This window comes from Stomoxys calcitrans, chromosome 4, assembly GCF_963082655.1.
Source record: "Stomoxys calcitrans chromosome 4, idStoCalc2.1, whole genome shotgun sequence".
Taxonomy (NCBI): Eukaryota; Metazoa; Arthropoda; class Insecta; order Diptera; family Muscidae; genus Stomoxys; species Stomoxys calcitrans.
Window position 1 is genome coordinate 27,945,928 of NC_081555.1, and position 144,179 is coordinate 28,090,106.

Genomic DNA, 144,179 nt, shown 5'->3' on the forward strand with positions numbered 1-144,179 from the left:
AAAACAATTCGTACAATAAACAAAATTACGTAAAATTTCACATTTTATTTTTTTTGCATTTTTTTAGCAAAGGCTAACCCCTTGTGAAAATTTTCAATTTTTGATGCGAAAAAATTTTTCGAGTTGAGTATACAGTATTGTAGATTATTGCAAAAAAATCGGATTAGTGCAAGTCTCATGTTTTTTCTTCAAAAAACAAGCTCAAAATCGCATAATTAATATTGGAAAAATGGTAAAAAAAAATCGAGGTGAGTTTGAAATTGCTGTAACATCCTTAGTTTTGCGAATTTCAAAATTCTGAGGACATCATTGGATTCGTCCAGAAAAGCCCTTTCCATAATGGTGCTGGACGAATCAATACTCTTTCCTATTTCCTTGAAAAATTAAGTGTATTGCTTCAATATCGCAAAATTAATACCCAAAAAATTCAAAAAAACCAACGTCAGATTGCAATTGCTGCAACTTCCTTAGTTTTGCAACCTTTACAACTTTTCACACACCGTTGGATTCGTGAGAAAAATCTCTTTCCGTAGTGGTGCTGGATGAAGGAACAGTGTAAAGTTTTCTATGAAAAACATCGCAAAGACCAAATCTTTTTTGGCGTAAAAATTCAAGGTCGTTTTTAAGGTCAAAAACGCTGTAACTCCTTCATTTTTTCGAATTTCGATCATTTTCCAGCATTCCGCAGTTCGAAATTCGAAAACGATTCGTACAATAAACAAAATTACGTAAAATTTCACATTTTATTTTTTTGCATTTTTTTTTGCAAAGGCTAAAAATTTTCGATTTTTGGTGCGAAAAAATTTTTCGAGTTGAGTATACAGTATTGAAGATTATTGCAAAAAAATCGGATTAGAGCAACTTCCATGTTTTTTCTTCAAAAAACAAGCTCAAAATCCCATAACTAATATTAGAAAAATGGTAAAAAATCGAGGTTAGTTTCATGTTGCTGTAAGATCCTCAGTTTTGCGAATTTCAAAATTCTGAGGACATCATTGGTTTCGTCTAGAAAAGCCCTTTCCGTAATGGTGCTGGACGAAGCAATACTCTTTCCCATTTCCTTGAAAACTTTCGAGTATTGCTTCAAAATCGCATAATTAATATCCAAAAAATTCAAAAAAACCAACTTGAGTTTGCAATTGCTGTAACTTCCTTAGTTTTGCAAACTTTACAATTTTTCAGACACCGTTGGATTCGTGAGAAAAATCTCTTTCCGTAGTTGTGCTAGATGAAGCAATGATGTAAAGTTTTCTATGAAAAGCATCGCAAAAACCAAATCTATTTTGGCGTAAAAATTCAAGGTCATTTTCAAGGTCAAAAACGCTGTAACTCCTTCATTTTTTCGAATTTCGATCATTTTCCAGCATTCCGCAGTTCGAAATTCGAAAACGATTCATACAATAAACAAAATTACGTAAAATTTTACATTTTATTTTTTTGCATTTTATTAGCAAAGGCTAACCCCTTATGAAAATTTTCGATTTTTGGTGCGAAAAAATTTTTCGAGTTGAGTATACAGTATTGAAGATTATGGCAAAAAAATCGGATTAGTGCAACTCCTATGTTTTTTCTTCAAAAAACAAGCTCAAAATCGCATAATTAATATTGGAAAAATGGTAAAAAAATCGAGGTGAGTTTGAAATTGCTGTAACATCCTTAGTTTTGCGAATTTCAAAATTCTGAGGACACCATTGGATTCGTCAAGAAAATCCCTTTCCGTAATGGTGCTCGACGAAGCAATACTCATTCCTATTTCCTTGAAAACTTTAGAGTATTGCTTCACAATCGCATAATGAGGGCCTTGCCACCCTTGCCACCTGCCAGGTTTTCGGAGTATATGCAAGTTCTAGGCACTGCAGAGTATTTCGTCATACAAGCCAAGTGAGAATTCTGTTTGGTGTTGTAAAATTTGTCCATTCAAAACAACACATCGAATAACATAATTCAATGGAAGTCTTAAACGCACCGGACATGCAAATGAAAACAATAGAGAAAAGTTAACTCGGGCGAATTTAGAAGCAAATTTCTGGACGAAATCCTTGCGAAGAGTTGCAAAAACATTCGCACAAGCTATGGATTTCACAATACGTACGATTATAACGCAAAGAGTTGTATGAGAGTTTTTGGGAAGAGCTGCTTAAACATTCCCAAACGCTATGGATTGCCCGATGATAAACTAGAAGAGTATTTTACGAGCCATACGGTGATTATAACGCAATGAGTTGTGACATTATCGTTGCGAAGAGTTGCTAAAACTTTCGCTCATGCAATGGATTGCCCAATGATAACCTAGAAGAGTGTTTCACGAGTCACACGGGCGATTATATCGCAATGGATAGTAAGAGAATCGTTGCGAAGAGTTGCTAAAACAGCTGCATAGGCAATATATGGCCCAACGATAAACTAGAAGAGCGTTTCACGAGCCATACGAAAGAACTTACTTTACTTTAATTGGATATGACAGAATATTTGTTGCTCTAACCGAACGTAGAAAAGCATTCCAAGCGCCTCGATCTTCTGCGTTCATTCTAAAATATCTGGCACCAAGTCTCAAGGTGTCTCCCACCACTTGATCTTTCCATCGGGCTTTTGGTCTTTCCGGTTTGCGTGTAGCACCGAGTTTGCCTTCAAAAGACTTCTTTGCTGGAGCTTCTTCATCCATTCTGACAACATGATCTAGCCAAGGCAGCCGTTGTATTTTGATGCCTGTAATTATGCTGTCGTCGTCATACAGCTCATTCAGCTCGTGGTTCATAGGTCCTCTATATTCTCCATTAACGCAAACTGGTCCATATATTTTGCGAAGAAACTTTCTCTCAAGTACTCCAAGTACTACCTCATCTGCTTTCACAAGTACCCATGCCTCAGAACCATACAACAACAAGGGTGGTATCAGTGTCTTGTATAGTGTAATCTTCGTCTGCCGATAGGTGGCCTTGTTTCTAAACTACTTACTTAAACCAAAGTAGCATCTGTTTGCTAGTATTGTTCTTCGCTATATCTCAAAGCTGGTGTCATTCGTTTCGGTTACGGCGGTGCCGACGTAGATCAAGTTGCTGACTATCTTAAAGTTGTGGTTCCCAACTTTCTCCATTTTCTTTATCTGCTCGGTTGTGCAAGGCTTTTTGGGAGTTGAAACCATCCATTTCGTCTTATCTCCATTTACTGCCAGACCCACTTTCACTGACTCTCTTTCGATTCTTTCAAAGGCTGCCGTTACTACTTCCGGTGACCGACTTACGATATCGATGTCGTCGGCATAGGTGAGCAGCATGTGTTCTCTTGTGATTAGTGTGCCATATCTATTCACATTTGCATCTCGTACAATCTTCTCCAGCAGGATATTAAAGAGATCACACGATAGACTGTCTCCTTGTCTGAAACCTTGTTTGGTATTAAATGGTTGGGAGAGATTCTTTGCTATTCTTACTGAGGAACGCGTATCAGCAAGTGTCATCCTGCAGAGTCCATTAATTTTGCAGGGATACCAAACTCAGACATGGCTTGAAATACTTTTGAACGTACAGGAGTATCGAAGGCGGCTTTATAGTCAACAAAAAGATGGTAGATGTTGATTTGTTCTTCTCAGGTCTTTCCAGGATTTGGCGCAGTGTGTATATCTGGTCCAGGGTGGATTTACCAGGTCTAAAGCCGCATTGATAAGGCCCAATTATCTCATTGACTTTCGGTTTTAATCTTACACACAGTACGCTCGAGAGAATCTTGTATGCGATGGGGAGGAGACTACTCCTCTGTAGTTGGCAGATTTCGTCTTGTCTCCTTTCTTGTGTACGGCACATATTTAGTATGCTGAGGTTCCAATCATCGGGTATACGTTCTTCCAGTCAGATTGCGCAGATAAGCTGATGCATACGCCTTATCAGCGTATCGCCTCCGGTCTTAAATAGTTCAGCGGGTAACCCGTCGGCACCTGCTGCCTTGTTGTTCTCTAGTCGGGTCACTGCTATTTGGACCTCATTCTGACTAGGAGGTAAACATTCTATATCATCATCGGGGATTGGTTCTGCGGTATCCTCTTCGCCTCCAACGTCGGACTCTAGCAGTTGGGTGAAATGTTTTTTTTTATATTCTCAGCATGTTATCTGTGTCAGTTACCAGATTTCCTTCTTTGTCTCTGCAGGAGGATGTGTCTGCACCAAAGCCATCAGTTTGATGTTTAATTCTTTCAAATCGCTCACACTCACGTCTTTCCATTTCCTTTTTCTTTCTGCGGAATAGACGTTTCTCCTCTCTCCTTTTCTCCTGATACCTCTCCTTCATCTGGCGCGTTGCTACTGATTGCAGGGTTGCTCTATATGCTGCATTCGTGGCTTCAGTAGCATCTCGACACTCTTGGTCGTATCATGGGTTTCTTGGACGAGGCTTCCGGTACCCTAGTACGGATTTCGCGGCATCTTCCATGGACTTGGCAATAGTTTGCCACAGCGCCATTATATCATCGGAACAAGGAGTGCTTTCATCAAGCGGTTGTGTCAGTCGAGTGGAGTATGCCGCTGCCAGCTGTAGTGTTTGCAGCTTTTCAATGTCCAGCATCCGTGCGTCAGATCGTACTTTCCTCGCCATGTTCAAACGGGTGCGAACCTTTGCTGCAACAAGGTTATGATCCGAATCTATACTCCACGGATCGATCGTACATCTAACACGCTGGATGAATGCCTTCCATCTATCACAACGTGATTAATTTGGTTCCACGTGTACATTGATATGTCTCACATATCAATGTGCAGTGCAGTCCGATTCAAATTTAGGCTCAATGATCAGGATCCTCGTTTTTGTAGCCGAGTCCGAACGGTGTGCCGCAGTGCGACACCTCTTTGGAGAGAAGTTTTTACATTGCATAGTACCTCACAAATGTTGCCAGCATAAGGAGGGAAAAAACCACCGCTGAAAAATTTGTTTTCTGATGGTCTCGCCAGAGTTCGAACCCAGGTGTTCAGCGTCATAGGCGGACATGCTAACCTCTGAGCTACGGTGGCCTCCTCGTGGTTCGTGGTTCATACGTCGCCTATATTCTCCATTAACGCAAACTGGTCCATATATTTTGCGAAGAAATTTTCTCCCAAATACTCCAAGTACTGTCTCATCTGCTTTCACAAGTGCCCATGCCTCAGAACCATACAACAACAAGGGTGGTATCAGTGTCTTGTATAGTGCAATCTTCGTCTGTCGAGAGGTGGCATTTTTTCTAAACTGCTTATCTAGTCCAAAGTAGCATGTCCTCACAGCTTCTGCAAAAGTCGTTGCTGGCAACCTTCAGTCTGTCAGCATGTTTTCCGATTAGACTGTGACCTGGCATGACGGATACAATGACTGCGACATCTGTTCTAGCCAATGAAAGCAAAGCAGTGGACCTATTCAAATCTTGATTAGGCCGCATAGTTTTCGAATTCTCACAGCCCCCTCTTTGTGGCCATCTATCATTCGTTGTCTTTCGGGCCTTGTCCTGAAAACTTAGCTTACATGTCGCTAGAGGCATATCCACAGATTTTAGTATGCCTGGAATGTGTAGAGTAGTGCCTAGCCTCGCAAGCTCGTCCGCATTACAATTCCCTGGGATATCTCTGTGACCCGGCAACCAGAACAGGTGAATTTTGAACTGTTCAGCAATCTCGTTGAGAGGTCTGCAACAGTCGAGGGGGGTTTTTGGTTTCATAAATTCGTTCTCCACGGATATAATGGCTGCCTGGCTGTCTGAGTAGATATTTATGCCAATTGTCGTACTGACATTATATTGGGTTGCCCAAAAATTAATTGCGGATTTTTCATATAGTCGGCGTTGACAAATTTTTCACAGCATGTGACTCTGTAATTGCATTCTTTCTTCTGTCAGTTATCAGCTGTTACTTTTAGCTTGCTTTAGAAAAAAAGTGTAAAAAAGTATATTTGATTAAAGTTCATTCTAAGTCTTATTAAAAATGAATTTACTTTCTTTTAAAAAATCCGCTATTACTTTTTGGGCAACCCAATATCTTAGCCATTCTACCCCTTCATTAATTGCAAGGATCTCTGCTTGATACACACTGCAGTGGTCGAGTAACCTTTTCGATATGACCAGTTCTAGATCTCCAGAGTACATCTTAGTTGGTGTCGTCCTCAGTGCGGCTGTGATGCACAAAAAAGAACAACTTTATATTTTTTTGTATTCAGAGCCATCTTCAAGCGTTTTTTGTTACTAACGGTATTGCGTTAAAAAATTTTTTATCTTATGTGACTACTATGGTTGTTGTCTCTGCTAAATGAACAAAGTTACTGTTATTCATAAAAGTGGCAACATTATCAGATAACTTCAAATGTTTTAACACAAGTCTAGATAATGTTAACTAGCAATGTTACGTTAACGTGTCCTTGGCACGCAACTATCGCCGGTGTTAACACGTCCCAAACAAATGTGTTGTGGTTGTGGGCTAGCAACAAAACTCTATTTTGAATCATGAGCCATGTAGCATACCCCAGGGGTGGACAGTTTTCTGAATTTCTTTCGCAGTATGTTTGGATTGGAGATGACATCCAGCAAACTGCTCAAATACAAACAGCATGCCTATGTCAAGGGAAGATCGGTGGAGACTGCCCTGCACGAGGATTTGCATACAATAGAAGAATCCTTCGATGCCAAAACGTATACCCTGGCAGTATGCATTGACATCGTGGGGGCTTTTAACAATGTGCGGACCGACACACTGATCCAATCCTTAGACCAGTACCGGGTGGTCCTTAGAGACTGGATTAACCATATGCTAAGAAACAGGTGGATAAAATGTGAGTTCCATGGCATAAATATAAGGGAGAAAGTGGCACAAAGCATGCCACAGGGGGGCATTTTATCGCCACTCCTATGGGTGACCATCATAAATGTCCTATGGCACAGGGCACGCCACAGGTGGGCATTTTATCGCCACTCCTATGGGTGACCACCATATATGACCTAGTAGTAGTAGTAGTAATACTTCTTTATTGAGAAAATTTTTTGTTTTCATTCATTATACAATTTATACTAAGATTCAAAAAAATCAATTTTAGAAGTAGTTGGAATTTGCGATAATGTAATAATTACGTCTATCGCGTTATATATAAAACAAATTTAAGTTAATCGAATTCATTCATTAAAAAGTTTCTATATTTATAAGTGGTTTCCATATAGTTTGCCAACCTATCCCAGTCTTCTTCTTCTTCGCCATCAAGTACTCTAATCACCTCTTCCTCATTTAATATTGGTCTTTGAAATGATAACATTCTGAATTCTTGAAGTACAGGACATTTTCCCAGAAAGTGTTGTATTGTTTCGATCTCACGCAAATTGCATAGTTTACACTCTCTACTCGATGTATCGGAATCAAATTTATTATACCCCAAAGGAATCATTCCACTGCGTGTTTTGAATATCCATACGATCTTATTGTAAGAATTTTTATCGTTCAGGTAAAGCTGAGCTCGGTTTGGATTCAAATATTTATAAATTCGCAGACTCTGACAGTTCTGTTGTCTCCATAGTCTCTCCTCATGTAGTCGCATTTTTATGCTGCTGAGTAAATTTTTGCAAAATGCCCTCCAGTTAGCTAAACATGAAGTGGATTGGTCCCATTGTATGTTAAAGTTTTGCGACAGGGTAGCTATTTCTTTTGCCCAAAATGTATTTTTCTCCAATATAATATTAGATATTTGTTTCGGGAGCCTGCATGGTTCATGGTGATACAGTGTTTTCTCTATATACTTCAAATGTAATCCCAGAGTATAAATCTGGGTATCTTCTACATCTGTTTCCAGCATCAACACGTAGTTTGGAGTAAAACTTGGTACTCTCAAAATCCGTTTCAAAAGATATCTCTGCAGTGTATTAACTTCTTCAAAATAAGAGTATCCCCAAACTTGAGCAGCATACGTTTGAATGGATCTGCAAACAGCTAAAAATACCTTCCATTTGTTATTCATATTTATATCATTTCTTTCCATAAATTGTTTCCATATAGAATTTATTGCGTTTTTTGCTTCATTATTTCTGTTTTGCACATGTTTATGAAATTTCATTTTGGGTGTAAATACTACTCCTAAATATTTAAATTCGTTGCAGATTTTTATCTCCCTGCCTTTGTATGTCCATTTCTCGTACTTGCTTAGCTTTCCTCCATTTCTGAAAACCATTATTTCCGATTTGCTTATATTCACTTCTAAGCTCCATCTTTTGCAGTATAATTCTAATTTATCTATCATATTCTGTAGGATTTTAATATCATCAGCTAGCAGCACAATATCATCTGCATATAGAAGTAATCTTATATTGATAGATTCCACACATAATCCGCCTTCAATATAATCATGCAAATCATTTATGTAGAGTGTGAATAATAATGGTGATAAAAGGCAACCCTGTTTAACACCCTTCGTTGTTTCAAAATATTCGGATATTTCTTTTCCGTTCCACACAGCTGATTGGGTATTGTTGTACATTTGTTCTACCAATCTAACGAATTTATATGATATACCCATATATGACCTATGACGGATGCCGACTAAGGAGGGAATTGAACCCGTCTGCTACGCAGACGATGTTATAATACTTCTAAGAGGTAAGGATCCGAACGAGCTATGCTGAAGCGCCGAAAGGGTCTTGCATATGGCATATGACTGGACTAGACCCAGAGGTCTCAATGTTAACCCAGAGAAAAGTGAAATCCGGCTGTTCACGAGAAAGACGATAGTGGGCCAATTTAACGCACCTCGTTCTTCTTTCCTCAACGAAACTATTTCGATATATGTTAGGGTCAAATACTTGGGAGTTATCTTGGACAGGAAACTTAATTGGAAGTGTCACATTCAAAAGCGCACTGAGAAGGCTCACAGATGTTGGACACTATGTAGACGGGCCGTAGGCTCGAAATGGGGCCTGAATCCGAGGATAGTCCACTGGCTCTACAGGAAAGTGATTAGACCAATATTTACTTACGCCTCAGTAGTTTGAGGACTGCTATGGAGAAAACGAGCAACATAAGGACCATACAACAGGTTCAGAGCACATGTTGTCTTGGCATAGGCGGAGCGATGAGGACCACGACCACTAGGAGACTATTCTAGATATCCCACCCACAGATTGAGTGTGAGTCAGCCACTGCGGCTATGAGACTTAAGGAGATGGGAGAATGGATTGAGGATGGGGGCTGCTCATACCATTGCGGTATAATCGAGGCGACGATAGGAAACCTGGAAAGAAGGCAAGAGGTTTCTGATCGGATACCTGTCTTGAAGTCGAGTGCGAGGCACTGCTGCCATCGGCACAGTCTTAGATTGACGAAACCCTAGTATTGTCATCTGTAAGATCATGTTACACGGATGGATCAAAGCTTGGGGACAGCGTGGGCCTGGGGTATACATGGAGAACCCAGGGACTGAGATCTGTATTAGACTGCCTGACCATAATACGGTCTACGTTCGGCTAGTGGAACAAATGTTCTGCCATTGCCATTTAAAGTATGTAAGTAAGGATAACTTACATACGTACCCAGCATTAGTAAGGGGATAAACACCGCTGAGAATTTTGTTGATATTCACGCCATTGAAAATTTTGTTGATATTCACGCCGGGATTGGAAGCCAGGTGTTCGGCGTCATAGGCGGACGTGCTAACCTTTGCGCTAAGGTGGCCAGCCTACTACAAAGGAACACAAAATAACCAATTTGACCTTTTGCAAGCTCAACAAAACAGTTATCACTGCTGAATATCTCAAATGAAAGCTTATTTAATATTAAAGTCTTCCTTTCTTTTTTTTCAATAAAAATACCAAGATAATATTTTTCTTTCTTTTTTTTTTTTTTTTTTGATTTGATTGATATCATTTTGTCCCATTCAATATTTGTTTAATTTTTCAATTTCAGAAACTCTTCGATGAGTTGAGTATTTTTGTAATTTTTTTTCTTTTTGTTTTTTTTGCACTGAAATATTTACTTTTGATGTCTAATGTTGGTCAGTGTGTTGCTGGCAAGAAGAAGAAGAAAAGAAATAGCGTGGTCTCAAGTGTTTTTTAAACAATAAATCACTTGAAATGTTACAAAATACAAAAGCAAACGGCGCATAATCGAATGAAATCTGTGTAAAGCACTTGTATCACTGGAACAGATAGAGAGACCATCACACATGGACAAATATGGGGACAGACAAAAAAAAATTTTTTTTTTTTTATATAAAGAAAAAAACCTACTAACACACAAAACAAGCAGAAGAACTTCAAGTAGAGGGGGAAAAAATAATAATTTTATAGTTAATAACAAGTGCTTTTTCAATAAAAAAAAATTTACATGAAAATTTGATATACGAGTGCCAGATACCCCCTTTGCTGCAGCAGACTAAATGCCCACACCACAAAAGACTTGGGCTAAAAGAAAACTGCCATAGCCTTGAGTTAATGTCAGAAATCATTGCTGCAGTTTTAAATGTATGATGGATGACATGTCTTTGGTAGTCTGGAAAATTGTGATAAATCAGGGGGGAAAGAAAGCCTTTACCTGGCAACATCAAGCCACTGCAATTTAATTTGGAAAAGTGGCTAGAAGTTGTGTTTTTTGAATACCACTGCAAGCTCTCCAACATGCAATGACCTCTGTCTTGTCTACCCTTCAAGAGCAGCACACACAATCTATAGAAATGGTCTAAAAACTACACTTCACTTGAAGATGTACCTGTGCACCGTGATAAGATCACCTCCCTCCCCATCATTCTACTCTGCTGCCATGAAATCGTTTGGTTGAAGTCAAGTGAGTTGATTATGTTATTGATACATGTTCTCAAGTATGTTATATGGCCAAGGAATTCAATAAAAACCTGGATTTGGAAAACTAGGACAAGGTTATGGCAGCAGAGTGTTCTGTAAACTTGTCAAAGTTGACCTATAAAAGTTGGGTGAATAAAAAAAGGCGCCTACGGCGGATCGGTCAATATGGCAGCTTTCTTCAAATCTGGACGGATCTGGGCCAAATTGAAGAAGAATGTCGAAGGGCCCAACACAACTCACTGTCCCAAATTTCGGAGACGTGTAACAATAAATGAGCCTTTAAGGCCCCAAAACCTTAAATCGAGAGATCGGTCTATATGGCAGTTATATTCAAATCTGAACCGATCGGGGCCAAATTGAAGAACGATGTCGAAGGGCCCGACACAACTCACTGTCCCAATTTTCGGCGACATCGGACAATAAATGCGATTTTTATAGGCTCAAGACCTTAAATCGAGAGATCGGTCTATATGGCAGCTACATCCAAATCTGAAGCGATCTAGGCCAAATTGAAGAAAGATGTCGAGTAGTCTAACACAACTCACTGTCCCAAAATTTCAGCAAAATCGGATAATATATGTGGCTTTTATGGGCCTAAGACCCTAAATCGGCGGATCGGTCTATATGGCAGCTATATTCAAATCTCGACCGATCGGGGCCTAATTGCAGAAATATGTCGAGGGGCTTAACATAACTCACTATTCCAAATTTCGGCTAAATCGGGCAATAAATGCGCACTTTATGGGCGCAATACCTTAAATCGAGATATCGGTCTATATGACAACTATATCCAAATCTGGACCGATCGGTGGCAAATTGAAGAAGGATGTCGAGTAGGCTAATACAACTCACTGTCCCAAACTTCAGCTAAATCGGATAATAAATGTGGTTTTATGGGCCTAAGACCCTAAATCGGTGGATCAGTGGTTTATAAGGGGGCTATATGAAGATATAGTCCGATATAGCCTATCTTCGAACTTAACCTGCTTATGGACAAAAAAAGAATCGGTGCAAAGTTTCAGCTCAATATCTCTATTTTTAAAGACTATAGCGTGATTTCAACAGACAGACGGACGGACAGACGGAAATGCATATTCCGATGTGTTACAAACGGAATGACAAAATGAATAAGCCCCCATCCTTCGGTGGTGGGTATTAAAAGGAGTGAAGACCATTTTAAATTAGGGAAAAAAATAAATTTTGATGGATTTTCATTAAAAGCTGGTTTAAATTAGCAAAGGACCAAACATCACCATCTTCGAGCAGACCACTGTCCAGTCTAGACACAGCTGGTAAACTGATTGACTCCAGACTCTTCTGGTCCGTGCCGGGATCGCAAAGAACCCCAGACCCTGGTTCAGTTCGGTTTGACAGAACTGCCTCCATCATCAGGCGGTGTCGGTGAGGTGTAACCAGTGCTTGCAGTGGACACATTTCCGATCCAAGAGACAAAGCTGACCAACACTTGCAGTCTGCACAGTTGTCAATGATACAATTTGCTACGCAAGGATAGCATACAGATTGGAGGTGGAAGATTGGCCTTCGTTATACTTCATACTGTGCAATATAGACCCATCTCGTCAGGCCTTGGCGCTAGTGCCACCGATATGCCACCGCAAGGAGAGACAAAGCTGATCAACGCCTGCAGCTTGCACAGGTTTCACAGTTACAATGTGCTACAGAAGCAGGCTACTGTCTGGCCACAATAGTTTGGTTCTAGGAGACTTGAATGCGCATCACGTTTCATGGCAATCTTCCCTAGGTAACGAGCAGCGGGGCACGGTAAATGAGGATGCCCCCACTAGGATTATGAGGAGATCCTTCCTTTGTATCCCCTGATCTTCTGAGTGACGTATCCTGCCATGCCGTAATTTTTTTGAGACCACCCGACTTTATAATCTATGAGTACCGGAGGTTTACCAGGCCGATTGGATCGTCTTCAGAGAGTACATCAATTGTTGCTTCAGTGAACTGACGCCCCCCTTAAATGTGTTAGTTGACGAGGGGAAATTCCGAGACGTCATTAACGCAGCAGCTGCTTGTTTTATACCAGCCGGTCGAATAACCCAAGTGCGTCCCAATTTCCCGGTAATGGTACTCGCAGATGAGCGTGTTGGGATAAGTTGCACGCACTCTACTTATCCTAGAATCATCGAGCGGAATCTTGAAATAAACAGGGTAGTCAACGAACATAAATGGAATTTTGTGGCTGGAACACTTGGAACAATGTAACTTAGGTCCGTGGTCTTCTGTTTAGTCACTTTCGAACCCCGGTAGGCAGGCCATGTTATTCAACCGTCAATTAGTATTCGTAGACGATCAAGACATAAAGCCCCCCATCAATTCTTTACATCAGCGATTGGTTAAATGTCTACCTCAACATAGGTGGGCCTCTCCCGAGCAGATGCAGACTCTCGATGGAGACATTCAATAGCATCCTCCTCTATGGGAGTGAAATATAAGGCCAGACACTGCAGACAGCATGCCGAGCGAAATCCCTGCTCTCGGTAGAGAGGACGGCAGCTCTTAGGGCAATATCAGCCTACCGGACAGTGCCGGATCCCGCAGCCCCTACAATAGCCGGAATGGTTCCGATAAACCTACAGGCCATGGAGCGACCCAGGCTCTACACCACAAAGTGCAACACCCAGAGAGGACAGGGTGAGATTCCAGGCACCGTATAGCTGTGAGCATTACACAGGCTGGAACATTGAGGTCCAATCTGGGTGATGTTTATTGCAGTCACGATAAGCTTAGCTGCGAGCTACCGGGCACGTCCACAGTTTACGGATAGTGCAATGCTATATAGGGAGTAGCTGCAACGGCAATAGCGGACAATCAGCGGTATCGAGCGGAGAGTCTAACTGAAAGGCCAAGCGGCACCGGCTCCCGCACAAATACTGAGTGCCTATGATGCTCGATATGACAAAATGAGTTATTGGCGCCTTCAAATAACCAATTGCCACCATGTTCCCGGGGCAATCGGTCTTTGGACCGGAACCAACTTGCTCACCTATAGGAGCTTGACGAGGATCGCAACCTCCATATGAAAATGTGGCTACAACAATAACAACTCAAGGAGTCAAATCATGAGAACGGTTTATATGGGAGCTATATCAGGTTCTTAACCGATTTGGACTATACTCGACACAGTTGTAGGAAGTCATAGCGGAACACTGTGCAAAATTTTAGCCATATCGGATGAAAATTGCGGCTTCCAGGGGCTCAAGAAACAAAATCACAAAGTTCACAAAGAGGGGGCTGTGAGCATACCAAAACTATGTGGCCTAAACTAGACTTGAAGAGGTCTACCGCTTTGCTGTCACTGGCTAGAACAGACGTTCCAGTCATTAAGTCCGTCATGACAGGTCATTGTCTAATCGGAAAACGTGGTGACAGACAGAAGGTTCCCCGGAACGACTTTTGTAGAAGCTATGAGGATATCGATGAAGAAAAGACTATAGAACACCTTCTGCGTGTGTGTCCCGCACTAGCAGTCAGAAGGAGTTCCACTTTAGGTTCTCATTTCTTTGAGAACCTGTCTGATTTAACGAACATTCGCAAGTTGTTGGAATTTTTAAAGCAATGTGGATGGTTCAACGATAGGAACTAGAGGGCATCTTCCATTTTCCGTTCCTATGGTATCACAATGGACGAAAACGTCTAATGCTCCTCACATGCCACAGCAATTTGCGATAAGTTCAAATGTAGAAACAAGGTCCTCAAGTCACTTGCCGTCAGCACTTCGGGTGCTGAAAAAGAAACCTTGTTGACCACGTGCAAATCAATTTGCCGGTCGGTGGTAAGTTATGCAGTTCCAGTGTCAGTTTTCTGAGAGGCAGTGACACAATATTCAGATCTGTCAGGATGCCGCCCATCGAACTGCGACGGGCTGTCTTCTGAGTTCTCCGTCAGGAGACAAGACATCCTATTCATGCTGTCTAAGCAATACCTTTTGGTGTGTTATCGCAGAGACCATCCAAATCAGTCCACGTCCTGATATAGTTCCCATCTTAACCGGTCTCTCGATCACCGTATTTAGTTCGGTTCCTAGAAGCTTTAGTTTTTGCTGTTATGACAGAAGTTTGGTATGCAAAATAAAATAATGCCCTTCAAGTAAATTTATTTTGTATAAACTTTTAGCAGAATCCATATTGGTGGCCAGGCCGAATCTTGAGAACCCTTGTGGATAAGTATCCACCTCCCAGCAGTCTTAAGGTAGATCTACATGTTCTAGAGCGTGAGGTTCAGGGCTATAAGAGAGAAACTCTAGATCAAACGGCATACCAAGCGGTTCTAGACAACAGTCGTGCAGACACGGAAGCAGATGCGGTGAATAGCTATCGGGTGCTTGGAGTCCGCCGGCAAACCAGAGTAGTTCTGGCTCAATTACGATCCTGAAGTTGCAGCCGCCTCAACTCCTACAGAGCAAGGATTGATTCCGAATTTCAGGATGTATGTCCCGATTTTGACCAGGGACCACACAACACACATCACCTGTTAACCAGCCAGATCCACTCGACTCAGACCCAGATCCCTTTGGAGGCAACCCATCTTAGTCGCAGTGTTCCTGGATCTGGATACTCAACAGAATCAAGCAGACGAAAGTTAGAACACAAAAACTACAACAACAACAGCTGTTACTAAAGCTTAACTAAATTCATTTTAATTTATGTTCTATTTGCTCTAATTGGACATTTTCAATAAACATTTCAACAAGCTACAAATCCCATGGCACATTCTAAGGCGATATCTCAAATGAACTACCACCAAAATGTCTACTAAATACAGTAGTGCTCAAACATTTTGACAGGTAAACAAATAACAATGCAAACGAAACGGGACGCGTCAACCGAATCATCACAACAAACAAAATCAGCTACCCCATTACAAAAAAAAAACAAGAACTCATTCACACCTACTGAAATGAGGGGCTCCACGGAAAAAAAAAATCATAAAATTTACCTACAACAACAGACGTGTGACAAAGAACAACATTTTTGAAATGTCCACATCGAACTGTCAAAGACCTACCTCTAAGCAGGCGTTGAGTAGGAAATTATAAATATCGTACATGACGATAACAAAGAAAAAAATTGGCCCAATAAAATTGAAAATAAAACCATATTCAAATGTTCATAAATCATCAAACTTATCAAATTTTATGGAGGTGCAAAGCCAGTCAGTAAGTCAGTGAGTAGCAATCTTATAGCACACTTTTCAATCGTGCTGCTGATTAGTGATGGGTAAATCATGAGTTAGCAATAAGTAATCGGGTAGTCGGGTAATCGAGTAGTCATAGAGTGAAAATGGGTAAGAGAGAAGTAAAAATAAGAACAAATGGTGAGAAGAACTCCCAACACCACGTTTATTGCCCCAAGTGAAACCGGTTGCAGAACTAACTGGGAAAACAAACCAGGATCACTACAACTCATCACTCGATTACTTCGACAACTCATCACAATCAGCTGATTTTATAAAGGCAAAACATTTTCTCTCGTTAAAAATCCTCTCCTGCTCGTAAAATCCAATTCCCCATCACTACTTTGGGTCAATCATATCACATTCCCCCCCAAACCTTCTATCACACACACATCTGAAAACTTGTCAAAACTGTCAAAAAAAAAAATGTAAACACAACAAAGAGAACTTTATACTGAGTTTAGATAAGCTCTGATAAACATTCATTGTCTGGTGGCAAAAGGTCTCCCAAGTCAGAAAAATATATGTATACGGAAAATTTAGCACAGAAAACTAAGGTGAAAATCATATGAAAACAAGAAAATCTGATAAGATCCTTCAGTGTTGGTAGATATACAAACAATTGTCAAACATTAATAAACTAAACTGAACTGGGCTGAGTGACGGACGCACAGACAGACTGACTGACTAACTGCCTCAGCTAGATATTGAATATAAATAAACTCAGATTGGCTTTTTCATTATTATTTGACTTTGGGTGCTTTGACAAAAAGCAAAGGGTGTTGCTGGGCAGCAATGATAAGTTTTTGTTGTTATTAGAAGCAAGGCCAGCGCTGAGCCAGATAAGCTTACGTAATAAGGCGAAAACCAAAATGGACAAAATCCGGAAGACTACTTAGGTTAGGTTGAAAAGAGGGCGCAGATATTACTTCGCCCCATGCCATTGTGGACGTACACATAAGCCAGTAATCGGCTGGTTGTGCTCTCTAAAAACTTTAAAGTAACCTCCAAAAAGAAAATTCTGAGTAAGGAATTCCGTACTACTTACAAAATCCTTAATTGTTTTCAATACCACTCCCCTTAGTTGGTTCATGTCTGATATTGTGTCTCCACCTAAGTGCCGGTATCAGTTAGACGCGAAAGCCGGGCAACGACAAAGGAAGTGCTACAACGTCTCATCATTTTCCCCGCATGCCCTACACATGTTATCACTTGGCACACCGATTTTACATAAGTGAGCTGGTAGTCCTATGTATCCCGTTATGATACCAATAGCTATACTGACCTCCTTCTTGCTTCCTTTTGGTAATAGTCTCGTCTTTTCACGATCTGGACTCCCCCATAGGATTTTCGTCGTCCTACCGACCGTTTCGCTGTTCCACAATGTTGCATGCGTATTCGTCTCCCATTCCCTTAACTCTGACTACGTCCACCCAAAAGGCTTCGGGTTAACCAAGTTTATTGACGGCAGTCCTCTGGCCTTCGCCGCCAAATCGTCTGTCCTTTCATTTCCCCTTACTCCGTTATGGCTTGGCACCCAAACGATGAGGATTTTGCCATCCTCAGACAAGGCAAGTTAATCTCCTTCTTACACTGCAAGACTGTTCGTGACCTTAACGTCCTGGTTGTTATTGCCCTTATGGCAACCTTACTATCCGCAAATATGTTCACACTCGGCGTTCTCGCATTAAAACCACCCCACATTACGCATTTCTTGATCCGCCTGCAGGACCGTATTGTGGTCAGGCAGTCTAAAACAGATACCAGTCCCTGGATTCTCAATGTAGAGCCCCAGGCCCACTCTGTCCCCAAGCTTTGATCCATCCGTGTTACATGATCTGCCAGATGGCGATACCAGAGTTCCGTCAGTCCAAGACAGTGCCGCTGGCTGTTTTCCGTTCGGAAAACTCTTCTATATTTCTTCAAGGATTCCTATCGTTGCCTGGATTATACCGCAAGGGTATGAGCTGCTCCTATCCTCAATCCATTCTCCCATCGCCTATCCTATCGTCACCTCGATTATACCGCGATGGTATGAGCTGTTCCCATCCTCAATACATTCTCCCATCGCCTTAGGTCTCATAGCCGCAGTGGCTGCCTCAATGGGTCGGATATCTACAATAGTCTCCAGTGCCCTAGTGGACGTGGTCCTCATCGCTCCGCCTATGTCAAGACAACATGTTCTCTGAGCCTGTTGTATGGTCCTTATGTTGCTCCTTTTCTCCATCGCAGTCCACCAAACTACTGAGGTCTAATCACGCTTTTGTATAACCATTGGACTACCCTCGGATTCAGGGCACATTTTGAGCCTACGGCCCGTCTACATAGTGCCCAACATCTGTGAGCCTTCTCAGTGCGCTCCTGAATGTGACACTTCCAATTCAGTTTCCTGTCCAAGATCACTCCTAAGTATTAGACCTTGTCAGATATCGAAATCGTTTTATTGGGGAAACGTGGTGCGTCAAATTGGCTCAACTTCGTTTTCCTCGTGAACAGGCATATTTCTGTCTTCTCTGGGTTAACACTGAGACCCATGGGTCTAGCCCTGTCATATGCCATCTGTAAGACCCTTTCTGCCCTTTTGCATAGCTGATTGAAATCCTTACCCCTTAGAAGTATTATAACATTGTCTGCGTAGCCAACGGGTTCAAATCCATCCTCAGTCAGCATCCGTCATAGATCATTTATGGTGGTCACCCATAGGAGGTGGCGATAAAATGCCCCTCTGTGGCATGCCCTGTGCTACTTTCTCCCTTATATTTATGTCATGGGACGCACACCTGTTCCTTAGCATATGGTTTATCCAGTCGCTAAAGACTGGGTCCACTCGATACTGGTCTAAGAATGGGATCAGTGTGTCGGTCAACACATTGTTAAAAAATGGCAAACTTAGTGCCTGTAAGGTCATACTCATCGTTTTCCTCTTCACTTTGTACCATCTCAAGGATTTCCTAATCGCTCGAATGTCAGTCTGCAGGACCATATTATGGTTGACAGCCGCAAGGGTCTATGGGTCCTCAATGCAGACATTCAGGCCTGTTCTCCCCTCTAACTTTGAGCCTTCTGTGTATCATGTACTCCCAAAATGCAATGTCAGAATTCGACCAAACCAAGACTGCGCCGCTGGCACCTTATGTCTCTCCCTTGACCATAAAATTTGTCGAAACCTCTTCCAATACAGTGTTGCTAGGGTCACCTCAATCATCCCGCGATGGTGTGACCTGTTTCTATTTTATATTCAATTTCCCATCGCCTTTATTCTCATACCCGCTGTGGCTTGCTCATAATTAATCTGCATGCCTATGTGTCATTCAGAATAGTATCTTGTGTCCTAGCAGGTGCACAAGATCTCACCGTCCTGGCTGCTATTGCTCTAATGACAATCCTATTGTCTGTAAGGAATTTCACACTCGTCTGCCAAACCAAGACTGCGCCTCTCTGAATTAACGTTCAGACGCCTATGAATAGCTGATTTGGTTTGTACTCCTTGGAAGTAGGATGGCTGAACTCCCTATTCTGTCAGAATCTGTATTAGGCATTTTATAGTGGTAACCCATAGAAGTGGCGATAAAATGTACTAAGACTCAGGTCTGGGTCTGGGCAGAAGATAATCCAAATATTGAGCAGCGGAATAGGTTGGGGGGTCTACATTGATACTGAAATGATTCTCTGTCTATTTCTCCTCTTAGTTAGGTTAGGTTGTAATAGGATAATACTGGATATTAGATGTCAAGGTATCCGCTGAGGATATCTTTTGGCTCATTGCGAGTCCTTAACAGCCTTTCTTTCTCAGTTCAGGGTAAGGCAAAGAACACCGCCAATGCTTACGGCACACTACATCAATGTCCCCTCTAGTACAAAAGATTTTAATCTTAATTCCTCCAAGGCCTAAAAGAAAAAAGTTTCTGGTACTTTGTCAATTATACCCATCTGGACCAGGAGACTTATAAAATGTATGTTATGCCCAATGAACGCTGTTCTGTGTCCCCAAGTTCATCACCAAAGCATCCATTCCAATGCTCCATGCAGGCTCCAACACCCTTCTAGTATGTCTTGATCTTACTCACAGCAGGAAAAGTGTGTCTACAATAGATGCAACAACATGTCTTCAGATGATTCGGTCTAATCTCCGCCTGGCATCTACACTCGCATAAGGGGTGTCCTTTGTCATCAGTATCGAGGTGATCTTAACTTTGACATAACAAAATTCTCCTTTTTTGACCTCATTCATTCGTTCTTATACTCCCTACTTTTCTAGATATCCCATAACTCCCAGTCGCTAACTCTACTGGCAGCATATAACGCCTTTCTGGAGTCCGTTCAGAGCATCCTTAGATTCCAATACAAGCATCTTTTGTCTTTCATTTTCCTGGTCCTTCTGGCCGTACAAGCCGTTTGCAGACGCAGGCCATCCCGTTCCCCATAGATGGGATTCGGCTCGAAGTCCTCTACACTCAAAATCGTAATGAATCAACCTCCATATCGATGAATTAAACTTCTCCCAGTAAGTTTGACTTGGGTCTCTAAATGGCTCACTATCCTTCTGTCTAAGCTTTCCTCTGCGAAGTTTGGTCCCTCTAATGATGACCATTCAGAGAATGTCCAATGGAAGTTGCCTTTGATGAGTTGCCATCTTCCTGTTTGGAATCTCACTGTTATATATAAAAAATTCGTTCTGCAAGATGAATTTCAGAATACTTTCCGCTCTGAGGTTCATGCCCGTACTGCCTCTAAGATCATGATGGACGTTGACGCCCTAACGATCTGATGTCATACCTTTCCTTACATGAACGTACACGGCTCCTTACCCGCATTGGAGGTGGCACAGTCCAATCATTGAGTATACTTTCCCCTCTGAGGTTCATGCCCGTACGGCCTCTAAGATCATGATGGGCGTTGGCGCCCTAACGATCTGATGTCATACCTTTCCTTACATAAACGTACAAGGCTCCTTACCCGCATTCGAGGTGGCACAGTCCAATCATTGACTGGGAGATGATGAGTACCTTGTTGCCATTTGACAAGGACATAATTCTCCTCTAGCATCTACATGCCATCTAAAGATCCACTTTTCTACTTAAAGTCGGCTGCGTTGTGATCAGAGTCGACGTCCTTGCTTTAACGCCACACCACCTCACGAATTCCGTGATCGGCGGGGTATCCGCCTGTATTATGGTCAAATGCAAATTTTGCCCAAGAACATTCCACTAAGGAACAGGGGCAACTTCTCACCTAGCAATGAGTGTAGTCTGATTCTGCTAGTCCCGCCAGTATTCGAACCCAGGCGTTCAGCATCATAAGCGGACATGCTAACGTCTGCGCGACGGTGGTCTCTGTATTATGGTCAGATAGCCCAAAACAGATCTCAGTCCCTGGATTTTCAATGTAGACCCACCTCAAGCCCACTCTATCCTCTAGCTTTGATCCATCTGTATAGCATGAACTTCCAATTGGCAATACCAGGGTTCCGTCAATCCAAGACTGTGCAGCAGTGCCGGCGCAATCTTTGATTGATAGAATCGCCAAACCTAAATAACACCAATCTTTACAGCACATAATCCTTATCCTATGATTTTTTAGCAACCCATTAGGGAACACCCTATGGCATCTCCCTCCCCAGGCCAACATGCATACAAGCATTTCATAATCATATCAACTGCTTGCCATCACACAAACCTGAAGGGGGAACACATTTCGTACATCGCATATCTTTGGGTACGTCACATTTGATACGTTTTGGATTGAAAATTATCAGCGCACCGTTCGTAATACAGTAGGAGAATTTTGTTGTTGTTTTGTTTTCTTCTTTTAAGGTTCAATTACAGGTATTGCGTGTTGGGTTCTGATAACGGTGGCCACGGATAAGTAAACCCAACAGCAACAACAACCCACATTCTACATAGTACTACCAAATTTGGTACGTTCTTTCTCTTCACGGACGTTATTGATGAATGAACGATTAAATCGAATTGTTTGCTGGTCAATGCTTAATCTTTATGACAGCCTGTAATGTTTATGCTACTGTGCTGCACACTGCAAGGTAAAAGTTTTCTATATGTAATTGTATTGATTAGTGACATAAAGATAATGACAGTAAGGGTTAAGAAAGTAACAAAACACATGGCTCGAGCTATGATGATGGCAGACCAAAAAGCCTTTTCCCCCAAACAATTCTGTACAGTCATAATAGGAAGAGATTGTCTTGATTCTCTCCGTTCTTTGGCATGAGTTTATAATACCTAATTTGTAGAAAAAAAAGATTATTTAATTTTGAATTTAACCTTATTCGAAACAAGTTAATGGCTAAATGACACATCACATTGCGATATCTTGAAGTTGGAATATCAACAGTGAACAAGATTTCTAGGAAACTAAAAACAATACGTCGATTGCAATGAGTGACCATGTTTATAAATTATGCACATTTGGTATACAGAGGTGGTATATATTGGGTTGCCCAAAAAGTAATTGCGGATTTTTTAAAAGTAAATGCATTTTTAATAAATCTTAGAATGAACTTTAATCAAATATACTTTTTTACACTTTTTTTCTAAAGCAAGCTAAAAGTCACAGCTGATAACTGACAGAAGAAAGAATGCAATTACCGAGTCACAAGCTGTGAAAAAATTTGCCAACGCCGACTATATGAAAAATCCGCAATTACTTTTTGGGCAACCCCATAGTATTAAGCCAACTGAATTCTTATGAAAAATGTCAAATCTAACTAAGCTAAACGAATTTTTCATTAAATTTTTTATCTCTCAGAGTTGTTATAAAATATTTTTTTCCATTCAATTTAAATTGAAGCAACATTTGAGGTAAACTCAAATATGTGGTTAAAATGGGGATCTATCAAAAGTACATAGTTTTGATTTTTTTTCTTTAAAATTTGAAGTGATAACACATGACCTTATTACAATTAACTTAAAATGCTTGTATATCCTCAACCAGACCCCTTCTTGAGGAATCATTGTTGAAAAGTGCTGAAGTGTGGTTCCGTAGCCAATCTGTTCCAAGATTCCTTTGCTGAATTCAATCATGTTGATTCCATAAGAAAGAATTTTATACGTACAATATCTTTCATCAAAAACACCATCAACTGGGAAATGTATACTCTACATATCCAAACCACACTATCTGTATCAACTCCAGGATTTCCTTCTTTGTATTAGCAGGAGAATGGGTCTGTAACAAGTCAATCAGTTAGAAATTAAATTCTTTGGTAGAATTTCCGGACTTCTAACCACTACTGAATATCTCTATTCGCTTCCGTCTTTCCATTTATCTCTTCTATCTGCGAAATAGATTTTTCTCCTCTCTTCTGATAACTCTCCTTCGCCTGGCGTGTTGCTACTGATTGCTGATTTGCTCTGTATGCTGGGTAGAGTTTCCTGATCGTACCGAATGCCAATGCTTAACTAAGATGTCTGCTATTACGGCCCAAGGGTGAATACAATGTATCTACCAACGCCCCCATCTAACTCCCCCCCATACCAATGCCACCATCTGCCAACCTTTATATGAGTACCAATTTGACCTCACGTATTGGACGTATTCACCTTCTTGGGTGGGAGCGGAGTACTCTTCAAAACTTCTTCGTATCCTATGGCTTACGGCCATAAAAAACTCAACTCCACAACCAGTGCAGCACCAACTTCGATTTGAATCTAAATCACAGTCATTTGCTATCAAATGAGTCTTTACCATTGTCAGGCTGGAAGTCTCAGGATCTCTTGACACCCAAGGTACTAGATTAAAATCTCCCGGTTACATTTCGTACCCAAAAGGCTACTACAACTGGTCACCTACGAAAAGGGGGTGCAGGATACAACAGCTATCATGAGCTAGGCAACACAGATCAGCTCTCACAGGAACTCAACAATAAATACAGCCACTCTCACGGATGACTGACATCACACAGGCTGGAACTTTGAGGTATAATCTGAGTGGTGTTCATCGCTGGCATGAGCTATCGTTCGCGTTCACAGCTTGCGGATAGTGGAATACGCCATACCGAGTAGTTGCAACAACAGTCGCGGAAAATCAGTGGTATCGAGAGGAGGCCGGGTGGCACCGAATCTTGCAGAAAATCTGAGTGCCTATGATGTTCGACATGGCAAGGCTAGTTATTGGCGCCTTTAAATAATCAATGGCCAACCTGTTCCCAAGGCGATCGGTCTTTTGGACCGGAACGAGCTTGCTCACTTACAGAAGCTTGGCGAGGATCGCAACCTCCCTATGAAACAACAACACAACAACAACAGAGCAGCATCAATAAAAGTAACGCAGGTTCCAGGCCATATCAAGTGCAGACGAAATCATTCGATTGCGCTAGGCAAGCAACACCTCGTCAAGTAAAGCAGGCGTATATTAAAATCACCACTGAGATAGGTTAGGTTAGGTTTGATGAAGGTACCAGACATTAGACGTTTAGGTATACGCCGGACCCATAGTAAAGGGTGATTTTTTTGAGGTTAGGATTTTCATGCGTTAGTATTTGACAGGTCACGTGGGATTTCAGACATGGTGTCAAAGAGAAAGATGCTCAGTATGCTTTGACATTTCATCATGAATAGACTTACTAACGAGCAACGCTTGCAAATCATTGAATTTTATTACCAAAATCAGTGTTCGGTTCGAAATGTGTTCATTCACCGTAACGTTGCGTCCAACAGCATCTTTGAAGAAATACGGTCCAATGATTCCACCAGCGTACAAACCACACCAAACAGTGCATTTTTCGGGATGCATGGGCAGTTCTTGAACGGCTTCTGGTTGCTCTTCACTCCAAATGCGGCAATTTTGCTTATTTACGTAGCCATTCAACCAGAAATGAGCCTCATCGCTGAACGGTGAATGAACACATTTCGAACCGAACACTGATTTTGGTAATAAAATTCAATGATTTGCAAGCGTTGCTCGTTAGTAAGTCTATTCATGATGAAATGTCAAAGCATACTGAGCATCTTTCTCTTTGACACCATGTCTGAAATCCCACGTGATCTGTCAAATACTAATGCATGAAAATCCTAACCTCAAAAAAATCACCCTTTATGACCCCCTGTGATTTATCAATAGTATAGAGCGTGTCCCCAATGATTACGGCATATTTCATCAATATATCCTCTTGTACTACTTTGATAAAAGGACAAATAATTTCAACCAGCGTGGATTCAGTTCAGTTCACTACTCCAACGTCTGAAAGACAAAAGAGCTCAGTATCCTCAGTATCTCTTACTTTGATAAGAAAAGGACGAAATTTAGTGAAGGGGTGGTGAAAACAAGGTTTAAGTCCGCCCTTCTCATATTTCTATACTTCGCGTGAAAAGGTTGAATTGTCTTCTTGGGCCCTATTAAATCTCACACCGCCTTGATAGTCCTCATTAGGTATAGATCTTTAATTTCAACATAGTATGGGCACCCTCACAGTACATGCCTCCATTCCCCAGGTCTTCCAACAGACACAAAATTGTGACTTGTAAAGGCTCAGGAAGCCAAATCGGGCGATCGGTTTATATGTGAGCTGTACCAAGTTATAGACCTATTTAGACCGTACTTGACACAGTTGTTGGAAGTTATAAAAGAACACTAGGTGCAAGATTTTAGCCAGGTCGGACATAAATTGCGGCTCGTAAGGGCTCAAGAATTCAAATCGGGAAATCGGTTTATATGGGAGCTTTATCAGTTTATAGACCGATTTGGACCGTACTTGGCTTAGTTGTTAGAAGGAATAACAAAACACTATATACAAAATTTCAGCCAGATCGGACAAAAGTGCGGCTTGGAGGGGCTCAAGAAATCAAATAGTGAGATCGGTTTACATGGGACCTATATCTAAATCTGAACCGATATGGCCCATTTGTAATCCCCAACGATCTATATCAATACTTAGTATCTGTACAAAATTTCAAGCGGCTAGCTTTACGCGTTCGACCTTTATCGTGATTTCGACAGACGGACGGACGGACATGACAAGATCGATTCAGAACGACGAGACGATCAATAATATACATACTCTATGGGTTCTTAGACGAATATTTCGATTTGTTACAAACAGAATGACTAGATTAGTATACCCCTATCCTATGGTAGTGGGTATATAAAGTAACCTTAGAAAAGAAAATCTAAGTTAGAAATTCCGTGCAACTTACAAAATCCTTAATTGTTTTCCATGCTACACCCCTCAGTTGGCTCATATCTGGTATTGTGTTCCCACCTAGGTTAGCTTAGGTTTAAAAGAGGGTGCAGATATTAATCCGCCCCTTGCCACTATGGATATACACCAGTAATCGGCTTGTTGTGCGCTCTAAAAGCTATAAAGTAACCTTGAAAAAGAAAATCGAAGTTGGAAATTCCGTGCTACTTACAAAATTATGAATTGTTTTCAATACCACTCCCCTTAGTTAGTTTGTGTCTAAGTGCCGGTGTCTGTTAGACGCGAAAGCCGGGCAATAACAAAGGTAATGCTCCAACGTCTTATCATCTTACCCGCATGCCCTACACATGCTATCACTTGCCGCACCGATTGTGCATAAGTGAGCTGGTAGTCCTATGTGTCCCGTTATGATACCAATAGCTATACTTACCTCCTTCTTACTTCATTTCAGTAATATCCTCGTCTTCTCACGATCTTGAGCCCCCCATATGATATTCGACGTTCTACCGACCGTTTCGCTGTTCCAAAGGGTTGCATTTTATTATTAAGTATTTGTGCAAAATTTCAATCAACTAGCCTTACTCGTTTGACCGCTATCGTGATCTCGGCAGACGGACTGATGGACATGGCTAGATTGACTCACAATGTTGAGCTGATCAAGAATATATATACTTTATAGGATCTTAGATCAATATTTTGAGGTGTTTGAAACGTGAGGCCCCCGTGGCGCAGAGGTTAGCATGTACGCCTATGACGCCGAACGCCTGGGTTCAAATCCTGGCGTGAACATGAACAAAATTTTCAGCGGTGGGTATATACCCTTACTAATGCTGCGTTTGTAAGGTACCTTGCCAGGTTAAAACTTCTCTACCAAAGGGTTTCCACCAAAACTTCTTGTGGCTAATAAATCTGGAGACAAGAACTTTGTCTCATCTTCCATCATTGTTCTATTTTAAGGATATACAAGCATTTTAAGTTTAATTTAACAAATTGATATGTTACAACTCCAAATTTGAAAAGAAACAATTCTACCATAACCTAAGTTATGGAAATTTTTTTTATAGTTCTGCAGACAGGCCACAGTGCTGTGACCGGCGTCCATTCCTTTACGTTGGCCCCTTTTGGGTCCCATTCCCTTTCGTGGCCCATTTCCTTTCGGGGCCCATTCCTTTTCGGGGCTCTATCCCTTTCGGGGAACATTCCCTTTCTGGGCCCATTCACTTTTGGGGCCCTTTCCTTTTTGGGGCCCATTCCCTTTGGGGACCCATTCCCTTTCGGCTCCCATTCCCTTTTGGGGCCCATTCTCTTTCGGGGCCTATTCCCTTTCGGGACCCATTCCCTTTCGGGACCCATTCCCTTTCGGGACCCATTCCCTTTCGGGACCCATTCCCTTTCGGGACCCATTCCCTTTCGGGACCCATTCCCTTTCGGGACCCATTCCCTTTCGGGACCCATTCCCTTTCGGGACCCATTCCCTTTCGGGACCCATTCCCTTTCGGGACCCATTCCCTTTCGGGACCCATTCCCTTTCGGGACCCATTCCCTTTCGGGACCCATTCCCTTTCGGGACCCATTCCCTTTCGGGACCCATTCCCTTTCGGGACCCATTCCCTTTCGGGACCCATTCCCTTTCGGGACCCATTCCCTTTCGGGACCCATTCCCTTTCGGGACCCATTCCCTTTCGGGACCCATTCCCTTTCGGGACCCATTCCCTTTCGGGACCCATTCCCTTTCGGGACCCATTCCCTTTCGGGACCCATTCCCTTTCGGGGCCCATTCCCTTTCGATGCACATTCCCTTTCGGGGCCCATTCCTTTTCGAGACCCATTCCATTACGGGGCCAATTCCCTTTCGTGGCCCATTCCCATTCGTGGCCCATTTCCTTTCGGGGCCCATTCCCTTTCGGGGCTCAATCCCTTTCGGGACCCATTCCCTTTCGGGGCTCAATCCCTTTCGGGGCCCATTCCCTTTCGGCGCCCATTCCCTTTTGGGACCCATTGCCTTTCGGGGCTTATCCTTTTACATTGAAGCCTTTATTAAAGAACTCCACCTTGTCTTAAAGTTTTTTTTGCCAATTCTTCAACTAAATGTAGTTCTTTTTTATATCCTCCACCATAGGATGGGGGGTATACAAATTTCGTCATTCTGTTTGTAACTACTCCAAATATTCGTCTGAGAACTCATAAAGTATATATTCTTGATCGTCGCGACATTTTATGTCGATCTTGCCATGTCCGTCCGTCTGTCCGTCCGTCCGTCTTTCTGTCGAAAGCACGCTAACTTCCGAAGGAGTAAAGCTAGCCGCTTGAAATTTTGCACAAATACTTCTTATTAGTGTAGGTCGGTTGGTATTTTAAATAGGCCATATCGGTCCATGTTTTGATATAGCTGCCATATAAACCGATTAGAATGAAATTTTGCACGACGTGTTTTGTTATGATATCCAAAAATTGTGCCAAGTATGGTTCAAATCGGTCCATAACCTGATATAGCTGCCATATAAGCCGATCTTGGGACTTGACTTCTTGAGCCTCTAGAGTGCGCAGTTCCTATCCGATTGGAATGAAATTTTGCACGATGTGTTTTGTTATAATATCCAACAAATGTGCTGAGTACGGTTCAAATCGTTCTATAACCTGATATAGCTGCCATATAATCCGATCTTGGGTCTTGAATTCTTGAGCCTCTAGAGGGCTCATTTCTTATCCGATTTGAATGAAATTTTGCACGATGTGTTTTGTTATGATATCCAACATATGTGCTGAGTACGGTTCAAATCGTTCTATAACCTGATATAGCTGTCATATAAACCGATCTTGGGTCTTGACTTCTTGAGCCTCTAGAGTGCGCAATTCTTATCCGATTGAAATGAAATTTTGCACGACGTGTTTTGTTATGATATCCAACATATGTGCTGAGTACGGTTCAAATCGTTCTATAACCTGATATAGTTGTCATATAAATCGATCTTGGGTCTTGACTTCTTGAGCCTCTAGAGTACGCAATTCTTTTCCGATTGGAATGAGTTTTTGCATGAAGTATTTTGTGATAATATCCAACATCTGTGCCACGTATGGTTGAAATCGGTTCATAACCTGATATAGCTGTCATATAAACAGATCACGGGTCTTGACTTCTTTTGCCTCTAGAGGGTACAATTCTTATCCAATTTGAATGAATTTTTGCACGAAGTATTTTGTGATGATATCCAACAACTGTGCCAAGTATGGTTGAAATCGGTTCATAACCTGATATAGCTGTCATATAAACCGATCTTTGGTCTTGACTTCTTGAGCCTCTAAAGGGCGCAATTCTTATCCGATTTGGCTGAAATTTTGCATGACATATTTTATTTTTACTTTCAACAACTGTGCCAAATAAGGTTCAAATCGGTTCATAACCTAATATAGCTGCCATATAAACCGATTTGGGATCTTGACTCCTTGAACCTCTAGAAGGCGCAATTCTTATCCGATTAGGATGAAATTTTGCACGACGTGTTTTGTTATGATATCCAACAACTGTGCTAAGTATGGTTCAAATCGGTCCATAACCTGATATAGCTGCCATATAAACCGATCTTGGGTCTTGACTTCTTGAGCCTCTAGAGTGCGCAATTCTTATCCGATTGGAATGAAATTTTGCACGACGTGTTTTGTTATTATATCCAACAACTGTGCCAAGTATGGTTCAAATCGGTCTATAACCTGATATAGCTGCCATATAAACCGATCTTGGGTCTTGACTCCTTGAGCCTCTAGAGGGCTCATTTCTTATCCGATTTGAATGAAATTTTGCACGACGTGTTTTGTTATGACATCCAACATATGTGCTGAGTACGGTTCAAATCGTTCTATAACCTGATATAGCTGTCATATTGGAATAAAACTTTACGCGACGTGTTTTGTTATGATATCCAACAACTGTGCTAAGTATGGTTCAAATCGGTCGATAACCTGATATAGCTGTCATATTAACCGATCTTGGGTCCTGACTTCTTGAGCCTTAAGAGGGCGTAATTCTTATCCGATTGGAATGAAGTTTTCAACGACATGTTTCGTTATGATATCCAACAACTGTGCCAAGTATGGTTCATAGAGTGCGCAATTCTTGTCCGATTTGAATGAATTTTTGCACGACGTGTTTCGTTATGATATCCAACAACTGTGCCAAGTATGGTTCAAATCGGTTTATAACCTGATATAGCTGCCATATAAACCGATCTTGGGACTTGATTTCTTGAGCTTCTAGAGAGCGCAATTCCTATCCGATTCGAATGAATTTTTGCACGAAGTATTTTGTTATGATATCTAACAGCTGTGCTAAGTTTAGGTTTAAATCGAGTGATAACCTGATATAGCTGCCATATAAACCTATCCTTGGGTCTTGACTTCTTGAGTCTCTAGAGGGCGCAATTATTATCCGATTTGGCTGAAATCATGCATGACGTATTTTATTCTTACTTTCAACAACTGTGCCAAATAAGGTTCAAATCGGGTTATAACCTAATATAGCTGCCATATAAACCAATCTGGGATATTGAGTTCTTGAGCCTCTAGAGGTCGCAATTTTGATACGATTTGCCTGAAATTTTGTACGACGGATTCTCTCATGACCATCAACATTCGTGTGTATTATGGTCTGATTCGGTCTATAGCCCCATACAGATCCCATATAAATCGCTATTTTTATACCCACCACCGACGGATGGGGGTATATTCATTTTGTCATTCCGTTTGCAACACATCGAAAGACCCATTTCCGACCCTATAAAGTATATATATTCTTGATCAGCGTAAAAATCTAAGACGATCTAGCCATGTCCGTCCGTCTGTCCGTCTGTCTGTTGAAATCACGCTACAGTCTTTAAAAATAGAGATATTGAGCTGAAATTTTGCACAGATTCTTTTTTTGTCCATAAGCAGGTTAAGTTCGAAGATGGGCTATATCGGACTATATCTTGATATAGCCCCCATATAGACCGATCCGCTGATTTAGGGTCTTAGGCCCATAAAAGCCACATTTATTATCCGATTTTATTGAAATTTGAAACAGTGAATTGTGTTAGGCCCTTCGACATCCTATGTCAATTTGGCTCAGATCGGTCCAGATTTGAATATAGCTGCCATATAGACCGATCCTCCGATTTAGGGTCTAAGGCCCATAAAAGCCACATTTATGGTCCGATTTCGCTGAAATTTGGGACAGTGAGTTGTCTTAGGCCCTTTGACATGTTTCTTTAATTTGGTCCAGATCGGTTCAGATTTGGATATAGCTGCCATATAGACCGATCCTCCGGTTTACGGTCTTAGGCCCACAAAAGCCACATTTATTATCCGATTTTGATGAAATTCGGGGCAGTGAATTGTGTAAGGCCCATCGACATCCTTCGTTAATTTGGCTCAGATCGGTCCAGATTTGGATATAGCTGCCATATAGATCGATCCTCCGATTTATGATGTATGGGCCACAATAGCCACATTCATTATCCGATTTTGCTGAAATTTGGTACAGTGAGATGTGTTAGGCTCTTTGACATATTTCTTCAATTTGGTCCAGATCGGTTCAAATTTGGATATAGCTGCCATATAGACCGATTTCTTGATTTATGGTTTTGGGCCCATAAAATGCTCATTCATTGTCCGATGTCGTCGAAATTTGAAACAGTGAGTTAAGTTAAGCCCCTTGACATATTTCTGCAATATCGCACAGATCGGTCCAGATTTGGATATAGCTGCCATATAGACCGATATCTAGGTTTTAGGTTTTGGGGCCATAAAAGACGCATTTATTGTCCGATGTCGCTGAAATTTGAGACAGTGAGTTTGGTTAGGCTCTTCGACGTCCTTCTTCAATTTTGCCCAGATCGGTCCAGATTTGCATATAGCTGCCATATAGACCGATCTCTGGATTTAAGGTTTAGGGCCCATAAAAAGGCATTTATTGTCCGATTTCGCCGAAATTTGGGACAGTGCTTAGTGTTAGGCTCTTCGACATGTTTATGCAACTTGGCGCAAATCGGTCCAGATTTGAATATAGCTGCCATGTAGACCGATATCTCGATTTAAAGTCTTGGCCCCATAAAAGGCGCATTTATAATCCGATTTCACTGAAATTTGACACAGTGACTTATGTTTGGATTTTCGACATCCTTGTCGTATATAGTTCAGATCGGTATGAGGTATATGAGTATAAGGTATGAAATTTTCACCGAATTTTGATGAAAGGTGGTTTACATATATACCCGAGGTGGTGGGTATCCAAAGTTCGGCCCGGCCGAACTTAACGCCTTTTACTTGTTATTTTACTTCTTGAGCCCCCAAAGGGCGTAATTCTTATTCGAATTGGCTGATACAGGTCTCCAACATATAATTTAATTGTGGTCCAAACCGGACCATATCTTGATATTGCTCTAATAGCAGAGCAAATCTTTTCTTATATCCTTTTTTGCCTAAGAAGAGATGCCGGGAGATGCCGGGTGTATAAGATTCGGCCCGGCCGAACTTAGCACGCTTTTACTTGTTTCTCTTACAATAATTTGACCTCAAAATGTAGGATAACTTATTAACGAGTCATGTAGAGTTGATTGTTGTAGTTGTAGTTGTTATTATTTCCATTGTACCTCTCAAGTGATCCCAATTGAGATCAATGAAATTGTTAACGTTCTATATACGGATGTTTTCAAGCGATATCTCTTGTTTATTAGGAACATTATTGTTGTCAATACAAACAAGCAGCGGGCCACACACAGATAGATATCATCGGCCAGCGTAAAAAGCAAATAGGTTGGAAAAGGAAAAAACTAACCACTCCACACAGAGAGTGAGAGAGGTGGTTGGTGTTCCAACCAACCATTCAACAACGATCCATCCAACCACATATATTATTGGTATGAATAAAATAATAATAATAATGAAAAAAAAAAAAATATGCTACCAACACCAACTGACACTTTGGTTTAAGTACACAAACACAGCGATAATAAACAAATGGGTAACATACAAACACCAACAAATCAAACAGTGACAGCTACGGCAACAGTCCCAGTACCGTTCCCGGCACCAGCTCCAAGCACCAGCAGCAACAACAGAAACACTTAAAGCAAATATGGAAAAAATTGCTATCTCTGGCGAACAACGTTATCGATAAAGGTTCCCAAAACGATTGTAACGTATGGATGGATGGACGGACGGAAGGACGGACGGACAGACGGCAGAGAGCAAGCAAATGAATGCGCGTAATATATGATTTTGTGTTCACACTTTTAATACCTTTTTGACTTTAATAACTGATTGCAGGCTTTTAAAGTGAATTTTTGTTGCGCCCACTTTAGACGTGCGGAATAGAGCGCTTCAAATCAGCGTCGTTCGAAAGAATCGTGTCACCATAGCTCAGTAACAAGATCGCGTCGCCCCTAAAACCATAGAAATAATAATTGTAAACGAGTTCAAGGGATTTGTGTTAAAGGGCTTCTGGGAGTCCTCCCCCATTAATACAACAACAAAATTCTTATAAAAATTTTCTTTTAGTTTTTTTTTTCTTTCAAAAATTTTCGCGCCTTTTAATCGTTGTGTGTTGTGTTGAAGAATTTATTGGAGTTATTGAGAATTTTTATGGCATGTACTCTAGCAGCCACTACAAAGCCAAAGAATACCTTCTTCAAATTTTATGTTCTAACAAAACCCACTACAATTGCCCTGCTGTCCATCAAGTGAAGAGTTATTGTTGAACAAATATTGAAAATTGACAACAAATAAGATTTCAAATTAATTAACCTATTAGGGATTAAGAACACTCTCAGTGGCAGACAGTGATATCCCTTTAGAGTTATAACAAAGAAAAAAAATTGAAGTGAAGTTTGACAAAAGAAAAAAATAGCAAAATATTATAAAAAAATAACTAAAAAAATTATTAAAAAAATTGTTTAAAAAAAATATTAAAAAAAAAATTCCCTAGTGCCAAGTGTTGTTGTTTATTACAAAAAAACCTATTTCTCATTTAAATCACCCCCTCCGACATCATTCACTTAAATATGACAAATTATAATCCAAATTGTGGTTATTATGAGGATTATGGTTCCGGTTACTATGCAACAGCCTCAACGGCTACCACAACAACGCTTAACAATAATAATAATATTTATCAACAACATCAGTCGCAGCAACAACAACAACATCATCATCACCACCACCAACAGCAACAGCAACAGGATTACTATATGCCACAGGATTATGAATACAATAAAAATGTTTATGAGTAAGTATTGCGAAAGCGATCAAAAGGACCTATCACACACTTAATTCATAATTAAGGGGGGATTTTTTTTAGATTTCATATATTTATTTATTTTTTTTTTTTGCAAATCAAAAGGCATTGTCTTTACACATTATGGTTACCTAACTTTTCAAATTCAATGTAAGATGTATAGTAAATATTACGTGCGAAAATTGCAGGATTAAAGGTTAAAAACTATATTTGATAGTCTTTAGTTATAAAAACAAGTAAAAGCGTGCTAAGTTCGGCCGGGCCGAATCCTATATTACCTCCACCATGAATCGCATCTCTTCTTAGGCAAGACAGGATATAAGAGAAGATTTGCTCTACTATTAGAGGGATATCAAGATATGATCCGGTTTAGACCACAATTAAATTATATGTTGGAGACCTGTGTAAAATCTCAGCCAATTCGAATAAGAATTGCGCCCTTTGGGGGCTCAAGAAGGAAAATAGCTGCATCGGGCTATCGACCGATTCAGACCATAATAAACACGTATGTTGATGGTCATGAGAGAATCCGTCGTACAAAATTTCACGCAAATCGGATAATGATTGCGACCTTTAGATTCTCAAGAAGTCAAGATCCCAGATCGGTTTATATGGCAGCTATATCAGGCTATGAACCGAATTGAATCATACTTAGCACAGTTGTTGGATATCATAACAAAACACGTCGTGCAAAATTTCATTCCAATCGGATAAGAATTGCGCACTCTAGAGGCTCAAGAAGTCAAGTCCCCAGATCTGTTTATATGACAGCTATATCAGATTATGAACCGATTTGAACCATACTTGGCACAGTTATTGGATATCATAACAAAATACTACGTGCAAAATTGCATTCCAATCGGATAAGAAATGCGCACTCTAGAGGCTCAAGAAGTCAAGACCCAAGATCGGTTTATATGGCAGCTATATCAAAACATGGACCGATATGGCCCATTTACAATACCAACCGACCTACACTAATAAGAAGTATTTGTGCAAAATTTCAAGCGGCTAGCTTTACTCCTTCGGAAGTTAGCGTGCTTTCGACAGACGGACAGACGGACGGACATGGCTAGATCGACATAAAATGTTGCGACGATCAAGAATATATAAACATTATGGGGTCTCAGACGAATATTTCGAGTAGTTACAAACAGAATGACGAAATTAGTATACCCCCCATCCTATGGTGGAGGGTATAAAAACAAGTTCGGCCGGGTCGAACTTTGGATACCCACCACATCGGGTATATATGTAATCCACCTTTCGTCAAAATCCGGTGAGAAATGCATACCTTATGCCCCATAGCAGCTATATCGAAATATATTCCGATTTGGACCAAATGCAAGTTATTGTTCAATTGTGTATAACCAAATATTGATCTTTTTAGTAGCTTTATCTAAAAATAAACCGACCTGAACCACACTGTGTCATATTTCAGTGAAATCGGATTATAAATGTGGCTTTTGTGGGCCTAAGACCCTTAATCGGCGGATCGGTCTATATGACAGCTATATCTAAAACTATATCCAAATCTGAACCTATATCTATGAAATTCACCAGTTATGTGGGGAGACATAGGAAAATACCCCCTGCACATTGGGAGAGTTGGGGTGACCAGATTTATTAATTTGTATCGCTTACAAATATAGCTGTACAGAAATTTCTGTTGTAGAGTAGAAAGGAAACGAAATAAGAAATATTTTGCAGGCAAAATTTTTAGGGGTTTTTAAGTTCATTCATTGTACCCTATACCACTACTGTGGTATAGGGTACATTTGTTTGTAACACCCAGAAGGAAGAGAGATAGACCGATTGGTAAGCATACCGGTAGACTCATAATCACTTTCTGATTCGATTTCATGTTTAGTTGTATACAAAGTGCAGGTCGCAGTTTTCATCCGATCCTCTTAAAATTTGCTATTGGTATGTTTTTCAGCCTAGAGGCGAAGCTTTTTGAAATTGGAAAGTTGCGATTTGGATATAGCTCCCATATATATGTTCGTCCGATTTGCAGTAATATTGCAATAAAATGTTCATTTGTTAACCGATTCTTTAAATTGGCAGGAAGGATTTTCTCTTGACTCTCGACTTTACTGGAGAATTTCATGGAAATCGGTTAAGATTAAAATATATCTCCTCTATGTATATATCGCCCGATTTCCACTTCTATAGCCACTGCAAGCGCATTTTTTTACCAATCTTGCCAAAACTTTGTACAACACTGTCCTTGACAAGTTTGCTCGAAATCGGTTCGGATTTAGATATAGCTCCCACATATATGTTTGTCAGATTTTGGGTAATTTGCAATAATGTAGTCATTTGTCAATCGTAGTTATTGCAATTTGAACACATTTAGTTGAAATTTGATAGGGATTGTTTAATAACCCATCTGAAAACATCCGCCGAGATCCATAAAAATTGATTCAGAATTGGATATAGGTAGGTGTAGAGAATTATACAGTCGGCACCGCCCGACTTTTGCCCTTCCTTACTGGTTTGTTTTAAAGTTATAGTGGTTTGAATAGTTTTCTGCTAAAAAGTGAGAATCGTGAGAGGATGGTAACCCTGAAACACACTTTCTCTTAGTATTTACATGTACTAAAACATAAACAGTTGCCAAATATGAGCACTTTTTATACCCTACACCATCACTGTGGTACAGGGTATTATAAGTTTGTCCATTTGTTTGCAACGCTAAGAAGGAGAAGAGCTAGACCCATTGATAAGTATACCGATCGGCTGAAAATCACTTTCTGATTCGATTTAGCTATGTCCGTCTGTCCGTCTGTCTGTATGTGTGTGCATGTATACTTGTGATCAAGGTACAGGTCACATTTATTGTTTGATTGTCTTGAAATTTTGCACATGCTACTTTCTTGGCCCAAAGACCAACGCTATTGATTTTGAATGAAAATGTCGGTTCAGATTTAGATATAGCTCCCATATATATCTTTCATCCGATGTGGAATTTTCAGGCTGAAGAAGCCACTAGTTTGGTCCGATCTTTACAAAATTTGGCATGGGGTGTTTTATTCGACATATACATATGTGAACAAAATTTCATAAAAATCGGTCCAGATTTAGATATAGCTCCCATATATATCTTTCCTCCGATATGGAGTTTTAAGGCTGTAGAAGCCGCTATTTTGATCCGATCTTTAAAAGATTTTGCGCGAGGTGTTTTATTTGACGTTCTAATGTGTGTAAAAAATTTCATAAAAATCGGTTCAGATTTAGATATAGTTCTCATATATATCTTTCTTCCGATATGGAATTTTCAGGCTGTAGAAGCCACAAATTTAGTCTGATCTTTACAAAATTTGACATGGAGTGTTTTATTCGACATCTACATATGTGAACAAAATTTCATAAAAATCGGTCCAGATTTAGATATAGCTCCCATATATATCTTTCATCCGATATGCCCTTTTAAGGTTGTAGAAGCCACAATTCGTCTCTGATCTATACAAAATTTGGCATGGGGTGTTTTATTTTACGTCTACATATGTGCGCAAAATTTCATATAAATCGATACTGATTTAGATATGGCCCCTGTATATATCTTTCCTGCGATATGGAGTTTTAAGCCTATAGAAGCTATAATTTTTGCCCGATGTGAAAAAAAAATTAATACGAGGTGTTGTGTTTGATGTTGTTATATATGTGCAAAATTTCGTCAAAATCGGTCCAGATTTAGATATAGCTCCCATATATATCTTTCATCCGATATGGCCTTTTAAGGCTGTAGAAGCCTCAATTTCACTCCGATCTTTACAAAATTTTGCATTAGATATTTCATTTGAGGTCTACATATGTGTGCAAAATTTCATAAAAATCGGTCCAGATTTAGATATAGCTCCCATATATATCTTTCGTCCGACATGGACTTTAATGGCCGTAGAAGCCACAATTTTAGTTCGATCTTAACAAAATTTAGCACGAGGTGTTTAATTTCATGTCCCAATACGTGTGCAAAATTTCATATAATTCGGTTTCGATTTAAATTCACTATAGCGATATAGCTCCCATATATATGTATGGCCTGATTAACACTTATAAGGCCGTAGTAACCTCGATTACCGATCTGCTCGAAACTTGGCACGCATTGTTTTGTTAACGAATAGCTTATGGGAAAGTAGTTGTAGGCTCATCTGGTGGTGTGTATATAGACGGCCCGCCCGACTTTAGCTTTTCCTTAATGGTATTTACCATTTTTTTCGATGTTCCCCCACTGTGCCGTGTTTAATCTTGTGCTGCCAACTACCATGTTAATTAACCTCAATTGATTAGTGGGCGCTTTTGTGGAGGCAACCTTTTTCGACGGTTGGGTCTAAGAAATTCTACCTTACTGTCTTGGCATCAAGGTCTTCCTCAATCCAAATATCACAATGGTCCCTTATTTGGTACTATGCACCAATTCATCCATGGGCATTGGTTTTGCTTCTTGTACAACTACTACTTATAAGCAATGTACAATGGAACGAATTCTTCCTCTTCATACTTCATTCACAACCAACTTTTATTCCAGATTAACTTAAAACCATGCAATTTTTTATTTTTGTGTTAAATGTTAAAAAAAAAACACAAAAAAAAATGTCAAAACAATCAACCAAAATTTGCCAGAAATATAAACAACTATCAGAGTTTTTTGAGTCATTGCAAGGGCTCATGCTCAGGGATCAAGGAAACGATATGGTTTTCATAAATACATTTAAATGCCATTGTTGGCAAACAGCATTAGCTGAGATTATCCGAAGGTAGAAGGCGATTATTAGCACCAAAACCCAATTACAGGACTCACAAGCACAAAAACACACACACACACACATATGCAGGCATAGAAACACTCATATCCTTCAAACTCCTTTCTCTGCCAAATTTGCCGAAATGAAATGTTTTTGTTATCAATTGAGGAATTACACCAAACGCAATTACTCTCTGTCTCATTTAAACTGCCCCTAGTAAACCTATTGGGAAAATTGCAAAACAAACAAAACAAAAAATGCAAACACCCTACCGAACATGGAAATATCACACTTTGTTGTGGTATTTTCCAAAAAATATCTCAAACTCACATGTGTTGCCAGTTGCCGTAAGGAGCATGCGAAATGTCACAGACGCAACGAGTGGTGTGTCTGGGTGTAAAAACCCAAATAACAAACGTATTTGCCCATAATAGCATGTCTGGTGGACTCGCAACACCAGTAGGGATGCACAGACAGACGGACAATAACAGCAATCCTTGTACACCAATTTCTTCATGGTTGAGGTGAAAAAGTGACAGCTAGGCTTCAATAGTTGTTTTTGTTTTTCATTGCTTAGAGTAGAAGAAACACAAAAATGTGACAAAGTGGAAATAATTCCCTTTGTCTCAAGTTGACATGTTTAACTTGGTTGCTTTGAGTTGATCCTGTATCCTTGTGTGGCTGTTCTCTCTCTACGTGTCTCCTGATGCTGCAACATTGGCTTAGACATTTCGCCTTGGATTGGATTTCATTTTGAGCTATCGGTTGTCTATGCCCAGTTTCAATGCCTTTTAAATACAAATTTCATTATTTTAATTCGGCTTTGCTTTAAATGCCTTTGGGCAAAATGTTATTCTTTGCTTAGTAAGCACCAAGAGATTCGACTCAAGTCTACTCTGCTTGCCTCAAGAATTGTGGATTGGCCTTTGTTTTATTATTTTGGCAATTTTTAAGTTGTTTTTACAACAGATCTGGTTTTAGAATAATTTTTGTCACAACAAAAAGGAAAGGAAAACGATCAACGAAATTAAATTCAATTATGGGATGTGTAACATTACCCAAAGATTAGGCTGACCATGTTAGTCCTCCATAGGTTGCAGTTTTTATTCTCTCATTTTTCCCAGAAATGTTTTGTGGCCAATTTTTATGAATGGTGCTGAGCAAGTGTCTTATGAAGGTGTTAAAAGTCTATGGACATAATGAATAGGTTATGGAGATGTTACAGTGATACATGGTAGGTGATGAAATTCTCCTTCCATAATGGGTGTGCAGAGTTGAGAGCATATCGCTATGCAGGACAGTATTTCAATCCGTACGGCCAGGCCGAATCTTCGAAAACCACCAACATGGATTATGCTAAAAATTTAGTGGACAGACATGGTAGTCGTTACAGAGCACCTCATGCAAAATTTCAGCTGAATCGGAGAAAAATGCGTCTTGTAAGAGCTCAAGGGGGAAAGTTTCCCAGCACTCTAAGGTATACACTTCAGGAAGCTCTATGTGCATCAGCAAAGTGGGCTACCGAAAGTGGTTTGGGTATAAATCCGTGCAAGCCAGAAGTAATTCTTATCAGCAGGAGATACAAGTTGCCTATAGTGGAACCTGTCACCTTGGGTGGAGTTCCATGTTCCATTTACAGAAAGCGCAAAATACCTGGGTGTTATGCAGGACAGGAAATTGAACTTCAAATCCAACATTTTAGAAAGGGCAAGAAAGGCCACTCTTGCCCTATACACCTGCAAGAGAGCCAATGGCAAAAGTTGGGGGTTTAGACCGAGTGTCATGCATTGGGTATGAACTGCAGACCTATAATGCTATATGGTGTTGTGGTTTGGTGGACGGCGCTTCAAAAATCCACCTACTGCTCAATACTTAACCGGATCCCAAGGATGGCTTGTTTGTGCATCACAGCCGCACTGAGGACGACACCATCTGATGCACTGATTTGAATGCTACAACATATGACTCCGTATATTGTGGCTAGACAAATTGCAGTGACCACTGCCGTGAGGTTAAGGGACCTTTCTCATGTAGCGGCTACGGACACTGTGTTATCTTTAACACAATAATCGATGTTCCAGTCAGTGGGGATTACACCCTAACTGAGCCGCTTTTTGATAAAAAGTACTGTACCACTATTCCGGATAGAACCGATTGGAACTACGATATCCCTGGTAACAGAAGTTACATAGACTTCTATACGGATGGTTTCAAACTAAACGATCACGTGGGCTTTGAGGTGTACTCTAAAGATCTAGAACTGGCCATATCGAAATGGTTACCCGACCACTGCAGTGTGTATCAAGCAGATATCCTTGCAATTAAGGAAGTGGTGGAATGGCTAAGATATAATCTCATTACGACGATTGGCATAAATATCTACTCAGACAGCCAGGCAGCCATTAAATCCCTGGAGAACGAATTTCTGAAACCAAAAACCGCCCACGACTGTCGCAGATTTCTCAACGAGATGGCGGAACAGTTCAAAATTCACCTGATCCGGGTGCCGGGCCACAGAGATATCCCAGGGTATTGTAAAGCGTATGAGCTTGCAAGATTAAGAACTACCCTACACGTTCCAGGGACACTGGAATCTGTGGATATGCCTCTAGCGACATGTAAGCTAAGTTGTCAGGATCAGGCCCGCAGGACAACGAATGATAGATGGCCACAAAGAGGGGGCTGTGAGCATTCCAAAACTATGTGGCCTAATCTAGACTTGAAGAGGTCTACTGCTTTGCTGTCATTGCCTAGAACAGACGTCTCAGTCATTGTGTCCGTCATGACAGGTCACTGTCTAATCGGAAAACATGCTGACAGACTGAAGGTTGCCAGCAACGACTTTTGCAGAAGCTGTGAGGACATCGAAGAAGAAGAGACTATAGAACACCTACTGTTTGTGTCCCGCACTAGCAGTTAGAAGGAGTTCCACTTTAGGTTCTCATTGCGGATGTGAACATTGGGAAGTTATTGAGCTTTTTAAAGCAATCTGGATGGTTCAACGGTTGGAACTAGAAGGCATCTTCCTTCTACCGTTCCTATGGTATCACAATGGACGAAAAGCTCTAAGTGAGTCTGATGGCGGACTGCCACTTAAATCTAACCTAACCTAACCTAGGGCTCATGAAGTCAAATCGGGAGACTGGTTTTCATGGGAGCTATATCAGGTTGTAGACCGACTCCGGCAGTACTTGGCACAGTTGTTTAAAGTCATAACGAACACCACATGCAAAATTTCGGAGAGATAAGACAAAAATTGCGGCTTCCAGAGGCTCAAGAAGTCAAATCGGGAGATCGGTTTATATAGAAGCTATATCAGGTTATAGACCGATTTGGACCATACTTGACACAGCCGCTGGAAGTCATAACAGAACACTACGTGCAAAATTTCATCTAAATCGGACAATATTTGCGGCTTCCAGAAGCTCAAGAAGTCGAGTCTTGGGAGCTAAAGGGTGATTTTTTTGAGGTTAGGATTTTCATGCATTAGTATTTGACAGATCACGTGGGATTTCAGACATGGTGTCAAAGAGAAAGATGCTCAGTATGCTTTGACATTTCATCATGAATAGACTTACTAACGAGCAACGCTTGCAAATCATTGAATTTATTACCATGATACAGAGGCTTCCAGGGGCTTAAAAAAAATCAAATCGGGAGATCGGTTTATATGGGAGCTATGTTAGGTTATATACCGATTTGAACCGCACTTGTCACAGTTATTGGAAGTCACAACAAAACACTTGGTGCAAAATTTCGGCCAAATCGGAAAAAATTTGCGGCTTGTAAGGGTTCAAATCGAGATATCGGTGTATATGGGAGCTATATCTAAATCTGAACCGATATATCCCATCAATACTTAGTATCTGTGCAAAATTTCAAGCGGCTAGCTTTACGCGTTCGACCGCTATCGTGATTTCGGCAGACGGACGGACGGACATGGCTAGATCGAATCAGAATGTCGAGACGATGGAGAATATATACACTTTATGGGGTCCCAGATAAATATTTCGAGGTGTTACAAACGGAATGACTAGATTAGTATACCCCCATGGGTATAAAAATCTAAGCCATGTCTATCCGTCTGTCTGTTGAAATCACGATAGAGTCTTTAAAAATAGAGAGAAAATAGACAGATTTTTTTTGTCCATGGGAAAGCTAAGTTCGAAAATGAATTATATCGGACTTTATCTTGGGGGCTACCCCATATATACTGATCTGCCGATTTAAGGTCTTAGGCCCATTAAGACCACATTTATTATTCGATTTCGCAGAAATTTCGGACAGTGAATTTTGTTAGGCCTCTAAACATCCTTGTTTGATTTGGCCCAGAGCGGTCCAGATTTGGATATAGCTGTCGTATGGGCCAATCTCTTCATTAAGAGGTTTGGGATATGGACCGATTTCTCGATTTAGGGTTTTGAGTCCATAAAAAGCGCATTTATCGACCGATTTCCCAAAAATTTTGGGACAGCAAGTTGTATTTGGCCCAGATTTGGATATAACTGCCATATAGACCGATCTCTCGATTTATAGTCTTGGGCCCAAAATAGGCGCATTTATTTTCCGATTTCGCTGAGATTTTGGACAGAGTGTTGTGTTAGGCATCTCGACATACTTTTTCAATACGGCCCAGGTTGGTCCAGATTAAATATAGCTGCCATATAGGCCGATCACTCGATTTAAGGTTTTTGACCCATAAAAGTTAAATTTATTGTCCGATTTCGCTGAAATTTGGTATAGCGAATTGTGTTAGGCTCTTCGACATCGGTCCATATTTAGATATAGCTGCCATATAAGCCGATCTCTCGATTTGGGGAATGGGCCTATAAGAAGTGTATTTATTGTTCGATTTCCCTGAAATTTGGGACATTGAGTTGTGTTAGGCCCTTCGACATCCTTCTTCAATTTGGCTCAGATCGGTCTAGATTTGGATATAGCTGTCATATAGACCGATCCGCCGATTTAGGGTCTTGGGCCCATAAAAGCCACATTTGTTATCCGATTTTGCCAAAATTGGGGACAGTGAGTTGTGTTAGGCCACTCGACATCTATCTTCAATTTGGTCTAGATCGGTTTAGATTGGAATATAGCTGCCATATAGACCGATCTCCCAGTTTAAGGTCTTACGCCCATAAAGGGCGCATTTATTGTCCGATTTTGCAAAAAATTGGGACATTGAGTTGTGTTATGCCCTTCGACATCCTTCTTTAATTTGGCCCAGATCGGTCCAGTTTTGGATATAGCTGCCATATAGACCGTTCTCTCGATTTAAGGTTTTGAGCCCATAAAATGCGCATTTATTATCCGATTTTGCCAAAAATTAGGATAGTGAGTTGTGTTAGGCCCTTCGATATCCTTCTCCAATTTGGCCCAGATCGGTCTAGATTTGGATATAGCTGTCATATAGAGCGATCCGCCGATTTAGGGTCTTAGGCCCATAAAGCCTCATTTATTATCCGATTTTGCTGAAATTTGGGACAGTGAGTTGTATTAGGTATTTCGACGTCCTTCTTCAATTTGGCCTAGATCGGTCTAGATTGGGGTATAGCTGCCATGTAGACCGAACCGCCGATTTAGGGTCTTGGGCCCATAAAAGCCACATATATTATCCGATTTTGCCAAAATTGGGGACAGTGAATTGTTTTAGGTCACTCGACATCTATCTTTGATTTGGCCTAGATCGGTCTAAATTGGGATATAGCTGCAATATTGACCGATCTCCCAGTTTAAGGTCTTACGGCCATAAAAGGCGCATTTATTGTCCGATTTTGCCAAAAATTGGGACAATGAGTTGTGTTAGGCCCTTCGACATCCTTTCCCAAGTTGGCCCAGATCGGTCCAGATTTGGATATAGCTGCCATATAGACCGATCTCCCAGTTTAAGGTCTTACGCCCATTAAAGGGACATTTATTATCCGATTTTGCTAAAAATTGGGATAGTGAGTTGTGTTAGGCCACTCGTCATCCTTCTGCAATGTAGCACAGAAAGGTCCAGTTTTGGATATAGCTGCCATATAGACCGATCTCTCGATTTAAGGTTTTAAGCCCATAAAAGGAGCATTTGTTGTCCGACGTCGCCGAAATTTGAGACAGTGAGTTGGGTTAGGCTCTTCGACATTTTTCTGCAACTTGGCCCAAATTGAACAATGACTTGTACTTATAAGTATTTGGACCAAATCGGACCAAACTTCCATATAGCTGCTATGGAGGCATAAATTATGCATTTTTCCCCGGATCATTAGAAAAGATGATTTACATATGTACCCGAGGTGGTGGGTACCCAAAGTTCTGCATGGCCGAATCTTAACGCCTTTTTACTTGTTCAATATGACAAGAAACTTGATTCCTCTACTCAAGTACCATAAAAGTAATATAACCCTTTTCACAAGAGGGTTCCTTAGTTTTATGAGGGCGAAATCATAAACCAATCATTCAATCATTGCATAATAAATAAAGAAGTACTTCATACTTCTGAAGCTTGAAAAGGTGTAGTGACGAAATAAAAGACCACATGTTTCTTACAAAATAGGGTGGGAGGTGGCAGTAAATGGAACTTCTTGCCATAAAGTTGAAAAGTTGACATGTATGCCTTGGTGCGGGTATTTGAGGCAAAGGAATCGCATATAGCTGCCAATGTTAATATTAAGCAATATATGCTACAAAATGTCATAAATGTCACATTGTCATGATAGTTTTGTGAATTCCCAATACGAAAGCAGTATCGAAATAACAATCCTATGCTCTCACTCGTACATTCAAAAGGAAAAACAATATTCCAACTCTTGTCACAAGAGTGTCCTCAATTAACAACGTAGACATGCCAAGTCAAAGTGAAGAGCGGCAGGTGCTTGCAGCAGGGTGAGTGAGTGCTTGAGCTTTATTTGGCCATAAAGCGAAGCAAAAGCAATATCTGGCAGTCGATAAGCCTAGCAGGAAAGGGATTTTAATAGTGAGAATTTCAACAAATGTTTTTATAAATAAGAAAGGATAAACTTTGCATGCCTGTCCTTTAGGCAGTTCATCGCCACAACACCCAACCTGTCCAACATCAAATTGCTATGGCAGCTAAACGTCTGAGATAGCAGGCAGCAAGAACTCATAAAAAGTAATTAATTTTAAGGCTTAGACAGTCTCTAAGTTGCTGAATGAATTTCTTAAACTCTATAGGGAGCCGATGTATGCAAAGCGGCCTTTCAAAAAGTGTCATAATCCTTAAATGAACTCACAATGAATGCCACTAAAAATCGCCCTCAAAGCAATTTAGAGAAAAACTGCAGACCCACAGCAATGAAAAAAAAAACCTTAAAGGGGACAATAGCTCTGTGGGATTGCATTTCGGCTAATAGCACAAAAAACAAAAACAACAAATTCATTCATAAAATGCATCAAAGAATGCAAATGTTGTCAGACCAGTAGAACAGCCGAGATTGATGGTAACGCGTGTGTGTGTGTGCCATCATCCGGCCACACTCACATACCAATGCAGTTGCAGAGGAAGTGACCTTACTTACCATCTTTCACAATTACCTATGCACCCAAGGAGATGCCAGTAACACCTTTTTCCACAATACTTGACGCAGTGCATGAGTTTAGAGATTTGAAATAAATCGACATCTGATTACATTTCTGTGTTTTTTTTTTTCTTCTTCATCTTTTAGGAAACTATTGAAGCCCTGCTAGTATTAGTCATTGCTGAGTCTTTGTTGGACATCAACTCAAGCTGTGATTGCTGTAAGGAAGTGTAGAGGAAGTTTAAGGAAGTGTTAGTTAGTATATGGCTAAGAACAAAAATAGTGTGTAGAAAATCCCGTACTTTATGGCAAGTGCATAAGGATTTAAGGAATTGAGGCTTAGAGCATAGATATATGCCAGATTAAATCATATAAAAGTTAAATCATTTTTATACTCTACACCATAGGATGGAGGTATACTAACTTCGCCATTCTCTTAGTAACGCCTCGAAATATGCGTCTGAGACCCCCCAAAATATATATTGGGTTGCCCAAAAAGTAATTGCGGATTTTTCATATAGTCGTTGCGTTGACAAATTTTTTCACAGCTTGTGACCCTGTAATTGCATTCTTTCTTCTGTCAGTTATCAGCTGTTACTTTTAGCTTGCTTTAGAAAAAAAATTTAAAAAAGTATATTTGATTAAAGTTCATTCTAAGTTTTATTAAAAATGCATTTACTTTCTTTTAAAAAATCCGCAATTACTTTTTGGGCAACCCAATATATATTCTTGATCGTCATATCATTATAGTTGTTCTAGCCATGTCCGTTCGTCCTTCCGTCTTCCGTTAAGCTAGCCGCTTGCAATTTTTCACAAATACTTTTTATTAGTCTAGGTCGGTTGGGACTGTAAATGGGTCAAATCTGTTCATGTTTTGATATAGCTGCCATATAAACCGATCTTAGGTCTTGATTTTCTTCAGCCTCTAGAGGGCGCAATTCTTGTCCGATTTGACTGAAATTTTACACGTAGTGCTTTGGTATCCTTTCCAATAACTGTCGTAAGTATGGTTCAAATCGGTTCATAATCTGGTATAGCTGACATATAAACGGATCTTGGGTCTTGACTTCTTGAGCCAATAGAGGGCACAATTCTTATCCGATTTGGCTGAAATTTTGCATGAGGCGTTTCATTATGACTTCCAACAACTGTACTGAGTATGGTTTAAATCGGTTTATAACCTGATATAGCTGCCATATAAACCGATCTGGGATCTTGACTTCTTGAGCGTCTAGAGTGCGAAATTTCTATCCGATTTGGCTGAACTTTTGCACAATGTGTTTTGTTATGACTTCCAACAACTTTATTAGGAATGGTTCAAATCGGTCCAGAACCTGATATAGCAGCCATATAAACCGATCTGGGATCTTGACTTCTTGAGCCAATAGAGGGCGCAATTATTGGGTTGCCCAAAAAGTAATTGCGGATTTTTCATATAGTCGGCGTTGACAAATTTTTTCACAGCTTGTGACTCTTTAATTGCATTCTTTCTTCTGTCAGTTATCAGCTGTTACTTTTAGCTTGCTTTAGAAAAAAAGTGTAAAACAAGTAAAAGCGTGCTAAGTTCGGCCGGGCCGAATCTTATATACCCTCCACCATGTATCGCATTTGTCGAGTTCTTTTCCCGGCATCTCTTCTTAGGCAAAACAGGATATAAGAAAAGATTTGCTCTGCTATTAGAGCGATATAAAGATATGGTCCGGTTTGAACCACAATTAAATTATATGTTGGAGACCAGTGTAAAATGTCAGCCAATTCGAATAAGAATTGTGCCCTTTGTGGGCTCAAGAAGTAAAATAGAGAGATCGATTTATATGGGAGCTGTATCGGCCTACAGACCCATTCAGACCATAATAAACACGTATGTTAATGGTCATGAGAGAATCCGTCGTACAAAATTTCAGGCAAATCGGATAATAATTGCGACCTCTAGAGGCTCAAGAAGTCAAGATCCCAGATCGGTTTATATGGCAGCTATATCAGGTTATGTACCGATTTGAACTATTCTTAGCACAGTTGTTGGAAGTCATAACAAAACACGTCGTGCAAAATTTCATTCCAATCGGATAAGAATTGCGCCTTCTAGAGGCTTTAGAGGCTCAAGAAGTCAAGACCCCAGATCGATTTCTATGGCAGCTATATCAGGTTATCGTCCGATTTGAACCATACTTGGCACAGTTGTTGGATATCATAACAAAATACTTTGTGCAAAATTTCATTCCAATCGGATAAGAAATGCGACCTCTAGTGGCTCAAGAAGTCAAGACCCCAGATCGGTTTATATGGCAGCCATATCATGTTATGGACCGATTTGAACCTAACTTAGCACATTTGTTGGAAGTCATAGTGAAGCAGGTCGTGCAAAATTTTATTCCATTCGGATGAGAATTGCGCCCTCTAGAGACTCATAAAGTCAAGACCCCAGATCGGTTTATATGGCAGCCATATCGGATTATGAACCGATTTGAACTATTCTTAGCACAGTTGTTGGAAGTCATAACAAAACACGTCGTGCAAAATTTCATTCCAATCGGATAAGAATTGCGCCTTCTAGAGGCTTTAGAGGCTCAAGAAGTCAAGACCCCAGATCGATTTCTATGGCAGCTATATCAGGTTATCGTCCGATTTGAAACATACTTGGCACAGTTGTTGGATATCATAACAAAATACTTTGTGCAAAATTTCATTCCAATCGGATAAGAAATGCGACCTCTAGTGGCTCAAGAAGTCAAGACCCCAGATCGGTTTATATGGCAGCCATATCATGTTATGGACCGATTTGAACCTAACTTAGCACATTTGTTGGAAGACATAGTGAAACACGTCGTGCAAAATTTTATTCCAATCGGATAAGAATTGCGCCCTCTAGAGGCTCATGAAGTCAAGACCCCAGATCGGTTTATATGGCAGCTATATCAGGTTATAGACCGATTTCCACCATACTCAGCACAGTTGTTGGAAGTCATAATAAAACACCTAATGCAAAATTTCAGCAAAGTCGGATAAGAATTGTACGCTCTAGCGGCTCAAGATGTCAAGACCCCAGATCGGTTTATATGGCACATATGGACGGACGGACATAGCTAGTACGATTTAAAATGTTATGACGATCAAGAACATACTTTATGGGGTCTTAGACGAATATTTCGAGGAGTTACAAACAGAATGACGAATTTAGTATGCCCCCATCCTATGGTGTAGGGTATAAAAACTACAGTGCAGTGCACTCTGTAGACTTAAAATGTAGTACTCGTACATAAGTATACAGATTTTTACTATACAAACAAAACGTGAGTGTTGAAAATTGTTCCTAGTGCAACGAGGACTAATAGTAGCAACAGCAAGATAATAGCCAGAAAAAAACCATTTGTCAATGGACAATACAATTCTTTAGGATTTCACTTCCTTCTGAGGCTACTTTTTATTAACAACTAGGCTGCTTCGATTGTACATCTATGAAAGAAAAGTTCCTTTTTCCCCAAATTTTAGCCATACAAATCAATCTCTTTTCGTTTCTTTTCTTCGATATCGTTTTGTAATTTTTTTTCTTTTTACATCACCTTTGTTAATACCATTGGAAATTTATTGTCTTTGCATCATTGTCTTATTGTTAACGTTCTTTTTTTTCAAATTCTTCTTCCTCTTTAGAAAATTCGGTTCTAACAATTCTTTTTTTTCGATTTGTAATGGTCGTTATGTTTTTTTACACCTTTTCTTTATTTTTTGTTTCCTCTTTCTCAGCGAGTATGTCTCTCGGCAAAATGTTGTCATCTTTGGTGGTGATTGTCAAGAATGAATCGGTTATTTTGAGGATTTAACATCCGGTTTATATTGTATTTGAATTACGCATTTCCTTTTTGTTTTTCTTGGTGGACTTAAACTGTCATTTATTATGGCCCCACTGTAGGGTTGATGTTAATGATGTTAAGTAATAAAAATTACTTTTAAATACTTTGGACATGCATGTGCTTACCTATTTCAATGGATAGGGATTTAGGAAAAGGATATCTTCTCATATTGTCTTCTAGAGTTGGTGAAGAAAATTCTTGCACTTATGTCAAGGAGCTGGTTCCTGTGAGTTATAAGGAGGATAAAACATAGAGCGATATAGGGCACACCACAACGTGGCATTTTCATTGTCAATCCAACGAAAGACCACCAGAAACAGCCAACTAAGCATCCTAACTGATGAGGCATTGAAAAAGTAATTGCGGATTTTTTAAAAGAAAGTAAATGCATTTTTAATAAAACTTAGAATGAACTTTAATCAAATATACTTTTTTTACGCTTTTTTTCTAAAGCAAGCTAAAAGTAACAGCTGATAACTGACAGAAGAAAGAATGCAATTACAGAGTCACAAGCTGTGAAAAAATTTGTCAACGCCGACTATATGAAAAATCCGCAATAACTTTTTGGGCAACCCAATAGTACATCTACATTAGACCGTCCCATGCTATAAAGCAGAATTATTTTTTGCATATAGAGAAACGCATACTCCTTTCATTTGTTTCCTTTTGACCCCAATAAGCAAAATTCGAAATATTATGACAATCGGTTAACAATAACCCTTGCCACCACAACGTCCAAAGTTGAATGTAGTGCTTTATAAGGAATTGAATTGAGTATTTTATTCATGCTAGGAAATTGATGAGATAAGTATACATGTATATGGAATTTATTACTAAATCATTAACTGTACCCTGCACCACTACTGTGGCTGTGCTAAAATGTGTAGTTGGAATCAGAAATTCCTGCTATTGCGCTTTTGCCACGTCCGTCTGTCTGCATAACCTTTCTGTGCCCTTAGTTCGTCTGTCGTTTTTATACCCTTCACCATACGCATTTCGTCATTCCGTTTGTAATACATCGAAATATTGATCTGATCGTCTCGACATTCTTAGTCGATTTAGCCATGTGCCGTCGTCTGTCCGTGCCACTGTCTCTCTATCTGTCGAAATCATGTTAACTTTCGAAGGAGTAAAGCTAGGTGCTTGAAATTTTGTATAAACACTTCTTAAAAGTGCAGGTCGATTGAGATTTTAAAAGGGCCCAAATCGCACCATGTTTTGGTATAGCTGCCATATAAAGCGATATCGGATCTTGACTTCTTGAACCGCTAGAGGGCGCAATTCTTATCCGATTTGGCTGCAATTTTGCACGAAGTATTTTAGTTTGAACATCAAAAACTATGCTAAGTATGGTTTAAATCGGTTCATCGGCTCCCATATATACCGATCTCGGAACTTGACTTCTTGAGCCTCTAGAGGGCGCAATTATTATCCAATTTGGCTGAAATTTTGCACCAAGTGTTTTATTTTGACTTCCAGCAAATCTGTCTATAATGGACTCAATCGGTTCATAACCTGATATAGCACCCATAAAAACCGATCTCGGATCTTGATTTCTTGAGAAATTATTACCCAATTTGGCTGAAATTTTACGTGAAGTGTTTTGGCTTGACCATCAACAACTGTGTAAGGTATGATTTAAATCGATTAATAGCCTAATATACAATAGCTCCAATATAAACCGAATTTGCATCTTGACTTCTAGAGCCACTAGAGGGCGCAATTTTGCCTAAAGTGTTTCGTTCTAATTTCTAACAACTGCTCCAAGTATGGTTCAAATCAGTTCATAACCTGATATAGCTCCAATTGATTCCGATCTCGGATCTTGATTTCGATAACTCGATCTCCCGATTTGACTTCATGAGCCCCTGGAAGCCTCAATTTTCATCCGATTTAACTGAAATTTTGCATGTATTGATATTTTTCAACTTACAACACCTGTGCCGAGTACGGTTCAAATCGGCCTATAACCTGATATAGCTCTCATATAAACAGATCTCACGATTTGATTTCTTCAGCCCCTGGAAGCCGCAATTTTTGTCCGATTTGGCTTAAATTTTGCACGAAGTGTACTGTTATAACTTTTAACAACTGTGCTAAGTATGGTTCAAATCGATTCATAACCTAATATAGCTTCCATATAAACTGACCGACCGTTTTAACTTCTTGGGCCCTTTTTGTCCGATTTATCTGAAATTTTGCACATGGTGTTCCGTCATGACTTCAAGATCTGTACCAAGTACGGTCCAAATCAGTCTTTAACCTGATATAGCTCCCATATAAACCGACCTCCCGATTTGACTTCTTGAGCCCCTGGAAGCCTCAATTTTCATCCGATTTGGCTGCAGATATTGTTCAGTTATGGCACTCAACAACTGTGCCAAGTACTGTCCAAATCGATTTATAACCTGATTTGTTTCTTGAGCTCAACAAGCCGCAATTTTTATTCGATTTGGCTGAAATTTTATGTTATGCGTCTCAACAACTGTGCCAAGTACGGTCCAAATAGGTCTATTACCAGATAAAACTCCCATATTTTATCCATGGTGGTGGGTTCCCAAGATCCGACTTGGCCGAGCTAGGTACGCTTTTACTTGTTACTTCTTATTTGCGTTTGAAATATAGGTGATGGCTAATTAACGATAGTATCGATATTTTTTATTGGAAATATCGAGTAATACGATTATTGATAGTTTTCCAGTCTTAGGCCGAAGCCCAAATGTTCGCTATCTCAAAGCCTCTTTCAGATTCTTTGCATAATTGATTCGGGTTCCTGCCCATAAGTAAGTTGGTATTGGTCTAATCATGCTCCCGTAAAGCCTGTGCACTCTATTCGGAGCCAGTTCGTATTTCGGGCCTGCAGCACACATAAATACAGCCCACCGCCTATAAATTGTGCAAAATCTTTATTCTTCTATCATTATCGTTATTTAGACAGACAGGCGGACGGACATACCTGGATCTGCTTAGAAATTGAAAACGATTAAGACTAGATATAGAGTGTAAAAAATCAATATTTCTTCGAGGTGTTACAAACGGAATGATTCGATTAGTATAAACCCCATCCTATGCTGGTGGGTATAAAAATTCCAATGAAAGTTCTACACTTACGATATTGGGTCCCACATTCCCAGGTTTGTGTTCAAAATTCTACCATTCAGGATATTCTTAACAGTGTTTAATTTGTTCATAACTTCTTTGGGTGATAGGCAAAAAATTGAAGTTTCTTCCTCTCGCCTGTCATTCTTACTTTAAAACCAGTTAATAAATACTCATACCTCAATAATAAATGAGATATGAAAATTCTTTGTTCTCACCTTATATCAAAGGTCCATTTTTATGTAAACAAACTTAATCCTATGAAAAATTGCATTCGACTTGATTTCTCTCTTCAATACAAATATCCCAGCAAAAGGCAATCTTCCACATTCTTGCATAAATTCCAGAACAGCAGTAAAACTTGTCAAAGGATTAAAACAGCAGCATAAGATTGATAAATTACAAACCTCAATTATGAAATCGTTTTAATCTTAGCCTCACCTCAAAAAGGACTTTTTTTCTTCTTGAGACGATTTTCATAACGAAATTATTAATAACCACATATTGCGGCTCGATGTTTGTGTTATCACACTCTTCATCCCTTAAGCCCGCAGCTCTTGCTGGAAGTGTTAGCCTGCAAGCACAAATGTACTTACAGCAAGCAAGCCAAGCCTTTTCAAAGCGTCGTCCTTCCATCTGCCAAAGCATTGGGCATTCCAACTGCCATTGTAGGTATGATAATCAGTCCAGTAAATACATTCAATTTAGCTGAAAGTTAATTATCCTTGAAATTGTATTTAACATTTATCGCTGGCATGGCAGGGAGAAACATCCTTCCATCCCTCAATTGCAGAATAGAGGGCATATACGATTTAAATCTGAAATACATCAAAAGCCAAACAACCCTCTTTCAATTTTCATCCTTCATGGGTGAATATGTCATTTTTGTTTTTGTTTTTTCTCCAATTTTTTTTGCTATTTGACAAATAACTCTGGCCCATAATAGAGGCGTAAAAAATCAAATCAAATGAAACATTGAAAATTTTGTCAACGTGCCCTAAGCCATTCAATGTGAAGCCGAAACCCTTCAAATGCGGCAATCAAAAAGGATAATGGCATGTGTAAACAGCCAACTGCAACTGCCGTTGCTAGGGCTAAACATCATCAGGCAACAAACAACAATGATTTTTGGCATTGTATTCTTCCATGTTCGTTTGTAGTATGGTCTCTCTCTCTGATTTGGGATAAGGGCTACATGGTACATACCTCACAATTAACCACTTTGAACAACTACTCGATATGGTGAAAGTGTCAAGGTGTGCATAAGTATTTGAGTAATAGTGAGAGAGAGAGTAGATGTGTGTGTGTGTGTGTGTGTATGTGCAAAAAAGAGACAGAGGTAATTGCAGCCGCCATTTAACATACGAATAGTCCCATTTGAATGGCCGAAAAACAGCATCTGCATCATCTGGGTTTGCAACTTGCGCTAAGTAGTGTCTAATGAGAGGTTTTTAACACCTATGTTGGTAAGGCACAGTGGTGGTAAATTAAAATGATATTACGGCCATAAAACATCACAGTGGTACAAAAATTTTATTCTGTACCTCAAGAAGAAAGGTCGAAAAAATATTGGAGGTGGCATACCACTATGCTAGACCTAGGATTCTAAACATGGGAAACTGAACAGGAAGAAAAAGTTCACATCCAGGAGGGAACTTAGAAGTTGGGCTTTAGCTACGTTGACTGTTGGATAGACAAGCTGTAGGTAGGCGGGCTGTCGGCTGCAAATGCAACCTGACTCCGAAGATATTCTACTGGCTTTACAGGAGCGTGTTTGGACCAATTGCAAATTTTGCACATGAACATTCCATTAAGGCACAGGGGCAGACTTCTCGTATATCACTGAGTGCTGTCCGATTCAAGTTTAAGCTCAAAAATAAGGTACCTCCTTTTTATAGCCGAGTCCAAACGGCGTGGCGCAGAGCGACACTTCTTTGAGGAGAAGTTTTTACATGGCAAAGTACCTCACAAAGAAGATTCGGTCCTCGAGACCTATTGCAAATTGCAAATTTTGCCCATGAACATTCCACTAAGGAACAGGAGCAAACTTCTCACATATCAATGAGCGCAGTCTGATTCAAGTTTTAAGCTCAATGATAAGGGGCCTCGTTTTTATAGTCGAGTCCAAACGGCGTGCCGCAGTGCGACACCTTTTTGGAGAGAAGTTCTACATGGCCTAGTACCTCACAAATGTTGCCAGCATTAGGAGGGGAAAACCACCGTTGAAAATTTTTTCTGATGGTCTCGCCAGGATTCGAACCCAGGCGTTCAGCGTCATAGGCGGACATGCTAACCTCTGCGCTACGGTGGCCTCCCCTCGAGACCTATTACGGTGGGGTATATTCAGAAGTCAGAGAATGTATGGACAATGTCTAGAATGTGAGGAACACTAGAATAAACATTTCCCGGGAAATTCTCCAATGGACCACGTGGCGCCAGAAGAGATTGCCACTGGTATGCATTCGCTGGAGGCTATTAGGGAAATTGTGTCTAACTGAAAATCCTTTGGGCGATAAGAAGTTTCTACTCTTTTAGTCACCACTACTCTAAGAGGCATACTTCGGGAAGCTCTACATGCAACAGCAAAGTGGGCTACCGAAAGTGGTCTAGGTATAAATCCGGGTAAGACAGAAATAGTTCTTTTCAGCAGGAAATACAAAGTGCCTACCGTGGAACCTGTCTCCTTGGGTAGAGAGAATGTTCCATTTACAGAAAGCGCAAAATACCTGGGTGTTATGCAGGACAGGAAATTGAACTTCAAATCCAACATTTTGGAATGGACAAGAAAGGCCACTCTTGCCCTGAACACCTGCAAGAGAGCCATTGGCAAAAGTTGGGGGTTAAGACCGCGTGTCATGCATTGGGTATATACTGCAGTTGTGAGACCTATAATGCTATATGGTGTTGTGGTCTGGTGGACGGCGCTTCAAAAGTCCACCTACTGCTCAATACTTAACCGGATCCAAAGGATTGCTTGATGGTTTTAAACTAAACGACCAGGTGGCCTTTGGGGAGTACTCTAAAAATCTGGAACTGGTCTTATCGCCAAGGTTACCCGACCACTACAGTGTGTATTAAGCGGAGATCCTTGCTAATAAGGAAGTGGTGGAATGGCTAAGATATAATCTCATTGCGACGATTGGCATAAATATCTTCTCAGACAGCCAATCAGCCATTAAATCCCTGGAGAACGAAATTCTAAACACAAAAACCGCCCTCGACTGTCGCAGATCTCTCAACGAGATGGCTGAACAGTTGAAAATTCACTTGTTCTGGTTGCCGTGCCACAGAAATATCCTAGGAAATTGTAAAGCGGAAGAGCTTGAGAGACAAGGAACTACCCTACCCATTCTAGGGATACTGGAATCTATGGGTATGCCTCTAGCGACATGTAAGCTAAGATTTCAGGACTAGGCCCGGAGGACAACGAATGATAGATGGTCACAAAGAGGGGACTGTGAGCATTCCAAAACTATGTGGCCTTATCTAGACTTGAAGAGGTCTACTGCTATGCTGTCATTGGCTAGAACAGATGTCTCAGTCATTGTTACTGTCATGACAGGTCACTGTCTAATCGGAAAACATGCTGACAGACTGAAGGTTGTCAACAACGACTTTTGCAGAAGCTGTAGGGACATCGAGGAAGAAGAGACTATAGAAAAACTTCACTAGCAGTTAGAAGGAGTTCCACTTTAGGTTCTCATTTCTTTGAGAACCTGTCTGATTTAGCGGATGTCAAACATTCGCAAGTTATTGGGCTGTTCAAAGCGATCTGGATGGTTCAACGGTAGGAACTAGAAGGCATCTTCCTTTTTCTGTTCCTGTGGTATCACAATGGGCGAAAACGTCTAAGTCAGTCTGATGGCAGACTACCACTTTAACCTAACCTAACCCACAAATGTCGCCAGCATTAGGAGGGGATAACCAGTGCCAAAAAAAGAGCTCTGATGTTCTTGTCAGTATTCGAACCAATGCGTTTGGCCTCATAGGCGGACATGCTAACCTCTGCGCTACGGTGGTCTCTACAATAGCGTGATTAGACCAACATTGACATACGCCTCGGACAAAAGTCCGAATCAAAGATGGTCCACTGGCTTTACAGGAGCGTGACTAGACCAATACTTTAACCCCGTTTACACTGCGCATTAAATCTCGTCAGCTGATTTTATAAAGAGAAAACAGATGATCGAGCCATTAAATCGGAATTTTAAGAGCAGTGTAAATGGGGTTTTATTTAAGACACGGACGACAATGGAGAATATGTGTGAAGTTGCAGAAGGTTCAGCGAGCGTGTTGTCTAAGCATAGACGGGGAGATGAGAATCACGCATACTACGACACTGGAGACAATTCTAAACCAACGACCTATAAACATTAGGGTGGGTCAATTTGTGTGGACCAAAAAAACAAAAACACAATGCGGTTATCAAAATGGATGTCTATGACAAATTCTAAGAAATTATAGGTCGAAAATCAAATGGAGTTTCCGGTTCTTTACGGCAAAGTCCTTCCATATCTAATTTATCTTCTAGAACCAGACGAAAGGGCTGAAGATTTGTTGGCTATGTACGTCTGTCCGTGCTTTCTAACATTTTTTGTAAACAAACTAGAGATCGCATTTCTTACCCAAGCATATCGAAATTCACCTTTTTAGCCTAAAAGAAAACGCTTTGAATTTTAGTAAAAATGGGTTCGGATTTAGATGTAGACTTATATAAATATCGCTCGATTTACTCACATAAGGAAGTAGTTACCCATCTGAAAGGATGTCGAAATTACATCAAAATCGGTTCAGATTTGAACATCACATTGAAAGATACCATCCAACAGAAGGACTTTGTCGCTTAACCCGGAAGCTCAATTTGGAATTTTGAGCCATGGTCTATTGGGCGAATTTTCTTAGATATAGCCGTAGATTCCGATATTGATAACCGCTTTGCCGATTAAAAGTCTTACCCACCCTAATAAAAATACAGATTAAGTATGTGGCAGCCGCAGTGAGAGACTATGAGACTATGAGACTTAATGTTATAACATTGCTGCGGGACGATAAGGGAGGCAACCGTAGCGCAGTGGTTAGCATGTCCGCCTATGAAGCAGAAAGCATGGGTTCGAATCCTGGCGAGAACATCAGAAAAATTTTTCAGTGGTGGTTATCCCCTCCTAATGCTGACGACATTTGTGAGGTACTTTGCCTTGTTGTTGTTGTAGCCACATATTCATTGTGCGAATTTTCTTAGATAATGTCATAGATTCCGATATTGATAACCGCTTTGTCGATTAAAAGTTTTACCCACCCTGATGAACATACAGATTATGTATGTGGCAGCCATTGCGGCTATGAGACTCAATGTGATGGAAGAGTGAATCGAAGACAGCAACAGGATAAAACATTGCTGTCGGAGGGAGGCAACCGTAGCGTAGGGGTTAGCATGTCCACCTATGAAGCTGGAAGCATGGGTTCGAATCCTGTCAAGGAAATCAGAAAAAAATTACAGTGGTGGTTTTCCCCTTCTAATGCTGGAAACATTTTTGTGAGGTATTTTGCCCTGTTGTTTTTGTAGACACATATTCATGTGGAGGTGGCGATCCTCGTCAAGCTCCTGTAGGTGAACAAGCTCGTTTCGGTCAAATGACCGATCACCGCGGGAACAGGGTACACAATACAAATTTTGCCCATGAACATTCCACTAGGGAACAGGGGAAAACTTCTCACATGTCAATGAGTGGAGTCCGATTCAAGTTTAAAGCTCAATGATAAGAGGCCTCCTTTTTATAGCCGAGTCCGAACGGCGTGCCGCAGTGCGACACCTCTTTGGAGAGAAGTTTTACATGGCATAGTACCTCACAAATGTTGCCAGCAAATGTTGCCAGCAAATGTTGCCGCTGAAAATTTTCTCTGCTGGTCCCGCCAGGATTCGAACCCAGGCGTTCAGCATCATAGGCCGACATGCTAACCTCTGCGCTACGGTGGCCTCCAGGGAACAGGGTGGTTATGGGTTATTTAAACGAGCAAATAACTCGCCAATTTCTGCGAGAGTCGGTGCCGCTCGACCTCTCATTGAGACTCTCCGCTCGATACCGCCGATTGTCCGCGACTGCCGTTGCAGCTACTCCGTATGGAGCATTCCACCAGCCGCAACCTTTGGACGCGCCCAATAGCCTGCAGCTAAGCTTCTCGTGATAGCAATGAACACCACACAGATCGGACCTAAATGTTCCGCCCTGTGTGGGCTGACAGCCATCCCGTACCGGGGATTTGCCTTGTAAAATCTACTCTCTAAAGAGGTGTCGCAATGCGGCAAGCCTATCGGGCTTGGCTAAAAAAAGGATACCCCTAACCATTGAGCTTAAACTTGGAACAGACAGCACTCATTGATATGTGAGAAGTTTTCGCCTGTTTCTTAATGGAATTTTCATGGGCAAGGTTGCATTTGCGGGACGATGAGCACCAAGTCTACTAGGGCACTGGAGAAAATTTTGGGTGTCCGACCCTACACATGCAGATTAAGTATAATGCAGTCCCTACTACTATGAGACCTTAGGCAATGGGAGAAAGGATAGTAGATAGGTATAGGTCATAACATCACGGTATAACCGAGGCAACTGTATGAAATCTGATTGAATAAGAAAAGGTTTCAAATCGAATAGACATCACTTGAGGTCGAATGCGAGACATTGTTGTCAGCGGGCATATCTTGGTTTGAGGGGGCTCTGGTATTGCCATCATCCTTTACTGACGGCTCAATGATAGAGGGAACAAAAGGTCTGGGCGTCTACATTGAGGGCCCTCATACCGAGTTCTGCTTCTCCTGCCTAATCATATAACGGTACTGCAGCCAGAAATTCGCTTAGCACGAAAGGCATGTCAACGCTAGGACGCACAGTGGGAGAAATTCGAAAAAAAAACAAACCATCTTTGCCCGAAAGGGGTATTTTGGGGATTTTCGTAAAAAAAATATGGCAGGATTTATTTTTGGTTTTTTAAGGATAAAATTGTCCTTAGGTTATGTTAGGTTGAAAAGAGAGTGCGGATATTAATCCGCCCTATGCCACTATGGACATACACCTAAGCCAGTAATCGGCTTGTTGTGCGCTCTAAAAACTAAGGAAGTAACCTCGAAAAAGAAAATTTGAAGTTAGGAATTCTGGGCTACTCACAAAATCCTTAATTGTTTTCCATACCACTCTTCTATGTTGGTTCATGTCTCGTATGGTGTTCCCACCTAAGTACCGGTGTCTGTAAACCGGGAAAGCCGGGCAATGACATAGGAAATGCTCCAAATTCTCATCAACTTCCCCACATGCTATCACTTGCCGCATCGATTTTACATAAGTGAGCTCGTAGTCCTATGTGTCTCTTTATGACACTAAAAGCCTCACCCTCTCACGATCCGGATCACCCCATAGGATTTTCGCCATCTCACCGACTGTTTCGCTGTTCCACAATGTTGCATACGTTTGTTGCCTACGTCCTTAAATTGAAATGCGTCATTTTAAGTTAGGAATTCTGGGCTACTCACAAAATCCTTAATTGTTTTCCTTACCACTCTTCTATGTTGGTTCATGTCTCGTATGGTGTTCCCACCTAAGTACCGGTGTCTGTAAACCGGGAAAGCCGGCCAATGACATAGGAAATGCTCCAACTTCTCATCAACTTCCACACTTGCCCTACACATTTAATCACTTGAGCTCGTAGTCATATGTGTCCTGTTATTACACCAAAAGCTATAGTGACCTCCTTCTTACTACCTTTCAGTAATGGTCTCGTCCTCTCACGATCCACATCAACCCATAGGATTTTCGCCGTCCTACCGACAGTTTCGCTGTTTCACAGTGCGTTTGTTGCCTACGCTCTTAAATCGGACTGCGTCGACCCGAAAGGCTTCGTGTTAACCAAGTTTATCGACGGCAGTTCTCTGGCCTTCACTGCCAAATCGTTTCCCCCTTACTCCGTCATGGCCCAGCAACCAAACGTTGTAAATTGTGCCATCCTCAGAGAAGGTGATTATCGCTTTTTTACACTTCAAGACTGTTCGTGACCTTACCCTTCTGGTTGTTATTGCCCTTAAGGCCGTTTTATTAGCCGTAAAGAGGTTCACACTCGACGTCTTCTTTACTGACAATAAGACCTGATTAGTTTGCAAGAAGTTTCAGTTAGCACTTCTTAGACCGCACTTCGAGTGCGAGTCACTATTGCCAACGACGCAGTCATAGGTTGACGGACGGTGTTGGTTTTTTTCAAAATTTTTCCTTAAAATTTTTTTTTTTAATTTTTTTTTCAATTGTGGCCACTGTGCCCTTGACACCAATAAAATGAATTTCAAAACATTGAAAAGCCCCTTCTCTCGCTAACAACCAACAATTGCCGTTTAACCCTCGCAACAACATTCATGTCATGCATTTTAATACAACTTTCCGGTTCTTTGGATAACATTTTCCCAACATCATTGGATTGTTGTCCGCTAGTCTTCAGCCCATTTGTTATTGTCGTTTAGAATTCGTTGCGCGGAAGTGATATTCGATTTCCACTTTTCTAAATGTCGGCATACAACTTTTATTTCAAGCCGTTGCTCCTTTGTGCCAAAAACAGCTTCAATGCCCTTCAAGAAAAATGTGTTACAAATTTCTTTCAAATTTATAGAGACTAAGGTGATAATTTCTAAAGACTGACATCATCTTTCCTGTCCGTAAAGAACATCTTTAAAATGATTGAATAAATGAATGAGGTCTGATCTTGAATCGTTTTTTCCCTGAATTGCTTTTACAATTGTTACTCTCTTTACATACCAGGCAGTTTGATTGCTGCTCATTTTTTTATTTTTGAAATGTCTACCCTTACTACCTTCTTCATATTCCTAGTCTTCCTTTTCATTGATTTCTCATCCATTTTCAATTACAAATATCATCTTTGCCCTTTTCCTATGTCTCCAGTGGCGTGATTGTTGTCCATTTCTAATTGTTTGCCCTGTTTCCATTGCTCACCCTTGTCTTGTCTTCTAGTCGCCTTTTTGACTTTTAGCCAATTTTCGGAAGTTGTTTGGTTTTGTTATTTTGAAAATGTGATTTTGGCAAATGTGTCATCTAACCGGAAGTAAATTGTTTTGCAATTATTTCAAAATCAATCATCGATGAAATTCTAGGAGAGATTTCATAGAAATATTGCTATTGCCATTGAAATATAGAAGAACATGAAAGTAAAACTTTTGTTGGATTGAAGAAGAAGAAAGAAAATTTATGTATTACAAAAATTTCAGAAGACAAGGGTTAGGTTAGGTTGAAACAAGTAGAAGAGGGCTAAGTTAGGCCGGGCCATATCTTGGGAACCCACCACCATGGATTTCGTTAAAAATATCGAGACGATCCAGAATATATACTTTATCAGATCGTAGATCAATATTTCCGGGTGTTACAAACGGAATGACTAGATTGGTATACCCCCATCCTATGGTGGTGGGTATAAAAAAGAAGTCGAAGCTTAACTCATCTCATTGTCCCAAATTTTAGCGAAATTGGACAACAAACACCTCAAATCGAGAGATCGTTTTATATGGCAAATCTGGACCGATCTGAGCCAAATTGAATCTAACACAACTCACAGTCCCAAACTTTAGCAAAATCGGAGAATAAATGCGGCTTTTGTGGACCTAAGACCTTAAATCGGCAGATCGGTCTATATGGGGGGGCTTTATCAAGATATAGTCCCATAAAGCCCATCTTCGAACTTAACCTGCCTATGGACAAAAAAGAATCTATCCAAAGTTTCAGCTTAATATATCTAATTTTAAGGACTGTAGAGTGATTTCAGCAGAAAAACTGAAGGGCTGACATGGCTGGATCGTCTTAGATTTTAACGACGATCAAGAATCTATATATATATATATATACTATATTGGGTCGGAAATGAATATTTCGATGTGTTGCAAACAGAATGACAACATGAATATACCCCCCTTCTTCGGTGGTGGGTATAAAAAAGAAATATGGAGCAAAAAGTTTTAGAGGGGTGCCGGACCTAGCTGTGCCAAATTGCATAGAAATATGGTTGCCCAAAAAGTAATTGCGGTTTTTTCATATAGTCGGCGTTGACAAATTTTTTCACCGCTTGTGACTCTGTAATTGCATTCTTTTTTTCTGTCAGTTATCAGCGGTTACTTTTAGCTTGCTTTAGAAAAAAAAGTGTAAAAAAAGTATATTTGATTAAAGTTCATTCTAAGTTTTATTAAAAATGCATTTACTTTCTTTTAAAAAATCGGCAATTTCTTTTTGGGCAACCCAATAGGATGGAAAATGCTCCTTTTATAGGCTCATTACACCATATCGGGATATCGGTCTATATGACAGCTATATCCAAATATAGTCCGATTTGGATGATATTCATCAGAAAGGTTAAGAGGGGTACCAGAACTCGGGAGAGGTATGGGGAGATCGGTCTATATGTCAGTTATATCCAAATATGGTGCGATCTGGACCACATTTGACAGGAATGGATAGGGATCTACCAGAACATACCGTGCCAAATTTCATCGAATTGGTAATAATGGGATCTCTCTACCCTATATCGAAAGATCGGGCGGTCGTTCTATAGGGCAGCTATATCCAAATTCAATCCGATCTGAACCACACTTCAAAGAAATGTGTAGGGCTCTGCCAGAACACACTGTACCAAATTTCATCGAAATCGCATGAAAAATGACCCCATGACTTTAAGTCTGGAGATCGGTCTAGATAGCAGATATATATAAAAACAAGTAAAAGCGTGCTAAGTTCGGCCGGGCCGAATCTTATATACCCTCCACCATGGATCGCATTTGTCGAGTTCTTTTCCCGGCATCTCTTCTTAGGCAAAAAAAAAGGATATAAGAAAAGATTTGCTCTGATATTAGAGCGATATCAAGATATGGTCCGGTTTGGACCACAATTAAAATATGTGGGAGACCTGTGTAAAATGTCAGCAAATTCGAATAAGAATTGCGCCCTTTGTGAGCTCAAGAAGTAAAATAGAGAGATCGATTTATATGGGAGCTGTATGGGGCTATAGACAGATTCAGAATAGTATAAACACGTATGTTGATAGTTATGAGAGGATCGGTCATACAAAATTTCAGGCAAATCGGATAATAATTGCGACCTCTAGAGGCTCAAGAAATCAAGATCCCAGATCGGTTTATATGGCAGCTATATCAGGTAATGAACGGATTTGAACCATATTTGGCACAGTTGTTGGATATCATAACAAAATACTACGTGCCAAAATTCATTCAAATTGGATAAGAATTGCGCCCTCTAGAGGCTCAAGAAGTCAAGACCCAAGATCGGTTTATATGACAGCTATATAAGGTTATGGACCGATTTGAACCATACTTGGCACAGTTGTTGGATATCACAACAAAGCACGTCGTGCAAAATTTCATTCCAATCGGATAAGAATTGCGCCCTCTAGAGGCTCAAGAAGTCAAGACCCCAGATCGGTTTATATGGCAGCTATATCAAAACATGGACCGATATGGCCCATTTACAATATCAAATGACCTAGACTAATAAGAAGTATTTGTGCAAAATTTCAAGCGGCTAGCTTTACTCCTTCGGAAGTTTGCGTGCTTTCGATAGACAGACGGACGGACGGATATTAGACAATTATTTCGAGTAGTTACAATCAGAATGACGAAATTAGTATACCCCCCATCTTATGGTGGAGGGTATAAAAAACCGACTAATGAGATCAGAGGGCCACGTTAATATACAAAGAATGCTAAATCATCAAAAATTGTTTGGAAAATATTTTTATACCCAAGATATCTGCAAAATTATAATTACCCAGCTTTTGGATATAAATGTGTAAATACCCGGGTATCTACCCAATTCACCGGGTAAATACCTTTTGGGTATTTACCCATCGCCCACCTCTGAAAATGCCTCAATTGTTGTTTAGGTTGGGTTAGGTTGAAAAGAGGGGTACAGACATTAATCTGACCCATGCCACAATAGACATACACCTAAGCCAGTAAAAGGCTTGTAGTCCTATGTGTCCCGTTATGATAGCAATAGCTATACTGACCTCCTTCTTGCTTCCTTTCAGTAATAGCCTCGTCTTCTCATGATCCGGATCCCCCCATAGGATTTTCGCCGTTCTACCGACCATTTCGCTGTTTCACAGAGTTGCATGCGCATACATCGGCCACTCCCTTAACTCGGGCTAGGCTACGTCCACCCGAAAGGCTTCATGTTAACCAAGTCTATTGACGGCAGTCCTCTGGCCTTCACCGCCAAATCATCTGCCCTTTCATTTCCCCTTACTCCGTTATGACTCGGCACCCAAACGATGCGGATTTTCCCATTCTCAGAGAAGGCGTTAATCTCCTTTTTACACTGCAAGACTGTTCGTGACCTTACAGTCCTGGTTGTTATTGCCCTTATGGCAACTTTACTGTCGGTAAAGATGTTCAGACTCGACGTCCTCACGTTAGCACCACACCACTTCACGAATTCTGTGATCGCCCGGATCGCAGGACCGTATTATGATCAGGCAGTCTAAAACAGATGTTAGTCCCTGGATTTTCAATGTAAACCCCAGGCTTACTCTGTCCTCTAGCTTTGATTCATCCGTCTAACATGATCTTCCAGATGGCAATACTAGAGTTCTGTCAATCCAAGTCTGTGCCGATGGCAGCAGTGCGTCGCACTCGACTCCAAGGTTCATCTCAGGTATCCGATCGGAAACCTCTCCACTTCCTTCCAGGTTTCCTATCGTCGCCTCGATTATACCGCGATGGTATGAGCTGCTCCCATCCTTAATCCATTCTTCCATCGCCTTAAGTGTCATTGCCGTAGTGGCTGTCTCACACTTAATCTGTAACACCTAAAAGGAAGAGAGATAGTATACCGATCGAGAGATTGATAAGTACACCGATCGAGAGATTGAAAAGTAAAGCAATCGACTCAGAATCACTTTCTGATTCTGATGTCCGTCTGTCTGTCCATCTGTCTTTCTGTCCGTCTGTCCATGTTAATTTGTGTACAAACTACAGGTCGCAGTTTTCATCCGATCGTCTTCAAATTTGGTACAGACATGTTTTTCGACCTAGAGACAAAGCCTATTGAAATTGGAAAAAATCGGTTCAGATTTGGACATAGCTCCTATATATATGTTCGTCCGATTTGCAGTAATAATGCAATAAAATGGTCATTTGTTAACCGATTCTCTTGAAATTTGGCAGGAAGGATTTTCCTATGACTCTCTATATTACTGGTGAATTATATAGAAATCGGTACTGATTCAGTCATAGCTCTCATCTATATATATCGCCCGATTTTCACTCCTAGAGCCACTGCAAGCGCATTTATTGACCAATCTTCCCAAAACTTCGTACAACGATTTCCGCGACAACTTCCACAATATCTGTAAAGTTTACTCGAAATCGGTTCAGAATTAGATATAGCTCCCATGTATATGTTCGTCCGATTTGTAGTAATAATGCAATAAAATGGTCATTTGTTAACCGTTTCTCTCAAAATTCGGCAGGAAGGATTTTCTTATGACTCTCGACATTACTGGTGAATTTCATAGAAATCGGTTTAGATTTAGATATAGCTACCATGTATATATATCGTCCGATTTTCACTTCTATGGTCACTGCTAGCGCATTTATTGGCCAATCTTGCCAAAATTGTGTACAATGCTTTCCTCTATGCCTACCACAATATTTAAGAAGTTTGGTAAAAATTGGTTCAGATTTAGATACAGCTCCCATATATATGTTCGTCCGATTTTGAGAAATATTGCAATAAAGTGCTCATTTGTTAACCGTTTCTCTCAAAATTTGGCAGGAAGGATTTTCTTATGAATCTCGTTAATACTGGTGAATTTCATAGAAATCGGTTCAGATTTAGATATAGCTGTCATGTATATATATCGTCCGATTTTCACTTCTATGGTCACTGCATGCGAATTTATTGACCAATCTTGCCAAAATTGTGCAGAACGCTTTCCTCGATGCCTACTACAATGTTTACGAAGTTTGGTCTAAATCGGTTCAGATTTAGATATAGCTCCCGTATATATGTTCGTCAGATTTGGACTAACATTTCAATAAATTAATCATTTGTTAACCGTTTCTTTCAATATTTGGCAGGAAGGATTTTCTTATGACTCTCGACATTACTGGTGAATTTCATTGAAATCGGTTTAGATTTAGATATAGCTACCATGTATATATAACATCCGATTTTCACTTCTATGGTCATTGCAAGTGCATTTATTGGCCAATCTTGCCAAAATTGTGCAGAACGCTTTCCTCGATGCCTAACACAATATCTACAAAGTTTGGTCAAAATCGGTTCAGATTTAGATATAGCTCCCATATATATGTTCGTCCGATTTTGAGAAATATTGCAATAAATTACTCATTTGTTAACCGTTTCTCTCAAAATTCGGCAGGAAGGATTTTCTTATGACTCTCGACATTACTGGTGAATTTCATAGAAATCGGTTCAGATTTAGATATAGCTACCATGTATATATATCGTCCGATTTTCACTTCTATGGTCACTGCAAGCACATTTATTGACCAATCTTGCCAAAATTGTGTAGAACGCTTTCCTCGATGCCTACCACAATATCTACGAAGTTTGGTCAAAATCGGTTCAGATTTAGATATAGCTCCCGTATATATGTTCGTCAGATTTGGACTAACATTTCAATAAATTAATCATTTGTTAACCGTTTCTTTCAATATTTGGCAGGAAGGATTTTCTTATGACTCTCAACATTGCTGGAGAATTTCATACAAATCGGTTCAAATTTAGATATAGCTACCATATATATATATCGTCCGATTTTCACTTCTATGGTCACTGCTAGCGTATTTATTGACCAATATTGCCAAAATTGTGCAGAACGCTTTCCTCGATGCCTAACACAATATCTACAAAGTTTGGTCAAAATCGGTTCAGATTTAGATATAGCTCCCATATATATGTTCGTCCGATTTGCAGTAATAATGCAATAAAATGGTCATTTGTTAACCGATTCTCTAAAAATTCGGCAAAAACGATTTTCTTATGACCCTCGACATTACTGGAGAATTTCATAGAAATCGGTTCAGATTTAGATATAGCTACCATGTATATATATCGTCCGATTTTCACTTCTATGGTCACTGCATGCTAATTTATTGACCAATCTTGCCAAAATCGTGCAGAACGCTTTCCTCGATGCCTACTACAATGTCTACGAAGTTTGGTCTAAATCGGTTCAGATTAAGATATAGCTCCCGTATATATGTTCGTCCGATTTTAAGAAATATTGCAATAAAGTGCTCATTTGTTAACCGTTTCTCTCAAAATTTGGCAGGAAGGATTTTCTTATGAATCTCGTTAATACTGGTGAATTTCATAGAAATCGGTTCAGATTTAGATATAGCTGCCATGTATATATATAGTCCGATTTTCACTTCTATGGTCACTGCAAGCATATTTATTGACCAATTTTGCCAAAATTGTGCAGAACGCTTTCCTCGATGCCTACCACAATATCTACGAAGTTTGGTCAAAATCGGTTCGGATTTAGATATAGCTCCCATATATATGTTCGTCCGATTTTGAGAAATATTAAAATAAAATGGTCATTTGTTAACCGTTTCTCTCAAAATTCGGCAGGAAGGATTTTTTTATGACTCTCGACATTACTGGAGAATTTCATTGAAATCGGTTCAGATTTAGATATAGCTACCATGTATATATATCGTCCGATATTCACTTCTATGGTCACTGCAAGCACATTTATTGACCAATCTTGCCAAAATTGTGTAGAACGCTTTCCTCGATGCCTACCACAATATCTACGAAGTTTGGTCAAAATCGGTTCAGATTTAGATATAGCTCCCATATATATTGGGTTGCCCAAAAAGTAATTGCGGATTTTTCATATAGTCGGCGTTGATAAATTTTTTCACAGCTTGTGACTCTGTAATTGCATTCTTTCTTCTGTCAGTTATCAGCTGTTACTTTTAGCTTGCTTTAGAAAAAAAGTGTAAAAAAAGTATATTTGATTAAAGTTCATTCTAAGTTTTATTAAAAATGCATTTACTTTCTTTTAAAAAATCCGCAATTACTTTTTGGGCAACCCATATGTTCGTCAGATTTTGCCTAATTTGCAATAATGTTGTCTTTTATCAACCGTATTTATTACACTTTGAACATATTTGCTCGAAATTCGATACGGATTGTTTAATAACCCATCCGAATATATCCGCCGAAGTCCATCAAAATTAGATATAGTTCCCACTTTGTACCTATAATGTAGGTGTAGGGTATTTTAAAGTCGGCACCGCCCGACTTTTGCCTTTCCTTACTGATTTTAAAATAATTTGTTGAAATTTCCTTTTTTGAAGAGAAAATGTTCTAAATTTCGTTTTATATAACAAATTTCCTCAAAATTTAGGTTTCTTAAAATAATGTTGTCAAAATTTTTATTGAATGAAACATTCTTCATTGTATAACCAGGAGACACTTTCTTGATTTTAATCCTTGAGAATTTCTTCAGACACTGAGTACGAGTAAAATAAAATATCTTCACACATGTGAACACCTAATGAGGGAAGACAATAATCCTTCTTCAAGGACCGAGAATAATCAAAAAAATAAACAAATACTTCAAAGAAATAAAAAACAAGATTTTTTTGGAAATTACACAAATTTAAAGGACATTTCCACATATCCATCCATAGTCAGCAAAAAAAAAAGAATTAAATCCCAAAAGCATGGCAACAACCAAAGTAGTCAGAAAAACAATAATAATCATAATAATGATGTCTAAATGGAGACAGGCCAACAACAATGAACAACGAATTCATAGCCATTTCAGAGGTTGTTGTAGTTTCATACATACAAAAAAAACCAGAGCAAAACTTTGGAAAAAATCCCCAAAAAAAACTGCCAAGTATTTTTATTATGTGTGTCATCCTCCATAGGAATATAACAGCCCTACATACAATGTGTGTGTATATATAGGAGTAATAATGATAAGGATACCACTAATGACAGAACGCGTCTGATTTGCAGGATAACAATGCCAACAATACATTTTCCCAAACTCAAACTTTTTAACAAACAAATGTCAGTCACTCAGTCAGATTAGAGAGAGTGTAAACATAAAAAAGGATATATACCAGGAACATCACCATTATTATCCTTGTTAACATTAAAACAACTCTCTAAACGAATGTTTTCAAATTGATGGCAGCAAAAAAAAACAAAACGAATAAGGAAAATGACAGAAAAAAATCAAACAAAAACAACGAGGACACTCGTCATATTGAGAACAATGAACAACGCCTCTTTAAAATGTTAACAATGCCACTCCAATGATAACTTCCGTTTATAGCAATCTTCCGGTATGTGTCATGGTGTGGTGGGGGGAAGGTAGGAAGAGCAAACTGAAAATGAGATAAGAAGAGTGAGTGAGTGAGTCGGTTGTATAAACTATTAGAAAAACATAGGGGTAAACAATAGCAAAAGGGCGTTAACTTTGCTTGACTTCGCTCTCTCTCTCACATTCTGCCTAAAACAAAAAAATTCCCTTTTTGTTAAAAAATCCTTTTTAGGGAAATTTCCCTTTTTCTAACAAACTCTCAACTGCGCTACCTGGCTGCTCTCTATTTCTCAATCTTTCTTCTGATTGGTTGCTTTTGCCAAAACCCTCTGTTAACACCATCTATTTCCCTCTCTCTCTCTATTGTCTTCTCTTTTACTCTTATATCCCTTTGCACACTTAAGCCAGGGTATCCTTTGTTGCCTGCATCATAATGACTACCTAAACATTATTGATTTTTTTTCCTTCTTTCTTTTTTTTTATATAATCCTACTCAAGTTGGAGAACTCTCACTCACATGGCACAGGACACGCAATGCTAGAGTAGAGTTCGTGTGCTCGTTTTTTTTTGTGGATTTTGGCCTTTGTCTGTCTGTGCGCCAGTGCCAGTCTGTCGTAGTCTTGGAGTACCCTCTTATGTACTCTCGTACTGTTTGTTGTAATACAAGGGTCCGTGCTAAAAGCAAAATATCTATACTTCATGCCTGGCCCTAACAGTGGATCCTTAGAAGCAGTTGACAGGTGTGAATAAATGGTTGGTCCTTTCAAGGAGAGGGTGTTCTAAAGGCTAAATAAAATAGGGGAAGAAAAGAAAATATTTCGTGGGTTTTGATGGACAAAGTTGTTGTAGGGGGCGACATCTCGAAACTGGGTGTCGGAGATTGGAGGAGAAGCGCAGAAGATCGACGCTCTTGGACATCTATTCTAAGTTCGGCTAGAGGAATAAATTTTCGGTCATGGCCACTTAAAGTAAGTAAGGGAGCATAAATCCTATATTCCATAGAAATTATTAAATAAAACCAGTAAGGAAGGGCAATATGGGAGCTATATCCAATTCTGAAGGAATTTTAATGAACCTTGGTGAATGTTTTCAGATGGGTTATTAAACAATCCCTATCAAATTTCGAGCAAATATGTTCAAACTGTAATAACAACGGTTGACAAATGACTAAATCATTGCAAATTAAAGCTGACGAACATATATGTATATGGCAGCTATATCTAAATTTGAACCGATTTCGAGCAAACCTCTCAGATATTGTGGTAGTCGTCGAGCAAAGCATTAGGCTAAATTTTGGCAAGATCGGTCAATAAATGCGCTTTCAGAGGCTCTAAAAGTGAAAATCGGGCGATATACATATATGACAGCCATATCTAAATCTGAGCCGATTTCTATGAAATTCATCAGTAATATTAAGAGCCATAAGAAAATCCCTCCTGCCAAATTTCAATAGAATCGGTTAACAAATGAGCACTTTATTGCAATGTTACTCATAATCGGACGAACATATATATGGGAGTTATATCTAAATCTGTACCGATTTGGAACAAACTTCTCAGATGTTGTGGTAGTTATCGTGGAAAGCGTTATATAACGATTTGTCAATAAATGCGCTTGCAGTGGCTCTAAAAGTGAAAATCGGGCGATATGCGTATATGGCAGCTATATCTATATCTGAACCGGTTTCCAGTAATAACGAGAGCCAAGAGAAAATCCTTTCTGCCGAATTTCGAGAGAAACGGTTAACAAATGAGCACTTTATAGCAATATTACTCATAATCGGACGAACATATATATGGAAGCTATATCCAAAACTGAACCGATTTTTATACCCTCCACCATAGAATGAGGGTATACTAATTTCGTCATTCTGTTTGTAACACCTCGAAATATGCGTTGAAGACCCCATCTTATATATAAAAATCAATTTGTGTTTGTTTGTAGGTTTTTTTTTTTGTTTGTTTGTATGATTGTGTGTTCCTTTTAGACTCAGAAACGGCTGAACCGATTTTCTTGAAATTTTCACAGATGGTGCATAATGACCCCGTGGTGAAAATAGGGTATTACATTTTTTGATATCTGAAGGGGGGGCGGACCCTCCCCCTTACCGTAATTTTCAGAAACGCCAGATCTCGGAGATGGGTGGTGCGATTTAAGCGAAATTTTGTGTGCTCTCATATAGTACCCTAAAAATAAAAATTTGGTATCCAAATTTCGGATGGGGTACCTAGCGGGCTGCCCCACCCTAAAACCTACCAAACATATATTTAAACCAATTACGACAATATGGGATTAAAATGAAAGGTATTTAGGATAAGAAAACGTATCTGATATCCAATTGTCGGACCAAGTGCTAGGGGAACCACCCCAAGCCCCTAAACACCCCTAAATCGGACATATTTACCGACCATGGCAATATGGGGCTTAAATAAAAGGTATTTGAGAGTAGAATTCGGATCTGATATCCGAATATGGGACCAAGTGTTTGGGGGGGCCGCCTCCCACCAAAAACATCCCCCAAAGGGGACAAATTTACGACCCTAGCAATATGGGGCTCAAATGAAATGTCTTTGGGAGTAAGGCAAGAATTTGATAACAATATTCGGGAAATTGTCTATTGGGCCACCCCACCCCCCCCCCCCCCAACATCACCCAAATAGTAAGTATTTTCCGATTATTGCAATATGAGGCTCAAATAAGAGGGTTTTTGAAGTGGAACACGAATCCGATATATATTTTCAAGACCAACTCACTGAGTGGCCGCCCATACCCCCCCCCCCCCTTGGCCGGTCATGTTTGGCGACTATGGAAATATGGGGCTCAAATTAAAGGTATGTGGGAGTAGACAACGTATCTGATATCAACATTAGGGGCAAACTGTCTAGCGGACGTCCCATAACAACCCCCAAATAGGACATATTTGCTCACCAAGACAATTTGGGTCTTAAAGAGAGTGGAAATATTCATAGTTTTTAGGGACAATAGCCCACACCGGACATATTTGCAGTCTTTTGCAATAAGGAGTTTAAATGGGATTAGAAAACGAATTTGATATTCAATTTTGAGGCCAATGGCAATATGGGTTTCAAATAAATGATATATAGTTTTAGTGATATCTTTTCCGGGCTTAGTGTTTGGGGGACCACCCCAATCCCCAAAACACCCCTAAATCGGGCATATTTACCGACCATGTCAATGTGGAGTTTAAATGAAAGTGTTTTGGGGTAGAGCAATTGATACCCATTTTCGGGACCAATTTTCTGGGGGTCTCCCCCTTTCCCAAAATACCACAAACAGCAATTTTTTAGTGACCATCGCAATATAGTCTTTAATTGTCGAAAATAAATATTTCAAGGAATCTCTTGTTCCATATAAGGTAAAAGAATGCGCAGCGGAGCGGGCCCAGGTCAGCTAGTAAAGTATATATATTCTTGATCGTCATGTCATTTTAAGTCGATCTAGCCATGTCCGTCCTTCTGTCTGTCGAAAGCACGCTTACCTTTGAAGGAGTAAAGTGGTTGGTTGCAATTGTTAATGGGCCTAATCGGTCCATGGTTTGATATAGCTGCCATATAAACCGATCTTGGGTCTTGACTTCTTGAGCCTCTAGAGGGCACAATTCTTATCCGATTTTATTAAAATTTTGCGCGTAGTGTTTTGAAAGCACTTCCAATAACTACGCTAAGTATGGTTTAAATCGGTCTATGTTTTGATATAGCTGCCACATAAACCGATCTTGGGTCTTGACTTCTTGAGCCTCTAGAGGGCGCAATTCTCGTCCGATTCAACTGAAATTTTGCACGTAGTGTTTTGGTCTCACTTCCAACAACTGTGTTAAGTATGATTCAAATCGGTTCATAAGCTGGTATAGTTGTCATATAAACCGATCTTGGAACTTGACTTCTTGAGCCAATAGAGCGCGCAATGCTCATCCGATTTGGCTGAAATTTTGCACGAGATATTTTGTTATGACTTCCCATAACTGTGCTAAGTATGGTGTAAATCGGTATAGAAGCTGATATAGCTGCCATATAAACCGATCTGGGATCTTGACTTCTTGAGTCTCTAGAGGGCGCAATTCTCATCTGATTTGGCTGAAATTTTGTACAACGGCTTCTCTTATGACCTTTAATATGGTCTAAATTAATCAATAGCTTGATACAGCACCCATATAAACCTATCTCCCGATTTTGCTTCTTGAGCCCCTTCAAGGCGCAATTCTTATCCGAATGAACTGAAATATTACACAATGGCTTCTACAATGTTCAGTATTCATTTATAGTCCAAATCGGACTAAAACTTGATATATTCTTTGTTTGCCTAAAAAGAGATACCCCGCATAGAACACGACAAATGCGATGCATGATGGAGGGTATATAAAATTCGGCCCGTCCGACCTTTGCACACTCTTACTTGTTTCTACTTTCTGCCAATCTATATCTTTAAGTCTCCACTGTTCATTAACTCCATTCAAAACATTTCCACTTCTATACTGATTTGAATCACAAACACTTTTCTATTTTTCGAATGATGCCATTAGCCAAACGGCAACAAATACCATTCTAACCTTCTACGAGTATTTGCTGTAGTCAAGGGGGAGGACAAAAAGGTTATATACCCTGTTCTTGTTATCCCATCAAACTTGTATGTGAACACGAAGTTTGCGTGCATGGCTTACAATTCAAATGTAACTGTCATGCATTCTCTTCGAATATTCGAATATAAAACTAAAAACTTTTTTCCTATCCTCCATACATGTTTATGGCTCTTTATTATGAGAACTTGGTATGGAAACAATACAAGATACCAAAATTGTTTACTATAGCCGTATAAGCCGTAAAATCATTCAACGGGGATCATGTATAGACATATGTATTTGGACACCCGCCCTCTAGAAATCAATAGTCTTCACCAAATTGGTTTTGTTAGTCAGCAAAGTAAAGAAAGTTTTTTCTTTTCCTCCAAAAATAATCATGCAAACTCTCGACTAGAAATGGTAGAAACTATTGGAGTGCCACATACTCCAATTGTACTAGAGAATAGGAGAAACTAGAATAGAAATGCAAATGAACTCAGGTTGTATGTAATCAAAGTAAACAACTAAATTGAAGTAGTTCGCTGTTGGCTCATGGAAAACCTTTACAACAATTTCCATTTGATTTCAGATATAAAATTGTTGAAACAAATTTTCAATGGAAAAAGTTATTTTTTAGTTCAATAGCCCGAAAGATATCAACAAATATACTAGAATAACATATGTCAATCGATACTTAAAGTTGTAAAATTGATAGTTGTTATTTACAATTAATAGAAAAGTCTTTTAGTAATGTTCAGAGCATAATCAATGAATAGGAGTATAGACTATTTGAGATATACATAATGTCTGAAAAGTTTCTAAAAACTCTGAAATGATTATGTGGTCTACTTAGGCTTATGACCTTATGAAGTTTCTTTGTCATATTCTTCCAAAAATGTTAGTAGGTTTTCTTCTACCTATTATGGTTTTCGCTACGTACAGTGCTCTGGGAAATGCTGTTTCATAATACTTGCATGATTTGGAATACATTTTTAATTGGTATTAAAGCACTTTCAAGTTGTGTAGATGAACTTAAAAAGTCAGTATTAGTACTGGATAATTAGTTGAGATTTGAAGCTCACATTGTTTCTTGCGGAAGACCTTACCACAGCTGCGTAACTGCCTTGGCAGAGGTCACTGAGAGGATCAGGGTCAATTTGGAGAATGACAAGATAAATTTCCTTGTTCTTCTTGACCATTCTAAGGCATTTGACACTGTGGATCATTCCTTGTTATGTGATAAGATGAGACATCTTTACAATTTTTCCTCTACGTCCGTTTGTCTTATTTTGTCGTGCCTGTCACACCGCACTCAGTCCGTCAGTTATAAGTCTTCTCTATCGGCACCTCTGCTTGTTTCAAAAGGTGTTCCTCAGGGATCAATTCTGGGTCCTCTTCTCTTTTCATTGTACAGTAACGACTTGGCGGGTCAATTGTCTTATTGTGAAGTACATATGTACGCGGACGATGTACAAATATATATCGGCAGTCCGAGGGATGAGATTGCTGAAAACATACGTCTGCTTAATCATGATCTGTCAAGAGTCAGCACGTGGGCGAAAGCCAATGGCCTGTGTCTCAACCCTGTAAAGTCCAAGTGTGTGGTTATCAGAAACAGGCTGTCTCGTTTTTCATGTGATGTCGGTATATTCATTAACGACTCTAGATTGGAAATCGTTCCTCATGCAAAGAACTTGGGTGTTGTTATTAACAGCACTCTGACTTGGAGTAATCATATCGACTCTGTCGTTGGTCAGGGATATTCAAAATTGCGTGCTCTCTGGGCCACTCAGTCGGTTGATCCGCTGCGGGTTAGGTCTCTCTTGGCAAAGACTTATCTTGTTCCTAGCATTCTCTACGGCTGTGAGTTGTTTGCTAATTGCGACTCGGTAAGTAGACGTAAGCTAAACACCTTTTTTAATAGCGTTACTCGTTATGTATTTGGCTTGAGACGGCGCGATTCCATCTCTGAATACTGTTTATCTCTGTATGGCGTCTCCTTACAGCACTTGTTGTTCCTAAGATCGCTTACTTTCCTGCATAAACTGATCTACACACGATTATTGATTTCGCCAGATCTACTAGAGGTAAAAAAATCATTCCCAAAATGTATCGGAGGCTTGTTTCTGAATGGCATATGTTCATATTCGCTGTACGTCTCTGGAATTCTCTTTCTAACGATCTGCAATTACTCAGTAACTCGGCAACATTTAAAACCAGACTTTGGAAACATTTTAGTGCATTAAGTTGATGAATGTTAAGACTCATTTATATATTTATTTTTATTCTTCTGTACGTACCTTAATTTCTTTTTTTTTCGGATCAACTAAGTCTACTAATTCCTCTTTAATTGATAAATTCACTTTTGTTTTTTTTTTTTCTTTTAAATTCAAATCTACAAAGCCACAATTGTTAGTTTTTTCCGTAAGTTATTCATTCAAAATCCGTGATGTATTGTATAGCTATAGATTCTTAGTTTTAAGTGTTTACTATGTACAATTGTTGGAGATATTACCCGCACTTTAATTATAAGAATTTTATATTCTTGTTGTGCGGGTGTAAATAAATAAATTACAAATTACAAATATCTACTCTAGTATTCATCAAGAGATGGTCGAAGAAGTTTAATGAACCATAATAAACTAAACGTTTCCACTTCTTTTATTAGGCCAAAGTTTCAACAAGCTTCCACCATATGGTCTCCTAGTTTCCAGTTTTCTCTCAAGTCAATGAATGTACAATGGCATCATTTCTTCAGATTGAAGATTCCTTCCACAGTATAAAAGCAATGTCAATCTTAAATGAACTGAAACTTAACTTTGCGAAAAGGCTACTTTTGCCTTATACACCTACAATAGATGGGAGTCTCATGACCGGGCTTTATACTGCAGTTTTCAGTCTTATAACTATATGGTGTAGTGGTCTGGTGGACAGCACTTCCAAAAATCAACATATTTCTCAATACTCAGCCGAAACCAAAGGGTTGCTTGTATCATAGCTAAACAAAGGGCTACACTATTTGATGTATTGAATTTTATGCTACAATTATTTGATCTTGTCATATCTTCATAGCTTTTTATCATCTCGATTTTCTCAGCTTCGTATCAGTCGTTATACTCGTCACTATTGAATCATTATTTCATTTCATTACCCTCTTCTTCATTTATGATTGTTTTCCCATTTGGTGCTACCATTTTGTGAGAACTTACTTTGATGCATACTTCAAGTATCTCGTAAGACGCTGATTCAGCTTCAGCGTTTACTATCTTTGAAAAGTTTTTGCAGAGCTCGGGGTTTCTCTTTATTCCCCGATTTGGATTGATTTTACCTTCATGCTATTTTGGAACACCATGTTGAACATGATAGATTCGCAGACGGAAGGAGAAGATCTGAGACTATCTAGCACCAAGACCAATTCATGATAGGAACTTAAAAATCTAGGTAGGTGGAAAGTCTGAGCATTGGGTACTTTGTTTGCTAGGGCTTAGATCTGCACCTTCGTAGGTGACTCATAGATTGAGACCGAAAATCATCTGTTCCTTCTGCTAAATTTTGTGGGTATGCCTCCAGCGATAGGTAAGTATTCTAGATAAGACCTCAAGGGCAACAGAAGACTCACTAATGGTAGCATCATGAACAAAAGCTAGCAGAACGTCGGAGAAGAACAAACTATGGATAATATGAAAAGGCGCTCCACTTAAAGTTGTTATTTTTTTCAATACTTCTCTGAATAAGCGTATGTGAGCATTGGCATTAAGAGCTTTAAGTTGGAGGGATTCATTGGATCTTTCTTGCTACAGGGATTGGGTTAGGTTAGGTTGAAAAGAGGGTGCGGATATTATTCCGCCCCATACCACTATAGACATACACCTAAGTCAGTAATCGGCTTGTTGTGCGCTCTAAATACTAAAAGTAACCTCGAACAAGTAAAAGCGTGCTAAGCTCGGCCGGGCCGAATCTTATATACCCTCCACCATCGATCGCATTTGTCAGGTACTTTTCTCGGTATCTCTTTTTAAACAAACAAAGGATAAAAGAAAAGAATTGCTATGCTATTGGAACTATATCAAGTTATGGTTCGATTCGGACCATAATTGAATTAAATGTTAGAAACCATAGTAGAAGTCATTGTATAAAATTTCAGCCAATTTGAATAAGAAATGCGGCCTTTAGGGGCTCAAGAAGTTAAGATCCTAGACCGGTATATATGGCAGCTTTATCTGGCTATTGACCGATTTGAATCATATTTGGAACAGTTGTTGGAAGTCATAACAAAACACATCGTGCAAAAGTTCAGCCAAATTGGATAGGAATTGCGCTCTCTAGAGGCTCAAGAAGTCAAGATCCCAGATCGGTTTAAATGGGATCTACATTAGGCTATAGACCAATTCAGACCATATTTGACACGTATGTTGAAGGTCATGGAAGAAGCCATTGTACAAAATTTCAGCCAAATCGGATAATAATTGCGACCTATAGAGGCCCAAGAAGTCAAGATCCCGGATCGGTTTATATGGCAGCTATACCAAAGCATGGACCGATATGGCCCATTTACAATTCAACCCGACCTTCACTTATAAGAAATATTTGTGCAAAATTTCATGCCGTTAGCTTTACTCCTTCGGAAGTTGGCGTGCCTTCGACAGACAGACGGACGGACGGACATGGCTGGATCGAATTAAAACGTCATGACGATCAAGAATATATAATCCTTATGGAGTTTTAGACGAATATGTCGAGGAGTTACAAACAGAATGACGAAAATAGTATACCCCCATCCTATGGTGAAGGGTATAAAAAGAAAATTCTTAATTGTTTTCCATACCATGCCCCTAATTTGGTTCATGTCTGGTATTGTGTCCCCACCTAAGTACCGGTATCTGTTGGACGCGAAAACCGGGCAATGACAAAGTAAATGCTCCAACGTCTCATCACCTTTCCCGCATGCTTTACACATGCTATGACTTGCCGCACCGATTTTACATAAGTGAGCTGGTAGTCCTATGAGTCCCGTTATGATACCAATAGCTATACTGACCTCCTTTTTGCTTCCATTCAGTAATAGCCTCGTCTTCTCACGATCTGGATCCCCCCTATAGAATTTTCGCCGTTCTACCGACCGTCTCGCTGTTCCACAATGTTGCATGCGCATTCGTAGACCACTCCCTTAACTCGGACTGCGTCGACCCGAAAGGCTTTGGGTCAACCAAGTTTATTGACTGCAGTCCTCCGGCCTTCACCGCCAAATCGTCTGCCTTTTCATTTCCCCATACTCCGTTATGGCCCGGCACCCAAACGATGCGGATTTTGCCATCCTCAGAGAGGGCGTTAATCTCCTTCTTACACTGCAAGACTGTTAGTGACCTTACCGTCCTGGTTGTTATTGCCCTTATGGCAATTTTACTGTCCGTAAAGATGTTCACACTCTTCGTACTCGCGTGAACACCACACCACCTAAAGCATTCCTTGATCGCCCGGATCTCCGCCTGCAGGACCGTATTATGGTCAGGCAGTCTAAAACAGATCTCAGTCCCTGGGTTCTCAATGTAAACCCCCAGGCCCACTCTGTCCCCGAGCTTTGATCCATCCGTGTAACATGATCTTCCAGATGGCAATACTAGGGTTCCGTCAATCTAAGACTGTGCCGATGGCAGCAGTGCGTCGCACTCGATCAAGGTTCATCTCAGGTATCCGATCGGAAACCTCTCCACTTCCTTCCAGGTTTCCTATCGTCGCCTCGATTATACCGCGATGGTATGAGCTGCTCCCATCCATCTAATCTAAGAGCCCTAGAAATTGCATAGGTAGATCGCTGTATATGACAGCTGTATTAAGCAAAGGGCCAATTTAGCATAGCATTAGATGGAAACCGGTAAAATATCCCCCCTTCAATGAGCTCAAGAAGTTAAATTAGACAATTAGTTCAATTTTATTGAAATGTAGTCCGATTTGAACTATGTACGAAACTCATCTCCACCAAGTATCAGCAGAGTATTCCAGTTTTTATATAGAAACGCCGACATGTCTCGATCTTCAGGCAAATGTCCAAAGGGTTTAAAATTCTATCGGGTATAGATCGCCTTTTACACTTCCAAACCTATTTGACCCTTAACAATTGTAACCTTTTTTTAAAGATTTTAACATTCCGGAAGTAAAAAATCACTATACGACTATAACAGGTACATTTTAAAATTTCTATGTTGTATGGCTTTCCAAAACTACCTTAAACTTGTTGATTTCCCATACCTAAGTGGGGAATTATGAAATGTTGCATAGGATTTTCCCTAAACCGCATACCACTTATAACGCGGGAAATTTTTAGCACTTTTGGGCAAAAGTTAAAGGTATTTCCCCCCCTAGCCAAGAAAACACACACACACACACGCACAGGTCATTTAGTACAAGGAAACATGTGTGCCACACATGCTTATCAAATGTCCTGCACTTCGTTATTAAAGTCCAGGGCAAGGTAAAGATTATTTGTAGGCATAGCCAAGGAATTTCCTCCAATAAGTCAGTGAAAATTCCCATAATACGAATATTTTATGAGCTGGTGTTTAAGGTAAACAACCAGGGAGATGGTTGCAGTGTGATTCCCTGCAAGAAGGTTTGAGAAGATTTAACATTTGAAAGCAGGAACTAGTTATGCAGGAATCCTTTGAAATATTATCAGAGTTAGCCTGCTGAGGCTTTCAATGGCGGCGAAGGTGTTTAAGAAGTCTTACATAAATTCTTAGTTATTTTTTCTTATAAATTTCTGTTTCCTTTCAACTCACTTACCTTTACCCTAGCCTTTTTTCTTCTGTTGTTTGCCTCCTATAGCGATTTCAAAGGTTATTCGAAACGTAATCACATTAAACGGTATCAGCGTTTATTTTGGATTCTTCCTCAACCAACGGTTTTCATTTAATATTAAACGGAAGTATCACCATTATATGAAAGAATTTCCTCTTTTCCACTTGCTGTGAGTCTATGCGATATGTGTGTGTGTGTGTGTGTGTGTGAGAGAGTGTGTATGTAAGAAAGCTATTATAGGAGCCCCATGAGATTTTTAATAAGGCACTGTGGTAACAAAGAGGTTAATCTAATGAAAATAGTTTTTTTTACACAAAATCTCTTTTCTCTTAACTGAAACAGCTATGAGGAATCCGAATCAGCTATGCGGAAAGTCCAATAGAGACCTGAGGGTAGTATACAACTGGGATAGACATAGGGTTTAAACTTAAATCCACATAAGGCTGAAATCCGCCTATTTACAAGGAAGACAATTATTGGCCACATGTCCTCAACAAAACAATTTCGATATCTGGCAAGGTCAACGAGATGGTTGAACAGTTGAAAATTCGCCTGTTCTATTTGCGGGGCCCAAGAGATACCCCAGGGAATTGTAAAGCGGGCGAGCTTGCGAGACTAGAAACTGCCTTACAAATTCCAGGAAAACTGGAACCTGTGGGTATGCCTCTAGTCCTAAGTTTTCAGGACCAGGCCCTAAGGACAACAAATCATAGATGGTCATAAAGAGGGGGCTATGTGGTCTAATCTAGGCTTGAAGAGGTCTACCGTCATGACAGGTCACTCTCTAATCGGAAAACATGCTGAGAGACTGAGGTTGCCAGTAACGACTTTTGCAGAAGCTGTGAGGACATCGAAGAAGAAGATGCTGGGTGTGTCCCGCACCAGCAGTCAGAATGAGTTCCTACTTTAAGTTCTCATTTCTTTGAGAACCTGTCCGATTTAGCGGATGTGAACATTGTTCAATGGTAGAAACTAAATGGCATCTTCCTTCTTCTGTTCTGAGTGAGTCTGATGGCAGACTGCCACTTAAACCTAACCTAACCAAACCTAAGATCAAATATTTGGGAGTAATCTTTTATAAGAAACTGAAAGGGTCACATCCAGCAGCTTACTAAGAAGGCTGTATTTAAGCGGACCATAGGCGCCTAACTCCATTCATAGTTCACAAATGCAGTCCGACTGTTTGTTAAAATCACACTAAAGTCTACAAAAATGAAGCAAAAGGAGCTGAATCCTTGCACAGATTCTTTTTTTGGTCATAGGCAGGTTGGGTTCGAAAATGGGCTTTATCGGACGATATCAAGATATTTATGTGGCACACCATCTAACCACTATTTTCTCAACGTGCCTAGGACTTGCATATATTCCGAAAGCCTGGCCTGGCCTCCTGCCATTTCCTGGTATTTATAACCAAGCCCGACAAGGCAAGTTATGCGACACCAAAGGCCTATAGACCTATAAGCCTTACGTCCTTTCTACTCAAAACCATGGAACGTATTGTGGACACCATGATAAAGAGTAGGACATGCCGCGAACTGCTCAAATACAAACACCGTGGCAATGTCAAGAGAAGGTCGGTGAATACTGTCCTGCAGGATGTTGTGCATAAAATAGAAGAATTTTTCGATGCCAAGCCGAACGCATTGGAGATATGCATTTACATTAAGGGGGCTTTTAACAATGTGCGGACCGATACACTGATCCAATCCTTAGACCAGTACTAGGTGGACCGGGTCCTTAGACACTGAATAAACCATATGCTAAAAAACAGGTGGGGGCCCATGACATACAGATAAAGAAGACAATGCAGAGGGGACACCACAGGGGGATATATAATCGTCACTCCCATAGGTGCCCACATGGCTAGGAGGAGAGCCGTTAGTCTTACCGATGGACAGCCATCATAATTTATCATGGATGAAGTTACGAATGTCATCCGTTGCGCCAAGTCATCCAAGGCATTGGGCCCCAACGGAACCTCTACACTGATGTCGAGGATTGTGTAGCTACCTGAAGTCGAGTATCTTACAACTGTCCTCAACCTGTCTTTGAACACTCTTAAAGTTCCCTATATTTGGAAGATGGCAAAAGTGATCCCGCAACTGAAACCTGGAAAGGGAAAGTAAGGGGCAGTCGTACAGGCTTATCTCCCTTCTATTACCAGTAGCCAAGACGCTTGAGGGACTAGTCCTTCAGGGCCACATTGGAGAATTTCCATTCGCCGAGCATCGGCGTGCATGGATTTCGAAGACTGCATACCACAACAACTGCTTGGCATGCCTTCACCGCTAACATTTACCATGACTTCAATCAGGCCATGTGAAAGGACGGTCCTCGTGGCAAAGCATTCGATGACAAAGTGTTTGAGGGCAGCGCCAAGCTATGTGACACGCAGTGGAATTATATACAGATCTGCCAGAATGCCGCTCATCAAACTGCAACGGGACCACCTCCATAAGGAGACAAAGATACTACCCGTGCGAAGCCATAACTACATGATGACCAAGCAATACCTTCTGTTATCCCAGGGACAATCCAAATCATCATCTAGTGGATAGGTATCCACCGCCCTGAAACCTAAAGGTGGGTCTACATGATGTTCAGCACTACAAGAGAGAACCTCTGAATCAAGCGGCATATCAAGCGGATCTACCCAACATTTAAGCAGACAAGGTAACAGAAGCGCTGAATATCTATCAGGTGAATATGGTTCTTGGAGAATGACGTTCTCCTAACTCTCACCCGAAGAAATTAACCTCCCCCGGCAAACCAAAGTAGTTCTGGCTCAATTACGATCCGGCAGATGCATCCGCATCAACTCCTACAGTGCAAAGATTGATACCAACGCGCAGGATGTGTGTACCGATTGTGACCTGGGAGCACCCGACACACGTCACCTGTTTAACCGTCCAACCGGACCCACTCGACTAAGCCCCAGAACCCTCTGGGCACACCCCACCTTATTGGCAGAGTTCTTGGGTCTGGATATTCAACAGAATCAATCATTCGATGGATAGAACCCAATACACTGCTACAACAACAACAATCCCGTGGGCGCCCGCCTCAGTGTTTAGTAATACTGCTACAACTAAAACAATAAAAACAACCACCATAAATTACCTATAACGGATCCTGAATAAGGTGTTGGGGATAGCATACCACTGGGCTAGACCTAGGGGTCTCAATGTTGACCCAGAAAACACTGAAATCTACCTGTCCACGAAAAAGACAAAGGTGGGCAATTTATGATACCAGGTTTTCCAAACAGAACGTTTTCGATATTCGACAAGGTTAAATACTTAAGAGTGATATCGAAAAGGAAACTGAATTGGAGTTATCACATTCTGGAGCTCTATATAGATATTGGGCTCACACAACACAACTCACTGTCCCAAATTTCAAAGAAATCGGACAATAAATGCGCCTTTTATGGGCTCAAGACATTAAATCGAGGGATCGACTATATGGCAGCTGTACCTAAAGCTGGACTGATCTGGGTTAAATTGAAGTAGGATTCGAAGGGCCCAACACTACATACTCTCCCAAATTTCGGTGATAATAAATGCGCCTTTTTGGGCCCAAGACTTTAAATCGAGAGATCGGTCCTTATGGCAGCTATACCCAAATCTGAATCGATCTGGGCTAAATTGAAGGAAGATGCCAAGAGCCTAACACAACTCTCCGTCCCAAATTTCGGCGAAATCGGACAATAAAAACGTCTGAGTCCAAAACCATAAATCTATAGATCGGTCTATATGGCAGCTATATCCAAATCTGGACCGACCTAGGCTATATTGCAGAAAAATATCGGGGAGCCTTACTTAACGCCTTGTCCCAAATTTCGGTGAAATCGTACAATAAATGCGTCTGTTATGAGTCCAAAACCTTAAATCGATAGATCGGTCTATATGGCAGCTATATCCAAATCTGGACGGACCTAGGCCATATTGCAGAAAAATATCGGGGAGCCTTTCTTAACGCCTTGTCCCAAATTTCGGTGAAATCTGACAATAAATGCGCTTTATATAGGTCCAAGACCTTAAGTCGAGAGACCGATCTGGGGCAAATTGCAGAAAGATTTCGAGGGGCCTAACACAATTCACTGTCCCAAATTTCGGCGAAATCAGTGAAATAAATGTGGCTTTTATGGACCTAAGACACTAAATCGGCGGATCGGTTTATATGGGGGCTATATCAAGATATAGTCCGATATAGTCCACCTTAACCTGCCCATAGACAAAAAAGAATCTGTGCTAAGTTACAGCGCAATATCTCTATTTTTAAAGACTGTAGCGTGATTTCAACAGACAGACGGACGGACATGGCTAGATCGTCTTAGATTTTTACCACGATTAAGAATACCCTATAAGGTATATATATATATAGGGTCGGAAATGGATATTTCGATGTGTTGCACACGGAATGAAAAAAATAATATGCCCCCAACCCTCGGTGGTGGGTATAATAACAGCATATTATACCATCGGTTTATAATCGAGGAGACTATAGGAAACCTGAATGGGTCTCCGATCGGATACCTGAGACGACACTTAAGGTTGAGGGCAAGGCACTGCTGCTAGCAACACAGCGACAACTCTGGTATAACCATCTGAAAGTTCATGCTACACGGATGAATCAAAGCTGGAAGACAGAGTGGTCCCGGGGAATCGACATTGAGAATCCAGGGGCTGAGATTTGCTTCTGCTTGACCATAATACGGTCCTGCAGGGGGAGATGTGAGCGATCGCGGTTTACGTGATGTGGTTTGGTGTTAACGCGGGAACATCGAGTACGACAGTTTACTGTCGGACAGTAAACTGTCCATCAGGCCAATAACAACCAGAATGGTGAGGTCAGGAGCAATCTTGGAGTGCAATAATGAGATTAACACCTTCTCCTTAGGATGACATGATCCGCATCGTTTGGTTGCTGGGCCATGGGTGGGGACACAATAACAGACATTTTTTTAAAACAATTAATTTTTTTTCGGCCGGGCCGAATCTTATATACCCTCCACCATGGATCGCATTTGTCGAGGTCTTTTCTCTGTATCTCTTTTTAGGCAAACAAAGAATAATAAATAAGAACTGTTATGCTATTGGAGCTTTGTCAAGTTATAGTTCGATTCCGGCCATAAATGAATTGAATGTTGAAGCCCATAGTAGAAAACATTTGGTAATATTTCAGTCCATTCGAATAAGAATTGCGCCTTGTAGGGGCTCAAGAAGCAAAATCGGGAGATCGGTATATATGGGAGCTGTATCAAGTTATTAATCGAATCAGACCATATTGAACACGTATCGGATGACAATTGCGCCTTCTAGAGGCTTAAAAAGCCAAGATCCCAGATCGGTTTATATGGCAGCTATACCAGGTTATGAACCGATTTGAATCATACTTAGCACAGTTATTGGAAGTGGTGCCAAAACACTACGTGCAAAATGTCAGTCAAATCGGATGAGAATTGCGCCCTCTAGAGGCTTAAAAAGTCAAGATCCCAGATCGGTTTATATGGCAGCTATATCTAAACATGGGCCGATTTGACCCATTTACAATCCCAACTGACCTACACTTAAAAAAAAGTATTTGTGCAAAATTTCAAGCGTCTAGCTTTACTCCTTCGAAAGTTTGCATGCTGTCGACAGACACACGGACGGACGGACAGACGGACGGATGGACAGACGGATGGATGGACAGACGGACGGATGGACAGACGGACGGATGGACAGACGGACGGACATGGCTAGATGGACTTAAAATGTCATGACGATCAAGAATATATTGGGTTGCCCAAAAAGTAATTGCGGATTTTTTAAAAGAAAGTAAATGCATTTTTAAAAATACTTAGAATGAACTTTAATCAAATATACTTTTTTATACCCACCACCGAAGGATGGGGGTATATTCATTTTGTCATTCCGTTTGCAACACATCGAATTATCCATTTCCGACCCTATAAAGTATATATATTCTTGATCAGCGTAAAAATCTAAGACGATCTAGCCATGTCCGTCCGTCTGTCTGTTGAAATCACGCTACAGTCTTTAAAAATAGAGATATTGACCTGAAATTTTGCACAGATTCTTTTTTTGTCCATAAGCAGGTTAAGTTCGAAGATGGGCTATATCGGACTATATCTTGATATAGCCCCCATATAGACCGATCCGCCGATTTAGGGTCTTAGGCCCAATAAAAGCCACATTTATTATCCGATTTTGCTGAAATTTGGGTCAGTGAGTTGTGTTAGGCCCTTCAACATCCTTCGTCAATTTGGCCCAGATCGGTTCAGATTTAGATATAGCTGCCATATAGACCGATCCTCCGATTTAGGGTCTAAGGCCCATAAAAGCCACATTTATTAACCGATTTTGCTGAAATTTGGGACAGTGAGTTGTGTTAGGCCCTTCGACTTACTCCGTTAATTTGGCCCAGATCGGTTCAGATTTCGATATATCTGCCATATAGACCGATCCTCCGATTTGGGGTCTTAGGCCCACAAAAGCCACATTTATTATCCGATTTTGCTAAAATTTGGGACATTTTGGATATAGCTGCCATATAGACCGATTTCTTGATTTATGGTTTTGGGTCCATAAAATGCTCATTTATTGTCCAATGTCGCCGAAATTTGGGACAGTAAGTTAGGTTAAGGGCCTTGACATACTTCTGCAATATCGCACAGATCGGTCCAGATTTGGATGTGGCTGCCATATAGACCGATATCTCGATTTAAAGTCTTGGCCCCATAAAAGGCGCATTTATTGTCTGATTTCGCCGAAATTTGGGACAGTGCTTTGTATTAGGCTCTTCAACATTTTTATGCAACTTGTCCCAAATCGGTCCAGATTTGGATATAGCTGCATTGTAGAGCAATATCTCTATTTAAAGTCTTGGCCCCATAAAAGGCGCATTTATAATCCGATTTCACTGAAGTTTGACACAGTGTCTTACATTAGACTTTTCGACATCCGTGTCGTATATAGTTCAGATCGGTTTATTTTAAGATTTAGCTAGTATACTTATTAGTATTTGGTCCAATCGGAACCTATTTTGATAAAACTGATATGGGACATAAGGTATGAAATTTTCACCGAATTTTGATGAAAGGTGGTTTACATATATACCCGAGGTGGTGGGTATCCAAAGTTCGGCCCGGCCGAACTTAACGCCTTTTTACTTGTTTACACTTTTTTTCTAAAGCAAGCTAAAAATAACAGCTGATAACTGACAGAAGAAAGAATGCAATTACAGAGTCACAAGCTGTGAAAAAATTTGTCAATGCCGACTATATGAAAAATCCGCAATTACTTTTTGGGCAACCCAATATATACTTTATGGGGCCTTAGAAGCATATTTTGAGGTGTTACAAACAGAATGACGAAATTAGTATACCCTCATCCTATGGTGAAGGGTATAAAAAAAAATTATGTGTCAATAGAACTGCTCTATATAATGAATATATGAAATTTCATCAATATCGGACAAGGTAATCGAGGGTCAGGCGTTAATGGGTGGCTAAATGCTCGGGGAGCTATCTTATAGGCTCAAAATTGTCCTAAAACTGGATACAGGGTGTTATAACTTAGTGCATTTGCTTGTAACACCCAGAAGGAAGAGAGATAAACCCATTGATAAGTATACGGATCGACTCAGAATGACTTTCTGATTCTGAATTGGTAAGGCATCTTTTATTACCTATCTAAACACCTCTGCCTAAGTACACAAAAATCGGTTCAACGTCCATTTAATGATATAGGGTAGTAATTGGGTGTAATAAAATCGGAACCGCCCGATTTGTATCTTAAATTATTTATTTTTTCTGCGTAATGTCGCTTAATGGTCCACTATATCTAGACCTGTGAGATGTTCCCAAAGTCTAAATTTAATATCACAGTACTTAGTTTCAGTTCGCAACTCGTAAGCCTAACTCTCCCCCAAGAGTAAATGATGCCCTTTTCAAACCACTGTTTCCATTTTAGTGTAATCTAGCATATAAATCCCTGATTTAATAATGGTATAAAACGGAAAGCACATAAAACTCCCAATAGTATGCCCCGAGTATGCCCCGAAGACCCCTATGGGGTTAACAATGGCAACAAATGGAACAGCGTAATCTGTAGCCCCATATACAACCATCATAAGCCCCATGAAGACGAAGAAGAGAAGACAAAACCAAACGGACTACGACTATGAAAAAACAAAAAACTGCTGATGATGAAAATGATGATGACAGCACAAAGTACGCAGATATTCAAAATGGATGAGAGGTCGAGCGTGATATTAAAAACCCTGCATAGCATATCAAGGGGGATGGGGGCATCCCGAGAGTAACACCCAGTGGAGAGGGACAACTCAAAGGAGGATGCCTATGAAAAAGTGGCTAAGGGAAAAACGAAATGTGTAACGAGTACATTGAAAAGCCGTAGTACTTAAGGGCCAAGTGAACAAGGCTTCATATGGAGAGGGAGAGCATATAGCATATCATGTACAACATGAGGAACAAGCACGAGCGTAACCCAATCACATAAACAAAAATGCGACGGACAGACAGTTAGACAGACACGCAATGGCAACACCATGCACTCATTTGGCATGATGAGATAGATGGTGGATTGGTTGTTCATGGTATGTGGTGGAGAGCCAAAGAGACAAATGGAAAGCAACAACAACTCGCCCATAGAAGGGAAATAACAGCTCAGCTCATGAAGAGGCCTGAACAAGGATTTTCCTACATGAATGTGGGCCATGCCAACACCTTGCCCTAATATCAGCAGCAGGCTTTGCTGCTCCCCTTTTTCAATGATGAGAAACTATGGCTCTCATCTTTCAAGTACCCTCTCAACTAGGCGGCGTATGCGCTCCATTTTCTTGCCATAAGAGAGAAAGAGATAAACCCTGGGTATTGCCAGACAACTGCTCTCACTTGTAGGGGTTTTTTTTTTCGTTTCGCTGTGTTACAACATAGAAACAAAAACAAGGATATGTCTGCTCAAAGGCAATTGGTGTTGATGATGATGGCCTTAAGAGCTCTTCTCTCAGTAAGTGAGTGAGTAAGTAAGCCTGTGTGTGTGTGTGAGTGTGTGTGTGTGTGGGTTTTTGTGTGTTTCCATGGGCGAGAGTGAGTGGCTGTAGTTGTTCTAAAGAGAGTGGTGCTTAAGGCTGAAAAGGACATGAGAGCCCACTTAGAGCACTCACACGCACACACACACAAATACACTGCCTCAGCACATGGGATTTTCTGTATGGTGAATGGGTTTTTCGTTGGCCGTAGGTGAAAGTGGATTTGTTTGTTGGGTTTTTCATTGTCTTCATATTGGCATGGTGCGGTGCGGTGCTGCTGCTGCTGCTACATGCAGCCAGCCATTGTTGCCTCCTCTAGCCTGATGTTGATGACGCCGATGATGATGTTGGTGGTAGTTGGGAAATTCTACGGGGTTTTCAGCCAACCACCGGTAAAACTGCTGAAATTTGGTTGGAATTATGTTGGGTTCTTGTTTACAAGTTAGTTGTCGATGACACTTCAAATTGTAAGCATCAGTCTCAAAACGACGACGCGTCCTTAAAAACGGGAAAACTCCAACCAAACAAGTCCTTCAAAACTCTTCAGCCTCATGAGGGTCAGGGAAAATCTTAAAGGAATTTCGCAAAAATTTTGAAAAACCCAAAAAAAAAACAGAAATTCCCTAAAACTAAAAAAAAAGTGAAAAATAAACAGTAACCAAAAAAAAAAAGGATATTTCTAAGGATTACCTATTCTACATGAAAAGTGCAATATTAAAGAAAACTTAAGTGTTTAATTTTAAAAAACAAAACAAAACAAAATCCATTAACAATCCTGTATATCGCAAACTTTTTGATAAACGGCTTCAAAGTGGCTGAAAAAAGGAAACGTTCCCCTTCGCCCTCGTCGGCCCGTTGCTCACCAACGCGACGCAAATCATGCGACTCCTCTGGGGCCTCGGATAGCCAGCGAAGTCATTCGCCGGCTGCCTCACCACACAAAGATTCCGATATCTCAGTGTGTTCACCACCCACACCACCGCCCCGACAACGCCAGGCACGCTCAAGATCACATTCTCCCTCACCTCCGCCTCGCACCTCCACACCCACTGCCAGCGTTGCACGCTCAGGGGAAAAACTAAAACGTGAAGAATTACCCGCCAAGACCAATACCACCACAGTTCCCTCGAATACATCATCATTGGGACACCAGGATCACTTGAGAATACCCACAGGAGCGACAGGTTTTAGTGGATTTCCCTCATTGCACAGCATGAGCAGTCTCATGGTACCCTCGGCGGCTGCAGCAGCTGTAGCGGCGGCTCCCTTTTTACCCTGGTCACCTATGCTGCTGCCGCCCTGGGGTCATGCACTGCTGCCAGCGGCTTTCTATCCGGCGGCCCTAAGAAATGCTTTACCAGGGTAAGGATTTGAAAATGAAACTTTGTTTTATGGAAATTAAGGATCAAGGGGGGACTTTTTGGATTGAAAAATTTTCTCTTAAAACCCAATTTCTAAAAAACTTTCTCTAAGTAAAACAAACATTTCCAAAAATAGCTGTCTACAGAAGAAATTTCAAAAAATTTTTTTAAAGTACAAAATTTTAATTTAATTTTCTCTGTGGACAAAATTTTAATGAATTTTTTCAAAAAAAAAAAATTTTAAGGACAACATTTATAAAAAAATTTTCCTTGGTGATAGTATTCTCAATGACAATAATTAAGTTATACTTTGGCTTAAGTTAAAATTTTAATGGAATTTCGTTAAAAGACAAATCCTACTGATGAGTTTGGTGGTACCAAACGAAATCGTGACCTAGAAAACCAGTATAACTCAATGTTCTAAATTTCAGAGCGATTGGGTAATAAAAAAGGCTTTAATAGTCTTAAGACCCTAAATCAGAGGATCGATCTATGTGACAGCAATACGGCTTAATACACTCTTCGTTCCCAATTTCAGCGAAATCAGTTAAGAAATGCAGCGGTTATGTGCTTAAGACCCTCAATCATTAGATCGGTCTATATGGCAGCTACATCTGAACCATATTCCGGTCGAATGACGGGATGCTTAAATCAACTCACCGTTTCAAAAATCAGCGAATTCGGCTTAAAAATGCGCCTGTTATAGACTTAAGACCCTAAATAGACAGATCGGTCTATATGGTCTCAGGGGCCCCAATGCCCATCCTCCAGAGACCATATAGACCGATCTGCATATTTAGGGTCTTAATATTAACTCCCCCGAATTTTAAAAACTAAGTTATTTTCGACAAAATTTACCGATTTTTGTTGCCATTTGTGATTGGCATGCGTCGGTCTAGCCATGTTCGTCCGTTGGTGTTCACGATACCGGTCGAATGAATGAAGTTAGCCCCCACTTCAAAACTTCAAAATGCACAGATATTTCTGATTGAGGCCACTGTACCTCAGAGGTTTGCATGTTTGTCTATGACACTGATTGCCCAGATTCAAAATCCGGCGTTGACATCAGAAAATTTTTCAGCGATGGTTATCCCCTTACTAAGGCTTGCTGCATTTGAAAGGTATTCTGCCATGTTAAATCTTCTCTATCAAGTGGTGTCGCTATGCGGATCTCCGTTTGGACTTGCCTTTAAAAAGGAGGCCTCTTATGATTGAGCTTAAAACTTGAATCGGACTGCACTCACTGATATGGGAGAAGTATCCCCTGTTCCTGAATGGAATGTTCATGGGAAATTTATTAGCATATAATGCTGGTGACATTTGTGAGGTACTATTTCATGCAAAAACTTCTCTCCAAAGAGGTTTCGCACAGCGGCACTCCGTTTGGACTAGCCTATAAAAAGGAGGCCCCTTATCATTGAGCTTAAAACTGGAATCGGACAGCACTCTGTGGTATGTGACAAGTTTGCCCCTGTTCCTTACAATAATGGTCTTGGCAAAGTTGCAGTTTTTATACCCTACACCATAGAATGGGGGTATACTAATTTCGTCATTCTATTTGTAAATTCCCGAAATATTCCTCTGAGACCCCATAAAGTAAATATATTATTGATCGTCATGTCCTTTTAAGTCGATGTAGCCATGTCCGTCCGTCTGTCTATCGAAAGCACGCAAACTTTCGAAGGTGTAATGCTAGCCGCTTGAAATTTTGCATATATACTTCTTATTAGTGTAGGTAAGCTATGATTGTAAATGGGCCATATCGGTTCATGTTTTGATATAGCTGCCATATAAACCGATTTTGGGTCTAGACTTCTTGAGCTTAAGATGGTGCAATTTTTATCCGAATAAGCTGAAATTTTGCACATATCGTTATAGTATGACATCCAACAACTGTGCTAACTTTGGTTGAAATCAGCCCATAACCTGGTATAGCTGTCATATAAACCGATCTGGGGTCTTGACTTCCGGGGCCCCTAGAGGGCACAATTCTCATCCGATTTAGCTAAAATCGGAGGAGGAATTTCCACCATCGTTGCGTAAGCCTCATCTTCTGTGTCCACCAGGAGTTCATCCTCACAAGATTCGTTCGATCTTGCAATGACGAGTTTCATTGCGCTTACCGGGGCAGTTAAACCACTCACCACTTCCTCAGTATGTCGGACACTTGAGGTGTGGACGATTTCTCTTTAGACACTTCTCTAGCTGCTGCTGTGAAAGCACATTTTGAGTTTGGTTTTCCCCTGCTGGCGCACATCTTGAGCCAAATCCTACGACATGACCCCCCACACAGGGCTTGTTGGGTCCCGTTTCGAAGCCTTCCCTTCCTGTTTTGACCATTTCAGGGCGATTTGCGGTTTTCGGCAAATGTGTTTGATAGTTCCTCAGACAAGTTTTCAGCAGCAACTGCTGAGTTGTCTCTTGATTCTCCAATCCCAACGTTTTTATAGACTTTCAGCTTCAAATTGTTAAATCCGTATGATCCAACTCCAATCATCCAGTCGGTGGTTGAGAGATTGGGATTACAGTCCCGTAGTCTCCCAAGTATGGATTTAGAATCTTAGGGAATTCTTGCATTATTACTGCAAATCGAACGAACATATATATGCAAGCAATATTCAAATCTGAACCGATTTTTTCCAATTTCAATAGGCTTCGTCTTTAGGCCAAAAAACATGCCCGTACCAAATTTTAAGACGATCGGATGAAAATTGCGACACGTAGTTTGTACACAAATTAACATGGACAGACATACAGACTGACGAACAGACAGACTGACGGACAGATAGACTGACGGACAGACAGACTGACGGACAGACATACTGACGGACAGACAGACTGACGGACAGACAGACTGATGGACAGACAGACTGACGGACAGACAGACTGACGGACAGACATACTGACGGACAGACAGACTGACAGACTGACACACAGACGGACATAGCTAAATCGAATCAGAAAGTGATTCTGAGTCGATCGATATACTTGTCAATGCCTCTATCTCTCTTTCTTCTGGGTGTTAAAAACAAATGCGCTAAGTTATAATATCCTATACCACAGTAGTGGTGTAGGGTATAAAAATGTCTCGAGCCAAAAGTCAGGTCCACGCAAAGATTGTGTCAAATGGCTTAATTTACATCAAGATCAGCACCGTGTTATCATTCCCCAGAAGGTGTTGGACTCAGTCTGCGACGATCCATATCCGATTCAAAGGATCATAATTGGAGCCGAATCATGGGCTTATGAAGGCTGCTGCATGAGCCAAGACTAAAAAAAATCGCGACAAGTCCAGCGAATGTGAAAGTTTCGCTCGGAGTCTTCTTCGATTGGCAAAGGCTCGTAAGGGCAATAAAAAAAATTAACTGCAAATTATTCGTATTTTGCGCCTATACAATCAACAAGGCCATGGAGGCCAGCATAGTACAGAGGTTAGCATGTCCGCCTATGACGCTGAACGCCTGGGTTCGAATCCTGACGAGACCATTAGACAAAATTTTCAGCGGTGGTTTTCCCCTCCTAATGCTGGCAACATTTGTGAGGTACTATGTCATGTAAAACTTCTCTCCAAAGAGGTGTCGCGCTGCTGCACGCCGTTCGGACTTGGCTATTAAAAGGGAGGCCCCTTATCATAGAGCTTAAAACTTGAATCGGACTGCACTCATTGATATGTGAGAAGTTTACCCCAGTTCCTTAGTGGAATGTTCAGGGGCAAATTTGCAATGCTTGCTACATTTGTGAGATACCATGCCATGTAAAAACTTCTCGCCAAAGAGTTGCCGCTTTACGGTGCGTCGAACTCGACTATAAAAAGGAGGTGACTTATCAACTATCTTAAATTTGAATTGGACAGCACTCAGTGATTTGTTAGAAGTTTGCCCCTGTTCTTTAAGGGAATGCTCATGGGCAAATTAGCATTTGTCCCCCAAAAATGATTGGAATTAAATAGCCTTAGAACCTCCACCATACTAACTTCGTCAATCCGTTTGTAACACGTTGAAGTCTAAGTCCTTAACTATATGTATTTTTGATCGGCATGGCATTTTAAGTCTATCTAGCCTTGTCCGGCTGTCTGTCCGTTCATTCGTCTGTGGAAAGCAAGCAAACTTTCGAAGGAGTAAATTTAGGTGCTTGAAATTTTGCACAAATACTTCTTATTAGTGTAGGTTGGGTTGGATTGTAAATGGCCCATATCGGTTCATTTTTAGATGTAGCTCCCATATAAACCGATGTCCCGAATTTACTTCTTGAGCATCTAGAGGGCGTAATTCTTATCTGAATTGGCTGGAACTTTTTTTATACCCTCCGCCATAGCATGGGGGTATACTTACTTCGTCATTCTGTTTGTAACTCCTCGAAATATTCGTTTAAGACTCCATAAAGCATATACATTCTTGATAGTCAGGACATTTCATGTTGATCTAGCCATGTCCGTCCGTCTGTCTGTTGAAAGCACGCTAACTTTCGAAGGAGTAAAGCTATCCGCTTGAAATTTTTTACAAATACTTCTTATCGGTTGAGCCGCTAAGGACCCAATTTTTTTCCGATTTGGCTGAAATTTTGGGTGAGGTGTTTTGTTATGACTTCTAAAATATGGTTTAAATCGGTTCATAACCTGATATAGCTGTCATATAAACCGATCTGGGGTCTTGACTTCTTGAGCCACTAGAGGGCGCAATTCCTATCCGATTTGGCTGAAATTTTGCACGAGGTGTTTTGTTATGACCTTCAATAACTGTGCTAAGTATGGCGCAAATCGGTGTATAACCAGATATAGCTGTCATATAAACCGATCTTGGGTCTTGACTTCTTGAGCCACTAGAGGGCGCAATTTCTATCCGATTTGGATGAAATTGTGCATGACATGTTTTGATATTACTTCCAACAACTGTGCCCAATATGGTTCAAATCGGTCTATAGCCTGCTGTAGCTTCCATTTAAATCGATCTCGAATCTTGACTTCTTGACCCACTAGAGGGCGCAATTTCTATCCGATTTGGCTGAAATTTTGCACGAGGTGTTTTGTTATGACTTCTAAGAACTGTGTCAAATATGGTTTAAATCGGTCCATAACCTGATATAGCTGCCATATAAACCGATCTGGAATCTGAACTTCTTAAACCTCTAGAGGTCGCGATTATTATCCGATTTGGCCGACATTTCGTACAACGGCTTCTCCCATGACCTCCAACATACGCGTCAAATATGGTCTGAGTCGGTCTTTCGCCTGATACAGCTCCCCTAATAACCGATCTCCCGATTTTACTTCTTGAGCCTCTAAAAGGCCGAATTCTTATTCGATTTGGCTGAAATTTTACACGTTTCCAACATTCAATTCAATTAGCATTGGAATTCTTTTCTTTTATCCTTTGGTTGTCTAAAAAGAGATACCCGGAAAGAACTCGACAAAGTCGATCCATGGTGGAGGGTATATAAAATTCGGCCCGGCAGCTTTACTTGTTTAATTGTAACATACATGCCGAATATGGTCTGATTCGGTCCATAACCTCCCATATAAACCGATCTCCTGAATGCACTTTTTGAGCCCCTAGAAGGCACAGTTCTTGTCCGCTTTGGATGAAATTTTGCAAAGTGACTGTTTCTATGACGTCTAACATACTTTGTAAGCTGATATAGCTTCAATAGCGTAGCAATGCTTATCCATTTTCTTTTGATCGCCTATAAAGAGATACCCTGCAGAGAACTTGAAAAATGCCATCCCTGGTGGAGGGTATAAAACATCCGGCCGGGCCGAGCTTGGCACGCTTTTACTTGTTTTCCTTTCAAAGTGAAAATTTTAAATGTTATTTCGCTCTTAGCCAAAAGACCTAATACTTAGCCTTCACATGTTCTAATTTTTAAGAGTTTTAGGAAAACACCTTGTAATAACCCACCAAGGCAGGGGGATTTACGTTATAACAACAAGGCGCGTTTAAGATCAATCGTCCTTCAATCGATCAACTTCTCATTGCAATTTTTGCTGTTTTTTTCTTCAATTTGCCAATAAAAAATAGAATGTTGCTAGAATGCGATGTTGCAATATGGGGAATTTTTTGAAAAGCAAAATTTCCCCTAGTTGAGCTAGGAAAAACCTTAAGAAATTTACCAAATCTGTGCAACATGTGTTGAACAGACACCATGGCATATCATTGGCGACATGGTGTCTGCACTGAGCGCACGGGGAATCCTCAAGCCAGTCAAAGGAATTTCCTATTTGCCCAACGCATAGCAATGGCAACAACCTCCTAGGGAGCAAGCAAGGTAGTGAGATGCACACACACACACACACACACACACACACACAAACACACAGCTAGCTAGTAGTTTGATGATGATCGTTTAAGGTGTTAAATTTGTGTGCGGCTTAGTAGGTGGCCCTATAAATGTATTTTTCGTCTGTCTATGTGTCCGTCGTTCCTTTGGTTTTACCTTGTTTAAAGGCGTGGGAATTTTCACTTAAATTGCGAAAATTTTCTTGTGTGTGTGTTTTTTTTTTTAGGGGTATTCCTCTCTTCCAAACTGGAAAACCCCTAGCTAGTCAAAGAACTTGCTTAACACCACATGTGTTTTGTATTAACAACACTTTTGTGGTTTTACTAAATGGACAGACGGAAAACCTGCCCTTGCTGGTACAGGTAGCAAGTTTACTTTCCGGGTTTGCCCTTAATACTCACCTAAGACTCACCAAAAATGAAGCGTGCCTGATCTTTGTTTTTCAGTTAATTCGTTTCTTTGCCGGATTAAGGCAGATTTTCGTTAATTGTTGATGGCATTAATATTAAAGAAAAATCAAATTTCCTACTTTGCTGAGACTAGCCAAACCTCAGGGTTTAACTTCAGAGGTTATAACATTGATTTCGGAAATTTGTCACTTGTTTTTGTGACACTCTATGCTGGGAGTGTTGAGCGAAAAAAATGTGTGAATAATCTGGGGGATTTGAATTTAAAATAAAATAATCTTTAACACATTTTTAAATAAACATTGCCACTAAGGGCTTAAAGCCAGGTTTCCATTGGGAGGCCAAAATTGAATTAAGAAAGACTTATTTGTGTGGCTAAAAAAAATTTAAATGTTCTTTGAGTTAAATTAAAAAAAAAGAGTTTGAAAAATATATAATAAAAGAGATGGAGAGGCCACCGTAGCGCAGAGCTAAGCATGCCCAGCAATATACTCTAAGCGCCCGTGTTAGAACCCAGGCGAGAACATCAGAAACAAGTAAAAGCGAGCTAAGTTCGGCCGGGCCGAATCTTATATACCCTCCACCATGAATCGCATTTTTCGAGTTCTATGCGCGGTATCTCTTTTAAGGCAAACAAAGAATATTGAATAAGAACTGTTATGCTATTGGAGCTATATCAAGTTATAGTCCGATTCGGACCATTAATGAATGCAGAACAATTTAGAATTCATTGTTGGGGCGCTCAAGAAGCAAAATCGGGAGATACGTTTATATGGGAACTGTATCAAGCTAATGATCGATTCAAAGCATATTAGACACATATGTTGAAAGTCATGAAAGAAGCCGTTGTACAAAATTTCTGCCAAATCGGATGAGAATTGCGCCCTCTAGAGGCTAAAGAAGTCAAAATCCCAGAGCGATTTATATGGCAGCTATATCAGGTTATATACCGATTTGCGCCATACTTGGCACAGTTCTTGAAGGTCATAACAAAACACCTCATGCAAAATTTCAGGCAAATCGGGCGAGAATTGCGCCCTCTAGAGGCTGAAGAAATCAAGATCCCAGAGCGATTTATATGGCAGCTATATCAGGTTATATACCGATTTGTGTCATGCTTAGCACAGTTATTGAAGGTCATAACAAAACATCTCATGCAACATTTCAGCCAAATCGGATAGGAATTGCGCCCTCTAGAGGCTCAAGAAGTCAAGATCCCAGATCGATTTATATGACAGCTATATCAGGTTATATACCGATTTGTGCCATACTTAACACAGTTATTGAAAGTCATAACAAAACACCTCATGCAAAATTTCAGCCAAATCGAGCGAGAATTGCGCCCTCTAGAGGCTCAAGAAGTCAAGATCCCCGAGCGATTTATATGGCGGCTATATCAGGTTATATACCGATTTGTGCCATGCTTAGCACAGTTATTGAAAGTCATAACAAAACACCTCATGCAAAATTTCAGGCAAATCGGGCGAGAATTGCGCCCTCTAGAGGCTCAAGAAGTCAAGATCCAAGATCGGTTTATATGACAGTTATACCAGCTTATGAACCGGTTTGAATCATACTTACCACAGTTGTTGAAAGTGATACCAAAACACTACGTGTAAAATTTCAGTCACATCGGATGATAATTGCGCCCTCTAGAGGCTTAATAAGTCAAGATCCAAGATCGGTTTATATGGCGGCTATACTAAAACATGCAACGATTTGAACCATACTTAGCGTAGTTGTTGGAAGTGACACCATAATACCATGTGCAAAATTTCAGTCAAATCGGGCGAGAATTGCGCCCTCTAGAGGCTCAAGAAGTCAAGACCCAAGATCGGTTTATATAACAGCTATATCAAAACATGTACCGATTTGGCCCATTTACAATCCCAACCGACCTACACTACTGAGAAGTATTTTTGCAAAATTTCAAGCGGCTAGCTTTACTCCTTCGAAAGTTAGCGTGCTTTCGACAGACAGAAGGACGGACAGGCGGACGGACAGACGGACGGACGGAGAGACAGACAGACAGACGGACGGACAGACGAATGGACGGATGGTCGGACGGACGGACGGACAGACGGACGGACAGACGGACGGACGGACGGACAGACGGACGGACGGACAGACGGACGGACGGACAGACGGACGGACGGACAGACGGACGGACGGACAGACGGACGGACGGACGGACGGACATGGCTTAGATCGACTTCAAATAAAATGACGATCAAGAATATATATAAATACTTTATGGGGTCTGAGAAGCATATTTCGAGGTGTTACAAACAGAATGACAAAATTAGTATACCCCCATCCTATGGTGGAGGGTATAAAAATATTCAGCGGTGGGTATCCCCTCTAAATGCTTGCCACACTTGTTAGGTACACCTCAAAGCGGTGTCGCACTATGGATTCAGCTATAAAAAGGAGGTAGCTTATCATTGAGCTTAAACTTGAATAGGACAACACTCAGTTTCTTAATGGAATGTTAATGGGCAAATAAGTGGATGATTATTCAGACAAGGTCTCAAAGAAATGAGAATCGTAAAGTTAGGTTCAAATTAGTCAAATAGTGTGACCCGTTAAGAACTCATTGAGTAAGGTTAAGGAAGGTCATCGTCGGACACTTTTAGGAGTAAAGGCTTCAAACGTTGATAGGTGGTAATTATATCGAATTTATTGCGAAAACGTCTCTATGATATAAATACCTCACCAACCAATCTTGACACTCTGTCTGCTAGGTGTTAATTTTCCAATGCATGTGTTTGTGTGTGTTATAGTGACAATTTTTTAATTCTACTCAAATACATAACTCCCAGGGCATACACATGTTTCTGAGCACCTTTCGAAAGTTGTGTCAATGGCTTCGAACGGTAGACAATGGCAGGGGCTCTCGCTGTTGCTCCCAGTGTCCAAGTTCGAATCCCGACAGGGCTCCGCCGAATTTTATTATATCCATTACCATAGAATGGGGGTATACTAATCTAGTCATTCCGTTTGTGACACCTCGAAATATTTGTCTAAGACCCCATAAAGTTTATATGTGCTTGATCGTCTCGACGTTCTGAGTCGGTATAGCCATGTCCGTCCGTTCGTCCCTCTGTCGAAATTACGATGGCGGTCGAACGCATAAAGCTAGCCGCTTGAAATTTTGTACAGATACTTAATATCGATGTAGGTCATTGGGGATTGCAAATGGGCCATATTGGTTCAGATTTCGGTATAGCTCCCATATCTAATGATCTCCGGGTTTGACTTCATGAGGCCCTGGAAGCCGCATTTCTTGTCCGATTTGGCTGAAATTTTGCATGTAGTGTTCTGCTATGGCGTCCAACAACTGATGTAGCTCCCATATAAACCGATATTCTGATTTGAATTTTTGAGCCCTTACATGTCGCAATTTTTGTCCGATTTGACTGACATTTTGCACATTGTGTTGTGTTATGACTTCTAATGATAATGTCAAATATCAAATATCAAATCGGTCTATAACCTGATATAGCTCCCACATAAACCGATCTCCCGATTTGACTACTTCACCTCATACAAATCGCAATTTTTGTTCGATATGGCTGAAATTTTGCATGTTTTGTTTTACGTCTAAATTGGTCTGCGGTATGAAATTTAGGTAATCCCCACAGAATTTGAACTAAATTTTCAACTTTAACTAAAACATCCGTTCCTCGATTCCAAAAAAGAATCATCATACTGGTATTGAGCCCAAATCCCATTTTTGTCTTCCATATCAACTTGACCACTCTTTTTTCTTTTCTTTTTTTTCCATTAATAATCGATTTATGTTCTGTCTTCTCTGTTTACAGTCTCTTCGATGCCAAGGTACCCTCATCGCAAAGATCCTCCGGCTTTCACATATCGGATATTTTAAATTTAGAACAATCTGCCGAACTTAAAAACGGTCTAGTCCATCCCCATAGTCAGCATCATCTTCATCATCATCCACAGAGCGGCACACATGCCAATGATATTTCCTCACAACACCCGCCCACCACCACCACCCCCGCCACCGATGCCAATAGCAATCACTTGAGCAGCGCCTCAGTGGTGGGGTCCGTCTCTACAGTAGTTCCACCGACAACCTCAAATGGCTCCAGCACCCATGGGGATCATCATGCGACTCACATAGCATCGGCACAAACACACAATGCATTGGTTGGCAACAACGGTTCTCAAGGTGATGCAGTGGCAGCAGCAGCTGCTACAGCATCAGCTCAAGCTGCTGCCCATCTTTTGGCTAGTCATCATAATGCAGCGGCGGCTGTGGCCGCAGCAGGACAATATCTACCCAAAGGTTTTGCCAATGGCTTTCAAGACGAGATGTCCTCGTATCATCATATGGCGCATACAATGTTAACGCATACAGGTCGAACAGCGTGGATGAAGGAGAATGATTTGTATGGTAAGTTGGAGTTGTAGTGGAAGTGGGTGATAGTAGGGAAATACATAGATGGGAGTTACGAAGGATCAGGGAGTTAACAAGAATAAGGCATAACAAATAAAAGCTAAAACTTATATACGATCCAGCTTGGATGTTATTTCTCAAGTTCCTTGGAAGGTTTCTCTTTGTATGCTAAAACAAAAAAAGGATAATAATCAGAAATCCTTATGGATTTTTGTAAATTTTTGGCTCAAAATTGCTTTCCACAGGCCCTCAAGTAGTCAAATTGAAAGATCGGTTTACATAGGAGCTATATGAGGTCATGGATCAATTTAGGCCAACATTTTTTTCTCGTAACCAACACGCAGGGGATGTCCCCTATATTAGGAAACTGTATGATTGGAGGGGGGAAAGAGGGAGTAGTGTTTATTGATATTCGTGTCAAATTTCTGAACGTCAATGTTGGTAAGAAAGACATGAATTTTCTCGGTAATTCATGGCTCGTTCAACTGGCCAATCAATTACAAACGGTTGTGAGTTGCTGGAAAGACAGACTGAAGCACAGACGGATGGAAAGCCAGGATAGATCGAACAGACGGACAAACGGACGGAATGACAGAGGAACGAATAGACAGACGGACGGAAAGACAGGTGGACGAAAAGCCCGATGGACGGAAGGACAGACGGATGGAAAGACAAACGGATGGAAGGGCAAACGTATGGAAGCGCAAACGTATGGAAGGACAATCGGGTGGAAGGACAGGCGGGGGAAGGACAGACGGGGGAAGAACAGACGGGGGAAGGACAGACAGGTGGAAGGACAGACGGGGGAAGGACAAACGGGTGGAAGGACAGACGGATGGAAGGACAGACGGGTGAAAGAACAGACGGAGGGAAGGACAGATGGATTGAAGGACAAACGGATGGAAGCATAGACGGACAGATACAGTCGATAGAAATTGACGATTGTTGTGGTCAGTGAATCACTTGTGAGACGAAGAAACAACGCTGTGTATTATATGCATTAATTCTACTCTGTCGATTCTACCCCACTCGAACATCGCCAAAAAATCCTGGCAGAGAGTCTCATCCATCATCTATGATCGAATAAATATGAATGTCACAGACTACTTATAGCGTGGTTTCCACAGGCGGACAGATGGATGGAGAGACAGTAGAACAGAGGGATGGAAGGATGGAAGGAAAGGCAGACGGATGAACGGACGGAAGGAAAGTCAGAAGACAAATGGACGGATGAACGGAAGCGCAGATGGAGGGAAGGACAGATGGACGAAAGGATGGAAGGACTGACGGATGGTTTACATAGGAGTTATATAAGGTTATGGATCGATTTCGGCCATACTTAGAATAGATGTTGGCCAAAATGGATAAGAATTGAGCCCTTGGAGGTTCAGGAAGTCAAATCTGGAGATTATATCTAAGCATGGGCCGAAAATAAGCGTGGTTTCCACAGAGGGACGGATGGGCAGACGGTTGGAGAGACAGAAGAACAGAGGGATGGAAGGAAGTAAGACGGAAAAAAGACAGACAAACTGATGGAAGGACAGACGTCAACCAAGCAGACAAGCGGACGAGTACAGACGGACGGAAGGGTAGACGGACGAAAGGACAGACGTACGGAAGAACAGACGAATGGATGGACAGATGGACGGAAGGACAGATGTCCATCTGAAGAACAAAAGGACGAAAGGACAGATGGACGGAAGGATAGATGAACGGAAGGACAGATGGACGGAAGGACAGATGGACGGAAGAACAGATGGACGGAAGGACAGATGGACGGAAGGACAGATGGACGGAAGGACAGATGGACGGAAGGATAGATGGACGGAAGGACAGATGGACGGATGGACGGAAGGACAGATGGACAGAAGAACAGATGGACGGAAGGACAGACGGGCTGACATGGTGATGGGCGAACAGGTTTAAATAAAGTCAAAGTTGCAGGATGTCAATTCTGCAGATTGGTTCATATGAGAGCTATATCTAATTATGGACCGAAAGTTAGCGTGGTTTCTACAGAGGGTCGGACGGGCAGGCGGTTAGAAAGACAGAAGGATAATCGGATGGAAGAAAACACAGACGAATGAACAAATGGAAAAAAAGGCAGACAAAAGGATAAACGTATGGACAGACGGTCGTAATCATAGATCAAACAAGCAGACAAACGGACGAGGACAGACGTACGGAATGACAAACGGATGGAAGTCAGAGGGACGAAAGGAAACATGGATGGAAGGAAAGACGGACGAAAGGAATGATGGACAAAAGGAAAGATGGACGAAAGAACAGACGGGCCGATTGACGGACGGAAGAAACGATGAACGAACGTAATGACAGACGGAAGAAAGGACAAAAAGACTGCAGGAAAAACATACAAAGGGAAAGACAGACGAGCGGACATAGTGATGGACGAACAGGTTTAAATTGACTCAAATGTTATGTCCATCAGAAATATATCCATTTTATAGGGTCATACCTAGGGCTGCGAAGTCTGACCCTCTACTCTGAACGCCGTTTTGGAATCTAACCCAGAGTCAAAGTATTAAGCCAATACCGTAGTGCGGTTCCGAGTCGGGCGAAGCGTACTCCACTCCAAGCCGAACTCCGAATCAATAGTCCGACTCCGGCTTTGACTCTGACCTGAAAACCTTGACTCCGGTCGACTCCTCGGCCCTAGAAATACCATTATTTTAGGTGTTACAAACGAAAGGGCAAAATGAGTGTACCCTCATCCTATGACGGAGAGAACAAAGGCTTTACTCCAAGGGATTTCTGAGATAAATTTTTCAATCCACCGCCATATTATAGGGAATATCGTCAGATCAATCGATCTAGTATGTCGTCCACTATCCATATCCCTGCAAGTTTAATCAAAATCGACCCATTACACGTTGCTCCCATATTAACCGATCTCCCGATTTGACTTCTTGGGCCGCTAGAGGCCACAGTCACTATCCTACTTGGCCGAAATTTTTCACTTAGTGTTTTGTTAAAACTTCCAACATTTGTGCTAAGAAAGGTCTGAAATGAACCGATCTCCCGATTTGAATTTTGAGCCTCTACATCATGTATTATTTATTCGATTTCTCCAAAATTTTAAATAAGTGTTTTCTTGAGCCTCTAGGGGGCGCAATTACTAACCGATATGTCTGAAATCTGGCCCATTGTATTCTGTAATGACTTTCAACATCTGTGCGAAGTATGGTCAGAGTGGGTCCATAACCTTATATAGCTCCCATATCGACCGATCTCTCGATTGGATTTCTAGAGCCTTTATAGGGCGCAATTATAATCCGATTTGTCTGAAATTTTAAACGTAGTTTCCTGTTATGACTCTCTATATCCATGCCAAGTAGGGTATAAGTTGGTCAAAAACCTGATATAGTCCCTATAAAATCTGATCTACGTATTTCACTTCTCACTTTTCACTTTTTCATGACTTCTAACATTCGTGCTAATAATGATCTAAATGGGCTCATAACCTGACATAGGTGCCATACACACCGATTTCCCGATTTGACTTTTTTAGCCACTAGAGGGCGCAATTATTATTCGATTTGTCTGAAATTTTGCATTTAGTGTTTTCTGATTACTCCAAATATCTATGCCAATTAAGTTCTTAGTCGATCAAACGCTTGATATAGTTCCCATATAAAAAGCTTTACGGATTTTACTTCCTGTGCCACTAGGGGGCGCAATTATTATTCGATTTGTTTGAAATCTGCGTGGTGTTTTGCTATAACATTGGATATGTGTGCTTAGTTTGATTCAAATCGATTCAGAACCTGCTATAGCTCGCATATAAATCAATCTCCCGATATTACTTCTTGGTCCTCCAGAGGGCGCAATTAGTTTATGATTTCCCTGAAATTTTGCACCTATTGTTTTGTTGTGACCATTTTTGTTTGGATAAAGCGATATCAGTATGGGTTCAGGTTTTGACATACCCGGATAAAATTCCCTGAATTTAACTGTCCCCTTGAAACCGCACTATTTATGGCATATGCCTTCTTAGGCCCCCAGAGCACTCAATTGCTGTACGATTTCCCAGAAATTTTGCACAAAGTGTTTTGTTATGACTTCCGATATGGGTGCTACCCAGATATAACTCGCATATAGCACTCCCGAAATTACTTCATGGGCCTCCAGAGGGCGCAATTACTTTACGATTTCCCATACACTTTGTCTGACTATTTCGGTTCATGTATGGATAAAGCTTTGTCAGTATGGGTTCAGGTTTGAACATGACTCCAATAAACAAAAAAACCGAACCTGACTTCTTTCCCCCTTAAGTCCATACTTTTTTGACATATGACTTCTCGAGCCTCCAGAGGGCGCAATTGCTGGGACATAACCCCGATAAAAATCTCCGAATTTGTCTTCTCTCCCCTTTGAATCCTCACTTTTTATGACATATGACTCTATGAGCCTCCAGAGGGCGCAATTGCAGCACGATTACCCTGAAATTAGGACACTTTTTGTGACATATTACTTCCTGTGCCTCCAGAGGGTGCATTTGCTGCACAATTGCCCTAAAATTACCACACTTTTTATAACATATTACTTTCTGAACCTCCAGAGGGCGCAGTTGCTGTTAGATTTCCTTGAAATGTTGCACATAGTGTTTTGTTATGACCATTTCGGTCCATGTTTGAATAAAGCCATGTCAGCATGGGTTCAGGTTTGGCATTGCGCCCATAAAAATACCCGAATTTGACTTCTTTCCCCTTTGAATTCTCACTTTTTATAACATATGGATTTTTAAGCCTCCAGAGGGCGCATTTGCTATACGATTTCCCTGAAATTATGACCTTTTTGATCACATATTACTTCCTAAGCCTCCAGAGGGCGCATTTGCTGTAAGATTTCTTTGAAATTTTGCACATAGTGTGTTGTTATGACCATTTCGAACCATATTTGAATAAAGCCATATCAGTATGGGTTCAGACTTGGACATAACCCCGTAACAATCCCGAATTTGACTTCTTTCCCCCTTGAATCCAAACTTTTTATCCTATTAGACGAAAATGGTCGACTGAAAATTATAACATAGCCCATGAAATGAAGCTTCCTATACCCTACATATTCTATGCTTACTTCTTCTAAATCCGGAAATCCTCTTTTTTCAAACGATTAATTTTGTAGCCTTGGCAACCAAACTAAGGCTAATTTTGTTTTATCCAATTAATAAATAACTTAATGATAACACAAAAAGGATGAAACTCAAGGGGGAAGCATAACTCCCCCTTTGGAAAAAAACATAGCCAAGTTGTTGTCGAAATATGAAAAAATCGAAAACAGCTGAATGAATTCCCATATTCTTCAATTAAACACTACAAACTAAGGGAAAGGAAGTGCGTGCCAAAAAAAATGTTTAGTTGTTTTCGTGAGTATGGCTAAAACTAAAAAAACTCTAACAAAATAATCCTTAAGTGTGAAGCACCCAAAAAAATACAAAAACAACAGCAAAGGAAAGAAAAACACCACAGGACTATTAGTCAAGATTAAAAACAAAGGCAAACTACAGAGTCAAAGTGGTGAATCCCAACTACATTGAGGACAAATTAAGGGTGGTTATTAATAAAAATAATAAACAAAACACCAAACACCAGGAAGGACAGACAGACAGACAGAAAGGCGGATGCACGAAAGGACTCTATCAAAAAAAAAAAAAAAAAACTAAAGAACGTTACAAAATTCACCCATAAACAAAAACATCTGCCTTTTGGATAAACATTCAAGAGTCAAATACAAGCCATCGCCAGCAGTAGTTTCATCATGAAAATGATGGCCAAAATGTTCAAAGCAAATATGAAGCATATAACTTTTTAACTTTTACTAAATGACAGGCAGAATTTCTATAAATGCTTTACCAAAAATTGAAAATTGGAAACAAATGAAGTGGCCATAGACTAGAAATAATGTGGAAAATTTGTGCTTAATTTTATGGATTTCAAAAAAAAAACATCACCGCTCCTTGAAATCAGAAACAACATAAAATTTTTCTCTTCATCCAAAACACAAGAGTGTGAGACAACACACCCCATGACCCAGCAGCATGCACTGCAACAACACCCCAAACAAAACCTCAATTCATGGTTATTTACATAGACAACAAATTTTAACAGGATAATGTCAATGCCAAACGTCTAAAAAGGCATCAATGAAAGGTGAGGTGCTTAGCCATAAAACCGGGGTAGTTTTTACCAACAACACATCAATCTTTTTTTTTTTTTTTTGCCAGGGAAGACAAAGCCTTGGACTCAACCAACAAACAATCACATCGAATCTCAATTAATCCTTAGACATTTGTTAATAATATATGATGGAAAGAAACTCCTTTATACGTATATGCCAACTCTCTCAACTACCTGAAACTGCATTCATTCGTTTGTTGGTTCATTCATTCATAAATAAATTCAATAACTCTACGGGAGTGCTTACATCCTACTATTCGGGCAATTGTCTTTTGCTAGTTTTTTTTTTGTTTTTTTTTCTTCCCCTAAGGCCATTAAACATCAATTGTTACTTCCTACTCATTGTGTTCCGGTTTGACCTTCGCTGTGTGATTTAAGGGTGGGTTATTTATTGGCTTACTTGCTTTCTCTCTTGCTCCCTCTCTCTCCCTCGCTCTGGAAAATCTCTGTTGCATGGGCTTGACTATCAAAAGCCAAAAAGGCAAGAAAACAATACAAAACCTCAAATAGAGGTGTGATCTAATGGGCCATCCTTCCGGTTTGTAATATTGGTTGACTAGCTGTCTATTTCTATTGTCAAGCAAAAGACAATTCAAAATATCAAATGCCAAGGTAATAGAATGAAAATGCCTTCACCTAGGTACAGAGTGTAGAGTTTTTATTACAAAATTTTATTCTATAAAGAGCCCTAAATGAGAAGCATTTTAAATAAAGAAGCTCTTAATGATAGATCGAGGAAAATTCGCGGCATATTACGAAAATCTTTGCAAACAGTTGTAGAGTATTAAACAAAAAAAAAAATTAAAAACAAACAAATCGAATATTTATATAAATATTAAAAAATTATGTATCACAAGAGCGTTAAAGATTCACCCCTCCAGCGGCTCAAGATCCGGTCCAATCGTGAGAAAGGTCTATATGGGTGCTAAGTCAGGTTACGAACCAATTTTGATCACCCTTAGCATGTATGTTAGCTGTCATAACAAAGAATTATCCTCAAAATTTCCCATAAATGGAGTGAAAATTGCGCCCTCTGGCGGTTTAAAATAGTCAAATCAGGAGTTTGGTTTATACGGAAGGCATATCTGAACACTGACCGATGAATATAATACCCAGCATGGATGGTACAAGTCATAACAACGCACTGACCGGAGAATCTCAACGAAATCTTAACAAAAATGCGCCCTCTAGCGGCGAAAAATGTCAAATCGGGAGATTGATTTATATGGACAGTTTTGTACATAATAAGCATGGTTGTTTTAAGTAATAACAGAACGCCAGAATAAAAATTAAGCGGATTCCAATAATTATTGCGCCCTCTAGCGGCCTAAGACGTCAAATCGCGAGTTCGGTTTATATGGGAGCTATATCTGAACACTGATCTATTGCTACAATGCTCAGCATGGATGTAACAAGTCATAACAATGTACTTCGCACAAAATTTTAGCGAAATCGTACGAAAAATGCACCCTCTAGCGGCACAAAATTTTAGCGAAATCGTACGAAAAATGCGCCCTCTAGCGGCTCAAAAAAGCCAAATCGTGAGTTCAATTTATATGGTAGGAAAACACTGAGAGCTTTATACCATACTTGGTATGTTTCTTTCAAGTCTTAAAAAAACGCCATGTGCACAATTTCAATGGAATTGAATAATAATTGCGCCCTCTAGCGGCTCAAGAAGTCAAATCGACAGTTCGATTGAGATGGAAACTATATCAGCACACCGACCGATTACAATTATGCGCAGCATGAAAGTTACAAATCATAACAACGCACTAACTGCAAAATTTTTAAGAATTCATAAAAAAAAATGCGCCCTCTAGGGGCTGAAAAAGTCAAATCGGGAATTCAATTGAATCGATTTATACCATACTTGGCATAGATGTTGAAAGTTACAACAAAGCACTATGTGCAACATTTTATCTCAGTTGAGTATTAATTACGCCCTCTAGTGGCTCTAAAGCCCAAATCGAGAGAAAGGTTCAGATATTTGAACACCTATTGATTGGTTTCATACTTGGCATGGATGTTGGATATCCTAACAGTAAGCGAAGATCCACTGAATGCGTGAGTTGGTGTGAACTCAAGGCAAGGACGTCGTGTTTGAAAGTCGTTACGTACAGTAAACAGGGCAATAAGGACAAGGACAAGGGGAAATGAAATAGCAGATGATTAAGCAGTTAATGACAAAGGAATGCCGGAAAAAGGAAAAACTTGGATACCCGAAGTATTTCGGGTCGACGCAGTCCTAGTTAAGGAAGTGGGTGACGAACGCTCATGTAACATTGTGGAACAACGAAATGGACGACGTAAATTCTATGGGGAGATTCAGATCGAGATTGAAAGAGGTTGGTATAGCTTTCAGTATCATAATGGGACAAAGGACTTCGAACTCACTTATGCAAAATCGGTGGGGCAAGGGATAGCATGTGTGTTGCATGTGGGGAAAATGATGATGAGACTTTTTAGGACTTTTCATGTCATTGACCAGCTTTCACGGCTAATAGTGCTGGAAACACAATGGTGGCTTTAAAAAATTTTAAAAAAATTTAAGTGAGTCCGGCTTGTAGCCGAGTTCCAACGGACTTCTTGTTATAATAGAACGCCATGACTTTAAGGTGTCGTGCGTTCGATTTATGATGCAATGCGCTAGTAGCCAAGTTCCAACTACTTTCCATTAAACACTTCATCTAGAAATACTTCTCGAAAGTTTTTCACTTATTGATATGATAGTAATCCACACTGCTTTACTAGCATTAGTTATGGTGAAACGCCTAGGTTCTCAGGGGTCGTGAGTTCGATTTATGATGTGTTGCGCTAGTAGCCAAATTCCAATTGCTTAGCATCAATCGCTCCCTCTAGTCAAAATATTTCATATACCATAAATTCTTATCGAAAGTGCGGGCCTATTTATGGCGAAACGCTTACCTTTTGAAGCCGAGTTGCAATAACGAAACCAATAGATGAAATGGTTTAAATAACTGAAAGCTGGCAGTTGCTGAGCCGCTAAGTAGCTCAATGTCACTGAACGACACCTGCAGGCAACATTTTTATATGGCAGAAATACTCACTCACACAAAGCGCCAGCAAAAGTAATATTGTGTTGCCCAAAAAGTAATTGCGGATTTTTTAAAAGAAAGTAAATACATTTTTAATAAAACTTAGAATGAACTTTAATCAAATATACTTTTTTAACACTTTTTTTCTAAAGGAAGCTAAAAGTAACAGCTGATAACTGACAGAAGAAAGAATGCAATTACAGAGTCACAAGCTGTGAAAAAATTTGTCAACGCCGACTATATGAAAAATCCGCAATTACTTTTTGGGCAACCCAATATTATGATAGGAAACCTCACATTGAGCAGCCATCAAGCTCTAAATTTGGACGAAATGTAAAAAATTCCTGAATATTCCCAAGTAGACAAGTTGATAACATGTACAGCTTATCAGTACGAAATCATGCTTTCATCTTCGAGTGAGGTCCATTTGTAGCCGAGTTTTAATAGCCTGCAATTAACCTATACTTCTAGTCTAAATGGCCAAAAATATTCACTCACATATAGCCGGCAAAAGTTCTGGTTAAAATGATCTGGTTTTCAGATTCAAATTTAATGACAATGACCCTTCCAGTTGTAGCCTAGATTTAAAGGATAGTCATCATGAGAGTCATTTAGTCGAAATTTGATATATGGCTGAGAACTTCCAGGAAGAGAAGTTAATAGTATGTATGAAGTGGTTTTCATTTGTATCCATATTCAAACGGCCCGTGATTATGCTATACCTTTAGTCAAAAGGTTTTATATGGGGTGAAATACACACTCACACATAGTGTCAGCATAAGTTATGGTTAAAATTCTGTGATTTCTAGATTCAACTTTAATGGCAAAGAGCGTCCTTTTTGTAGCCGAGTTTCAAAGGCCAGTCATCAAGAGACTTATTTAGTCAAAATGTAATGTATGATTGAAAGCTCCCAGGCACCCATAAAAGTAGCATAAATGGCTCATCAGTATAAGGTCATGCTTTCGAGTTGAGCGGGTTCCATTTGTAGCCGAGTTCCAAGGGTGCGTCATTAAGCTATACCTCTTATCAAAATGTTAGGTGTGGCTGAAAACCCCACTAAAACAGATCATAAGCATAAGTTATGATAAGAATTCAGTTTTCTAGATTAAATTTTAATGGCAAAGAAGGTCCGTCATCAAGAGACTCATTTAGTCAAAATGTAATGTATGACTAAGAGCTCCCATGTAGCCAAAAATGGAACATAAACGGCTCAAGCTTTCGACTTGAGTGGGTTCCACTTGTAGCCGAGTTTCAAGGGTCCGTCATTAAGCTATACCTCTTTTCAAAATGTTATGTGTGACTGAAAACCCCACTAAAACAGAACGTAAGCATAAGTTATGATAAATATTCAGTTTTCTAGATTCAATTTTAATAGCAAAGAGCGTCCTTTTGTAGCCGAGTTTCGAAGGCCAGTCATCAACAGACTCGTTTAGTAAAAGTGTAATGTATGACTGAGAGCTCCCATGTAGCCAAATGAGTGGCATATACGGCTCGATAGTATAAGTTAATGTTTTCGGTTTGTAATGGGTTCCGTTTGTAGCCGAGTTCCAAGGGCCCGCGATTAAGCTATACCTTTGGTCAAAATGTTTTGTATGGCTGAAATAACCACTTACACGGAGGGTAAGCATAAGTTACGGTAAAAATTCTGTTTTCTCGATTCAATTTTAGTGGAAAAGAGCGTCCTTTTTGTAGCCGAGTTTCAAAGGCCAGTCATCAAGAGACTTATATAGTCAAAATGTAATGTATGGCTAAAAGCTCCCAGGTAGCCATAAAAGTAGCATAAACGGCTCATCAGTACAAGTTCACGCTTTCGACTTGAGCGGGTTCCACTTGTAGCCGAGTTCCAAGGGCCCGCCATTAAGCTATACCTTTGGTCAAAATGTTTTGTATCGCTGAAATACTCACTTACATAGAGCGTCAACATAAGTTATGGTAAAAATTCTGTTTTCTAGATTCAATTTTAATGGCAAAGAGTGTGCCTTTTGTAGCCGAGTTTCGAAGGCTCGTTTAGTCAAAACGTAATGTATGACTGAGAGCTCCCATGTAGCCAAATGAGTGGCATATACGGCTCGATAGCATAAGTTCATGCTTTCGATTTGGAATGGGTTCCGTTTGTAGCCGAGCTAGAATGGCCTGCCTTTAACCTATACCTTTGGTCAAAATGTGTTGCATGGCTGAAATACTCACTCACACATAGCTTCTATACAAAATATAATGACAACTCTTCTATTTTTTTTTATTAAATTGTGGTGAGAAGCAGTCTACCTTCTGCAGCCGAGTTTTAAAGTCAGTAAGGGACTTATTTATTCAAAATGTAATATATGACTGAGAGCTCCCAGGTATACAAGATGGTAGCATGTATGGCTTGTTAGTAAGAAGACATGCTTGGAACTTCGAGTGGTTCTCAAATGTAGCCGAGTTACATTAAATGTTTTATTGGGCTGAAATAACCACCAATTGACCCAGCATTAGTTATGGCGAAAGCGCTTAAGCCGCCTAGTTGATAACGCGCACTGCTTAGGATTGCGGGGTATGATTTGGGCTCGATTTCCAATTACTTGGCATTAAGCAATATTGCTTGTCATTTTAGCTCCCCGTAGTTGAATTTGTAGCGTGAACAGCTTATAAGCGCACCAGCGTTAGTTACAGCGTAAGGGGTGAATTCGTCGAGTTGGTAAAGTGTTGGGGTGCGAGATTCGATTTAGGGTCGGTTTCCTTTATAGCCGAGTTTCAGCTGCTTGGCAATAAGCGATATTGTTTGGCATGCTTCCAGATAGACGAATTAGTAGCGCGAACTGCTTACCTGTATAGGGTTGTGGTGTCGGTTTGGTATTGGTTTCGTTTGTAGCCGAGTTAACCATTATAGCCGAGATAAATAGCATCTGCAGCTTATTGTGACCGAAATCTCCCAATTTTATGACGAAGTTAGTGAAACATAATCTGAATGGAGAGTATGAAAAGATCGTACAAAGGGACAACTCTTGTCCATCAAGGAGTAATGTTCAAAAATCCTTACAAATGCTGACTAAATTCGACCTTGCAGAAGTTCTTTAAAGTTATCGCTTTGAGGCAAATCTATAAAAAACTGGTTTAAATGAGAATCCTTTATCAATAATAATTTCAAATAACTAAAGAAATCTGCCCCCCTTTTGCCTTAAAAACTTGTTAATTTTTCCCCCCTCAAATTTTTATCTTATTTTTTCTTTCCATTGCCTTACTAACAATTCCTCTCTCCCCGTTTTCTTTCTTCCAGGTGTTCAACAACCTGCCAGCCCCGACAGCACTTCCCCAGTTAATTCAGAGGTCTCCTATACCTACATTGGATCCAACTGTCAAACCTCCCCCGCCCTGTCGGGTGACTATAAAACCTACAGCCGTTCAGCCGATAGTGATGCCCTCTCGGTGGGCGGAGGTGACAATCAAACCAATCTCCATCATCTGCATCCCAGCAATGGTCATATTCTAAAGTCAGGCAATGATAATAATAGTGGCGGTAATAATTCATCAAATCCCCATGATGACAGCCTCATTGAAGATGGCATTGAAGAAGAAATCGATGATGAAAATGATCAGGATGGCAGTAATACCGGCTCGGGGCCAGACGGTATGCCGGGCAAGAAACGCAAACGACGTGTCCTCTTCACCAAAGCCCAGACTTATGAATTGGAGAGAAGATTTCGTCAGCAAAGATATCTATCAGCTCCGGAAAGGGAACATTTGGCCAGTTTGATAAGACTTACACCCACCCAGGTGAAAATTTGGTTTCAAAATCATCGTTACAAAACCAAAAGAGCTCAAAGTGAAAAGGGGGTCTATGATCAACATCCTGCGCTACATGGTCATCCGCATCATCCCTCAGCTTTGCCCTCACCGCGACGAGTGGCCGTGCCAGTGCTGGTGCGCAATGGCAAACCTTGTCTAAGTGATGGCACAAAATTGCCACAGGATTGTGTGGCAGCTCAAATGCAAAATGCGGCGGCAGCTCATCATCTGGTGTTGGCCAATGGGGCGGCATATCAGCATGCCGCAGCGGCGGCAGCTGTGGGCATGCATGCGGCCCATGCTCATCAAAGGGCCTGGTGGCATTAGGCGCCTAAAGGCTCAAAACAAAAGACTAGCGGAAATTATTAGAAAAATTTTCTTGTAGAAAATTTAAAAAAAAGCCAGAGAGAGAGCTTCTGTAAAGAAAAAGAGAAAAATGCTGCTGGGTGGCCATTTCGAAAAGACATTTGAAAAAGAAGCGAAGCTGACTTAGGGCCCCGCGTTTTTGGCAAAGTTGTGAGTTTTAAAAATTCCCAACTGGTGTATAAGGAACTTTCGTTGTCCCCCCTCCTCCTCCCCTCCTTGGGTAAACCAAAAAGCAATAAAGCGCCATCTAGAAGCGACTCGAATAAACATTGGACAATAACCAAACAAAAAACATTTTTTCCAAATTAAAAAAAATACAAAACAGGAGTTTACAAAAAAAAACAAAACCTCAATAAAAACCACAATTCCCCCATTAAAACTAAACTTAAAAACAAAAAATTGTATATAAATAAAACTAAAGAAAATCTTTTCCCTCTAAAATTTAAAAAAAAAAAAACTTTTGCTAAAGTTTAAAAAACTGTAAATGTTTTCTTGAAATTTTTTCCTATAAAAACCTAACTTGTATATAATGAATTTGAGAAAAAAGTTTGTAAATTTGTCACTTTTTTTAATTGAAAATTTCCCTACCTTTTGTAATTGGTCCCTTGTATTCATTCCTTTGATTAGATTTTTTAGTTCCTTCTCGTTTCGTTTCTTTTCTTAGTTTTAAGCGAGAGACTCTTTTTGGAATTTATAGTTAATAAGTGAGCAAATAAAAAAAAAACCAGAAAACCAACGCAAGATCCTAAAAAAAATAATTGTGTAATATTTTATTGTATTATAATAATTTTAGTTATTATCCCATAGGAACAATATAAACTTTAATATTAAAAATGTTAATTAATTTAGTAAATAAATAATAAAAAAAAATAATTGAAAACAAAAATATATGGAAAATTGTGTCTTTAGTTATACAAGCAAGGGTTATGAACAATGTCCCAGATGAGCGTTTTCGCCTACTCAGTTGAAAAGGGAACATAGTGGTAAGTGCAATTAAGTTAACAGGTAAGTGGAAGTGGGTACAACTGCAGTGCGCAATAAGCCCTATAATGAGAGCTTACGAATATATAGCGGTCAGCATGTGGTCTGATATGCCGCGCAGCCCATCTTCCCTTCTTGGTCCTGTAGGGTCCTTGATACACCCCGGGTTCACAAATCATGTTCCCGTAGCCCTAACAAACAGATTTCGCCCAGTGTCCCTCGCGCTACCCATCTTCCCTTCATGGTCCTGTAGGGTCCTTGGTACACCCCAGGTGCACAAATCATGTTCCCGTAGCCCTAACAAACAGATTTCGCCCAGTGTCCCTCAGACACCACAGCCATTGACCCATTGTTCGTGTGTACGCCTATACGCCCAAGCACATGTTCCGGTGTCTTAGTACCCCCAAAACGCCATGAGTGAATCACGTCTCTGTAACCATAATAGTCAACATTTTGCCTAGTGTCCCTCAGACACCACTGCATTCAACCCACTGCATTAAACCGGTGTTATAAGACCTCAATCATGCCATGGGCGAATCATGTCTCTGTAACCTTAAGTTACTAACCATACCCTGCAAACATTTTTTATAATTTTGGAAGAGCGTTTATCCCCGCGAAAACAATCTTCTGGAAGATTTTTTACGCAAGTTTTCATTCGAGAGGAGAGTCTCAGTGAGGAGTCAGGTGGCACTGGTTCTTAATTAAATACGGAGTGCCGCAAAACCAATCCCTGTTCACCTCCTAGTCAGAATGAGTTCCAAGTAGCAGTGACCCGACTAAAGAACAACAAGGCAGCAGGAGCCGACAGTTTACCCGCTGAACTATTTAAGACCGGAGGCGACACCCTGATAAGGCGTATGCATCAGCTAATCTAAGCAATCTGGCTAGAAGAACGCATACCCGATGATTGGAACCTCAGCATACTATGTCCCGTACACAAGAAAGGAGACAAGACGGAATGTGCCAACTACAGAGGAATAAGTCTCCTTCCTCCATCGCATACAAGATACTCTCGAGCATACTGTGTGAAAGATTAAAACCGAAAGTCAATGAGATAATTGGGCCCTGTCAATGCGGCTTTAGACCTGGTAAATTCATCCTAAACCAGATATACACACTGCGCCAAATCCTGGAAAAGACCTGAGAAGAACAAATCAACATCTACCATCTTTTTGTAGACTATAAAGCCGCTTTCGATACTCCTTTACGTTCAAAGGTATTGCAAGCCATGTCTGAGTTTGGTATCCCTGCAAAATTAATAAGACTCTACAGGATGACACCGTAGCGCAGAGGTTAGCATGCCAGCCTATGACGCTGAACGCCTGAACCATCAGAAAAAATTTTCAGCGGTGGTTTTCCCCTCCTAATGCTGGCAAGATTTGTGAGGTACTATGCCAGGTAAAACTTCTCTCCAAAGAGGTGACGCACTGCGACACGCGGTTCGGACTCGGCCATAAAAAGGAGGTCCCTTATCATTGAGCTTAAAAGACTTAAATCGGACTGCACTCATTGATATGTGAGAAGTTTGCCCCTGTTCCTTAGTGGAATGTTCATGGCCAAAATTTGAATTTTGCTACAGGATGACATTTGCTGATACGCATTCCTCAGTAAGAATAGGAGAAAGAATCGCTCGGAACCATTCAATACCCAACGAGGCTTCAGACAAGGAGACAGTCTATCGTGTGATCTCTTTAATATCCTGCTGGAGAAGATTAGACGAGATGCAGATGTGAATAGATATGGCACACTAATCACAAGAGAACACATGCTGCTCACCTATGCCGACGACATCGATATCGTAAGTCGGTCACCGGAAGTAGTAACTGCAGCCTTTGAAAGAATCGAAAGAGAGTCAGTGAAAATGGGTCTGGTAGTAAATGGAGATAAGACGAAATGGATGGTTTCAACTGCCAAAAAGCCTTGTACAACCAAGCAGATAAAGAAAATGGAGTAAGTTGGGAACCACTACTTTGAGATAGTCAGCAACTTGATCTACCTCGGCACTGCCGTAGCCGAAACGAATGACATCAGCTTTGAGATTAAACGAAGAACAATACTGGCAAACAGATACTACTTTGGACTAAGTAAGCAGTTTGGAAACAAGGCGACCTCTCGACAGACGAAGATTAGACACTGACGCTACACGTGTTGTTATATGGTTCTGAGGCATGGGTACTTGTGAAAGCAGATGAGGCAGTACTTGGAGTATTTGAGAGAAAGTTTCTTCCTAAAATATATGCACCAGTTTGCGTTAATGGAGAATATAGGCGATGTATGAACCACGAGCTGTATGAGCTGTATGACGACGATAGCATAGTTATACGCATCAAAATACAACGGCTGCCTTGGCTAGATCATGTTGTCAGAATGGATGAAGAAGCTCCAGCAAAGAAGTCTCTTGAAGGCAAAAACGGTGGTACACGCAAACCGGGAAGATCAAAAGCCCCATGGAAAGATCAAGTGGTGGGAGACACCTCGAAACTTGGTGTCAGAGATTTTAGAATGAACGCAGAAGATCGAGGCGTTTTGGAACGCTTTTCTACGTTCGGTTAGTGCAACAAATATTCTGTCATATCCAATTAAAGTAAAGTAAGTTCTTTCGTATGGCTCGTGAAACACTCTTCTAGTTTATCGTTGGGCCATATATTGCCTATGCGGCTGTTTTAGCAACTCTTCGCAACGATTCTCTTACTACCCATTGCGTTATAATCACCGTACGGCCCGTAAAATACCCTTCTAGTTTACCATCGGGCAATCCATAGCGTTTGGGAATGTTTTAGCAACTCTTTCCAAAAACTCTCTTACAACTCTTTGCGTTCTAATCGTACGTATTGTGAAATCCATTGCTTGTGCGAATGTTGTTGCAACTCTTCGCAAGGATTATTTTGCAACCCATTGCGTTATAATCGTCCAGAAGTTTGCTTCTAAATTCGCCCGAGTTAACTTTTCGCTATTGTTTTCATTAGCATGTCCGGTGCGTTTAAGACTTGCATTGAATTATGTTATTCGATGTTTTGTTTTGAATGGACAAATTTTACAACACCATACAGAATTCTCACTTGGCTTGTATGTATGACGAAATACTCTGCCGTGCCTAGAACTTGCATATACTCCGAAAGCCTGGCAGGTGGCAAGGGTGGTATTTATATCCAAGCCCGGCAAGGCCCTCATTATGCGATTGTGAAGCAATATTCTAAAGTTTTCAAGGAAATAGGAAATAGTATTGCTTCGTCCAGCACCATTATGGAAAGGGCTTTTCTAGACAAATCCAATGGTGTCCTCAGAATTTTGAAATTCGCAAAACTAAGGATGTTACAGCAATTTCAAACTCACCTCGATTTTTTACCATTTTTCCAAAATAGTTATGGGATTTTGAGCTTGTTTTTTGAAGAAAACCCATGGGAGTTGCACTAATCCGATTTTTTTGCCATAATCTTCTATACTGTATACTCAACTCGAAAATTTTTTTCGCACCAAAAATTGAAAATTTTCATAAGGGGTTAGCCTTTGCTAAAAAAATGCAAAAAAAAATAAAATGTGAAATTTTACGTAATTTTGTTTATTGTACGAATCGTTTTCGAATTTCGAACTGCGGAATGCTGGAAAATGATCAAAATTCGAAAAAATGAAGGAGTTACAGCGTTTTTGACCTTAAAAATGACCTTGAATTTTTATGCCAAATATGATTTGGTTTTTGCGTTGTTTTTCATAGAAAACTTTACACTATTGCTTCATCTAGCACCACTATGGAAAGAGATTTTCCCCACGAATCCAACGGTGTCTGAATAATGGTAAAGTTTGCAAAACTAAGGAAGTTACAGTAATTGCAAACTCACGTTGGTCAAATGCAAACTCACGTTGGCCCATAATGCCTTTGTTCATTATGCTACAATGCTACATGAGCTACGAAAAGGCTAGACATTCCTTGAATTTATTGATGGTAGTCTTGTGGTCCTTACGGACAAGTCGTCTCTCTTCTAATTCATTTTTTTCCTCTGAGGCCCAGCAAGGAAACGTGCCATCCTCTGATGAGTCGAGAATCTTTTTCTTACTCTTCGAAACGGTTCGTGACCCTACTATCCGGGTTGTTTTTGTCATAATGGTCAGGATACTAGCTCACACATTCCATGATCGCCCGAAATTCCGCCAGCAAGACCATGGAATGGTAAAACAGCCCTCTATGGGCCCTTTCTTTTCATAAAGCATGAATTACCAGATGGAACTCTCAGAGTTCCCTCAAACCAACACCACGCATCTGGCACCAGTTTCTAGTATTTAACCCTTAGTGCTGTCTGAGAAATGCGATCAGAAACCCCCTGCAGCAAGGTCAGATTTCCTATCTTCGCCTCGATTATCCCGCAATGGTATGACCAGTTTCTATTCTCTTTAATGTATGTCCATAGGTCGGACATACAGCAGTTTTTCTAGTACCTCAGTAGGCTTGCCATAGCCCCGCCTATGTCAAAGTAACATGTTCTCTGAATCTGTTTTCCTTAATAAATCTCAATCTTCTCTGGATATACTTTTATTTAACAGGAGTGGCCGGAGGCCACCGTAGCGCAGAGGTTTGCATGTCCGCCTATGACGCTGAATGCCTGGGTTCGAATCCTGGCGAGACCATCAGAAAAAATTTTCAGTGGTGGTTTTCCCCTCATAATGCTGGCAACATTTCTGAGGTACTATGCCATGTAAAACTTCTCTACAAAGTGGTGTCGCACTGCGGCACGCCGTTCGGACTCGGCTATAAAAAGGAGGCCCCTTATCATTGAGCTTAAATCGAACTGCACTCATTGATATATAAGAAGTTTACCCCTATTCCTTAGTGGAATGTTCATGGACAAAAATTTGCAATTTGCACAGGAGTGGCCTGTCTATGCCATCTTCAAGACCCTTTCGGCCATAGTTGACATGCCCTTAGAAGAATTGTAGAGGGCGCTATTCTTATCCGATTTGGCTGAAATTTTGCACAATGATTTCAGCTTTGAACTCCAACATCCATAGCAAGCATGAGCCGAATGGATCCATAATCTGATATTGCTGATATTGACATCTCGAGTACCGACACATTCCTCTTCATCTAAGATCCGCATGACATTCATGATGGTACCCCATAAAAGTGGTCATAAAAGGCCCACATTTGGCTTTCCCTGTACTCCCTTTGATGATAGTTCTTATGATATGGAATCTATAATCGATCTACCTTTTCCTTAGCATATGTCTTTTGCAGGAGGCCACCGTAGAGCAGAGGTTAGTATGTCCGCCTATGACACTGAACGCCTGGGTTCGAACCTTAGCGAGAACATCAGACAAATGTTCAACGGTGGCTATCCCCTCCTAATGCTGACGTCATTTTTGAGGAACTATGCCATTTGAAACAAGTCAAAGCGTGCCAAGTTCGGGCGGGCCGAATCTTGGGTAGCCACCACCATGGATAACTCTAAAAATTTACCCTTTTTAAGTGAGTTTATATTTGAATTATTTTGGTCTCAAGAAGTCATATCGGGATATCGGTACTTAGGGCGGCCTATATCACCATATTGACCGATTTGGATAAAACTTGGCACCAATGTTATAAGTCATAACATAGGGCTTTGTTCTAAAGTTCAGCCAAATCGGAAGAAAACAAGAAAAGAAATCTGGGGATCGATTTATATGGGGGCTATATCTGTTTATAGACCGATTCGGATCACACTTCGCATGACTGTTGGAAGTCATAGTTCTAGTCTTTGTTCCAAATTTCATCTAAATCGGATGAAAATTGAGGCTTCTAGAAGCTCAGGAAGTCAAATCCGCGGATCGGTTAATATGGGGGCTATATCTGTTTATAGACCGATTTGGATCATACTTGGCATGGATGTTGAAAGTCAGAACACAAGTCTTTGTCCCAAATTTCAGCCCAATGGGATGAAAATTGAGGCTTCTAAGGCTTCAAGAAGTCAAATCCGGGGATCGGTTTATATGGTGGTTATATCTGTTTATAGACCGATTCAGATCATACTTGGCATGGATGTTGGAAGTCATAACTCAAGTCATTTGTACAAATTTCAACCAAATCGGATGAAGATTGAGGCTTCTAAGGGCTCAAGAAGTCGAACCCGGGGATCGGTTTATATGGGGGCTATATCTGTTTATAGACCGATTCGGATCACACTTAGCATGGATGTTGGAAGTCATAGTTCTAGTCTTTGTTCCAAATTTAAGCCAAATCGGATGAAAATTGAGGCTTCTAAAGCCTCAAGAAGTCAAATCCGGGGATCGGTTTATATGGGGGCTATATCTGTTTATAGACCGATTCGGATCATACTTGGTATGAATGTTGAAAGTCAGAACACAAGTCTTTATCCCAAATTTCAGCCAAATCGGATGAAAATTGGTGCTTCTAAGGCCTCAAGAAGTCAAATCCGGATATCGGTTTATATGGGGACTATATCTGTTTTTAGACCGATTCAGATCATACTTGGCATGGATCTTGGAAATCATAACACAAGTCTTTGTTCCAAATTTCAGCCAAATCGGATGAAAATTGAGGCTTCCAGAGGCTCAGGAAGTCAAATCCGGATATCGGTTTATATGGGGGCTATATCTGTTTATAGACCGATTCGGATCATACTTGGTATGAATGTTTAAAGTCAGAACATAAGTCTTTGTCCCAAATTTAAGCCAAATTGGATGAAAATTGAGGCTTCTAGAGGCTCAGGAAATCAAATCCGGGGATCGGTTTATATGGGAGCTATATCCAGATCTGAACCGATATAGCCCATTTGCAATCCCCAACGACCTACATCAACAGTAAGTATTTGAGCAAACTTTCAAGCGGATAGCTTTACGCGTTCCACCGCTATCGTGATTTCGTCAAACGGACGGACAGACATGGCTAGTTCGACCCAGAATGTCGAGACGATCCATAATTTATGAGGTCGCAGATCAACATTTCGAGGTGTTACAAACGGAATGACTAGATTAGTATTCCCCCATCCTATGATGGTGGGTATAAAAATGGTGTGGCAGCCGTGTAAAAACTTCTCTTTAAAAGTGGTGTCTCACTGCGGCACTCCGTTTGGAATCGGCTATAAAAAGGGGACCCCTTATCACTGAGCTTAAAACTTGAATCGGGCAGCACGCATTGATATGTGAGAAGTTTGTCGCTGTTCTTTAATGGAATATTCTTGGGCAAATTTGCATTTGCATGTCTTTTGCAGTCTTTTGGGACCCGGTTAACATAGGGGTTGGATCACTGCATAGGTCCACAACTCTACGGTACTCATTATGCAGAATTTCCTTGTTCTAACGCCGTAAGGCCTATCGCTCATTACCCGATTATGACCTCTCTCATATTGAAAAGCCAACAACTCCTTTATCCGTTTTCGGTCGACGGTATGTCAGAGAGTTCTACCAGTTCCACAACTGTAAAAAACAAATTCACACCTCGCCAACAATTCTCCATTAGCCATAGCCTCTACAAAGTTCAGAATCTCCAAAAATGGCATGCAAGACCAACGACTGGTTTACTCGTAGGCTTAGACAAAACCTTTTTGTCATATGCCTTTCATCTCCGTTTAAGTTATGACTGGGCTCTAATTTTTCATATAAACCATGTTTAAAAATTCAGTTTGCACAGTCTCTCTAATATTTTGACTAAACTTTTAGCTTGCTTGTAATATCAACTCAACTCAATACCTCAGTCACTTGTCATAAAAAGCAAATTTGACAGCCCTGAGATGAGATGCCAAACATGTTTTCATAGGTTTTGGGCTAAACGGCAAAAATTTCTCCATGCAACAGCCAGAGGCAAAAGTGAAGTCAAGTGTTTTTGCTAAACAAAATTGAAATTCAAACACTAAGGCGGCCTTATTCGGTTATTGGGTGTTGATTTTTATTCGAGTACTTGTGTAAGGGGCAGATACACGATCACAAGCACTCAAGGCACAATGCTGATGATGAGGGCTATGGCGATGATGGTGAGTAATTGCTGTTGGATCCCTCCACAACTCAAGTCGCCGTCGTCATCGTCGTCATAGTTGCTTCAATTCCAATACAATTCATTCCAATTCAATTCGAGTGCAAATATTAACAACAATAATAAAAACAACAACAACAACAAGAGCAACAACACCAAGTACCAAGTAATAAATAGTGGTGCTAGAGAGCCAAGATAGAAAAAAAAACACCGCATTTATTAGATTTTGGGGTCTTCATGGCGTTTGCGCTTCTTTAAGTCCCCTCCACTTGCCGTCCCCTTCAAATTAGTATAGAGCGGGGAGGACATGGATGGCACTTGTTATTCCATGCCCTGTTTCGCTATATTCGATTTGACGTTGGAGTGCCTGAAGGCGAGGTGACACTTCAAAAATCACAAGAGTTTTGATTTGTATAACCACATAATTTGTCGAGTGTCTCAAGCATTTTCAAGCGTTTTTGTGTTTTATGGCGGCCACTTGTACTCGTCGTTTTCTATTCCACGGTTTCCCCAGCTCATGGCGATGGGCATGCGGCTTAGGGGCTGGTAATGAGACTGGTGATGACGATGACGGCGAAGCAGAGGCATCTGTTTCTATTGGTTGCAATGATGGCAAAGAGCAACCCCACCATAGTCATTGCGACTAGTGGGGGTTTCCTTAAACAACATCGTTGTTATTGGATGTTTGGTTTAAATGATCGATTGAGCAATCGATCTATGGAATGTCTGTATGTCTGTCTGATTGATAAACCCCTAGAAGCTTGTAATTGGTTGACGCTGTGGAGAAATGTTGGAACATTTTTTCCGACGGCCTATTCATATGGAGATAATATTGTGAAATACGCTGTAGTTTTATTCACAATTCCAGTGCCGTCGGTAAATGCTGATTTTGGTTTTCCTTTTAGGTTAAATTGTTAAAATGTCCATAAAGAGGTTAAGGTGAACACTTTTCTTCAAAAAATGCTGGAAGTGATCAACATTTTCCCAAGTATTTTGGGCTGTACCTAAAGTCGGTGCTCGATTTCAATTATCTTGTTGATCTTAAAGTTAAATCAGTCACACGTACTCTCGAAAGTATTTTGTATGAGATGGTAAGGAAACGTATTTCTCTGTAGTTGGCTCATACTGCCTTGTCTCCATTCCTGAGCACTGGGTTTAGTATGCTGAGGTACAAATCATCGGAAATGCGCAGGCGAGCTGCTATATGGACTTACAAACTACCGCAAATAACCCATCGGCTCCAGCTGCCTTGTTATCCTTCAGCTTTTTTTTTTGAACGGGTCATAGTATGCTGAGGTTCCACACATTTGGTATGCATTCTTCTAGCCAAATTGCGCAGATGGACTGCTTTCCAGTTTTAAAAATTTCAGCATGTAACCTATCGGCTCCTGCCGCCTTGTTGTTCTTGAGCTTTTCTCATTTAGGGAATATAGTATGCTGAGGTTCAACTAACCAAATTGCACAGACGAGCTGTTTTCCGGTCTTAAAAATGTCTGCTTGTAACCCATCGGCTCCTACTGCCTTATTGGATTTCAGATTTTCATGTGAACGGGAAATAGCATGCTAAGCAAACAATCATCGGGCGTTCTTCTAGCCAAATTGAACAGACGAGCTGTTTTCCGGTCTTAAAAATGTCAGCTAGTAACCCATCGGCTCCTACTGCCTTATTGGATTTCAGCTTTTCATGTGAACGGGAAATATCATGCTAAGCTAACAATCATCGGGCGTTCTTCTAGCCAAATTGAACAGATGAGCTGTTTTTCGGTCTTAAAATGGGTTACTAGACCCATCGGCTCCTGCGGTCTTGTTATTCATTCGACTTTCTTGCGAAAGTCGAGATTCCAATCATCGGGTATGCGTTCCTCTTTCTAATTTGACCAGTTAAGCTGTTTTTCAATTTTAAAAAGAGCAGCTAGTAACCCATAGGCTCCTACTGCCTTATTGGTCTTCAGCTTTTCTTGTGAACGAGAAATAGCATGCTAAGGTTACAATCATTGGGCGTGCTTCTAGCCAAATTGTAGAGACGAGTTTTTTTTTCGATCTTAAAAATGTCAGCTCGTAATCCATCAGCTGCTCATCGGCACATGCAACCCGTTGGAACAGCGAAACGGTCGGTAGGACGACGAAAATCCTATGAGGGGATCCAGATATTGAGAAGACGTAGCAATTAACGAAAGGTAGTAAGAAGGAGGTCAGTGCAGCTATTGGTATCATAACGGGACACATAGAACTACGAGTTCACTTATGTAAAATCGGTGCTTCTCTAACCTAACCCATCGGCTCGTGTGGCTTTGTTCTTCTTTAACCTTTCTTGTGAAAGGAACATAATATAGCGAGATTCGAATCATCGGGTATGCGTTGCTCTAGCTAATTTGGCCAGTTCAGCTGTTTTCCGGTCTTAAAATATTCAACTAGTAAACCATAGGCTCCTACTGCCTTATTGGTCTTCAGCTTTTCTTGTGAACGGGAAAAAACATGCTAAGGTTACAATCATCGGGCGTTTTTCTAGAAAAATTGCGCAGACGAGATGTTTTTCAGTCTTAAAAATGTCAGTTAGTAACCCATCGGCTCCTGCGGCCTTGTTGTTCTTTAGACTTTCTTGTAAAAGGAATGTAATATACAGAGGTTCCAATCATCGAGTATGCATTTCTCTAGCTAAATTGGCCAGTCGAGATATTTTCCGGTCTTAAAAAGTTCAATTAGTAACCCATAGGCTCTACTGCCTTATTGTTCTTCAGCTTTTCTTGCGAACGGAACATAACATGATGAGGTTCCAAACGTCGGGTTTGCATTTTTGTAGCCAAATTTTGCAGACGAGCTGTTCTTGAGTTTTTTTTTTTGTGAAGGGTATATAGTATGCAAAGGTGCCAAACATCGGGTATGCTTTCCTCAAACCAATTTGACCATGTGCTATTAAATAGTTCAGCTGGTAACTCATCGGCTCCTGCCGCCTCGTTTTTTTTCAGCTTGTCTAGTGTACAGTAAATATAATGTTGAAATTTCTTTAACAGGGCATGCATTTCTCTATTCAATTTGGCCAATCGAGCTGTTTTGCGGTCATAAATAGTTCACTAGGTAAACCATCGGCTTATGCAGTATTGTTGTTCTTCTGCCTGTCTTGTGCACAGGACATATAACGTTGAAGTTTCTAACATGGGGTATGCATTTCTCTAGCCAATTTTGCCAATCGAGCTGATCTGTGGTATTAAATAGTTCAGCTGGTAACTCATCGGCTCCTGCCGCCTCGTCTTGTGTACAGGAAATATAATGTTGACATTTCTTTCATCGAGAATGCATTCTCTATCAAATTTGGCCAATCGAGCTGTTTTGCGGTCATAAATTGTTCACCAGGCAAACCATCAGCTTCTGCAGTCTTGTTGTTCTCCTGCCTGTCTTGTGCACAGGACATATAACGTTGAAGTTTCTAACATCGAGTATGCATTTCTCTAGCCAATTTGGCCAATCGAGCAAGTCAGTGGTATTAAATAGTTCAGCTGGTAACTCATCGGCTGCTGCCGCCTCGTTTTTTTCAGCTTGTCTTGTATACAGGACATATAAAGTTGAAGTTTCCATCTTCGGGTATGCATTTCTCTATCCAATTTGGTCAATCGAGCTGTTTTGCGGTCATAAATTGTTCACCAGGTAAACCATCGGCTTATGCAGCCTTGTTGTTCATCAGCCTGTCTTGTACACAGGACAATAATGTTAAGTTCCAATCAATGGGGAATGCATCCCCGAGCCAATTTGACGAGACGAGCTAGTCTCCGGTAGTAAATAGTTCACATGGTAAACCATCGGTTCCTGCAGCCTTGTCGTTCTTCAGCCTGCCTTGTGGTTTACTATGTGAGCATGCCTACTAGACACTTGAGACACTTCTAGATATACGGCGCATAGATATATAGATAAAATATGAAGCAGCCATTGCAACTATGAGACTCAAGATGGGACGATCAGAATCATACCTCCTAGGCATTGGATACAGTTCTAAATGTGCGACTAACAGACCTTCAAATAAGATATAAGACTTAAGATGATTGTAGGTAAATGATTGGATGGATTGGAAGAGGTTTTTGGCCGAATTCTTGAGGTGGTGAAGCCTCGGATTGCCGGAAGTCTGGTATTGCCATCTGGTTGTTCATGACACACGGATGGATCAAAGCTAGAGGACGGAACAGGTCTGCGTGTTTTCGTTGAAGATCCAGAGACTGAATTATGTTTCCTGATTGCCTGACCATAACTCGGTCCTGCAGACAGTTATTCTCCCCCAAAGTTATTCAGCTTTTCTTGCGAACGGTACATAATATGTTGAGATTCCATTCATCTGGTATGTCCAGTCGATCTCTATTTCGGTGAAGTTTCTATTATCGGGTATCCTTTCCTAAAGCCAGTTTGACCATACGAGCTGGTCTGCGGTATTGAATAGTTCAACTGGTAACTCATCGGTTGCTGCCGCCTCGTTTTCTCAGCTTGTCTTTTGTACAGGACACATAATGTTGAAGTTTCTATCATCGGTTATGCTCTCCTCAAGCCAGTTTGACCATACAAGCTGGTCTGTGATATTAAGTAGTTCAACTGGTAACTCATCGGTTCCTGCCGTCTTGTTTTTTTCAGATTGTCTTGTTTACTGTATATATTATGTTGAAGTTTCTTTCATCGGGTATGCATCTGGTAAACCATCGGCTTCTGCAGTCTTGTTTGTTCTTCAGCCTGTCTTGTGTATAGAACAATGATGTTAAGTTCTAATCATTGGGGATGCATTCTCCTAGCAAATTTGGCCAATCGAGCTATTTTGCGGTCATAAATAGTTCACCTGGTAAACCATCGGCTTCTGCAGTCTTGTTGTTCTTCAGCCTGCCTTGTGTAAAGAACATATATATTTGCGTTTTTCTAGATTACGCAGACAAGCTGAGTTATCGCTTCATAAGTATGTCGCCTCCGGTCTTAAATAGTTCAGCTGGCAACCCCAAGGCTCCTGGCGCCATTTTTCTACGGACAGGTAACTACGACGCTGAACTCATTTTTATTGGAATTTTTGCATTTTATCGCCACTTCTCTGGTTGAACCCTTACAACCCACTACGGATCCTGACTGAGCAGAGATAGCCAGTTTAATTGAAAGACGAAGGTGAGTCAATTTGAAGCCCGATGATTCTTAATAGAACGATTTCAATATTCAAAATATCAAATATCATTCTTGGCTGACGGAACTCGGGTATGATGGCAATCAGGTAGTTTATGCTATACTAATAGATCAAAGGTTGAGGACAGAATAGGTCCGGGTGTCTTGATTGAGGACGCAGAGACTGAACTCTGTTTCCGGCTGCCAGACTGTAACTTGGCTTTGCAGGCGAAAATCAAGATGAGCATGGAATTTCTGAGGTGGTTCGGTGTTAGCGAGAGGACTTAGAATGTATAATAAGTCCACCATTAGGCCTAGAAAAACCAGTAGGGTAAGGTCAAGGACGGGTTTGGAATCCTTGAGATGGAACGATCCGCTTCGTTTTAGTGCCGTATCATAGCGGAGTAAGGTGGTAACTTTAGTAACTCATGAGGGCATACGTTTGTAGGCAATTTTGTAAACAAGAGGAAACACGCTATACTATATAGGTGGTCAACCTGGGTCCATTAAAGTGGCAATATACTGTCTTACATTTATATGCCATTTGCAAACTTTTTTCCTCCATTAATCTTTCACTCAATATCGGATTTGTATTATTCCTTAGCAATTATTAATACGCACTCTACTTTATCTTCGTTCGAGAGTAATTACTTCTATTTTTCTACCATTATAAGTAGTTTATGATATTTGCGCCAGTCTAGCCTATGCTATATCGAATTTCAATTAAGTTCATCGTCAGCTGTCATAAAACTACCTGTTTTACACTTGGCTAAAAAACTATGAAACATAAGCTGGTATGTCCACCTACCCTCCTCCTCCTCCCCCTTCTTCTACAAACCAACATTCAAGTGCCATAAATAATTTTACTGATTTATCAAAATTAAACAATCGAAATTGAAACTGAACGGGTATAGTATCATAAAAATACTAAAAAATTTTTATAATCACACATAAATAATAATGTACGAAGTCTGAAGTTGGTAGGCAATATGCCAAGTTAAAAAAAAAGAATTTTTGATACTATCGCAATGGTGTTTGGTTGAAGTTGATTGACGTAACAATCTATGGACATAGAAAATTTAAATACGTAGGGCGTTTTGAAGTTTTCGAATAAGAAACTTGAAGATAATTCTTTCTAATATTTAGATGAGGTAAATTTAGCTAGATTTCATAATTATTTTTATGTACGACAGGCAAATTTTGCTAGAAAGCTGATGTATTCATCTAAAGTATCGCCTCTGCTCTTAAATAGCTGGGCTGGCAACCCATCTCTATTGACTTAACTCTCATAGCTGCTGTGGCTATGAATATCGATCAGATAACCAAAATTGTCTTAAGAGCCTTAGTAGGAAATATCGATGACGAAGATGCCTGCAATCACATCCTACGCATGCGGAGCCCAAGGGTGAATATATTTCTGTCGGGCTTCGTGGCCAAAGCACTGCAGCTCTCACGAGCTACACGATGGAATACAACTGCAGCAGGAACTTTAACAATAAACATGGCAATCTTCACAGATGAACGACACCCCAGATAAAAGGACGAAACAACACAGCATCAACATGGGCCAAGCAGGAGGTATGACATGCCAAGAGCATCCCAAGCTAACTCGGTCACATCAATACAACGACCTGACATGAATAACTAGAGTATATTCACGCTTCATCCTGCACCTACTTATCATGTAATGGCTAAAATGCCAACCCACTCCGCTTACCACCAACATACCTACATCCCTTATATGAGCATAGGACGTGTATTCAATCAGAAGAGAATTGGACCTCCCACAGCCCATCAAATCAGTTGAATTAAGGGAGTCATGTCTCGTCGGTATGAAACTTAGACTTAAGCAAAAGTCTATTGGGTAGACCCATTCAACAGTATGTTGGATGGGTTCGAAATACATTTCGCCCACATACGAGGCTTGAGATCTAATTTCTTTGCAGTGCATTCGCACATTCATTACCACCGCCGTGATGTACTAGCTCTATGTGAGATATAGGTGCGTGAGACGCAGATCCAATGGATTTTCACGTTCATGGGTATCACACCCTCTCAGCTTTTATTTCTCACAGAGGTCTTGTGGTAAATGTCCGTAACGATGTAGTGTTCCAAAGACGGCAATACCTCGACTCACAGGATCCAGAATTTGGCTCCCTATGAGGGCCACCGTAGCGAAGAGGTTAGCAAGTCCGCCTATGAACCTACACGCATTTCCTCCGCATATCCTCATATCCTGAAAAGTACGAAGTTAATGTACTAGCACCTCTTGGAAATTCCTATCATTGCAGTATTTCAGCATCTTCTTCGTAATCTACGCTTCGTTCCGCTGTTTCTACAGCCCCAAAGTGGAAAATTGTTATGTACGAAAAAGCTCATTGGACTGAGCTCAATGATTTCTTCCTCAATTTCAATTGGAAGCTTTGCTTTCTTGTGCTGCAGCTGAAATGATAGAGAAGGTAATCTTAATTGAAACGGAGTTATTTATGCCAACCAAAATGATGTCAGTTAAATCAAAGGCCAAAGCTGATTTAACCAGGCGTGCAGGAATGCCGTCATATTGAAAGAAGAGGCATTCAGAAATTGGCGTTCAAATAAAAATGCCAGTAATGAATTGCTGCGCAAACAGACAAGAACTTCGAGTGCCAGAATACTTAGACGCGAAAAGTTTATGTACGAACAGCGTCTTCGTGCCAAAGTTCTTGCTTCTTCAAGGGGAAGTAAAGGTTTTTGGTCGTTTGTGAAAAGAGTGAACGACAACTCATCGGCTATCCCGACTCTAAGCAAAGACTGCCAGATATTCACTGACCCGGTTGATAAGGCTAACCTGCTGGCTGACATGTTTGCGGGAAATTCTTCCCTGCCGGAAAGCGATCAACCACTTCCCGTTATTGATAGTGTACCTAGTTCGATGCCTCAGATATTCATTCGAGGAGTCAAAAGGGTCCTTGCGGATCTCGACGTAAATAAATCCCCGGGCCCGGATGGCATATCTTCCCTTGTTTCATACAAATGTTCTTCGACGCTTGCTCATCCTTTACGCAATCTTTTCAACCTTGCTTACGGTGCGGGTGTTTTCTCGGGGCGTTGGAAGATTGATAACATGCATCCAATCCCCAAGAGGGGTTAGGCAACCGACCCTGCGAATTACCGACCAATGGCGTTATGCTCTGCGCTTTCCAAGATTATAGAGAGCATGATCAATTACCGTCTTGTGAGATACTGTGAGTCCAATGGTCTTCTTAGCTACCGACAATATGGGTTCCGCAGAAATCGCTCCAAGGGTAACCTGCTGGCATTCCTGTCTGAAAGTTGAAGTCGCTCTATTCAACAGTTCGGTGAGAGTAAAGTCGTGGCTCTGGATATCTCCAAGGCATTTGATAGGGTCTGGCACGCAGCAATTTTACCAAAGCTTGTCGCTTTTGGTGTCGGTAAAAGCTTCGTTCGATTTATAGCAAATTTTCTAAGAGTAGATGGGTTCTCATCTAACGAATATTAATTGACCGCAGGACTACAACAAGGCTCTGTCCTTTCTGTCTCTCCCTCTCTTTTTCTTATATTCCTTGACGATCTACTGGGTCTGACTTCGAATCCGGTGTACTCGTTCGCTGATGACAGCAACCTCTGTCATTCATTTTCGTTCGACCATAGGCCGAGTCTTCAAAAGATTGAAGACAGAAAGCGGATTATGGACGTAACACTCTGCCATGATTTGCTGGCCATTTCTGAGTGGGTTCAAATGAACAGAGTAGATTTTAATGCACGCAAAACGCAGTGCTGTTTGTTGTTCCACAAATGATTCACTGACACTTTACAATCGTCAATATCTATCGACTGTGTAGATATGAAGCAGTCAGAGGCACTTGATGTTCTGGGCGTAAAGATTCAATGTGAGGTTCGTTGGTCAAAACATGTATTCGAAGTGTCGAAAGAAGTATTCAAGTACTTGGGCTTTCTTAAGCGGTGTAAGAAATATTTCACTCCCGCTGATCTTCTTAATACGTTCATCAGGTCGAAGATGGCATATCCTTGAAGCTATCCCTGACCGTGTCTAGAGGCAGGCGTTGGTGTTGATTGGAGATGGTAGGGTATCCAACTCTATTGTTTCCCCTGAACATCATCGAAATGTGGGTTGTGTGGCGTTGTTCTATCGATTCTTCCACAGTGTATGTTCTTTGTAAATCAGTCTTCTGATTCCTGAATTGAGGTTGTTTTTCAAAAATACAAGATTTTCTAGAAGTGCGCAACCGTTTGTAATCGATTGGCCAGCTGATTAGACCATGCACTACGGAGAGAATTCTTTTTTTCGCAAGGACGTTCGTATATGGAATCAACTTCCGGCGGATGTTTTCCCCGCTACTTACGACATCCAGGAATTCAAAGCAAGTGTTAATAAATACTACTCCCTCTTTCCCCCTCTTATCCTTAAATATCCTCTCCAAGTCAATGCACTGCATATATAGGGGACATTCTCTGCGTCTTGGTTGATTGAAAAAAATAACTGGGGCCTCACCAATAGTCAGGCTGGAACCGAAGTTCCAGGGGCTCCTAAACCCCTATGGCACCAAATTAAGAACTCTGGTTCGTCTATGTAGTCCAACTACTACCAGTTGAACTCCACACAGTTCCGGACTGTTCATCTAATGGAATGATGCAAGCACCATTCCTCAGCAAGACCTTATTCAGAAACAATCAGAAATTAGGTGACATAACCCAAAATGACTCAGCACAAGTATGACCCAAAACAGGAGGGCCACCGAAACACTCATGCACTCACGATATACAGTATGTTAGTCACAAGGACGAACAGCGACACCGTGTTAAAACTTTCAAAACGTCAGAACTTCACACACACCTACTCGACCAGCTAGAAGACTTCATGGTACAGTTGTCTTCAACTCACCGACCTTTTCGATGCAGCCTGCTCATCCATCCATACTTATATCGCTTCACCCATCCACCACCACAATCCGACGGCAGCCGGTTGTATAGGGTGATTTTTTTGAGGTTAGGATTTTCATGCATTAGTATTTGACAGATCACGTGGGATTTCAGACATGGTGTCAAAGAGAAAGATGCTCAGTATGCTTTGACATTTCATCATGAATAGACTTACTAACGAGCAACGCTTGCAAATCATTGAATTTTATTACCAAAATCAGTGTTCGGTTCGAAATGTGTTCATTCACCGTTCAGCGATGAGGCTCATTTCTGGTTGAATGGCTACGTAAATAAGCAAAATTGCCGCATTTGGAGTGAAGAGCAACCAGAAGCCGTTCAAGAACTGCCCATGCATCCCGAAAAATGCACTGTTTGGTGTGGTTTGTACGCTGGTGGAATCATTGGACCGTATTTTTTCAAAGATGCTGTTGGACGCAACGTTACGGTGAATGAACACATTTCGAACCGAACACTGATTTTGGTAATAAAATTCAATGATTTGCAAGCGTTGCTCGTTAGTAAGTCTATTCATGATGAAATGTCAAAGCATACTGAGCATCTTTCTCTTTGACACCATGTCTGAAATCCCACGTGATCTGTCAAATACTAATGCATGAAAATCCTAACCTCAAAACTCAAAAAAATCACCCTTTACATAACGGATTGACCCGATGAAGTCCTTCACCGACAAGGGCTGCCGCCTCAGTGTGGAACACACTGCTACAACAACAACAACAACACCACCACATCCACTTCCCTCCGACCAGCACCGAAACTTCATGGTCCAGCCGCCTTTAGCTCACCGACCTTTTCTATGAAGCCTACTAACTGCTAATCCATCCGTTGTCCCATCGCTTCACCCTTCATTGCCACATCTATTTCCTACCTTCCTTCCCTCCTTTTCCGTCCTTCCCTCCTCTTCCGTCCAGCTTTTATACAACGTTGCGTCGTACCCAGAAAATCAATTGCCAGGAAAATCCCCAAACAACACGATACCTGGGTAACTTTAATATTCCACTTCAGACCGTGGTGAAGAGCTATAGGGTTGCCCAAAAAGTAATTGCGGATTTTTCATATATAGTCGGCGTTGATAAATTTTTTCACAGCTTGTGACTCTGTAATTGCATTCTTTCTTCTGCCAGTTATCAGCTGTTACTTTTAGCTTGCTTTAGAAAAAAGTGTAAAAAAAGTATATTTGATTAAAGTTCATTCTAAGTTTTATTAAAAATACATTAACTTTCTTTTAAAAAATCCGCAATTACTTTTTGGGCAACCCAATATTATATAATTTTCACCTAAATGGTCCCCCGTGGGTAGTATTTGGGATACAATCCGTTTACAAGATCCAGTGGTAAACACGGTGGTATACGCAAACCGGGAAGACCAAAAGCCCGATGAAAAGATGAAGTGGTAGGAGACAGCTCGAAACTTGGTGTCAGTGATTTAACTATGAGCGCAGAAGATCGAGGCGCCTGGAACGCTATTCTACGTTCGACTAGTGGAACATATATTCTGTCATAGCCAATTAAAGTAAAGTAAAATCCGCTTACAAAACCCTACACACAGATCCAGCCATTCACGCTGGCAGCTGTTGTATATTTCGAGCAATATGTTGGGGTGGTTAGCTGCTACCACTTTAATGACCTTTGTGGGTATGCCATCAGGGATGGGTGCCTTCTCACCCTTGAAGTTTTTGGCGGCGGCTTCCAGTTCATCAGTGGTGAACGGAGGTAAGTTAGCGGCAGGCTCTACCTCAAAGCCATTCTCTCCTATCTCTTGACCGGGCAATGGTGGGTTTACTATGTTGTACTCGGTAAATGCATCCATCTCGTCCACTGAGCTTCTTATTCTGAGCTTTGCTTGCTTGATTTTATAAACGAATCCTCAGGGATTTTTCTTTATATCAATCATTTTAGTGATTTGCTTATTGCTCTTATTAACTGTAACTATACCTCCTTATCTTAATGAGAATTATTGAAGAATCTGATTCTGCTTAAATTAAGGTTGTGCAAATATTCCACTTTCCTCAATGCAATGGAATTTTCTTAAGAACACAATCAATCACATTCAGATGATATTTAGCCTCAATTACCTAACGAGGATGCCTTTCAAAGTCTTCTTCACCAATATCTTTAGCTATTCGAACTTCTTGCGACCAACCTCGTATAGATTCTTTAATACTTTTGGGCTGATATCTAAACTTTTTTACAATAATCAAATAGCAAATATTCTTATCTGCTCCAGTTTGTTTTCTGTATTCGTTGTTAATCGAAGTTAAATGAAAAAAAAAAAAATAAAACACATCAACGAATTCCAATATAATTTAAGCATTGGCTGGCTAGCTGACTGGTTAACTGACTGACTGGTCGGGGCCCAGATAAGCAGAACTGCTAAAATTTCATTTCTTATTGACCAGTTGGTCTGCAAACTGTTATCACTTTAAAGAGATCTTGCCAAGGCGTCTGTTAATATATGTTTTGCTTTCCAAATCGCAGCTAAGGGTGACGCAAAAATTCTGCAAATTTATCTGGAATAGGAAATCAAATATTTTAAAACAACCACTCAATGGATGCGTGATATATTTGTGGCGAGTTTTGGCTCAAGTTCAAATGAAAGATTGCTGGTAGGGAACATCATGAATAACAATCAACTTGAAGGAAGGGAATATGGAATTGTGAACTTAACTTTGAAGTTGCAAGTTGCTAAACTGGCATTATCTCATACTTGTCAGTTACTGGCCCTCTGTTCCCTTACATTTGTTGCGGATCAAAACTTTATCCGAAATGTATTCTTCGCAAGACAGAAAATTTCGATTTTAAAGGTTTGAAGAGAAAAATTCTTCGAAATACATATAGGTCCTGATTCGAAGTAGTGATTGAAGATTGTTCTTTAATAGATAGTATTGCTGAACTTATAATCAATTGTTGAATATATTTCTCCAATTCCTTCTGTATGCGGCCTACATATAAAGGGTGATTTTTTTGAGGTTAGGATTTTCATGCATTAGTATTTGACAGATCACGTGGGATTTCAGACATGGTGTCAAAGAGAAAGATGCTCAGTATGCTTTGACATTTCATCATGAATAGACTTACTAACGAGCAACGCTTGCAAATCATTGAATTTTATTACCAAAATCAGTGTTCGGTTCGAAATGTGTTCATTCACCGTAACGTTGCGTCCAACAGCATCTTTGAAAAAATACGGTCCAATGATTCCACCAGCGTACAAACCACACCAAACAGTGCATTTTTCGGGATGCCTGGGCAGTTCTTGAACGGCTTCTGGTTGCTCTTCACTCCAAATGCGGCAATTTTGCTTATTTACGTAGCCATTCAACCAGAAATGAGCCTCATCGCTGAACAAAATTTGTCAAAATTTGAACACATTTCGAACCGAACACTGATTTTGGTAATAAAATTCAATGATTTGCAAGCGTTGCTCGTTAGTAAGTCTATTCATGATGAAATGTCAAAGCATACTGAGCATCTTTCTCTTTGACACCATGTCTGAAATCTCACGTGATCTGTCAAATACTAATGCATGAAAATCCTAACCTCAAAAAAATCACCCTTTATGTACATACCCAGCGCCACCTTTATGTCATTAACATGACTCCAGCGACCCCTGCTGGCTATGTTTGGCCCCCATCAGGGAGAGAGAGCTAACCAGCTGACACCAACCTGTCATTATGGCTGCCCCATATGTTTTGTAGGTGCCGGCTGGAAGACCTACTGCATGATGAAGGTCAACCAAAGCCAAGCTGGCTAGAGCCCTCGAAATGAAGCGTCTTTTTTTGGTTTGGACTCGGCAGAGAAAATGAGGTGGAATTGGCGTCTACACAACCCAGAAAAATAAAAAAACAAACGTCAAAGGTTTAAAATTGTTTTATAAGACTTTTGTGGTTAAATGTGTAAAAAAAAAAACAAGTAAGAGCGTGCTAAGTTCGGCCGGGCCGAATCTTATATACCCTCCACCATGAATCGCATTTGTCGAGTTCTATGCGCAGTATCTCTTTTTAAGCAATCAAACAATATTGAATAAAAACTGTTATGCTATAGGAGCTATATCAAGTTATAGTCCGATTCGGACGATAAATAAATGCTGAACATTGCAAAAGTCATTGTGTTATGTTTCAGTTCATTCGGATAAGAATTCCGCCTTGCAGAATCAAAATCGGGAGATAGGTTTATATGGGAGCTGTATCAAGCTATTGATCGATTCAGACCATATTAGACACGTATGTTGAAGGTCATGAGAGAAGCCGTTGTACAAAATTTCTGCCAAATCGGATGACAATTGCGCCCTCTAGAGGCTCAAGAAGTCAAGATCCCAGATCGGTTTATATGGCAGCTATATCAGGTTATGTACCGATTCGCACCATACTTAGCACAGTTATGGGAAGTCATAACAAAACACCCCATGCAAAATTTCAGCCAAATCGGATGAGAAATGCGTGCTCTATTGGCTCAAGTAGTCAAGATCCCTGATTGGTTTATATGACAGCTATACCATATTATTAACCGATTTTAATCATACCTAACACAGTTGTTGGAAGTGATGCCAAAAACACCACGTGCCAAATTTCAGTCAAATCGTATAATAATTGCGCCCTCTAGAAGCTCAAGAAGTCAAGATCCCAGATCGGTTTATATGGCAGCTATATCAGGTTATGTATCAATTCGCACCATACTTAGCACAGTTATGGGAAGTCATAACAAAACTCCCCATGCAAAATTTCAGCCAAATCGGATGAGAAATGCGTACTCTATTGGGTCAAGAAGTCAAGATCCCTGATTGGTTTATATGACAGCTATACCCGATTATGAACCGATTTGAATCATACCCAACACAGTTGTTGGAAGTGATACCAAAACACTATGTGCAAAATTTCAATCAAATCGGATGAGAATTGCGCCCTCTAGAGGCTCAAGAAGTCAAGACCCAAGATCGGTTTACATGGCAGCTATATCAGGTTATGTACCAATTCGCACCATACTTAGCACAGTTATGGGAAGTCATAACAAAACACCCCTGGCAAAATTTCAGCCAAATCGGATGAGAAATGCGTGCTCCATTGGGTCAAAAAATCAAGATCCCAGATTAGTTTATATGACAGCTATACCAAATTATTCAATTTTTTTTCAATTTCAATTTACTTTATTTTTTCAAAATCGTTACAATTTATAACTTAATGTTACAGTAATCACATTTGTAATTTTTTTTTTTTTTTGAAGTTATAAAGTACAATACGGCATGATTTTAGTAAAATCGTCTACCGGATTAATGAGTTTTTACATTGTTTAATAGTTGTATTCGTTTATTAATTCTTTTCTATAGGATAGTGCCTCTCGCAAGTAATTATATAATGGAAACCAACAAATATCTTCACCACCATTTAAAAAGTGGATTACTTCTCCATCTGATAATCTGTGCTTATAAAAAAATTTCATTCTGATGGCGCTGAAAATTGGACAACGTCCTATGAAATGTGCTGCTGTTTCTACTTCTCCTAAATTACATATGGCACACAATTGTTCATTGGTTCCGTATCGGCTGCCGTTTAAACCCATCACGTCGGCTCTCGCTCTCATAATATATCCAATTTGCATTTGATTAAATTGCTCATTGCAGTATGTGAAACCCAACGTATAATTAAGAAATTTATATATTCGTCTCTGACTTTCCTGCGATTTGTTTATGTATTCTTGGTGGCTTTTAATTTGTAAAACATTAATCAATTGTTTGCTTGCCTTGCACCACAAATACTTGCTCAACTTCATGTTGTTGTGTTCTATATTGTGTAACTCTAGATGATCGATTAGGTGTTTATACCAGCTAATATTCTTCTCCATAATTTTAACTGCTAACTTATGGGTTAGTCTTTCCCGATCAGGTTCAAAATAAACTTTAGCTACATACTTTAAGTGTTGTGTGTATGTGTATATGTATCCAGGTTCATATCCAGTTTCCAAAGCTATTATATAATTTGGTGTGTTTTCTGGAAGTTTTAAAACACGTTTAATAAAATATCTGTACAGTTGATCGACGTCATCAAAATATGCGTTTCCCCAAATCTGTGCACCATAGCTTTGTATAGATCGACACACGGAGAGAAACATTTTCCATTTTCCACTTAGAGTTATATTAGGTTTTCCAATGAAATTCTTCCACGTTGCGTTTATACATGTCTTAGCGGCTTCGTTTTTATTCTTAAGATGTTTTGTAAAAGATACTTTTGGCGTGAGGGTGATGCCCAAATATTTATACTCGTTTGTAATTCTCAGCTCTTCTGCGTTGTAAAACCATCTCTCACTTGCAGCTAACCTTCCTCCGTTGCGGAATACCATCACTTCTGACTTCGACTGGTTTACTTCCATACCCCACATATTGCAATATGAAGCTAGGTTATTTATCATACCCTGTAGAACCTGAGGGTCATCTGCAATGATTACAATATCATCTGCGTACATTAGCAGACGGATATTTATTTCATCGATGTTGAGGCCTCCCCCTAAGCACTCGTGCATATCATTTAGATACAAGGCGAACAAGATGGGTGACAGCAAACATCCTTGTTTGACACCAGTCCTGGTTTCAAAATGGTCTGAAAGTACCAAATTATGAACCGATTTGAATTTGTTGGAAGTGATACCAAAACACTACATGCAAAATTTTAGTCAAATCGGATGAGAATTGCGCCCTCTAGAGGCTCAAGAAGTCAAGACCCAAGATCGGTTTATATGGCAGCTATATCAAAACATGGACCGATTTGGCCCATTTACATTCCCAACTGACCTACACTAACAAAAAGTATTTCGAAAATTCAAGTGCTTTCGACAGACAGACGGACGGACATGGCTAGATCGACTTAAAATGACGTGACGATCAAGAATATGTTTCTCTACCTTCGCTGGCCATCGTGGGAACATCCGACTACTGGGTGACTTCACAGGCACTGGTCAGCCGACAGTGCGCCAGGTACCCCTTTCTTCTTAGGACTTCTCAGGACTTGTAGACAATTTGCTTTCCTACGAATAAGATAATTTATTAATTTGGCGGCTAGGCAGGCAAACACCATATATTTACCATTCTAAATCCAAATTTCGCCCATGAACATTCCGCTAAAGAACAGGGGCAAACTTCTCACATATCAATGAGTGCAGTCCGATTCAAGTTTAAGCTCAATAATATTCCTCCCTTTTTATAGCCGAGTCCGAACGGCGTGACACAGTGCGACGCCTCTTTGGAGAGAAGTTTTACATGGCATTGTACCTCACAAATGTTGCCGGCATTAGGAGGGGAAACCCACTGGCGAAATTTTTTTTCTGATAGTCTCGCCAGGATTCGAAACCAGGCGTTCAGCGTTATAGGCGGGCATGCTTATCTCTGCGCTACTGTGGCCTCCTCACTCATAAGGGCAGTTACATTGAAACTGTTCCCGCTTGTACTTACCGCCTTGATCCGCTCTTCGGTGGGCACTGAGATACCCTTTAGTCCTGGACGGCCCACCCCAACCAGGGTATCCGATGTTCAACCGTTTTGGATACCCAAGAATCGTCCCACTCATCGCCCTCTACCAAAAGTTACAATGTTCAATTGGTAATCTTTTATTGGGCCTGTAGGGTCAATTTGAAAGAGGACTTCTGTTAGGGTCTATCATCGCGATGTACCTTCATCTGTCGTTATATTTTTATACCCTCCACCATAAGATGGGGGGTATACTAATTTCGTCATTCTGTTTGTAACTACTCGAAATATTCGTCTGAGACCCCATAAAGTATATATATTCTTGATCGTCATGACATTTTATGTCGATCTAGCCATGTCCGTCCGTCTGTCCGTCCGTCTGTCTGTCGAAACACACTAACTACCGAAGGAGTAAAGCTAGCCGCTTGAAATTTTGCACTTATTATTAGTGT

The 144,179-nt window shown here is 40.5% G+C and overlaps 1 protein-coding gene across 1 annotated transcript; it reads left to right on the plus strand.

The window, feature by feature from the left end:
• The first annotated feature begins 34,057 nt into the window (after window positions 1-34,057).
• On the plus strand, window positions 34,058-117,582 carry LOC106085710 (homeobox protein vnd). The gene is made up of 3 exons (XM_013250078.2): window positions 34,058-34,392; window positions 103,277-103,872; window positions 116,386-117,582. Exons 1-3 carry the CDS (start codon window positions 34,169-34,171, stop codon window positions 117,219-117,221), a joined length of 1,656 nt encoding a protein of 551 aa, XP_013105532.2. The 5' UTR covers window positions 34,058-34,168; the 3' UTR covers window positions 117,222-117,582.
• The last annotated feature ends 26,597 nt before the right edge of the window (window positions 117,583-144,179 follow it).

Coding starts and splice junctions, on each gene's coding strand:
- LOC106085710 (XM_013250078.2), top strand. CDS start 34,169: ATGACAAATTATAATCCAAATTGTGGTTATTATGAGGATTATGGTTCC. Junction 34,393..103,276: donor TACAATAAAAATGTTTATGA/GTAAGTATTGCG, acceptor CTCTGTTTACAG/TCTCTTCGATGCCAAGGTAC. Junction 103,873..116,385: donor GAAGGAGAATGATTTGTATG/GTAAGTTGGAGT, acceptor TCTTTCTTCCAG/GTGTTCAACAACCTGCCAGC.